Source organism: Liolophura sinensis, chromosome 1, assembly GCF_032854445.1.
Source record: "Liolophura sinensis isolate JHLJ2023 chromosome 1, CUHK_Ljap_v2, whole genome shotgun sequence".
Classification (NCBI taxonomy): Eukaryota; Metazoa; Mollusca; class Polyplacophora; order Chitonida; family Chitonidae; genus Liolophura; species Liolophura sinensis.
The window spans coordinates 69,924,224-70,068,402 of NC_088295.1; the positions used below are offsets into that span (position 1 = coordinate 69,924,224).

General features: G+C 37.6%; 7 protein-coding genes across 7 annotated transcripts in view; 3 read left to right on the forward strand and 4 right to left on the reverse strand.

Annotated features, from left to right (window-relative positions):
• LOC135463616 (regulatory factor X 4-like) overlaps window positions 1–4,286 on the forward strand; it is a 22,069-nt gene extending 17,783 nt beyond the window's left edge. The window contains exons 16-21 of the mRNA XM_064740957.1: window positions 810–919; window positions 1,122–1,278; window positions 1,999–2,161; window positions 2,301–2,409; window positions 3,147–3,256; window positions 3,983–4,286. Of these exons, the coding sequence (XP_064597027.1) occupies window positions 810–919; window positions 1,122–1,278; window positions 1,999–2,161; window positions 2,301–2,409; window positions 3,147–3,256; window positions 3,983–4,286 (953 nt within the window). The remainder of the gene's footprint in view (window positions 1–809; window positions 920–1,121; window positions 1,279–1,998; window positions 2,162–2,300; window positions 2,410–3,146; window positions 3,257–3,982) is intronic.
• Window positions 4,287–7,092: 2,806 nt separating this feature from the next.
• Window positions 7,093–12,713, reverse strand: LOC135482321 (c-Myc-binding protein-like). The gene is made up of 5 exons (XM_064762249.1): window positions 12,586–12,713; window positions 10,659–10,731; window positions 10,303–10,351; window positions 9,548–9,677; window positions 7,093–8,742 (listed from the first exon to the last, which is right to left on the reverse strand). The coding sequence occupies exons 1-5, from the start codon at window positions 12,598–12,600 to the stop codon at window positions 8,695–8,697; spliced, it is 315 nt and encodes a 104-aa protein (XP_064618319.1). The 5' UTR covers window positions 12,601–12,713; the 3' UTR covers window positions 7,093–8,694.
• Window positions 12,714–12,852: 139 nt separating this feature from the next.
• Window positions 12,853–61,851, forward strand: LOC135463626 (serine-protein kinase ATM-like). The gene is made up of 62 exons (XM_064740970.1): window positions 12,853–13,007; window positions 16,700–16,761; window positions 17,295–17,413; window positions 17,900–18,025; window positions 18,829–18,973; window positions 21,388–21,552; window positions 23,965–24,130; window positions 24,563–24,725; window positions 25,322–25,426; window positions 25,794–25,870; window positions 26,374–26,434; window positions 26,784–26,935; window positions 27,597–27,704; window positions 28,145–28,279; window positions 28,712–29,330; window positions 29,739–29,864; window positions 30,765–30,968; window positions 31,345–31,528; window positions 32,025–32,209; window positions 32,496–32,575; window positions 33,703–33,864; window positions 34,073–34,148; window positions 34,596–34,744; window positions 35,100–35,196; window positions 35,748–35,918; window positions 36,466–36,626; window positions 37,030–37,282; window positions 37,850–37,947; window positions 38,690–38,816; window positions 39,201–39,421; window positions 39,992–40,097; window positions 40,540–40,617; window positions 41,032–41,190; window positions 42,242–42,377; window positions 42,705–42,963; window positions 43,212–43,362; window positions 43,738–43,926; window positions 44,242–44,413; window positions 44,642–44,732; window positions 45,177–45,311; window positions 46,094–46,333; window positions 46,651–46,753; window positions 46,973–47,121; window positions 47,353–47,460; window positions 47,955–48,071; window positions 48,266–48,476; window positions 48,896–49,045; window positions 49,789–49,914; window positions 50,881–51,080; window positions 51,290–51,500; window positions 51,898–52,011; window positions 52,199–52,357; window positions 52,837–52,978; window positions 53,543–53,625; window positions 54,014–54,154; window positions 54,581–54,697; window positions 55,031–55,192; window positions 55,771–55,939; window positions 56,993–57,079; window positions 57,311–57,425; window positions 58,097–58,296; window positions 58,808–61,851. The coding sequence occupies exons 3-62, from the start codon at window positions 17,345–17,347 to the stop codon at window positions 58,990–58,992; spliced, it is 9,150 nt and encodes a 3,049-aa protein (XP_064597040.1). The 5' UTR covers window positions 12,853–13,007; window positions 16,700–16,761; window positions 17,295–17,344; the 3' UTR covers window positions 58,993–61,851.
• A 3,848-nt stretch (window positions 61,852–65,699) lies between these two features.
• Window positions 65,700–112,672, forward strand: LOC135482330 (anoctamin-4-like). The gene is given in 31 exon segments (XM_064762260.1): window positions 65,700–65,788; window positions 66,056–66,438; window positions 75,178–75,273; window positions 76,933–77,016; window positions 80,657–80,728; window positions 82,557–82,612; window positions 84,695–84,775; window positions 87,311–87,469; window positions 90,718–90,816; window positions 91,280–91,422; window positions 93,203–93,318; window positions 93,648–93,703; window positions 94,518–94,574; window positions 95,046–95,110; window positions 95,285–95,419; window positions 95,824–95,990; window positions 96,521–96,603; window positions 97,003–97,065; window positions 98,763–98,837; window positions 99,363–99,527; window positions 100,243–100,279; window positions 100,635–100,746; window positions 101,163–101,220; window positions 101,550–101,647; window positions 105,043–105,185; window positions 105,437–105,538; window positions 105,541–105,588; window positions 109,423–109,475; window positions 111,025–111,194; window positions 111,687–111,792; window positions 112,247–112,672. Coding segments are annotated over 30 exon segments (2,943 nt in total). The 5' UTR covers window positions 65,700–65,788; window positions 66,056–66,356; the 3' UTR covers window positions 112,409–112,672.
• A 258-nt stretch (window positions 112,673–112,930) lies between these two features.
• LOC135482331 (probable inactive peptidyl-prolyl cis-trans isomerase-like 6) lies at window positions 112,931–118,787 on the reverse strand. Its single transcript, XM_064762261.1, has 7 exons — window positions 118,603–118,787; window positions 116,714–116,998; window positions 116,293–116,355; window positions 115,610–115,760; window positions 114,771–114,827; window positions 114,056–114,191; window positions 112,931–113,770 (listed from the first exon to the last, which is right to left on the reverse strand). The coding sequence occupies exons 1-7, from the start codon at window positions 118,684–118,686 to the stop codon at window positions 113,653–113,655; spliced, it is 894 nt and encodes a 297-aa protein (XP_064618331.1). The 5' UTR covers window positions 118,687–118,787; the 3' UTR covers window positions 112,931–113,652.
• A 7,939-nt stretch (window positions 118,788–126,726) lies between these two features.
• Window positions 126,727–135,871, reverse strand: LOC135482332 (heat shock factor 2-binding protein-like). Its single transcript, XM_064762262.1, has 10 exons — window positions 135,743–135,871; window positions 134,671–134,760; window positions 133,319–133,484; window positions 132,749–132,882; window positions 131,982–132,131; window positions 131,301–131,433; window positions 130,362–130,485; window positions 128,353–128,456; window positions 127,616–127,716; window positions 126,727–127,313 (listed from the first exon to the last, which is right to left on the reverse strand). The coding sequence occupies exons 1-10, from the start codon at window positions 135,779–135,781 to the stop codon at window positions 127,206–127,208; spliced, it is 1,149 nt and encodes a 382-aa protein (XP_064618332.1). The 5' UTR covers window positions 135,782–135,871; the 3' UTR covers window positions 126,727–127,205.
• A 2,944-nt stretch (window positions 135,872–138,815) lies between these two features.
• Window positions 138,816–144,179, reverse strand: part of LOC135482342 (protein C-ets-1-like) — a 48,520-nt gene continuing 43,156 nt past the window's right edge. Inside the window, exons 6-10 of the mRNA XM_064762274.1 lie at window positions 143,892–143,987; window positions 143,382–143,444; window positions 142,829–143,035; window positions 142,226–142,483; window positions 138,816–141,424 (exon numbers count right to left, since the gene is read on the reverse strand). Of these exons, the coding sequence (XP_064618344.1) occupies window positions 141,081–141,424; window positions 142,226–142,483; window positions 142,829–143,035; window positions 143,382–143,444; window positions 143,892–143,987 (968 nt within the window). The 3' untranslated portion in view covers window positions 138,816–141,080. The remainder of the gene's footprint in view (window positions 141,425–142,225; window positions 142,484–142,828; window positions 143,036–143,381; window positions 143,445–143,891; window positions 143,988–144,179) is intronic.

Genomic DNA, 144,179 nt, shown 5'->3' on the forward strand with positions numbered 1-144,179 from the left:
TGCCTGAATTCACAGACATTCAAGATCTTTAGTTTTTATCGAAAGGCACAAACTAAACAGAATTATTAACAATCTTGATGTTGAAAACACCATTTTGTTCAAATAGAAGACAATAATCGTCAATACAGTTCATTATGTGGACCCGCTTTTAACCCTTCAGACGGGATATCATTAGAATGACAGGCCATACAGTTGAGGTCTCTTAAGAAGCAGTCCTTTGCACGTGTTCCGAGCCGTGATTGACAGGCCCCCGGTGGAGAAATCAAAGGGGGTCAGCGGGTATTAATCGCCATTATTCAAATTAAGAGAAACCACGCATGCTCTATGTTTGATCAATGACAAGGTTAAGGTGCACTGCAGAAGATTTCGCGGTCAACGAGGAATTGAATAAGGGCTCTGAACAACAAAGGGGCCCGGACATTGTCATATGCATGAGTGTGAAAGATGCCTTAATGAAAGATCCTCTCGTAAAGGAAAACAACTTGTCATTTGTTGGAAGCAAAATCGACAAGGACGCGTTTATCCGTTGCTTGATAACCTTGTGTATGGGGGTCTACATCTATAGGCTTTTATTTCATCCGTGTGCTAAATTTATCGGAATAGCCGCTCCTGTCTGGTTTATATTGTTCCAAATTTTGTTTGCAGGGTTGTGTTTATTTAGATGTACTGCACATGAATCGTGCATTGCTATCAATTGTATTAAGACTACATCAGTAAAAATGACATTTGGGTATCTTCATCACCTTATCGGTGATATTGAGACAGTCAGTGTTGACATCATTATTAATAACCTGACTGTATGTTATCAGGCTCATTTCACCTGCTTCACCTTATGTTTGATGAGTACGTCCTGTACCTGGTGGAAAATCTCCATAGTCAGGAGAGGACACGGGAGTACCTTGCCGTCATCAAAGGGGAGGAATGTCCAGGTAATGTATCCTCTTATACGCTGAATTGTCAGTAGAATACTTAACTACGTTCAGTTAACCATGTTAGCTATGCAGTGTTGATGCTTTGGTAGCCTTTTGCATGATGATGGCCTGGTGATTTGATTTATTTGATTTGGTTTGATTTAACCTTCCTATGCAGTTTCGCGTCATGTGATAACTTCACATTCGCGTGTTACAGACGCAAGTGACGAAGTCGTTCTGCCTAACCCCGTACTAAGCAAAGATTCCTTTGGAGTGAAGACGTCACTGAGCCTGGACACGGGCACGGACAGGGTGTGTATGGAGAGATCTACGGTGATCACCAATGGACGGGACCATCCTCTGTCAGGTGGGCTGTAGTGTTGTTGTTCATTAAATGTGCTGACAACACAGCATTTTGACCAGTTATGTCTGATAAATTGCATGTAACATGATTGCATTTTTTAAAGTTACTAAAGTCATATTGCTACTATTTAAGCATTTACATGAACAGTTGGAATAAACCACTAGCTGATTTTACCTGTTATGTGTGTGACTATTTTCTAACTTTCACACCGTCGTCGCTGCTCTGGTTTTACTGTCTGTGCTATAAGAATCCGAGTATAACTTTAAAGAAACGCTCAGTCCCAAGAGGTCGCATGTTTATGTGACTGGCTATTTTCACTAGTTGTCATGGCCCTGACGTTGGAAGGAAACTCGCAGACATAGCAAGAATCAGAGATTAAGATATTCTTGCCCTGCATGTCATCTGAAGCTATGGTGCATGAAGCGGTTCTCCACGAAACCCTTGAAGATTCACCACGTTCACCAGTATATCAGTACACTAGTATGGTACCGCATAAACTATGTGGGTACTGATTAAATTTATGTACCGAGAACATTCCTTGCGTGGTTTAGGCATTACTGAAAATATTTGTTATCATTGGCAAACTGGTGAAATTCAGAATCAAGAGAAACGCTGTTCGAGTGTTTCCGGTTAATCCTGTGTTATCAGAGAGATAAACGTATATGTTTTAGACCCTAACCGAGTCTCACAATGGAAAGCACTGATTGTTCTTCTGTTCCCCAGGTGCGAGTTTTGCCCCGATGTGCCCGACTCGGTTTGATGATGTTTACTCTAACAACAGTTCCCCCAAGTCATCTGTGTCCAGCTATTCTCCTGAGGCCACTCCTAATACGGACTTTGGTCAGCCTCCAGTGCTCAATGACCACAAGGCTGGACACGGGTCATGGTAAGTTTGAGATCTCTTGACCGACAACAATGCACAATGCTGCTGCTTTATTTGAAATATTGCTTGCAACAAGAGTATGTTATATATTTTTTTATCAGTATTAACAATATCAACAATATCAGTTATGTTGTCTTTGAAGCGAGCAGCGATTTGACAACTACGGATACTCTTATTTTGGCGGAGTCACTTCCGGACCACAGGACTGCCAGGCCGGCTATACATATGCATTTCCGATTAATACACCACAGGTAGGTCTATATAAGCAGATTTGTAAAATCATAGGATCGAGAGTAATTTGTTGAGGTGTATTCTTATATACATTTAATTACAAGATATGAAATAGCCACATTCTATTAGTAACATGGGTTTTAAGGTGACAAGTCGTTAAACTTCAGTCAAGATGACAACTGAATTCATATTCATATTCAATTTTTTTTTGAAGTTGGGGTTAATTTGATTGTTACTCACTAAAAGCATTCATGTACACATTAACTGCAAAAAATTCGCACAGGAACAGCATTGCGTACATTACAATATTTATATGCGTGCACTTTTAATTATTTATTTATTTATTTGATTGATGTTTTACTCCGTACTCAAGAATATTTCACTTATACGACTGCTGCCAGCATTATGGCGGGAGGAAACCGGGCAGAGCTCGGTGGAAAACCCACGACCATCCGCAGGTTGCTGACAGACCTTCCAACATACGGCCGGAGAGGAAGCCAGCATGAGCTGGACTTGAACTCACAGCGACCGCATTGGTGAGTTTCTTCTGGGTCATTACGCTGCGCTAGCGCGTTAACCATCTGAGCCGTACACTTTTAATGTATACCAAAGTGTATACCTGTGATGCATATCTAGTTTACATGGCGAGTTAAATAAACATGCAAAATGGTACACATTTGCTAGCTGTTTGCACATCATCTCTGTACAACCGTTTGTGTTAAGTTACCTAACTTATTTTATTATTCTGATCTAACAGTACAGTTCAGGCGGTAGCAGTGATGGGAGAACGACAGTATCCACGACCAGTGCTGAATGGGCCTCCGAAATCCCAAGGTACTGTTCATCAGCACAGACTGAGCAGTCCAGGTGAGGGTCATTTCTCTGTAGCTAGGAAGATTCAGAGGGGAAAAACATTGCTCTGTCTGCTAGACATTGTAGTCCTATCACTTTTAGAAAAGGAAATTTTTTAACAGACACCTGTTATCTCTGTTTAGTAAAACATATGAAGTATTTTTTTTTGTTTGTGTAAGTTCATCGAGTGATGGTTTCTCAAGATTTAAATCTTTGCATGATGGTTTCTCAAGATTTAAATCTTTGCATGCAGTACCCCATAACAACACGAATGGTAATGGAGATGTGTAGTTTAACTCCGAAAACCTAAGGGCAGTGCCCTCTCTTGGCTACCATTATACCTCTAATTCTTCTCATCCAAAATCCTACCCACGATTCTTCCTCACATTACTCCGTTTCTTGAGTCGATCAGTATTTTTAACTAACTCCTCTAAGCATAATGTATGACTATGTATTCGGTATTATAAGTTAACAGTCCAAGACAAAAAATAAAAGAGAAATGAAAATCGAGTACAGCCTTTGTGGCTTCATCATTTTATTTCCCAGATGCATCGTCCCAACTTCTCTTCACATTTCTTTCAATATTTTCCATGCTGTCCCTGTTCTTCGTGGCATTTATAGGCAGATGGTGGTCATATCTGAATTTTATTGGAGGTCCCTATTCTTCCACCACTATAGCTCTTGGTTGAAATAACTTCTGATAGTTCGTTTGACTAAGAATTTCGCCTTTGGTGATTACAGGTCAGAGATGGGCTCGACATCCTCGTGCTTGTCTCCCGGAAGTTCAGACTTCAACTACCCAGTCTACGACTATGGCTCTTACCCTGGACAGCATTATCCTTTACACACACAGAATGGACACGCGAGCGGTTACCAAGGTTTCGGCGGCCCAGTTGTGGACTGTCATCAGTTTGCCATCTCTCAGGATAACCAGAAAAGGAAACAGTCAGTGAGCGAAGCAGTCAGCTCAGCCACCGCTTCTTATAAAAGACATAAAACCAGTGATGACGTATTTGATTACATTCCATCAGTAACGTATACGTGAAGTGCTAAGACCGTGTTAGATATGAAGTCTGACCCTTACCTGAGTTCATGTGACGAGATGGTTCCAGGAGTGTTTCACTGACTAATTACCGCGGTCAGTCAAATTAGTACATTTGCCAATGTGAAAACCTCGTACAAGGGACACAAGGCAGATGACGCCACCTTGCCCAACAAGTGAGTTTTAAAGAAATGCCGTTCGGTGAAAGGATTTATCGTTATTCTGATGATCTGTAAAGAGTGTTCTACCTTGGTGTAAGATGACGCGGCTCTCTGACTGGTGTGAAAAAACATGATATATACGGTACAATGAAGCCTTGAATCATCCACGGTATCAACCTTGCATGGAAACGCCAATCCTGCAACTGCATGCAAGAATTCTGGTGCGTCGCATTTCGTTAGCATGTTTTCTTCGTGCATGGGTATACCTGTACAAACTCCACTACATACAATTCACAGAAGCAGGTATACGTATGTATTTCGTCACATTTAAATGCCAGAGACACGAGAAAACCTTATGGACACCCATGTTACAGGCTATGTGGTTGTCCATAACTAACCCTTCTGATGACCTTTGAGATAAAATCTTTCACACATCGCACCCATGCACAATTCGGTTTGAAGAGGGTTTTTGTGTCATCTGACGTATTGTTTGTTGTTTAATTATGCATATATGAACCTATACTTAATTATTTATCTCGTTTTATAAACTTTCATCGCTGAAGTGTATGCATATTCAGGCTGAGGGGTTGTACAGTCCATTAGCATTCACTGCAAATGCGTGTAGGCCTACATTGTCTTGAATGAACATGCGTATTTTTACTCTAAGCATATGAACCAAATATTTTGCAAATCCTCCTTCTGTCTTCCACAAGTTTAGATATTCACTGTGGCATTTTAACATGCTACTGCAGATGGTTTAAGTAGAAGATGTCTATATAGTGGTACTGCCATTGAAAGCTATCGCTAGAAAACACACCCTTCGGCTATATAACTTGAAAGATTTTATAGACATTACCAACTCATCAAAACTTCATATATTGGTGCGGTTTTAATTTGCTTTGAGTGTCATGGTTTATATGAATGAATTAAAGACGAGATTTTGAGCATCTCCACATGAAAACTTTTACTGTGACCAAATCAAAACCCTCTCGCCGGAATGCATTGAAAACTCACCAAAGTACCAATTTTTGCTCAGAACCTCATCTTCAAATTATTAAACGCTAAAATTGTTCTTTGGAGAGCGAATACTTGCGTTCCATAAAAGATGTTATATGTGGTCATTATAGAAGCAAAAGGTCCACCTGAAAATTGTCATTTTCTGAAAATTAACTACTCCTTTAAAAAGTTTCATGCATTGTATATTGAAATACATTTGCGTGAACAACCACAAGTGCATGCGTTGCCGAGCAATATGTTTTTGTTCTTCTTCTTTATATTCTTTGTTTGTTAAATAGTTATCTTCCTGTACATATAATTTATATAGGGGAACTGTCCCGCATTGGTCTCTGTGATAGACTTATTCCAGCATTGATTAAAATTCAGAAATGAAACATATATGCTGTATATATGATGATGTACATAGAAAGAGATGGACGTGCCGTCTTAGATCACCTTCTAGTTGGTTTGTGTGAACTGTATGAATAAAACGTTGATGGTCAATACAGTAGATTCCTCTCTTTTTAAAATATATTTAACTTCCACAATCTTTTAACTTAATACCGTACGTTAGATATGCAGTATTACCCTTAAATCTGTTATCTACGTAGCACGCATGCATTGTTATTTATATCGTTAAAAGAGCAGGTGATATTTATTTTATTTCTTTATTTTATTCGTGTTTTACGCTGTACTCAAGAATACTTCACTTATACGACGGCCATACGCATTATGATGGGAGGAAACTCACGAACATCCGCAGGTAGGACAATCCCACATACGGCAGGACAGGAAGGCAGCCTGAGCTGAGCGTGAACTCACGGGCAAAGCATTGGTGCGAGGCTCCCGGGTCATTGCGCCGCGTTGGCACCCTAGTCGCCTCTGCCAAGAGCAGGTGATAAGGACGGTTGTTAAAGGTACAGCCATTCAGAATTAAAGTAACCATATCATATAAGTCATATTTTATTTATTTATCTATTTGATCGGTGTTTAACACCGTACGCAAGAACATTTCACTGTTCTTCAGCTGAGAGCGTTATGCTTAGCTTGCGTTAGCTTGTAAGCTTAGGGTTTAAAACAGCGTTATGGTGGGAGGAAATCAGGGCAGCCCGAAGGAAGCCCACGACTGTTTGCAGTGTATAGTATCGGAGAGGAAACCAGAATGAGTTGGGTTTGAACTGTAGTCCTTACATGACCATGCAGTAAAAACATGCGTGGATATTTAATTCACTTCTTATTTATTTTTTTGTTTATACCCCATGTCGTACTTGTACGATAATCGCACACATAGGACAACGGTAGGGCAACAAAATATCGTAGGACAAATGTACGATAAAAAAAATGTCTTGGACTACACGCCGCATTGTGAAACTGGGCCCTGGCCTTTATGACCAGAGCATACGTCGCATCGATTTTTTTCGCCACCAGAGCTTATATTCTCATGTCACTTTAACTATTTGTGTATTCCTAAAATACAATGAACGTACAAAGGTCTCAATCAATGTACCCACAGGGAAATACATAGCCTACGAGACGTCATTTTGCATAACACTCTATATATATATGGCCAATACATGAAAAGCATATGTACTGTGTGGAATTTAAAAAATTGAATGGATTTTGTTCGTTGAACATTGCAAAACGATATTCTCTGATAAAGTTTTTATTGGTCATCTTTATGATGATTATATTAGTTGGGTAGTTACAATAATAGTTCGTGTCCTGCTTCCCAACATTATCGCCCACATAGGACAACGGTAGGGCAAGCCTTGAACCAAATCAAGTTCAGTAAAATAGGGTATTTTCCGTCTGAAATCTATTGGGGACATAAATCACGATGATCTCATCCTAGACAGATAAATAAATGTTTGGCAAAACGATGTTAACACTGATGTTAAACATATACCAGAGGAGAAAAGTTAACATAGATAGCAATGAAAGGCCTAAGAATGGAAAAATGACAATTGTGCCTGCCCAAATACATGTATGAGTATTATGGAGCTAATTTCAAAAAACTTCAGTATTTTCAGGCAAATACTTTTTCGGAATATAGTTGACTAGGTTAAAACGCACACCCGACGAGACATATACATGTGCCCTAATAGTTACAAGAATGCATAAATCAAGTTAAGCGAAAATGCGCTGAGATGTATCACAGGTTTTACTTTTCGGGTCGGCAAACGATCGTTCAACCTGATCATAAATATCGATGTTGCAATTTACACTTTCGCTTACCTTCAAACAAGCTCATTGTCCCGTGATAATCCAACAATATTGATGATGTGGTTATTTCCTGATCATATTCAATGCCGCAAAACTGCTCTATAGTATAATGTATGTTGACTTGCCGTATGCTTTACGAAATGCTATAGTTTCGAAGATCTAGGCTGACTTGCACAAGTGCTTAAATAAAAAATCATTATGAGTCACAGCGATATATCTCTGCCTACAAAACTTTGCATCACACATCACCAAACACCTTTGCTGCATCATAATAATATGCTCCTCAACGAAAAAAAATCCTGATTAATTCAGTGCTATTTTTTCTCTTAATCATTGCCCTTTTTTCGAAAAACAAACCAATAATGATCAGAACAACCAACAGTTAACAGAAGATTATCTTTATTGACTTCTGCATGGCATAGTTGAGTCACAAATGAAGATGAGGATTCTCAGCTTTATAGCAAGAGATGGTCCAGGAAGGCAGCCCATGCCTGTACTATCTTCACATAAACAATCTGCTCTCAGCATTAGCTCACCAGGTCCTGCAGAGCACACTGGATAGCAGGAAACCAGCAAAACCTCCAAAGTTCTTAACAAACATAAGTAAACATAACACTCGGCCACACTTGATCTCTATGTGCTTTGAATCAACTACTATGGATCATTTAAAAAAAAATGAAAGGTGACAGCATTTGTTGATCAACTTTTAACAAATCTGTTTCATGGACTGCATGGGTGCATGACTGCATCAGTGAAAGGTTTTATCACATTTATACAGTCCAGAAAATAGTCATTCTGTGTTAAATTACCATCAACTAATCAACAAAGAACATATACCCCATGTATACAGAAACTAACAAGAATCCTACACAATCTTGTACATGTACCAGTAACTGAAGATCACTTGTTGAACACACTTAAAAAAGACAAAATCTGTGTGTCCTTCTACCCGAATGAAACATAGTGAGTTGAGTCAAATGATAATAAACTAAAGCTCTTAAAATGAAATGTCTATATGAGAATTCCATGGATCAGTTTTCAGCCTGAGGTTCTTCTGCTTCGGGTTCAAACTGTGACAGCTACAAAGACAAAGAAGGTATACACAAGTAAGAAACCATACTATGCTTATGTATTTATTTATTTCACTGGTGTTGATCGTCATACTGAAACATTTTTTGCTTACATGAATGTGGTCAAGTTTATGAGTGGATGAAGCCAGGATGCCAGGAGTAAATCAATGTCATCAAGGTACCTGACAAACCAGGTTACTTAAAGCCGTTGCTGAACTATGCAGAGCCATGACAAAGGAGATAGCAAAACTGTCAAGAGTATAATACATCTACCGTCCTAATTTCTTTACCACTTCGGAAAATGATTAATTTCCCTACCTTGTCACATCAGATGTATTTTTAAATGTCCCATTTCGCCACAAAAATATATTAATGTCTTTTGTCATTATGTTACAATTTTTCTTTCAACAAAATTCAAAAATAGTTTCTATGTGAATTAATTACATCTAGTCATTTGTGACCATAGCTTGCATGTATGCAGTTATCCTGTTCCGATGACATTAACAATACAATCAAACAACAATATGACAAAGTGCAATACTAGAAGAAATCAAAATAATGAAAACATTATGTAAAAATATATATAATTTCAATTAATAAAAGTGTGAATAATCACATGGGACTTTCTTAAAGGCTCTTTCAATTTTACTATTATAATTCATGGAAGCATAGGGAATTCTACCTAAATTCTAAGTACATTTAAGTGAATATGTCACAACAGAAAACAGTAAAAAGCATTCACATTGCATGTAATATCCTAGTTGGTTATGTCAAAGGTAAATCAAAGACAAACCATAAAGCTTTAAGATTTTACCTTTGTTTTAAGTTCAGCATTTTCTTCATTAAGTTGCTCAACTTTCTGTCTGAGTTCTGTGACTTCTAGTTTCAAGGCTTCAACATCTGCAGTCTCTGGCCCACTGGCCCCTAGATGCTGCTTCAGAAAACTGATACAGTTAAGGCTCCATAGTGAGATGGCAATAGCTCAAAAATTATGATGTACTGGACTCAGAAACAGGGCCTCTTTCATCTGGCTGATTAAGAACCAACAGAGTTATCATATTACCAAACATTGGTTTCTAACAACTTTACAGGTGCACATTAGCTCTATGGTATGCTAAATTCAATTTATACATGTTCGTGTATTTCACTCATGAGCACAGTGCCTCCAATAAAAAAACAAAATTGGAAAATACATACAGATGGACATAATATGGGTCTTAACAGTATGTGGATGTTTGGAAGTTCTGTACAGCTACTTTTAAAAAAAGTTGAGAAAATTAAGAGTTCTATGAAGTATTAATTTTTAGTAAATTGTCTTGTAATTCAGTTATGAAAAAGCTCCAACAAATTTTATCTAACGAAAATAGCTCCTAGTGGCTGTGCAGATGAAAACCACAATCAAGGCAAATTCCTTTCATCTTCATCTCCCACATGCAGATTTTAAATAAAAGCTAATTTACTTTAGAAAGAATTTCTGCTGTATAACTATTCAATTATATATGCAAGAACTAAAATAGTAACTTTGATGTGCTGTTTATCTACAATACAGGTTGCACAGTCAAAGGATACTCTAAGGCATTGTTTGGCTTTTCAGGTTCTTCATACAAGCCCACCAAGACTGAAACAGATGAGAGCGAATGTTAAGAAACTGGAGTTATATGAGCTAGAGACTTCATTCAAGGATTTCACTTCTCAACAGTACAGTATAATAAAATTTGAAAAAGCAATAAATACATTGTTGCCTAGACTGTCATATCAATCTAAACAAGTAAAATAATAAACCAATTTGTAAAAAAAAATCAAATTCACCTACTCAACCATGTCTTATAATTTGACTTGTACAAAACTGAACAGAATTTAATGGTATGCGATGTACTGAAATTTTAGCTGTTCTTTGCCAACACATGTACAGAAGTTAAACTTACCTTTAGTTAAGGCATCCAAAACACCTGCCTTTTCCAGGTACTTTCTGAACTCCTCTCTCTTAGAATCTGCAGCCTGTAAAATGACAATTTTAAAATTTAACTAAGCACCAGATGTTATGTATCATGTACAAAGTTGTAAATTGTTTTATTTCCTTAAGGTTCTTCATGGTTACAAAAGTTCTAAAAAAAAACTGATTCCAAGTCTTCAAAATGGCCACTGTCTTCTGTTTGTTACGATGTAGGATACTGTGGTTATGATGGTTCCAGGGCCTTGCGGCTGCAAATAGTAGGAATATGTGGCCCAAGAACTCTAGACCACCAGACAGATGAAATCTTGAGTGGATCGATCAACGTAAAGGTGAATATCCATACATACATCCATGATAACCACTGTATGCAGCATTGTAACAGACAGCGGCCATTATGAAAACTTGGAATCAGCGGCCAGGTTGAGCTTGATGAAATATGAATGGATACTTGCATTTGGGATGACTGTCAGCTCAGGATTTTATCTAGAAACAACTGCTCCAACGGTTACTGAACTAACCACTGTTGCAAATGCTACCCGGTTCAAAGCTGGAAGTTAGTGCCCACACCGCTTAATCAAATTGCAATTTCTACAGCTGCACTCTGCATGAAGCTAAACACTGAGGAAGCCCGCCACTTAATGAAATACCTTCCACTCGCTCACCCGAACAGGTCACCCGAACAGGTCACGGGCCACCATGTTGCACCAACTGCAAAACCAACAGGGAATGCATCTTGAATTGTGATGATGACGACCTGGTGGCCGGTGACCTGTTCAGGTGAGCGAGTGGGAGGTATTTCGTTCCTAGTGAGGTACAGCAGCGATGTGGGGAATAAAGGCAGTTAGTCCCAGATTGATCTAACATTAGGCTAGGCCAAGGATGGCCCTAAACCAATGTCACAGCATGCTTAGGTTTGCAGACACTAGTATTCTTTTTCAATGATCTTTTTGTTGGTCAATTTTTCGTAAGCACAACATCCATCTGTTACTTCCTAGGCTGCAAGGGTCCGAGATTCCTCAAATCCAACGGCTGTACCGGCAACCTTGACACATTTGATAAGGACAGGTAACTGTATCAGGTTTTTAAATGGAGCATGCCTTGGCGTTGGTTTGGGGCCATCCATGACCAAACAAATTTGGCAACCTAACATTAGAGAAATCTCATACTAGGTGGCTGGCTTTCTCAGTGTTTCTGCTCCACACGGAGCATGGATGAAGTGGTGCCTGGCCTAAATTGAACTGTGCAGGGACAAACTTCCAGCTTTGAACCGGGCTGCATGGTGCGTACATTAGTTCAGTGACTGTTGGAGCAGTTGCAGCTGGATTTTATCTGTCAGGCTGTCTGGGACCTTAAAAATTGCAAAGCAGTAACTAGACAGGGCGGGGAGGTTAGTAATCGACTGCTTTCCAAAACTACGATGTTTCCTTTCGAAATGATTAGGACCTAGACATGACTATGCAAGCGCCAGTCCCATTATACAACAGCTTCCAGGGCTAATATGTGGCCAACCGTTATGTGATATGATCAGTTAATGACGTGAACATCTTTATCTCTCGCACATTTTAGGCTAGTGTTTACTGGTCACAGCATGTTTTACTCAGTCTGAATCCGATCACGAATTAACTGATATTCAATTTCACAAAATCTCCCAAATATCGCGAATCTAAGACTTATATTCTGTATTCATATGGGCTTCCACGAAAATTCGACGTAACTAAAAATAGAAGGCAATCAGAAAATATCTGGTGATACAATTTTTAAAAATCGAATCATCAGTCAAATACAACAACAACATATCTGAGCATGCACAAACATGTGGTTGTTACAAATGTCAAATTCTCCCTTTCGTTGAAAATTCTAAGATATTCATCCGACTCAAATTTTAACGAAATACTTACTCTGTATGAAGACATCTCTGTGTAGTTCCGAATTTATCGTGTAATCGTTCCTACCACCAAAGACGAATACTGACAAACGTCAACAAGTAGCCGTATTTATTCCGCCGGTGTTGTTCGTTGCTATATGCGCGGGGCAAGTGCGTGGAGAGTGTTGCTAGATATATATAGTCGATAAGGTGGGTTATTGTTTATCATCAAAAAATAAAATAAATACCAAAACCTATGTTCATGCAATGTACTGAACCACCTATAAGAAACTATAAATGACTTTTTTGTCTGTTTTATGGAACATAAAGCAAAACGATGTTTATTTTTCTTATGGATTGTTTACCTGCCTTTTCTCGCGGGAAAGACCATCATGGCTGACTGGAAACGAAAAGCGAAACTGTGAAGATAAAATTCCTTCTACTCCATGATAGCGTGTAAGATTTATTGTTACAAGCTGGATAAGCAAATTGTACTTTCTTATCAATGATTACAGAGCATACAACTTGTTACGCGTTCTTGCTGACAGTGGATATGTTTTCTTATAAGATTTTACGCACGTCTTGTACCACACGTCAAACTTGTGGTTTTAAAGCTATCCGGATGTGGCAGTTGTCAAAAAATGTGCACATCTGTATTTGACTATAGCTTTGTCCCTCTTTTATATAGCACTACAACCAACACATCAAAATAACCCCCAGAACACTAAGGGTATACTAAGCATATCAAGACTATACACTTAACATGCTAAATTTTGTAATTTCTAGTATGAAATTGCTTTAATGTTAATTTTTATTGTTAGTTTGGACAAAATTTTGTTCGGCCATTCTGTATGACGAATCGGAAGCTAGAGAACACATGATCACCTTCTTAACAAAAGAAAAAAACGGTTCTACCACCTTATTGCATACAAAAAAACCTTTAGGCCCCCTATTTAATCTCTGTCAGCAATCTTGTATTTGTTGGATTTATGTAACCGTTAGTTTTCAAGATAGTATAAGTATTTCTGCAGAGCATTTGTGATATTATTTTGTACAACTAGGCCTTACTGGTCGTTAGCAAAGTGCCAAAAAGTAACCTTTTTCCCAATGCTTTAACATTGGGCGGCCATTTTGTTTTAGACAGGAAAGGGCTGTCACATGACCTCCAACTTCCCACCCGTCTTACAGAATGGATGGCTCCAAACTAACATCAGAGTGTGCTCCTTTTAAAAACCTGATGCAGTGGCAGTGTGAGTGAGTGAGTGCTTGGGGTTTAACGTCGTACTTAACAATTTTTCAGCCATATGACGACGAAGGGATCCTTAGATGGCATGTAATGTGCTTCCTTGTTGCAGGATGGATTTCCACTGCTCTTTTATCTAGTGCTGCTTCCCTAAGATGCCTTACCGACAGCCTCAACACATTTGACAAGGGCAGGTAACCGTATCAGGTTTTTTAAATGGAATGTGCTCTGATGTCGATTTCGGGCCATTACTGACCAAACAAAATTTCGTCAAACCTAATCTCAGAGCAATCTCACTATCTTGTCAAACATTTAGTGGACAAGAACAAGAAGGACTGTATAAATTTTAACCTCAATGACACGAACTGTGACTCAAGACCAGCGTTGTACATCCCTCTAGGGCACCCTACCCACATTTTTGGAAATTTCTGGCAATAACAGTGTCAAATTGATCATCCAGAGATTTTTGTCGGTTATTTTTCTTTAGCTGTTAACTAGTATAAAGTATATTTTCAAAAAGCACAGGTGGGGTGCCCCACATTACCACATTAGGGTTGCTTTACATGTTAGGTAATACATGTATATGAGAAATACGAGAGAAATGTCGCTATCTTTGAACATAATTTAGATTAATCTTAACTATTGGTTGTTTTATTTACATGTATGCTGTATATTTCCAATGTTAAATAATGATAATATTAACCAAGATATGGTTGAAAACAAATTTGCAGAAATCTGACTTAATTAAGTTTACTTACTGTGACAGCTTTGGCACATAGCCCTTTGTCCGTCAATATCTATGTTGCATCTGTTACTCCTAGATTTTCTGCCTGTAAACTTGGAATTAGCCTGTTGTACGTCTTTATCATCAAAATAATGCATGGGTCAGCCTAGCCCTGGGTAACTATCACATCACTTTTTATATTTGTACTGGCGCTCGCATAGTCATGTCTGGTTCCCAGTCACCCCTGAAAGAAGCATCGGAAAATTTTGGAGAACGTACGATTCCAAACTTTCTTGGCATGTCCAGTTATTCCTTTAAAATGGTTTGGGTCCGAGACTGCCAGACAAATAAAACCTTGTAATACTGATCATTCTATAGGTAAGTACCCATCCATATTTGATCCAATTAAGATCAACCTGTCCCCTGATTTGAAATTCCCAAAATTGCCGTTGTCTTCTGTCTGTTATGATTCTGGATGCAGTGGTTATTATGGTTCCCAGTTTTCATGACTGCCCAGGAACCCAGATGGTGTATATGATAGGCGGCCATCTTTGTGAACTTCAAGCAAGCGGAGAAGTTGAACTCACTGAAATATGGATGGATATCGATAGCTCGGGATTTTTTCTCTCTGGTGGTCTCAAATCCTAAAGATTTTATTGGAGTAACTGAAGCTAGTAAAAGACTGTTTTCCAAAATTTTCTGACACTTCTTTGAGGGATGAATGGGACCCAGTCATGACTATGTAAGTGTGAGTACAAATATAAAAACAGCCTAGCAAAGAAATCGGCGTTGAACTTTTTATATTGGGTAAGATCTAGTTCATTGTTGAAAGGACATCTTTAGTAAAATTCCTGTATTGGAACAGAGCCTTCTGGCGAGAAGGTTGGCTGAACAGAAATAGGTGCCCAAACTTATGTATCATGGGCAAAAGGCAGGTGAATTATATTTGCTTATGACTTTGCAGTCTTCTGCACAATTTCATTTTTTGTCTCATTCCTTGCCATTTACGAGTGGTAATTCCGTGGTATCTTGCTTTCATGCCCTACTCATAACTGTCACGACAGCAACATTTTACAGCAAGTCAACTCACTGCCAAAGTGTCAATTTCTTCTCATTTTAAAAGCGTTTGGTGCTTCATACTTACATACATCACTTTAGAATAACCTGTTAAAACCAGATTTTGAGAAGATTAGGCTACACATAAGTGACCGTATCACAAAAACTTTTGCGTGAACATTTACCAATGCAAGCAGTCAAAAAGAGCACATTTCAGTTTGTGTTATGGTCACATGTGTAGCTGACCCCTCTGAAATTCATTCTTTATGCCCTGCTGTCTGTCATTCCGATCTTTATGCTGGCCCATAAAGCATTCAGTAAGGTAGCTTAAAGCTGTGAAAACCTTATGTTAGTGAGACATATCACTGATTATTTCGGGAGTCTGTGACTTCACACAGGTTTAGGCAAGATAAGGTGGGAGCTGTCCCAAACTAACTCAGCTTAAAGACATGATTTTACAGTAGCTCCTAATGGCGCTGTTGAACCAGCAGAGCCGGCTATGAAAGATGTAGGCCTATGTTTAGGCCTGGTTCTAGCAAATATTGTAAATCATGCCTTGTGTTGTCCAACCTGTGTGATGTAAAATAAATTTGTATGACTTCAGAACAAATAAAGATGCAAAAAAAAAAAAAAAGAGAGGTATAGTGAGTAGGTTAAACATTTGATTCATTGTTGTAATATCAATTATAATATCAATTATAAGCGGGGCCTCCGTGGCTCAGTCGGTTAAAGCGCTAGCGCAGCGTAATGACCCAGGAGTCTCTCACCAATGCGGTCGCTGTGAGCTCAAGTCCACCTCATGCTGGCGGCCGTACGTGAGAAGGTCTGTCAGCAACCTGCGGATGGTCGTGGGTTTCCCCCGGGCTCTGCCCGGTTTCCACCCACCATAATGCTGACCGCCGTCGTATAAGTGAAATATTCTTGAGTACGGCGTAAAACACCAATCAAAAAAAAAAAAAAAAAAAAAAAATCAATTATAAGCAAAATTCTGTGTGTTTTCCTCAGATTATTGAACCAAATGTTTCAGAACTAACTCCTGTTTAAATTTAACTTGTCAATAATTCAAACAAAATCTACCAATTTTTTTATGAATGTCGATTTCATTTTCTTTTTGCATTGTCTCAGGTGTGACAGCTGACAGAACAATTAAAGATGTATAATAACCTTCCTGGCTTGTTGATCATTTGGTGAGCACTGTAAGAGAGAAATGACACCATAAAATCAAACTTTCTTTTGGACGCTGTTCAAGATTGGATTTTATTTAGATAAAACACCAAAGCATGGCCATGATGGATACAGTAACCCACCATTTGACTGAATGAACAACACGCTGAATTTATGTCAGTTTAAAGTGTACTTCATTTTTAAGGGGAAAACAAAATACAGCTAAGTAGGAAGATGGAGACTCAGTATATAGATGTTAGAGAAATTGTTGGTACATGTAATGGTCTAGTTTTAGAATGGATATTTCAAGTTTGGAGTTGCTTTCGAGTTTACATGTACAAGTTTGTTTACTCCTACATTTAATTAGCCTACTGGTTTTAATTCTTTGGCAAGTGTTATAAGTGTTTACAAGTGTTCTTTAATTTATATTTGGATGAATATTTATGGATATTATTATATTTATAAAAAAACCTTTAACGGGGACAAGTTACTGGTTTGTTAGTATGTACATTACTGGTATTAAGCCTTTACCTCTCATCATTTCAATTCTTCACAGTATCAGAACATCAAAATGAGTTTCCCTTTCTGAAGGAGACAGCAATCAGCATGGATAGCTTATCTGACCTCATTCATTGCTGTAGAGCACTGGACACAGATAAAGTCACAGAAAGAAAGGTAAGTTTCATATCTGCTGAATAATATCTATGTATGACAATGTCATTTTACTTTATTTTGGTTTAGATTTATTTATTTATTTATTTGATTGGTGTTTTACGTTGTACTCAAGAATATTTCACTTATACAATGGCGGCATTATGGTGGAAGGAAATGTACTGCCGGAGAGGAAGCTGGACTTGAACTCACAGCGACCGCATTGGTGAGAGGCTCCTAATTTATTGCGCTGCAGTAGCACGCTAACCAACTGAGCCACGGAGGCCCCATTTTGGTTTAGAGGAAAGTATTTGAACGTATCACCTTACTTGAACACTATGCAGTTTTACGAACTTCTAAATTTAGGCCACCTACTGGTGTTTTCTGAATGTAGATCAGGAAATCATTTAAATGCAGTTCATTTTTTTTTTTGTTCGAATTTCACAATCAACACATTGAAGTACTTTTATGCTAAAAGATCAGTGTTAAATTGGTTTGTATCTCTTTCAGAAACAGACAGAGAAACTGAAGTTGCTTTTGGAGAAAAGTGTAGTACAGAAAGCCTTGGATGATAACACTGATGCTAAGCAGATCAGCAAAGAAAAGAGCCTGTTTGCCTGGGATAGTGTTTTCAAAGTATGCAAAACCTTTATAGGTTACCTGAGTATAACTCCAGGGATCTAATACTAAGTCCATCTGGCATCCATGTTACCTTTTGTAACAAGCAGTGCTGTGAATGGTGAGCGATGTGCTTTGATTGAAACTAACAGGCAGCGGAAAGTCACTGTGTTATCAGGCAATACTGGTGATACGGAAAGAGGCCAAACAGCTGATCGATGTAGCCTGACTTGTCGTTGTTTCGCCACTAATTTCTGTCAAGCCTATTTTGTCTCAGAATGACTGGCCCGCCCCACCCCCATAACCCTTAACACATCGATGTGCATAGAGTTATTTTTTGTGCTAGCACTTCTAAGTCTAGTGTGACATATTTATTCCATATAGCACATACCTCTCACTGCAGCCACATCCCATGTTATGTCTAACTCCTGTCAGTTTGAATAACTATGGTGGAATCTGATTAGACCATGAGTTATGCATATTTTAGAAGGAAAGTTCATGGCTTTGAAGAGTTTTACAGCGCGGTAAATCAAGGTAGGTGTTGTCGGACATTGCTAGCTTGACGATATGAATTTGATAGACACTAAATCCGCAACAGATTTGACTATCAACATTTTGCAGGTTTTGGAGATTTTATGTTAGCTGTGTATGTATATATGTGAGGATTGTAATTATTCATATTCACAGGAATCATTAAACCTAACTGGATTCTAGTTATGACAAGGGTGAGAAAGTAAGTCCTTACTTATCCAAGCTTACAAAAATGATCTAAAATCGCTCAGTCACAGATATTCTGGAATTTTGTTTGTTATGGTACACAGTTTGTGGTTGACTTGGTTCTGGTGGAGACAAATTGCCTGAGAAAAGCCAAGGAGAGCAATTCTCAAACAGCAATCAACAATCGTGAGAAAAAGAAGCAAGACATCAGTGGCCTGGTCAAATTTGTGGTGCGAGTGACTGACAAAAGTGAGTTCTGCTAGACCATTTTAAGTTACTAAAACCGGCAAAATCTTATCATAAAATTGCTTAGAGATAATGGATAATACATCAAACTGATAATTCAAAAATCAAAGTCGTGCAAATTGGATTTTGTTCAAAACCTTTAAAAATCTTCTGCAAAACGGCTGATGGGATTGATCTGAACTTTAAACTGTAGTTGCACTCGTACATTCAGGGTGTCCTTGAAAACTTTGTGCGTTAAAAATTATAGAAGCTGGCTATTGGGTGAACATGTCATGTGACCGAAAAGTTCGTTTTTTGCTAATAACTTCTACACTTTTACAGATAATGTCCTACAAATAGTCCTGTCAGATGCAGTTTTAGACGCTGAGTCCAGATATGCTAATTTTGGGAAACCGGAAGTGACGTCATCAAAACTGAAAATGTGAATATCTCCATAACCAGTGAAGCTGGAGTCTCAGTCTTAAGGCCTAACATCATCCCAAGGCATGAAGAGAAATTTGATATAACCAGAAGTGACGTCAGCTAACCGGAAGTAGTACATCCCAAAACGAAAATGACTATTTTTACAAGTTTCAAAATTGAAAAACGTCTGCGGCTAAATTAGCATGGCAGAAATGCGTGAAATTTAACTAGGTAGTAGGAGTAGGGACTGCCTTTTATACGAATAAAAGTGTAGGTGTCCCAGTTCACGTGACCCAGCTGCCATGTTGGGTTGCTACTAAAAGATTTGGGAAGCATTTTCTTCTGAACTTAACATCCGATTGACCTGACATTCTCTACATGGAACAACTGTTGCCTGTGAATTATTTTGACAGAGGCAGAATGCAATATGTCGGGGAAAAAACGGAAACGGAAGTGACGTCATCTCAAATCAAAAATTTTGAATTCGAGTCTTTTAATTATGCTACCTGACGTAATTTGACGTCATGATCACGAATCTGGTCTTATTTTATTCCAGTTGTGCATATTTTTGTCGCAAATTGCAATCAAAGTGCGAAAAGTTGCAATTTTCCCCCATTTCTGGAAGTCACTTGACACAAAACGGCTGGGTGCAAAGGGCTATATGTGGACTCTGTGTGTGCGGAAAATCTTTAAAATGGCTTATTAAATGTGGGAGTTGCAGTGTTTGAAAAATTGTTCAAAGGCTGATTTATGATATTTGGCACTCTGACGTCCCCATGTTATACAATGCATTATAAATGCGTTTATGACTAAGATGAGAGTAGAAATGTTCACAGCCAGCTACCCGACCTAGTTTGACGTCCTGATCACAAATCTCCTCTTATTTCTTTGCTACGATGCATATTATTTTCGCAGATTGCATTTTGCCCCATTTTTGCAAATGACATGACAGAAAACTGGTAAAGCTGTAAAGCTGACGATCTCCCAATGAATAGTGCTATACATGTTCTTTATGTGTGCTAAAAATCTTTGAGCTACCCCCAAAAATACAGCATCTACATGGAGGTCACAAAACGGTTATAGCTGTAAAGCTGATTATCACTGAGTGCAATGTGCTATATATGTGCCCTATGTGTTCTGAACATCGTTAACCCGTTTTGAAAAAGAGGGGACATTGGACGCCTTTAAATATTGTCCAAAGCTGGAAATACTCCGTTTGGCACGGTACATGACACAAATTGGTTATAGCTGTAAGGCTGAAAATGGCTGAGTGCAAAGGGCTATATGTGTACTGTATGTGTGCGGAAAATCGTCAAAGTGTCTTAATAAATGTGGAAGTTCCAAAGGCTGATTTACTATATTTGGCACTTTGACGTCCCCATGATATATAATGCATTTTAAATTCGTTTATGACCAGGATCTTTAGTTCTTTTCTTTAGTGTGACATGCTATCAAAGTGCGAAAAAGCGCAATTTACACCATGTTTCGGAAGTCTTGTGGCAGAAAACTGTTATAGCTGTAAAGCTGAATGTCACTGAGTGCAAAGTGCTATATATGTGCTCATTGTGTGCTGAACATCACTGAGCTGTGCTGAAAAAGCAGGGACATGCCCGCCTTCAAATATTGTCCAAAGCGTGATCATGGTCTTATTTTATTTTCCGGCAATGTGTATTTTTTTGAATTTAACAATAATGTAAGTATGCCACCCTGAGTAGTTCGGAGCTCTTGTGACACCGCTGATATCCTTGTACATTTTTCTGGTTTAATCATGGAGTATTATATGAATATACGTGTTCATAGTTTTTTGGTAGTCAAGAGTGGAATGCTTTTAAGAAACTGTCGCAATTCACCAGGTACTTGGCGAACTGTATACTTCTTGTTGTTTCTAGTGCACAAGGATCCACATCTATTGCATATGCGCCGATACATGCACATACCGGCCCTACTGGCTTTAACCCCGGCATCGCTGTCCCTGACAGCTATATTTATTTTTACATTTCTGGGTTATTTTTCAGGAGGTGAAAGGTTAAAATGTTTCAGTGTGATGAATCACATCATACAGGTGCTGAAAGACCCGTTCACATGTCAGGCCTATGGCGCAGACTACAGCAGTCTGCTCCTCAAGAATATACTGTGTGTGAGGAAATATTCCACAGAGCTGACCAGTAAAATGTGGCAGGGTAAGTGTGTATTCCGTGTATGTGTGTGAAAAAATATGCCACAGAGCTGACCAGTAAAATGTGGTAGGGTAAGTGTGTATTCCGTGTATGTGTGTGAGATGATGCCACAGAGCTGAGCAGTAAAATGTGGTAGGGTAAGTGTGTATTCCGTGTGTGTGTGTGAGACGATGCCACAGAGCTGACTAGTAAAATGTGGCAGGGTAAGTGTGTATTCCGTGTGTGTGTGTGAGACGATGCCACAGAGCTGACTAGTAAAATGTGGCAGGGTAAGTGTGTATTCCGTGTGTGTGTGTGAGACGATGCCACAGAGCTGACTAGTAAAATGTGGTAGGGTAAGTGTGTATTCCGTGTGTGTGTGTGAGACGATGCCACAGAGCTGACCAGTAAAATGTGGCAGGGTAAGTGTGTATTCCGTGTGTGTGTGTGTGAGACGATGCCACAGAGCTGACTAGTAAAATGTGGCAGGGTAAGTGTGTATTCCGTGTGTGTGTGTGAGACGATGCCACAGAGCTGACTAGTAAAATGTGGCAGGGTAAGTGTGTATTCCGTGTGTGTGTGTGAGACGATGCCACAGAGCTGACTAGTAAAATGTGGTAGGGTAAGTGTGTATTCCGTGTATGTGTGTGAGACGATGCCACAGAGCTGAGCAGTAAAATGTGGTAGGGTAAGTGTGTATTCCGTGTATGTGTGTGAGATGATGCCACAGAGCTGACTAGTAAAATGTGGCAGGGTAAGTGTGTATTCCGTGTATGTGTGTGAGACGATGCCACAGAGCTGACTAGTAAAATGTGGTAGGGTAAGTGTGTATTCCGTGTGTGTGTGTGGGACGATGCCACAGAGCTGACTAGTAAAATGTGGTAGGGTAAGTGTGTATTCCGTGTGTGTGTGTGAGACAATGCCACAGAGCTGAGCAGTAAAATGTGGCAGGGTAAGTGAGTATTCCGTGTATGTGTGTGAGACGATGCCACAGAGCTGAGCAGTAAAATGTGGTAGGGTCAGTGTGTATTCCGTGTATGTGTGTGAGATGATGCCACAGAGCTGACTTGTAAAATGTGGCAGGGTAAGTGTGTATTCCGTGTGTGTGTGTGAGATGATGCCACAGAGCTGACTAGTAAAATGTGGCAGGGTAAGTGTGTATTCCGTGTATGTGTGTGAGATGATGCCACAGAGCTGACTAGTAAAATGTGGCAGGGTAAGTGTGTATTCCGTGTATGTGTGTGAGATGATGCCACAGAGCTGACTAGTAAAATGTGGCAGGGTAAGTGTGTATTCCGTGTATGTGTGTGAGACGATGCCACAGAGCTGACCAGTAAAATGTGGTAGGGTAAGTGTGTACTCCGTGTATGTGTGTGAGACGATGCCACAGAGCTGAGCAGTAAAATGTGGCAGGGTAAGTGTGTATTCCGTGTGTGTGTGTGAGACGATGCCACAGAGCTGACTAGTAAAATGTGGTAGGGTAAGTGAGTATTCCGTGTATGTGTGTGAGACGATGCCACAGAGCTGAGCAGTAAAATGTGGCAGGGTAAGTGTGTATTCCGTGTATGTGTGTGAGGAAATCTGGTACAGAGCTGACCAGTAAAATTTGACAAGGTGAGTCTATTCAGATGTATGTGTGAGGAAGTGTGCAACACAGGGGACCAGTTGTGTGTGATAGGGTGAGTCTGTATTCAAGTTTGTGTGTGAGGAAGTGTGCAATACAGTGGACCAGTAGAGTGTGACAGGGTGAGTCTGTATTCAGATGTGTGTGTGGGGAAGTGTGCAATACAGTGGACCAGTAGAGTGTGACAAGGTGAGTCTGTATTCAGATGTGTGTGTGAGGAAAGTGCAACACAGTGGTCCAGTAGAGTGTGACTGGGTGAGTCTGTATTCAGATGTGTGTGTGAGGAAGTGTGCAACACAGTGGTCCAGTAGAGTGTGACAGGGTGAGTCTGTATTCAGATGTGTGTGTGAGGAAGTGTGCAACGCAGTGGTCCAGTAGAGTGTGACAGGGTTAGTCTGTATTCTGATGTGTGTGTGAGGAAGTGTGCAACACAGTGGTCCAGTAGAGTGTGACAGGGTGAGTCTGTATTCAGATGTGTGTGTGAGGAAGTGTGCAACACAGTGGTCCAGTAGAGTGTGACAGGGTGAGTCTGTATTCAGATGTGTGTGTGAGGAAGTGTGCAATACAGTGGACCAGTACAGTGTGACAAGGTGAGTCTGTATTCAGATGTGTGTGTGTGAGGAAGTGTGCAACACAGTGGTCCAGTAGAGTGTGACAGGGTGAGTCTGTATTCAGATGTGTGTGTGAGGAAGTGTGCAATACAGTGGACCAGTAGAGTGTGACAGGGTGAGTCTGTATTCAAGCGTGCATGAGGAAATGTGTTACAGAACATGGTCTGAATTCCGCTAATGACTGTTGGCTTTTATTTTCAGAGCTGATCTCTCTCTACCTTAAGCTGTATTGTGACCCACCTAATGGATTTAATCGTGTCATTTTGGCACAGTTAATCCATGCGCTTGTCATTGGGGCATCTCAACAACTGGACATGAGACCAAAGAAACTGTTCGCATTTTTCACTGAAGTATTTAAAAATATTAGGTGGGTAGTCATTACTGTTTGTGTTTTAGATTGAAGTTTTTGCTGTGTCTGACTTTCTCTCTTTTAATAAACATGGAAAATTTATTTGACTGATGCCTTGTGAATACAAACTCATTTGCCTGAAACTAGTAGGATTTTGTATATTAAATCATTTGGGTTATTAAGGTGTTATTAGGTGAATTAATGTGACTGTTGGTTATTATGATATTATTATGTCCCAAATATATGTAGAACAGTTATTATTCATCCACATTTGTTAACTAAGACATTTGCATGAGGAATCCTGGTGCAATAACACCAGAAAGTAAATCTTACGTGTAAATAAAAATGTCTGCCTTTGAGGTAGATATTAACAAAAGAAACTTGAAGTCTTAATTTAAAAATCTCCACTTTTACAACGTTTTTTTGTTTTGTTTTGTATATTTTGATTAGGCAGGAGAAGAGCACTGTTGTAATAGAGCACTTAGTGTTGGCTATGAATACAGTTGTCCGGTATTCCTCTACTAATGGCAGAAAGCAGGTGTGTCGCCTAGGGGAGGAAGTGTTTATCAACCTTCTTTTTCTGCTCACACACAGACCCACAGTCAGACTAAAGGTTCGTCTATGTCTCTCTTTGTATATGCCTATATTACAGATCATATCGCAGTACTATATGGCCTTGTCAGTCCACAAACTTTCTGGCGTTACTTTTCTAGAGTTATTAAATTTTTTGACTGTTTGCCTCTGCCAAGATAGCAGAAAACCAATTTGCAATCACTTAAAAATTCACAATTCAAGAGTTATGCCCCTTTTGGTATTTGAAGAACTGTTGCACTTAGAAGTTAGAGCTTGTTATTCAGTCTGCCATGATGAATGCATCTTTTGTAAGTACTGTTACAATGTGTAATCATCAGAAATGTGATTACATTGGGAAAACTGCACAGATATTTTATGAAGACCTATACCTTAATGCTTGTCTATAAATTATTTCAGACTTGTGATTCTTTAGTACATGCAATTGGGATGTTTGCCGTGTATATGTACATGTGCAGCGAGATGTGTGTTAAGCCCTAAACCAGATAAATTAGGGTTGCGCACAAGAATGTTTGGAATGTTCGTAAGAATACGCACAGCCTATTTGGCAGTGGTTTCTATGAAACGTAAACAGTGATTTATGGATTGACGCGATGGATTGATCTCATATATAAATAGGAATGTGCCCAGGAGTTTCTGCACCTGCAGCTGATGGCACACCACCCTCATGGGGCCCGCACGGAGGAAAGTGGGGCGTTCGCTCATGACTGGAAGCTTTGGGCGGTAAATGTGATGTAATGTCTTCTGAATAAACTATACTCAAAGATTAGCGACTATAATTACAGATGAAGTTTCAAAAGTTTGAAAGATCTTAAAGTTTCAAGTGAAGTTCTTTGCTTTAAAACTGGACAGTTACCTAGGGTTGGTCAAGTAGACCCAATGTTGTGATGTTATTTTAGGTCCTGTCACATGACAGTTTAGTCTAGTGGCCACTTTTGTATCATCTTAGTATTGTTCAGATGTGAGTTGGATGTAAATTGCAATTGTCCACATCAGAGTTATAAGAGGATGTTCACGAAAATTCTATTCTTTTATTAGAATTTGGAAGAGCCTGATGTAATTTTCACATTGTCCTGTGTTTTGACCTCAGAGTCACTTGAGGAAGCTGTATGATGCTGTGTACTCAGACCTGAGACAGGTGGGAGGTAGAAACAAGTTCTCTACTGGGTACGTATGTTGTTTTGAATGTTGAACACAGCATTTTCATATTACATGTATATATTTTTTAGAGAAGTTTATCAGACTGTTTCGCATTATGGTATGAATGACATAAGTGTGCAGATGTACATGAACTGTGTGTACTAATTTCTATTATTTAACATTTGATTAGGGATTTTGTTGATTAACTTGACTGTTTGTGGGGATTTTGTGATAGTGAGTGGTAGACGACTTACTTTCGAAAAACCCTTTCCTGCCACCGATACCCATGAAGCTGACTTCCATCATATGTTAAGAACACAAATAACTGAGTATGACGTTATGAAATATATAAATAAATATTAAATAATGTAATAATATTTTATCGACATGTGATTTTACTTTTAAAAAACAGTGAAGGAAAAAAAGTAATAAAATTGAATAACAGTGTTTATTAGTGATTAATCTGATGGTGCCTGCTTCAGATTTCGCTGTCTGTAGTATTAACTCTAGTGTACATTTACCTTCTTCAGTTTTAAGGAAGCTATCCTCAAACCTGCTTACTTGGAGTTGATAGCTGACCTATGTCACCAGGTGAGATTGATCAAATAACATTTTGCCTCATTGTGTTAGTAATTGTCTGAAAACTAACTAACATTCAGGAGAAGTGCGTTTGATTTTTGTTTTCTTATTGTTAAACTTTCTGTATTTTGTCTGTCACACTTAGGACAAATATCTAAAAATTGTAACCTCCTGGGACTACATGTGTAAACTGCACATTAAATTCAGGTTTGAAATTTTTTTTAAGTAAAATCGAGTCCTAATTTTTTTTCATTTGGACTCAGAAATGTGAACTTTTGATCCATTGTATATTCAAAATAATAATTGTGGTATTTTCTGTCTTGTATATTACTGTATATTAATGTCTATATGTATGGTTCAGTTGTTCACAGAGCAGCCTGGCTGTATTGAGGTGACACAGGTCAGCAGTTTGGATGGAGGACCAGGGGTTAAGAAGAGGAGACTGGAGTCTGGGTGGTCAGCACTGAGGGATGCTATATCCTCCACAGGGCGCACTATGCAGACAGTACCATGGTGGGTGATACCAAAGATATTTACTGTAGCATTAGGTGGTGGTAAACCTAACTGTAAACTGAGTTAAAGAAATTCTGTCCAATTAGCCTCACAGATTGTGTTGATTGTGGATATGATCTATGTCATAGAGAGTTATTGAAAACTTTGCATTGGTCAAAGTTCTTGAAAATACTTGAAGTTTGTTAATAATCTAAAAATAGTCTTAAATATTTTATTTTCCCTGGAAGTACTTGATTTTTCTATGTTGATTAACATTTTGCTTTATGTTTGAAATAGGTAGATAACAAATATACCTCAGTAATATCTATTAATCTCACATGAATTGTTGTAATTTAAGTGATTTGTCCCAGAAAGTAATGGCAAACACAGGATATTATTTCCTTGGTTGTTTTTTATTCTATACCTGGGCCCTGTTGACAAAGAGAATGTATCTTTCATCAGACTTAACTGTCATGACAACACATATTGTAGAGATATATTGCCTGGCCTGATATTAAGATAGAAAAAAACTACAGATAGTGTTATTTCAGCTCTCTAGATGTACCTCATAGCCAAAGATTTTTAAAGTTCTGTTACTAAAAATGACTTACATGTGAGTTGAGTTGTTTGTCAGCTCAACCCGTAAATTGTACAATGCCAAAGGGATGTTGGTTTTCATTAGGTTACAGTTACTGAGTCGTCTTCTGAGGAAACACCCTGAGAGTCTTCCCTGGGAGGAAGTGTCATCTCTGCTCCAGACCCTTATCCCTATACTCACTGAATGTAAACGGTATGTGAGGTACAAAGTAGATGTTATGACATACATGACATACATCATGTCTTATTGTGAACAAAAAGTGCTTGCTAAAAGCGTTTTCGGCATGTTGCCTAGTGCTCATGATAAAGTTTCAAAGAGAGAACAGAGACTTTTTATAAAAGTTAGCAACAGAATGAAAACCATCAAGCATAACTGTATTGAGTTCTTGACAGAAATCTGAGAACACAACCTTGTTAAATATCACATGTAACAATCAGTCTTGCAAGAGTTGTTATTGATATCTACATGTTTGTACATGTAGACCCTGATTGAAAAACTGACAGATAGTTTTGGTAACCATTTTCCTGGCCTGATATTAATACCCGTGTATTTTCCTTTCCCTAAATTAAAGCTGTTTAGCAGGTAGAATTAAATGTATTCTCTAGTTGTGGAAATGATATTTTGTTACACAGGAGTGAAGTAGTGAGCTACAGCTTGATGTCTGTGGAGGCATTAGTTCTGGCTGTGGGCGCCCGGGCTGACTGGGCACACTGCAGACAAGACTCTGACCTCACCCCCTGGCACAAGGTCTGGGCAGCAGTCCTTAGGTAGGTAGTCATCCAATACATGTGTCTACAGATATTTAGGTTAATTCATCAATGTTAATTTCGTCAAGAGTTCTCTCTGTCTGAAAAAGATTTCTCAATCTCATATGGGTAAAAAGTTGAGAATTCTTGGAGTTACGAATATTCATGAGGTTAGACCAGGATTTGTATTATTTTCAATTAGACTCAGTGAAGAGATCTGATGGAAATGACAGTTTTCTGAAGACATCATCATTAAAGGACAAATGAACATTATTGTTTTTATGTCTATGTTATTAACGAGAAACAAACATGTTTCATTAACAAAGCACCACACATGGAGTATTGAAAAGGTCAAAAAAAATAAATAGATAAAAGAAGAAAACTGATGCAAAGCAATGATTTCCTTGGAGAAGAGTACAACAGTAAAATATATTTTATCCATTTTCTTGACAGATTGATAAGTCTCCATCATTCAGCAAAGGAAAGCTTCTCAGTTATGTCTGCTCTTATACAAAATCAGCTGATAACACCAAAGAAGGACATGTGGAATTTATTTTTTTGTAACATTTGTACTCCGACTCAGGAAAGTTTGGAATTCTTAATGAACTATCTGAGTTCCCATGACCTTCCTGACAGTTACCAACCCTCTGTGCTGGGTATTACCCAACCTAATGACAATGGGGCCTTCGTCCTGAGAAAGCAGCTTTGTGATTGGCTCTTGGTCAGCCATTCAGATCTAAACGACCAATCAACCAGAGAATATATCGCTTCCAACCAGCGGCTAATTGCTGAGATTTTATCTGCATTGGTATTGAGAGATTGTCGCAAAGGATTTCAACAGAGTGTTAAAAAATTGAAGGGAAATTCTCATGCTACCTTTCGTGAAAATACGGAGCTGCAAGACCTTTATCTGGCATACACATTTAATGATAGGCCAGAGTTTGAACCAGCTTTTGGCACATCTGACTCCTCCTGTGGGCCGACTCTGGCCAGTATTGGTCAGCTGTATGAGTACATAGAGAAGCTGATCAAGTCAGATGTCCAATCTCTGGTGGAGATCACAGAGCATCCGGTAAGCTGACTCAAGTTTCCATGGTACATTTCATCTTTGTATTTGTAGCTAATTTTTTGTAACGTATATTTTTGATTTTACAATTAAAGTTTTAAGTCACGAGGAGCTGAAAAGAGAATTGAATGTTTAGACATTATGGTCTGAAATTTCAACAACATATTGTACATATTTAATAAGATTAATTAAACAGCTGTTGAAATGTTAACGGAAATTTTTTAGACTGTGATATGAAATTTCTGCAAATACTCAATAGATTTAATAGGATAAATTTTCGTTGGAAGGTGAATTAGTACATATTCCTTGAGCCCCCACCCACCAACTTTTCCCCAAAAATTGGTCTGGCATGCTCTAGAACATTGGTGTGATACAGTATGAAGTGATATTTATGTATTATGGTGCACTGAACAGATAATGACCCTGGAGTGGATGACCCGCAGGTGCACCATAGGACTGAAATTTGTACAGAGTCTTTTACAGCTGAAGGTGCTTACTGAGGAGAAAGTGTTACAAAACCCCATACTGGAAGCTGTCAAGGTATAGATTTCTGTGAACCTGAATACTGAGTTTAAATTACAATGTGGACAGAGTAGTTGAAAACATCTGTCGTGGAGGCTGTAAAAATATAGTTAGATTCAGATTTCTGTGAACCTGAATATTCATTTGAGTTTGAATTACAATGTGGAAAAGTGTGTACAAAGTGCTGTCGTGGAGGCTGTCAAGGTACAGATAAATTCAGATTTCTCAGAACCTCAATGTTGAGTTTGAATTACAGTGTGGAGTGAGCAGTTACACAGTACTATTGTGGAGGCTCTAAAGTTATAGCTATATTCAGATTTTTGTGAACCAAAATATTGAGTGTGAATTACAATGTGGACTAAGCAGTTACGAAATGCTGTCGTGGAGGCTGTAAAGTTATAGCTACTGTAGATTCAGATTTTTGTGAACCTTAATTTTTGAGTGTGAATTACAATGTGGACTTAACAGTTACAAAGTACTATTACAAAAGAGCTATATTTACATTTTTGGGCAGAATTTTTTCAGAATATTGAGTATGAATTACAATGTGGACTGAGCCTTTATGTAGTGCTGTTGTGGAGGCTCTCAGTGTACAGCTATATTCACATTTTTGGAACTGGAATATTGAGTGTGCATTATAATGTGGACTGAGCAGTTACAAAGTGCTGTCGTGGAGGCTAATGTATAGCTAGATTCAGATTTCTGGGAATGTGAATATTGACAGAGAGTTACCGTGGATTCTTGCTTTTAATGCTTTTAAAACTGAACATGCTCGAGACCTTATTTTGCATGATAAATGGGTGAAGTCATAAGTGAAATGTTTGGTGTTATGAGGTGGGCAGGAAACCTGTCAAGAAATTTCACTCCATTTTGCTGTGATTGAAATATGTCTTGTGTTTGTTTCATGTGTTGTTACAGGTGCTGTTGAAGAACCTGTCCTTACACTTGTCTGATGTGGTAAAGAAGAGTGGTATTGGTGCTGTGCACACTGTATTACAGGCCCTAGAAGAGATGGCTGGAGTTTGCACAGATGATCCCAGCCAAATTGAGGTCATGTCACAGCTCCTACACACTGTCACCCCAGCCAGGCTTATAGATACATTACTGGAGGAGGCCATGAAAGTATGATATTCAGTTGACAAACCATAGAACAATATTGGCCTGACCAGAATATGTTTTTACCACTCACAAATGTTATATTTGTCTCAGTACTTTTTTTTCATGAATTATATAAAACTTTCATGAACATGTTACGGGTTTTCCAGGTGTGAGGGTATATAGATTATGTTAGATATTAGGCATTGCATTGAAGAAGGCTCTATTTATCAGAATAATGGATATTTAAAATATGTGAAAGTCCCAAGTGCAAATTGTTCTTCTTGAGGTAGAGATCTATATTTAGAGTCTTACATGCATGCAGTGTTTACATGCATGTAACTTACATACATAATAATTTTTTGCAACTTATACTATTGCAGATATATGTGTTTGTTTCTAGTCATCATTGATAAGACAGCACACTGCCAGTAGACAGGATTCCTCTCGTAGCTCCACCAGTAGAATGGCTAGTGTTGTGTCGGATGACTTTGACCTGGGCTTTGACATATCTTCCACAAACACTGAAGAACTAGGCATGGACAGTTCTCCACCGGATCTAGAGGAGTCTGCTGATAAGTCTAAAGGTTTCATAAACTTCCATTCAGTTCATTGCAAATAGTTTTATAGACCATATTCAATATTCAGGGGAGAACACTGTGTTAAGGTACATGCATGCAATTTCTCTGTTAATAGGTGAAAATGGTTTTTAGGCTATATTGAACCTTGTTGCTCACACATAGATTAAAAGAATATTCTCCCCTGAATAGGTGAATAAATTCTATAAAATGCAACTAAAGTTTCATTATTTCAGGCCATCTCCATAGAGGATAATCATAGTGCTTCAGTGTGACATACATAAATGTTGAGCTTATTTTGAAAACTTGAAATTTTTATTTGTTTCTTTGATAAATTTCTTGTTGTTCACAGATGTTCTAGACATGTGCCTAATTTATATGTAAAATCAAAACTGATATAAAGAATAGTGATGATATCACAGAATAAAGATGAGATTAGGAAAGCATATCTCATCAGTCTGGAAGTTGTAATGGATTTTTATTGTATGTGTCTTTATTATGACAGTTTATTGTGCCAGTGTGGTGTCTGCGGATGCTCTCAGTGACCTCCAGCAGGCTCAAGTTCAGGTTATTCGAGTGTTGGTCAGGTGGTGCCATAGCAACCCCACCAGTTTTACTATCAGAGAAAAACTGGAAGACCTTCTTGATGACCCCAAGTTTGACCCAGCCAGAGCTGTTGACGTACATATTGTGAGTACTTATAACCATGTACAGATAACTGCATTCAGAATAAAAATGAGCATGTCTTATTGATAATTTTGTCATTTTATTATGAGAAATAACATGCAGGAAGATGTGGAATTAATATTTTGCAGTAAAGCCTGAAGATAATATTTTGCAGTAAAATCTGTAAATCAAAGGAATATTAGTTGGGTCCTGTATTTGCTTTTGATTAGTGACATATGTTCACTGTTAATGGTATGCTTAGTAATATCAGAGGTATGGTTTTGTGCAGTGGAATTGTTGTATTGTTTAGGTGAGGGAGATTGTCCGTGGGTACACGAGCCAGAATCAGCTGACGGGTGACAACTTACAGAAGATACTTGATGCTTTGAGGTAAGAGTTATAATTCCACGATAATTTCCAAACAGAAATCATGCTATTGCTAAAACATACATTACATATTTGCTGGTGAATAGACTTTGGTAGCACCCGGATTTGATATTTTCAGCTACTTGTCAAACTCTGGTACAAAGTCACCTGCCTGAACACAGAATTACCTGTCCCATTTGTAAGTAGTTCTGAAAATCACTGAAGTGAGTGGTACATGTAGCATGAAAATGCCTAATTATTTAAGAAACCTACATGCAAATTAATTTCAGTACTTGCATATATTGCTTTAATTACCATCATAATGCTTTAAGCTTCAGACTTCTCCTTTTATGTACTGATCTTCATTATTTTTCATGTGGCTTTATCTTAAGTCTTATTGTTTTTACGTAGTATTTATTCTCCGCTCAGTGGTGTTTGAGATAACTAGTGAAAAACTCCCACCTGATGGTTTGAAAACACAGAACTTTTGGGAGTAGTCACAAAGTCTAGTATTTGGAATAAGGTATAATAGATATAATATTATTAAAAAAACTGAATGAAGCATTAACAAACTAGCGTATTGAAACCTGTACTCAGACTTTCGTTCAAGGTTTGACTTCATTATATATTCCAGCAGCGTATTCCAGTGTATGTTATAACCTGTTCAAACTTACCATGTCATAGTTGGTGTTTCTTGTGTTTCAGACAAGTCGTAGTTGGTGTTTCTAGTGTTTCAGACAAGTTGTAGTTGGTGTTTCTTGTGTTTCAGACAAGTCGTAATTGGTGTTTCTTGTGTTTCAGACAAGTCGTAGTTGGTGTTTCTAGTGTTTCAGACAAGTTGTAGTTGGTGTTTCTTGTGTTTCAGGCAAGTTGTAGTTGGTGTTTCTTGTGTTTCAGACAAGTCGTAATTGGTGTTTCTTGTGTTTCAGACAAGTTGTTGTTGATGTTTCTTGAGCTTCAGACAAGTCGTAGTTGGTGTTTCTTGTGTTTCAGACAAGTTGTAGTTGGTGTTTATTGTGTTTCAGACAAGTCATAGTTGGTGTTCCTTGTGTTTCAGAAAAGTCGTTGTTGGTGTTTCTTGAGTTACAGTCAAGTCGTAGTTGGTGTTTCTTGTGTTTCAGACATTGTATCTGGTGTTTATTGTGTTTCAGACATATGGCTAAATGTCATCGGCATGACCAGGAGGTGTTTGTGGTTGTGTTAGACATGCTGTCAGTTCTCATACCTCCACTGTCACATGAGGACTGTGCACTAGATAAGGAGGTGAAGGCAGAGTGTGTCACCATCATCCTCAGGCTCATCTCAGCTTACTGGTGAGTCTGCAATGTTTTACTGATGCAGTGCTGGTATACTGTTTCAAAGCAAGGGGACAGTGACCATTTATCTTTTATTTCCAGTAAGATAAATGGGAAAATTCTCTGCAAGGCTTTTTGGTTTTTAAGGAATAATGATCCCTGTTTACAGTTCTATTGGTTCTGAGAGACAATTGAAAATTTTATTTTTTTATTTCTTACTGTTTAGGAAAATACAGGAAAGAGGAGATGCAATGCACAAAGTCAGACTTGCCCTTGCTAAATGTTTGCAAGCTTTTATTCAAGTAAGTCAGTAGATAATTTCAAACATGTGTTAATATGAAAAATATTTGGTGCTAGGCTTTGAATAATTTGATTAGACCTTCTGTGGGAATACAGAAGAGATGATTCTTGTTCATGTAGATATGGACTTTTAGGTATGTTGCATGCAGTGTTGCGGTATAGTAACTAATATTGTTTCAAGCATAGTTACTACACTGCTACCACTAATCTAAAAGCTTATGTCCATAAGAATCATGTTAAATGCTAAATGCTATTCAAAGATATATCTTCTGTGAGAATACAGTTGCATTTGTTTATTCGCCTGTTTACCTTGATTTTGTTATATATATATATATATATATTCTAACTCAAGGTATTCAAGGTCGTCAGAATACGTTCTGGAGTGAGATAAAACATTGTATAGTATTCATGTAATCTACACTCGTAATCAGTGACTGTTACATTGACAGAGTGGCCTGTGTGCCGAGTTCCCGGTGCTGTGTAACACGTCTGGGGGGTCAGGGGATGAGACAGAGATGCGTGTGTGGGAGGCTTTCCTCTTCCTTGTTAGTGACAACTCCCTACTGGTCAGGTGGTACACGGCCCAGGCTCTCACGTGGTGAGCTGCTCAGTTCTTGATGTCGTTTTGGAGCAAACCCTGGACATACTCCTATAAGTACTGTAGTAATTATTGTGAACTGAACTTGTGAATATTGTGATAGATTGGAAATTGACAGTAGAACTTTTTCATTAATTCACTGCACTGATTCCATTACTTGCGGTGGCAATGTGTCCCCTCCTACATTTGCCCTGTTAAGAAGTCACCATCATTACCCATTGTTTCCTGTCTTCCTCCATATACAGGTACATGTGTGTATATTTATCTCTCTGGCTTATAACTTATACAGTTATGTATATATATATATATATATATACAATATATGTAAGTGAAGTTGTGTCTTCCTTTTTTTCAGTCTTTTCAACCAGAGAAGTAAACAAGATGTTTTGCCAACTCCACACGATGTGTTTGCCAAAATGTATGAATTTGTCCAGGACACTTTATCACTAGAGGTAATCATGAAGTTGTCGGGTCCTTACGCTTTTGTGTGCTTAGGAATGATATACACACAGATGTGATCTGTATGCTTGACACCCTTCTGTGTACAGAACACATGTGCGTAATTGGTCGTGGCTGAGTGGTTAATTTGCTTTCCTTTCAGTCGCCAGGTATCTCAAGACATGGTTTCAAACTAAGTCTCAGCAGAGAATTTTCAAGATACCTCTGCTTTTGTTGTTTTCAAAGCCATGATGCCAGTATCCCAAAGCAGTCTTTGGTATACTGCAATGAAAAGTTCTGTTAAAAAGTTCTTAAATAACATCATTTTAGCTTGTCTAAATGTTGACTTGGAATACACCATTAAACTTAGTTAATACTCACATAGGGTCTTTACATTTCTTAAATAAAAAGTACACTCACTATAAATGGTGGTGGTTTGCAAATCTGTGTATCTAAAGCACCTCTATTAAAATGCTCCCAATGTTTGTTTGCTTTGGTAATTAAGTGCGTAGCTCTGTAAGATTAGTGATAGAAATTGACTGATTTACCATTTCTTTTGACCCAGAGTAAGTTGAACGTGGATGAGCAGGCAGATGAGGCTCTGAATCGTACCTCTAGCTTGCTGAAGGCGCTGGTCAATGTTGCCTGTTACAGTCCTGTGTGTGAGAAGAAAGCTGTCTTCACCTGTGTTCAGCTCATTAAAGAGAAGAACTTTAGTGTGGAACTAGTTAGAAAGGTAGGATTAACCAAGATTTAACCGAGACCATCTGACATATCAAGCTGTTTTATGGTAAAAATGTGCGATAAGGCTAATGTCACTCGATTCTTTGTTTCCTGTCTAAGTGTTTCAGAGAATTGGTGCCAGCAGCAGAGCAAATTTTTTTTTTTTCAGTATGATTATTTTATGATAATGTCATTTTTTGTGAGAATTTCTGTGACAAAAATGAAACATTGAGTTCTGTTGCAGGGCTGAGATTTTATATGGAGTGTGTATGGAAACAGTGCATCATATGTGATAGGCCTAAAGTAAATGTGTTCATACATATAAATGTATATACACTGAATATGCATACATGTATGTTGAAATGTTGGCCTGTTCCTTGGCATAATAACTCATTAACATTGATTCTTCTTTGTGACTGAATGCATGTATAATGTATCTAGGTAAATGTTACCTAGACTTAGTGAAAATGTGATGCATTGGAAGTCGTTTTGTGATAAACATCACAAACATCTGACTGTTGGAAGTGAGGTAGTACATCGATGTTAGGTGTGATTGACAGGGCATGGATCAGGCAGCAGGACAGCTGGGGTACAGAGATGTCAGAGCTTACCTCTCCACTCATCTGCAGTTCTTAGTGTGTCACTGGCTGGAGCTCAATTATGACATTCTGGAGCTCCCACATGAACTGATGAACTACACAACCAGAGCTGAACTCTTCCAGTAAGCTTGTTTTGCATTCTGATGTACATGTAAACTCACTCACTTTATTGATGGGGTTTACAGAGACATATAAAACTGCGTCATGAATGTGTAGACTCACACAAGTCTGACTGTATTAGTGGTCCACGCTATCCTAGTGGGACATCTCGTGAAATCGTTTGGATTATTGTTATTATTCTTAGTCAGCTCATAAAATTGCTATGTCTTGAAAGCTGGTAAAGGCAGTTTTAATAGAAAAGGTAGAAAAACGAAACTTTGCAGTTTTAATAGAAAACATATGAAGCAACTTTTGACGTTTTGTGGTGTTTGCATGGTCAGTCTCATGATTTAGCTGCCATTTAGAATTTTATCGATACTTGGCAACAACTCTTAGCCTTATTGTCATTTTCTTGTTCTAACCTAGGGAGCACTACCATGTAATCTTCCCATGTCTGTTCATGCAAAAGAAGTTTGGAAAAGTCAAGGAGATGTGTACTGAGCTGAATGCTGATTGGTTGAAGCTGGCAGAGGATTGTATACCTGACAGCCTGGTGTATGTTCTGCCAATGTTTGCCCTGTGTAGCAGTGGGGAGGTTGAAAAGGACGAGGCACTGAAGGTGCAATACAGTCAGGCCTCTGCCTGTTATGACCTCCTCCTGAGAGAGGTCACTGATCAGGTATGTCCCCATCCTGCATAGATTTCCTAATCAAAAAATTATGTTTTAACCAGCATGTATGTCTGTCTGTCTGTCAGCAAGTCATGAAAGGATTTTGGTGAATTTTTTTGTGCTCTCGTTTGCATTTTGGTGGTTGCCTAGATGTTGATCCAGGAATTTTTCAATCAGTACTTTATCATTGCTAGAGTGCCACTTGGTCTGTAGTTGGGCAATTTTGTACATTCAGTTGTGTGAGAGTTTAGCGGTCTCAGAGAGCCTTCTAGTTCATACATAAAATGATTGAGAAAAATGCAAAAGATCAACTCAAAATATTGATTAGAAAGTCATGTAATTTTGCTCAGTTATGGAGATCTTCTTTATTGCAAGTCTTGTATTTGGTCTATTTTGTTGACCTCTTTTATGCAGCAGAATTGCTCTCATAACTGCTTTAGCTTGCTCTATGTAAAGAATTCAACAAAATGAAGTAGGCAACTAAACAAACTGTATACTGATAATAAAAGTACATTACTTGTTTTGTAGATTTTTTGCACTGACTAAAAATCCTGTGTTGTGTATTCTAATTTCCAGGTGGTTGACAAGTGCATTGTCTCAAATCTGGACCAGATTGTGGTAAAGATCCTCATGACCTTGTATGACCCAGATGAATCCAACATGGACCCTCAAAGGTGGGAACTGGAGACTCTGTGACACCACTGTGGATACTGTAACAGCATGTTGTTGATGGAAGGGCAGTTACCAGCCCAGTGCTGTAGTGTGTTGTCCTGGTTGGCCATAAGCCCTTGACCAACATTATGAAGTCATTTGTTCAAATAGAGCCCTTCAAATTGTGCTGAATTCAGAAGGTATTTTAGGTAATGGTAGGTTGTGGATATTCCTCATGAATTGTGTCTTGTTTCTCCATCCTTGATAGTTACAGTAGTAAATGAACCATTCAAGGGTATGTTATCACTGCTCTGTGTGAACAGTACATGTCAGAAATAAATGTTATGTCTTTATGTTATGAAAGAAATTTTCCCAAGTGTATGATGTACATACATGTAGGTATAGCCAAGATAACAGGCAAAAGGTTGTATTGCCTTAATGACTTCTGTACCTTTTCATATGCAAATGGATTAGAACTGTCCATTTGCAAGCTAAACTGTAACTTTGCTTGCGTGTTCATATTGTATTGTGTTACAAGTTCAAGCAGGTTTGATCGGTGTCATTTCACTTCTCTTTTAACATGAAATTAAGTGGCTAAAGTGGCTTAATTTTCACGTTCATTACATAACATACAGCTGAAGGTGTGTAATTTGACATACATTTTAGTACAATGTACCTTCATCATAAAATAGATCGAAAGCCTTAAAATTCTGTCTGTATGCATGTGGTATAGAATCCGCTTCAGTGTAAGATTATGTGTTATAGTGAAGCAGACCCGAAACCAAACCCACCGTACTACAGCACTGCTGTCATCATATCCACCCTGGACTACCTAACTCAGAACTTCTCAGGCAGAAACAGGACTTTGGTCTCAGTCCTCTCAAAAATGCAGGTGAGACAGTATTCATTTGTGTTTTGAAAGTTAAGTGGTGAGAACAAGTACTAGTAGGATATTCCTGTAGTAGATGTAACGGAAAGTAAACATTTTATTTCTTGTATAAGTCATTAGTCAAACTCAGACTTGTTAATCATATCTTTTTAAACCCTGATATGAATATTGTTGAGTGTGACAATCAAATAAATCCTCAGATTCAATTTCTTCTCATGTGTCTTGATGTAAATATGATATGATAATCATCTGAGTTGCGCTTCAATAATTCTAATTTTTCTCCTTTAGTTAAATATACAGATAGGATAGATCACAGCAGGTATTATAATCAGATCATTGTTCAGCGTGTAAAATCAGTCCATCAGTTAACCCAGGATTTGTTAACAGGATGCCATTCAGAACATTCTACTGTGCTTGGCTGTCAATGTAGAAAAGGCCAGCAGGTGCTTTGAGAAGCGGCGTGTGTTGCTGATGTACAGGGTATTCATCAGACTGCTCATTAGAGAGTTCCACCAAAAGCTGGGAGGAAGCTGGGCCTTTGTACTGAGGGAGGTGATCTACAGAATGACCCAGATATTCACTAACACCAGCTTTAGACCCCCCAAATGGTATTCTCTTTCTTCGTCATGAATATTTTGTGACATATGTCCTTCAAGAAATGCTTTTGCTTTGGCAAATTCAGTATTTGGACTAAAATATATCAAACACATTTTGCTTTTCAATGTCACCAGCTGTATCTGGTCACTGTAGTATTGGGGGCCTCCGTGGCTCAGTTCGTTAGCGCGCTAGCACAGCGTAATGACCCAGGAGTCTCTCACCAATGCGGTCGATGTGAGTTCAAGTCCAGCTCATGCTGGCTTCCTCTCTGGCCGTATGTGGGAAGGTGTGAAGCAACCTGCGGATGGTCGTGGGTTTCCCCCAGGCTCTGCCTGGTTTCCACCCACCATAATGCTGGCCGCCGTTGTATAAGTGAAATATTCTTGAGTATGGCGTAAAACACCAATCAAAAAAAAAAAAAAAAATCACTGTAGTATTAATATTAAATGAACCTACCTTTAAACATTAGTTCTGTGTTAAAACAAATTTATGGATGGGATGAAAACAAAGGATGGGAATAAAGCACAGTGTATTATCCACATCTGTTCTATTATTATAATCAACTGTACTCACTGTTTCAGGTTACAAGCCTCAGCATGGGAGTCTCAGTACAAAGCCTCCATACAGAGCCTGTGCCTGGACATACTACAGACCATGTGCCAGTCAGCCATGGAGCACTGCCCTCAGGTCAGATGGCTGGTGTTAAACTCCTGCTTGAATGGTCACAGTGGTTCATGGGGTGCAAAATTTTGTCTCAACAATTGTAACAAATGAAGTCTGCATGTAATGTTTGCATAGACAGTGTGATAACAATTTAAATGGTAGGCTGCATTGTATCAAAGATTTTTAATAACAATCTTCTGTGCTCAGTATTGGGGGAAGTAAAGGAACTGTTTGGCTTGTAATCACTGACCAATAGTATGATGATGAACAGTGCTTCGGTGATCAACATTAACAACATGTGATTGCATTGGTAGCTGCTACAAGGACACCATAACCTTACATGATTGACATAAGATTTAATGTGAGTTGAAATCTACAGTAATTATTTTATTATCAAATCAGATCTTTACAAAATTATATATGTCATGTAAAATACCTGAAATGTTGATGTGATGACATTTGACAGGAGCTGGGCAAGTACCTGTCCTGGATTGTGAGTCATCTGGTGGGCCATGTCCATGATGCCTATAATGTAGGGACAAAGGTCAGGTTTGCTTCAACTTTATAAATGTGCCCTTCCTAATCCACTGTATTACAGACAGGCAGAATCCAGAATATCAACTGACTAGTCTGAGACAAAAGATTGGGAAAGTAACTCTCAGATTGATGCCTTGTTTTGGGAATTAGTATATCGATCTTAACCCAAAGTTAACTTATTCCCAAAGTCTTGAAGTTACTCCCCTACTCTTTCACAAACAGATAAATGTTTTTTTGCTTCATTCATTATTAATAAATTAATAACAATGTAGTATTGTATAAGTGAAATATTCTTCAGTACTGCGTAAAATACCAATCAAATAAATAAATTGTGTGTTGAGTGGGTTGTAACTACCATGTCTTGAACATGTGTTGCCATGGTAGTATAATCAGAAAGAATCGCTCTTTATTTTGTGGTTAGGTTGTGAAGATATTAGAGTACCTGTGTGTGGAGAATGCTGGCACCCTCACTGAGCAGATTGCTAGCCTGGATCAGTTCCCAGATGACCCTGCGGTAAAGAACCTGCAGAAAGTCCACAGGAAGCTCAAGTATGCCAAAGGTCCCTATACCCTAAAACAGGTGAATGGTGGTTGTGGTTCTACCAGTGCCCTAAAACAATCCATCCTCTTTCTGTTTACAAACAAACCCGATTGCTTCTTGCATTTAGTAATAAATAACAGACGCTACCTTCGGTTTCATTTTCCATGATGGATCATCACCCAGTCAAGGCCATCTTTTGTCATGCAGCCTGGGGCTGTGAACATGTGTCCTGGAGAGGGGAGCAGTTTTCCTGTGCTTATATACCACAAGCTAGAGGGAACTCCCCACTAGTCTCAGATAGTAGAGAGCAGGACTTTGACCGATACGATTTTAAGTCTCACTGAATGAAGCTGATAGCTTTTAAATGCAATCTGTTAGGACATGTACGTCACCTGAACACAAGGTACACTTCACCCATCACACCCATCACTGGAATACTCTTTTACACATCATTAGAACACCTGCGTTCATATAAATTATGCGGGGCAGACCAGTTGAAACATATGACATGACAATATGGCAGACAATGGAGCCATTGTGTAAGGTTAGGTACCTCTTAATGCTGTTGAATCAATAAATCATCATACAAGAAGATACAAGGTTCCTTCGTGAAACCTGTTCCCACTGGTTTCACTCTAGCTTTTACTCTGAAGGATTTCAGGAAAGGCAGTCATTTCCTTCAACCATGGCCAGGTATCCTCCACCCATAAACCTGACTACTGTAATTCTTCGGCCTTTTCGCATGTTTGCAAGTTCTGTATTCAAGCATATTCTGAAGGCATTATACTGAGTAGACTGATAAAACCACACTTTTTGTCAAGCCATTCCAATTGGCCATTCCAACCAATGTGGTTTTACCTTCAAATTAAAAATTTGCATAAATTTCACTGAAAGTTGCTTTTTCATGTGCGAAAAGACTGAGGAATTAGGGTATCATCGTATGAGAAATATTCTTCAGGATGGCATAAAACCACAAATATTAGAAAACTGAATAATCAGGAAATGGTATGTTAGTGCTGTAATTCTCTGGTAGCATGAACCCTGTTTATTATTGACATGGGTATAGTGATAATGGAAGTATTGTTTTCAGGAGATCACTCACTTCCTGAGTGCAGACATCCATCACAGAGGTGCAACAGAAAGTAGGCTGGGGGGCTTGGAGTTCTTGTATAACTTCCTGACAGCGCATGCCTCGGATCTCTCCCAAATGGTCTCACAGCCTGAAGGTTTGGTGCATAGTTTTACACAACTGGATGTATTGTAAGATAAATGTAATTAGTGGCTGTGGCTACATTGGTAGTTATGTTCATGTAAAACTGTGTGCTTTGTAAATCAGGTCCCAGGATAGCACACCTGAATATGTGCATGATCAAACTTTAATTTACCTGTATATAATATTGAGCATGTAAGGTGTCTCTAAAGGCAATGTCTTCATTCAAAAACTACAAAAAAAAAGGAAATGAGGTCCATATAAACTTCAGGCATATTTTTGTTGAAAAAATTTGTTAGAACATGATTAAATGCACACCTCTATTTTTTGTCATTCATTGCAGACAGTCCAGATAAGAGTCTGTTGAGTCGATTGATCTGGGAACTAGTCTACCTTTGTACCTCCCCAAACAAAAGAGTTCAGACTGCTGCCAGTCAGTGTCTTGGGGAGATTGGGCCTGTGAACCTGGGGTTGGTTTCGAAGCCGGTGTCCCCTAACAGTGCTGCCTTAGAGCAAGCTCTCCTGGAGTATGAACAGTCTCCAGATCTACAGAAATACTGTGTGGTGTTCCATCTTCTGAATGAGTGCCTGACTAATGTGAAGTAAGTTAGGTTTGTTGAGTAATGATTAGATGATAACTGAGAATCATCCATGAATTGGTAGCCTGAGAGGTACCGTGAAGAAATCTTCACAAATATTGTTTAACACCAACTTTTTCAGCTGTTGTATTGAATCATTTGTTGTAATGAAGAGAGGTATAACAAGGCACAGGTGTTTTTAATGGAAGGAAAACGTAGTTAAAGGTTCTGCTTCATTTGTTAGATTTATGTGTTACATTGTGTACTTGCAGTGTTGAGGTGGTGCAGTCAGCCTCGTGTGTGCTCAAATCTCTGCTGGCCACCACCACAGGCCAGAGGTTCTGTGCTGACTACAAAAATAAGCTCACTGACAAGGACTTCCTATTTCACTATCTCCATCCATTCCAAACCAGCAAGAAATCTGTATGTTAAATAATTTCTTTGATATCATTTTTTTTTTGCTAATTTTTCTGTACAAAAATTCACATACATAATTGCATAATTCACAAACCTAACACCAAACACTAAAAGTATAAATCAAGTCATTATTTCTTCCATGTATTCCAAAGTTTGTGATCTGAAATAAGATGTCGACCTTTGTCTGTAGACCTCTTATAAGGTTGACATGTTCTTACAGAAACATTCATGTTGTCTATGTACAAAGAACTTGTATGAATTCAATTTGGTATAGATTTTTTGGCTGGACCATATTGTTCCGAGACATATTAATGCCTATCTGAATGTTGTTTCTTAGTGTGTGGTAATGTTTTTATGATGATTTTTGGATCCATCCTTTAGATTTCTCGGGCCAAGCCCCCTGCCATCCCTCGGAGAACAACCCCATTGAGGTTAGACGATGAGACGCTGTGGTGCCCGAGTGACACTGATCACAAACAGTGGATTATAACTCTAGTTGTCTCCCTTCTTCACTCTAGAGAAGTTAAAGATGAACTTTTGTCTCTCCTTGAGCCAGTTTGTCAAGTAAAGGTACAGCATATTTATTTGTGATAATTAATCTAATCCACATATGTGGTGCCTTAATAGTTAAAATTGAGGGTCACAAAATTACATGGAATTCCTTTTTTTTTTCTTCTAAAAATTCCTGAAGCAGAAGAAGTAACATATATATAAATACTTGAAGATTAAGTTGAAGATTTCAATGCAAAAGAAGTTCACGAACAAAAAACGTATTTGACATGGCCAAATTGTTCGAGTTTTCATGACAAAAAAGATGGAAAGAAAAGTAATTTCCCTGCATACACGTAGCTAAAATATGAGATGTTTGTATTGTGATATTTCTAGGCCAAGTTTTGTGAAGCTGTGTTACCATACCTGATCCATGACATTCTGGTCAGAGGGTCAGAAGAAGAGAGTGCTAACCTATCCTCACAAATCAATAACTTCTTCTCTCTGCATTGTGAACACACATCAACGGAAAATAGCCAAACTTCATCAGCCTCTGCATCTCACAAAGGTAAGGGTTTCTCTGCATTTTTTATGAGGTGGATGATAATTTTAATGGCAAATGTTCTCAGGGTAGTTACTGTGAACTCTACCAGGGATCGCTTCGTGAAACTTGTTCATGGACTGTTTTTTTTCTCCAGTATATATATGTGTGCTCCCTAAATTAACCAAGAATTAACTACATTTCGTGTCATGTGTCAATATAGAGTATGGTAACAAACAACTGTTTTATGTTTAGATAAGAAGTTGATCTGTATGAACAAGGAGTCCGTGAAGGTGTTGTTGTCAGTGGTACAATATCTTCGTCATCAAGACCGAATTGTCAGCAGGTGAGGCCAGTTTATACGCAGTGATTGTCACTTTCTGGTAGTCTTCCTGTTTTGGAACATGACTTTAAATGTGCTGATTTTGTTCTAACCATGTGAACATATCTTTGTTACCAAAGAGTAAAGTAGAGTGTAATAGATTCGGTCAATAACTTGTGATACAGTTATTTGATTTAGTACATCTTTGCAAAAAGTAAGAGAATAAAATCCACTTTGTAAGATGCTTTTCCTTGTTTATATCAGTGACAGGTTGTTTGTGATGTTTAAGTCACCAGGGTTAATCTTTTCATGAACTTGAGATGAGAGATAGTGAGGATGTGACTAAATAAGGGTTGCAGCATAACTCAAACAAAACAGGCAACCATCAACTAAATTCATGTACATGTGACTGTGATGGTAATAATTCCTAAGAATTTATATGTGTATTTGTTTTCTAAAATGGAACAGCCACATAAAGCATACTCCATTTGCCAATAACATGTGGCTGGATGTTGACTATCTGAAAGTGGCTAAGGCAGCCCAAAACTGTTCAGCCTTCTTCACCACTATCCTGTACACAGAAATCTGGTGGGAAATCCAAAGGTGAGTAATCTTTTCCATCATGAAAGACTGTGGCAAGTGGATCTGGTATGGTGATGGAATTCTTTATATATAAGACTATTGTAGAAAACTCTGATTTGTTGCAGGAGGTGTGCTTTTGGAAAAGTGTCCTCAGCCAAGAACATAAACCTGCCTGTTACCTTTTTCTCATGACATACTGTAATACCTTAATTCCTCCACCTAGTCGCATATGAAAGAGCAACTTTCAGTGCAGTTTATGAATAATTTTAATTTGATTTTGGAACTACAATGGTTGGTTTGGCCAATTTCAGGGCTTCACTAAAAGTATAATTTTATCAGTCTACACAGAATAGTGTCTTCAAAATATGCTTGAATAAACACCTTGCAAACATGCAAAAAGGTTAAAAGAAAATAAGAGTAACAAATTTACCTTGGATTAGCCTCATATGCTTGGAACAATCCAAGGAAATCTTCAAATAATTAATGTATTTTCCTTGTGTTTTCTGAGCTGATCAAATGAATACAAATTTTTAATCATAGTCCATTTTCCTTTGTCTATTATAAAAGTTTTATGTCATTGCGCATCCCTTTTAACTTGAGAGCGTCTTTACCTTAGGTACTTGGTCAAATCCAGTACATGCAGTTTTTCCAGGAGGTTAGAGACAATTAACAGACTTTTGAATTTTGAATCCTTGAATACCAGTTTCCACTTATAATATGCTGGCTGCCATTGTGTGTTTGAGTGAAAAATTCTTGAAAGTAAATTTTTTAAAAAATTTTCATTTCTGCTTATTTTGTGACAGAGCTAAGACTAGCACAGCTGAAGGGAAGAAGCCTGGGAGGAAGGGCTCTGTGTCTGGTAGGAGTACCCCCAACTCTCAGTCTGGCTCCCAGGACTGGAGTCAGGAGAGCGGATCTCTGCTCACAGCATCTGGCTTAGGGCTCAGTCCTGCAGATATCTTACTCGAGACTTACCTGTCTGTAGGGGACCCAGATGGCCTGTATGGGTACGGGGAAGGCAGACGTGCTGACAACACCTGCAGGTACATGTGTAGAGGTTACCAAGATACATGGACTTGTGCAAAAGGATCTGTTAATGCAGATCGTGTATAGATGTAAATGTTTACCCGACTTTGGTTCTTTACAGACATATAATGTGACAGTATAATTTTCACAGAATCAACTCTCTGACAAGGTGAAAAAATATCATAAAAAAGGGCTTCCAGTTTTCTTAGATGTATGTGGACATCATTGAAGCACCCACAGGTAGATGCAGATAGTTTGTGCATGGGGCTGGGTGTTTCAGGTCATACAGTGTTAATTAGTCTTTTCCATTTTTTGTTGTTTCTTGTCTGGGAAGAATCAAGACATATGAGCATGAGAACCAGTGGGATAAAGCTGCTGTGGCGTATGCAGTGGGGATGAACCAACCAGGCAGTGGCACACAAACTGGCTTTTTGCAGGTAATAACAGTTAATTAATGTTGTTCAGCAGAGAAGATAGAATTTGTTTTGTAATCATGGCTACTACCCTTAAGTTTGCTTCATAAATTATTTGTGATTGGTGATGTACAGATTTCAGCAGCTACCTGATTATTAGTTACATTTTAAAGGCATTTACCAGATAAGCTGGTCTTCCAATTTCATATTGCCATTGCTTTGTATTGTGTGCCATTGGTGTAGTCCCTGAAGAACTGTGGCTCCTACAGTGTGGTAGAGCAATACCTTGGCTGGTTACCAGATGACAACATCGTCTGCAGCCCTCAGCTAGAGGATCTCCGCTATGAAGCAGCTTGGAGGCTAGGCACCTGGAATCTGGATACACCTAACAGGTTTGTGGATACTATTAAACTCTGTGTACACCGGTACCCTAATTCTCCTCAAAACAACAAACAAACAAAAACAAAAGAAAAATGAAATACTTGAACACATGTTACACATCAGTATTCTGATGATGTGGACAGTATTGTTTAAATGTAATTGTTTTGAAGCTCTTTTATTAGTGGTATTGGCCATTGTGTTTATACCAAAATCTAATGTCTTTGATTATGCCACCTTTTTAGTTTGGAAGAATGTCAGACAGGCTATAACAAGGCTCTGTATTGTGCTCTAAAAGCCTTCCAGGAGGGTCAGGCAGACAGTGTGATTGGAGGAGCATGTCAGGTGGCTAGGTAGGTCAACAATACAGCGCAGTGCATCCATATCTGCTGGGAAAAACAGCCATGAAACAATTCCATTGTCTTACATTCATAAAGTTTTTAAAGCTGCTTCACTATAGCCCAGTTGCCGGTGTCCATTAAGGTCACATTATTTTGACTTTTGCTGGATTTACCCTTGCGGGCTGAACCCTGTAATAGGGTGTTACAGAAGATATCTGATCCTTGACCTTGATCGCAGGTTTGAATGTTCTTCCTGCACACATTAACCTCAATGACGCCTTATAGGCCTACTTCTAAATGAAATATTCATGATTGTTCTGCCAAACACTTACCACATATACATCAGGTGTAATGGTAGAACATGTTGTACCATGTCTAACCTAAGATATTGAAAATTTGACCTCAGGAAACTTCCATGGTCCAGGAAAGGAAATCATTTACAAGACTGTCTTGAAATGTGTTTGTACAACTTAAAGATACCTGCATCTTTTAACTTGTTGTGCCAGATGTGTGTCATTAAAGAAGCTGAATGAAGCAAGTTGGGAGAGTAGCAGATCTGTGTATCCTGTCCTGGCTAACCTACGCAGCTTGAACCAGGTAGCTCACTTCCTTGATGCCAAGAGGTAAGCCCTTGTGTCAACAATCTGGATGTACAGAGCTCTGGAGTGTGTTAGTTGTTACACTAAATTTCAAACTCTTTGGCAGCAGTTTCCTTGTAAATGTTCATTAATGAAACAAAATGATGAGACATTGTTTATCAGTACACTGGCTCTTTACATGTATCCCTGTATTGTCAGTTCTGTGTTGCACATTTCAGAGAATCTGGTATAGAGCAGCTGATGGATAAATGGTCAGTGAGCAGTGGTGATATGAATGAGTTTGAGTTCTTGGAGCCATCCTTCTCTGTACAGAACTGTTTACTGAGGCTGTTGTTGGAGAGGTGTCCCAGAGAGGGGAAGCTGAAATCTGTATACATCAAACAACTGGAGCAGCTGGCATCCCGCACTCGAATGGCAGGCAGATATGAGGTGGGTTAGTCAGTTCCTGATACAGTCAGGCTGGTTGAAAAACACCTGAATAACTATGATATTCACTACACGATGGCTGGAGTTGCATCACATGTGCATGTAACAGTCTTTGAAATGGATACCACTGAGTTGGCATGATGCCTTCCAATACAACAGCGCAGGTTCAGAGCCAGCCAGGGACAGGGAATTGGAGATACCGCTGCTCTCACAGCCTGTCTGACCTTGCTGACAAGAAGTGATCACTGTTGCTAGTGGGACCAATTGCACATTCTCATTTCTTGAAGATCACTTGTCTTCTGCTGATATGGGGTGTACATTTGTATATTGCATGCAGGAAAATTTGTCAAGTAATGTTGAGAAAGAGGATAAAGTTTTATGTTGTGATTTCTGTGACAATGTCAAGTTTGTGGTTGTTGCAGCTGGCTGGTGACATACTGCGTCAAATCCAGGGGTTGCCTGGCAACGATAGTCTATCATGGCAGATAGAGGAGGCCAATCTGTATTGGGACAGGGGGGAGCAAACAACAGGCAAGCACCTGCTCAAATCATTCATAGACAAACTAACTAAGGTAAGTGTATGGAAAGATGACAACATGCAGCGTGAGGAAGGGGCTCTAAAGTATATTCATTTATTTGATTGGAGATTTATGCCAGAATCAAGGTCATTTCAGTTGTACGAAGGCGTCCAACATTATTGAGGGAAGGAACTAGGCAGAGCCCTTTATCATCCGGTTACTGGAAGACCTTCCCATGGACAACTGTAGAGAAAGCCAGCATGAGCTGAAGTAGATGTGTAGAAGTAGATTGAATTATTTCTGTGTTTTTTGTAGTGTGTAGATTTGTTTTGGTTGGTGTATAGGCACATATCCAATTCTGGTGTGTTCATAGTACTGCCTGACTGGAACATCATGATGAAAACACCAGGCTAGTCAGAGTATATTGATATTGTGCCCAAGGATGATTATTCATATCTCTCTCTTTACAAAAAGGCTGAGCGAGGTTCCAAAATTGTCATGTCTTCCTCTACTCAGCTTGGGTCGGTCCTGTCTCTTGATGGCAAGAAAAATGTTTCGAGCTCTTTGCCATTGCACAGTGACTATGTTTATTTATTTATTTGATTGGTGTTTTATGCCGTACTCAAGAATATTTCACTTATACGACGGCAACCAGCATTATGGTGAGAGAAAACCGGGCTAGCGCACTAACCAACTGAGCCACAGAGGCCCCCTGTGTTTAATTTGAAGCCCTATTTAAACATGTTCAATTGAGTACCAGTATGACCTGCAGCTTTATTTTGTTTGTTTCTTTTCAGCTAATCAGAAACAAGGACCCAGGGGCAAGTCGTCTGTACCCACATATGTTGATGATGTATGGGAACTGGCTGGCTGACACTCGATCTGACAGTCCAAACGTTATTATGGAGAAATACTTGGTCAAGGTAGCTAGTCTGTTTGTGTTTACAGCCATAATTTATTTATTTCATTGTTGCTTAAACCATACTCCATAGTTTTTCACTATACATTGATAGCCTCTAATAAACCCCTGACTTTTGGCAAGTTACTGACAAACTTTTCCAGGTGTGGCATGTCCCACATGAAAAACAGTGTTGATTGCTTCTTGTCAACAAGGCTCTGAGAACTGTGAAAGCAAAGGGAATCTTGAAAATGCCCAATCTGAGAATGGAACTGAACACACTTAGTTTAATCCTGCAGCCACAAAACCCTCTCCACTTCATGGTCTAACTTTGGACTGTCGAACTCGCCAGAGTAGTTTTTTTTATAAAAAATCATTCTTGAACCTGAGACGCTAGAGAACCTTTCCTAACTTCATGGAAGACTTAATTGTTCACAGTACTGACAAATGGAAATACATTTATTATTTATGTAATGGTGAAGTGTCATGATTTCCTTCTCTGATAAAAGTGATATTTCAGTCATTTACTTATCACTTCTGTTATTACATTTTGATATTTGACATCCAGTCAAAAAAAATTGTGTTTTATGATGTTCCAAGCTGTGTTCAACGGGATGATATCATAATACAAGTTTAGTCAACTTTAAGAATTCTAAGTCACCCATCAAGACACGACATCATGCAAGACAACATGTACGACATCACGCTATGTACATGTCTGTGATGGCCTGCAGCTAAAACATTCAATATAAAATGTTCAAATACACAAAATCATCATATTATTAAAATGTAAATGATAAATAGAATATTGCATAATTAAGAATGAATACTATAAATATTGCTTTATGTCTCATGGGTTATCATTTTTTCTTCTCACTCGAGCAATATTTATGGTATTCAACCCTCACTGTGCAATATCCTATGTATATTTACAGGACTTGTGATGTTCCTCATCTATCATGCTTCAGGAAGGTTTTGAATTTATTTCTAGGCTGTTGACTGGTTGGAATCTCATGGTGACGAAGCTGGATTTGCGCTGAACGCTTATCTGTCTGTAGCACGTTATGCTGACTCTCAGTATCAAAACATTGTCAACTATATGAAGTCCAGCACCTTTGAGGCTAAACAGAATCTCATGAAAGAAGCCAAACAGGAACTGGAAAAATATAGCAGTTTGGCTGACAAGAGAGAGTAGGTTATTCATCTTAATTTGTTAACATTAATACTAACATTTAATATTTTTAAATATTTTATGCAGTAACACACAGTAAGCTATCAACAATGAACAGAAATTAGAAGTGAACATGAATGATTACACATGAATGCATGCTTCCTGTAGCTGTCACCATCTGTAATAGTTGCAGACTAAAAATAAATATGTCAACATGATTTGTTTTCAGCCGTTACTTGAGGACTTTACAGAAGCAGAGTCAGATTGATGATACAGAGTTACTAGTCCTCGGGGAAGAGCGCAAGTCCTTCCTGCTCACAGCCCTCCAGAGTTACATCAAATGTCTCAAGAGCGGGGACAGCCACGACCTCCGTATCTTCAGAGTGATCTCGCTTTGGTTCGATAATGCAACAGTTCCAGAGGTCAATGAGTTAATAAGGGTGAGCTGTTGTGAATGTCATGCATATCCACATTTTTATTAATTTCATCTTTCAGAATTCTGTTCCACTTTACAGAGGAGAAAAAGGCAAATTCTTTGAAATAGAGGCCGTTGATGAGACTGTACGCAACTTGACACTCTTCATTAAAATGAGATGCCCTCGATAATGAAGTTGTGAGTTTAAATTTGACTCTCACTGGCTTGTCTGTGGCAGGTTTCTGAAGGGCTCTGCCCAATTTCCTCAAATCTAACCATTCCGTAAGGGCAGGTAGTATTGCAAGGGTTAACAGTATTTAGTTTTGTCTATATATATCATCAGCATATAATACCAATTCTGCTTCAGACTGTGTTGATGGAGGTGAATCGTACTGACTATTTCTTGTTGTGTTCATGTATAGGATGCAGTAGATGGTGTCAAGTCTCTGAAGTTCTTGCCCTTGATGTATCAGTTAGCAGCCAGGATGAGCACAACACCCTCACACCATCAGCTGTTCAAACCCACACTGGACAGGGTAGATATGGCTTCTCTCATCCATGAACACATTGCTATAAAGGGAAAGGTTGAATTGTGCTAAAATTTAAACTGGTACCAGTGCACTTCTACAGAAAAATGGATTTGATGTGGTGAAGGTTTAAATGTAAACTTGCCTGTTAATTTTTAGAGTACAAAAGTGTTGCGATGATTGTTTATTGTGACAGTTGATAGAGAGGACTGCCATTCACCACCCCTACCACACCCTTTTTATCATATTGGCCCTGGCCCACGCTAACAAGGACAGTGAGCTGCTGAACCAGGGCAAGGAGGGCAAGAGAGGCAGGCTTAAGAGATCTACATCTGAACTGGATACCCTTGATGAGGTGGGTGCGATATGGAGTCAGTATTCAGTGATTAGACCAAGTTTAAGGTAACATGGACAAAGTTACCAAAAATAATGCCACTGACAGTAAGGCTTGGAAAACATGTAGCTTTCCATAAAATTTATTGTTATTTTATATGCCTTTGTTTAGGATAAGTCCAAGGATTTGTTCAGTTTTTATGACAGTTTTAAATACATGTATGTGCGCCAAGTGTCCACCATGACATTGTAAGCACACTTTACCCAGACTGTGGATGTTTCCTGGCCTTGCACTGTTTTGTCATAATGTCTCCTTTTGTATTGAAGCTGTTAACAGTACCAATTACCCAGAACTGCTATACCCATCTTGGAATGAATCTTTTTTTGTTTTCTAGTTCTGGGTCAAGTGCATTGTTCATGTGCATATGATTTGTCATGCACTGAACAATCATCATCCAAAATCATTAATCTGTGGCATTGTGTATGTTACCTTATTTCCAGGACAGGGTGTTGGCAGCTAAGGCTATGGTGGAGAAACTGAAGTCTTCCCCTGTCCGTGAGATATTGACAGACATAGAGAAGCTGTGTGTGGCCTACATAGAGCTGGCTAACTGGAATGTGGAGAAGTACAAACGAGAGACAAGTGAGATTGTGTACATGTTATTGGTTCCCTGGTGGTGGGGGTGGGGGGTGGGGGGATTGGCGGTACTATGTGTTTGTTCCCCATCTGTTAGTCCTCACACTAGTTTTGGCACTTGAGTTACAGATCAATGTTGAGTTTAGGATCCTTTTGTCCAATTTGGACATGTATAACTCCCAGAATGCTTGGTAATTTACAAATGTGTTCAATGATAAATAAGTAGATTTTCAAATATACACTAAGGTTAAGCTAGTAAGCCTTTTGACACCTCTATACAATAACAAAGTATCAATCTCTTAAAGAATTTTATTTTTAGCACTGGTTGAAGTAAGCAATGACAAGAATTATGTGGAAAAGTTCAGTCTCTTTATGTATGTATGTTAATAGTAACAGTCTCCATGAATTTACATTCCTGTTTTATTTTGGTTCATAAGATACAGAGAAATAATGACAAAGCGTAATTATTTAGAACAAGTGAATTTATAATCACAATTCTTAACTTTACTGAACTGTTGTTAGTTGCAGGCTGATTGTACAGGTATGTGTTTATGCGTTTTTTTTTTGTAGAACCTATACAATTACCCCAGGCATTACAGATCACACAGCTGAAGCAGCTGACCCTAGGAATCAGCCCTACTGCCATGATACGTGTAAGTGACACACCCCACTTGTTGATAGGTACCCTATGTGGTTTGGGTGATGCCTGCGTTACATGTGCAAAAGTGAGATTGTTGTAACATGGATCCAGCTTGCACGGATTTTTATGCCTCAATGTTATTGGATTCATAATAATCATAATAATGAAATTAACCCACAATAATGAAGAAGCACAGAAACCTTGATAAAAATTACAATATGTCGATCAAAAGCTAGCATTTACATGTTCTTCATTATTATTATTATTGAACCCGCATATAACAATGTGTAGCTTATAACCGTATAACAGTGACCTTTGTTCTTCAGGTTTTGTTTGTGTTGTTGAGACTATGCATTCTAATTCTTGTAAGTTACATGTATATTTACATTTTCGTATTACAGGTGGATCCAGCTTGTGAATACAAGGACATCTCTCACATAATTGGCTTCCAACCCACCTTTAAGCTGGCAGGGGGAGTAAACTTACCAAAGATTATAACCTGTATATGTAGTGATGGAACTTGGAGCAAACAGTTGGTGAAGGTATGTGGCAGAATGGCACGAGCTCTGTGGTAGGCAGGCAGTATTGATTTGCTTTTGTGACATAAAGGTGTACTGGGGGTTATTACCTGTACTTGCTGTGGAGGATCAGATGTTCAGAACGTCTTCTGTACATGTGGTCACTGACAAGTCTCTTCTGTACATTTGTTCACTAACAAGTCTCTTCTGTTCCTGTGGTCACTAACAAGTCTCTTCTGTACATGTGGTCACTAACAAGTCTCTTCTGTACATGAGGTCACTAACAAATCTCTTCTGTATGGAAGAAAGTTTTTTTTTTCCCTGTCTGTGCTTGGTTAACTTACTAATCTCAATGGCATTTCTTGTTTGAATTTCCTGATTAATATTATCCAGTACTCTTTCTGAGTGTTCACGCAGCACTGATAACCCTTGCTACGAATTTGTTTGCAGGGTAAAGATGACTTGCGTCAGGATGCTGTCATGCAGCAGGTGTTTGAGATGGTCAACTCTCTCCTGCAGAAGGACACAGAAACCAGGCAGCGGAATCTCAAAATCAGGACATACAAGGTTCAGCATGATAATTCTAAGAATGATTTTTAGTACTTCTCACATTGTATTATATTTTATAGGCCTAAGTGTTTGTTGTTAACACTCCCATTTGTTAGGAATTTGAGGGCACATGAAAAAGTAGAGCAAAATTGATTCAATGTGTGGTATTCAGAGTTTGATTTGGAACATGAGTAATTGATCAACATGGTTTGCTGCTAATGTACATGTAGTGTTTTGCTAAATGCTCTGTATTTTCATTATATTTTAGTTTTGTTATCTGACTAGCTACGCACAGGTCCTTCATTTCCCCTGTATGTGCTGTTTGAGTTACCCTTCTGTTTGTCCACCCAGGTAGTGCCCTTGTCACAGAGGAGCGGCCTCCTAGAGTGGTGTGAGGGTACACAGCCACTAGGAGAGTATCTGATAGGTAACCAAGACTCCTCCGTCAAGGGGGCTCATGCTCGATACAGACCATATGACCTGGCCGCTATTGACTGTCGCAGAAAGATGGCTGTAAGTATATGTACATACGTATGATCTTTTCTATGAACAGATTTAAGTCTTTCTTTCAAATAACTTGGATACAGTATCCACTTTGTCTTAAGCATCTTAAGAACTCTGTAAAGTGTTGACAGATGAAGTCAAAAGGTAAAGAAATTTTGTGAAAATAGGCCCGGACTCTCCATGTAGGAGAAGTCTTGACCTCTGGTTAGCTGCTGCTGAGCAGGTCAGACTTTTGGCATCCTCTCTTTTTGCAGGGGCCACCTGTACTTTAAAATTGTCCATTCAGGTAACTAGGGAGCAAGTTGACATGAAACACTTTGTGGGTATGTTACAGCTATTGCAAATTTAAGTTTGTTATATTATTACACAAGTATTTTTGATGACCTAGGTTCTGTGTGTATGATGGTTTTTTCAACTAACACATGGGGCAAACACCTGACAGTCTATAGAGCTATGGCCAGGAAAGAACATCTAGATATACTATAACACTAGAAGTCAGGTAATCATGAGCTCCAGTCAGTTTGGAAATATGAATGTAGATAAAATCAGTTTGCCATGAGATTCTGATGATGTGTCTGGCATTTCAGGCTGTTCATGGAGACCCTAGTCTAGAGAAGAAGCACAAGGCCTACCTGGAAGTCTGTGCTCAATTCCAGCCTGTCTTCAGATTCTTTTTCCTGGAGAAGTACCTGGAACCTGCTCAGTGGTATGAGAGACGGCTGGCTTACACCAAGAGTGTGGCTACAAACTCCATAGGTGAAGCTCATCGTGGATCAGAGAACTTCTGAAAAAGTCGCAACAATACATACATGCAATGTGTCAGAATGTGTCCAAAAAGCGAACTGAGCATCAAAAATTTTGTTTGCTCTTTTTTTTGTACCCCCCACAATGAAGTTAGTCGGATCACACTGTCTGTCTGTCTGTCTCTCTGTCCTAAACTACCGCAGATTTTGATGAAACTTATCATACATCTTGAATATCATCTAGACTTGTGTATGCTTAAGTTTATTGACATTTGTGTAATGGTGCCTTTCCATGTATTCTGATTTTGCTCATACAACTCTAAGTACTGAATCAATTTCTTTGAAACTTAGCATACATCTTTCCTATGATGTAAACTTGTGCATGCGTAAGTTTATTTACAGTCAGGTGATAATTTTCATAATTACTCCTGTTCAGGTCCCTAGTGCCATGACAGATTTTCATATACCCTGTATTCTCTTCTGATTGCTACATTTCTCCATTCAAACTGAATGTATCAGTAGTGAAGTCAGTGCTCACTAAGAATAGCCCGTGAAACAGTCTATATGAAGTCAAACTAAGGAACATGTCATCCTGTCATATCTTTTAAGGTTTTCTTTGTTTTCTTTTATTTTTGGAAATGTTTGGGGATGAGAGGGGGGTATTTCTGACATCTGGATTATAGTTGAAATTTACATAGTATGTAATATACAGTGCATAAACCCTCCCTTTAGGTATAAATAAAATCACTAAAGTCACACCACACCACTCCGGCAATTTTTCCCGCCATATCGTGGCAACACTTAATGCTGACATGGAGTCTTATACATGCCTTGACAAAATGGAACAGATTTAGCAGAGGGGTTATGATGATATGTAACAATAACGTATAACTATGAGTGTGCCAAAGGGCATAATATCACATGAAACAAAATTTTGGTCGTAAAACGGTTCTTAAATATAGTATGGGTGTTTGCTGTGTGCGGAACAAAGTTAATTTTGTAAGTTGATGCTGAGCATCAAAACTTGATTAATTTATGTTTTGTTTTTGCATATTTTTGTTTACAGTGGGTTATATTCTTGGCCTGGGTGATCGCCATGTTCAGAACATCTTGGTGGACTGTAACAGTGCTGAGCTTATACACATTGACTTAGGTAAGAGGCTTTTGAAAAATCCGACCATTGTTTGACTCTGTAGCATTGCTTTGCTTATGATAACTTATGTTGACTCATAATTGAGCTGATCAATAGGCAGTCAAAATTATTAAAAGGTCTTTTTAATTCTGTGGCATAAATTTGACTATGGATTAGTGCATTTCATTAGGTTTGTTCACTGGCTTATAACTTATAGTCTTATGGACTTATAGTCTGTTTATCTGTTTCCAGGTGTAGCATTTGAACAAGGTCACATCTTGCCCACACCAGAGACGGTGCCATTTCGTCTGACACGTGACATAGTGGACGGTATGGGTAGTCCAGGGGTAGAGGGAGTCTTCAGAAGGTCAGTGAGCTGTTAATGCCATGTGTCATCAAATTTTCCCAGTTTGCAGTCCTTCAGCTGACCTTTCTTGATTGAGAAAACCTTTATAGTCAGTTGGCTTTGTACTCCATACATGTTAGTAGTTAATTGGCTTTCTACTTCACACATGTACATATACTGTCTAGTAAGATTTACATTAGTTTTTTGTTTGTCCCAAGTATCTGAATTACAACTACATGCACGTTTAGCCTGTTAAACATTTAGTATTAACACTCTTAATAAGGAAAGAAATTTATACATCTTCAAAATTACTGTACTTCACTTAAAGCTGGGTGTGTAAAAGTTCACCTTCAAAAGTACATAATGGCCTTAAAATCATACTTTTGATGCCAATACTTAAATTTTCTGAATTGAAATTAATCAGACGTCACAAAAAACCCTGTTAATTGTCCCTGTAATGTAGATGAACCAGTCCAAATCAGTCCAAAATATGAGTCACTTGAGGAATGCTAAAGTTAAGGTGAAATACAGTATGTAGTTGTTTGCTGAAATATAGCAAATATGTTGTAACAGTGTGAGCGTGGCTGATTGATTTGTGACCACTTTTTGCTGCTGCAGTTTGTGAGTAGAGTTAAGTGTGATTCAGGCTTTCATGGAGTTCAGTTCACAAGTACATTGGCATGTTGCTCTAGGTGTTGTGAAAAGACGATGGAAGTGATGCACCAGAACCAGGAGTCTTTGTTAACCATCCTACAAGTGTTACTATACGACCCGCTCTACACCTGGACAATGTCTCCCCTCAAGGCCTATAACCTACAGCAGGACCGCCAGCAGGCAGACACCTCTGATCTCAACGCAACAGGGGACCTCATTGATGATGATAACAACGATGGTAGGGTGTCAGTGGGGCTTCGTTTTGATTTTTTTGTTTTGATTTTTCAAGCTGACTTAAAACATGCGCTTATTGGAAATAACTGCACTCCATTTTATGCCAGTCAGACATAAAATAACCACCATGTTTCCTGTATCATTGGGGTCAATGCTGTAGTCCAAAATTTGAGAGATGGGCAGTAAAAGAACAATTTCTACATAGTTTTGTATTATTCAAAAAGCCTGCAGGAATGACTTTTAAAAGGTAATAACTTGCTACTTTTGCTTTTAGTACAGAAAATACACACGCAACAAAACTGATAATTTTGATCTGCAGGCCAGACATGTTATTAAAAGCACTAAGAGTACACAAGGAATGTATAGTAAAAGCCGTGCGGTGGGAGGGAATAAAATGATTGTATGTAAGAACGAGAAATGCATTCACAAAGGTGGGGCATAACAGGTGAAATATATAAAATTAACATAGGATGAAGGAAACAATGTATCATTTATATGTCTCTTCATATTTTCAGATGAGAGTGATGAAAAAGTCAACAAGCTAGCAGAGCGAACTCTTCTGCGGTTACAACAGAAACTTCAGGGCATTGAAGATGGAGTCCAGCTAAGTGTCCATGGACAAGTGAACCATCTGATACAGGAGGCCAGGGACACAACAAACTTGTGTAAGCTCTTCCCTGGATGGCAGCCATACATATGATAGAGGCCAGGTACATATGAACCATCTGATACAGGAGACCAGGGACACAACAAACCTGTGTAAGCTCTTCCCTGGATGGCAGCCATACATATGATAGAGGCCTGGTACATATGAACCATCTGATACAGGAGACCAGGGACACAACAAACCTGTGTAAGCTCTTCCCTGGATGGCAGCCATACATATGATAGAGGCCTGGTACATATGAACCATCTGATACAGGAGGCCAGGGACATGATACAGGGGACCAGGCACCTGTAATCCTTCTGATCCAGGAGACCAGGGACATACGTACCATATAATACAGGAGGCTAGGGACACAACAAACCTGTGTAAGCTCTTCCCTGGATGGCAGCCGTACATATGAACCATCTGATACAGGAGACCAGGGACACAACAAACCTGTGTAAGCTCTTCCCTGGATGGCAGCCATACGTATGATAGAGGCCAGTTACATATGAACCATCTGATACAGGAGACCAGCGACACAACAAACCTGTGAAAGCTCTTCCCTGGATGGCAGCCATACATATGATAGAGGCCAGGTACATATGAACCATCTGATACAGGAGACCAGGGACACAACAAACCTGTGTAAGCTCTTCCCTGGATGGCAGCCATACATATGATAGAGGCCAGGTACATATGAACCATCTGATACAAGAGACCATTGACATGATACAGGGGACCAGGGACCTGTAATCCTTGTGATCCAGAAGACCAGGGACATATGTACCATATGATACAGGAGGCTAGGGACATATGAACCATCTTACACAGGAGACTAGGGACATATGCACAATCTAATACAGGAGACCCTGGCCATATGAACCAGCTGATTCAGGAGATCAGGGACATATGAACCATATGCTACAGGATACCCTGGCCATATGAACCATCTGATTCAGGAGATCAGGGACATATGAACTATATGATACAGGATACCCTGGCCATATAAACCATCTGATACAGGAGACCCGGGCCATATGAACCATATGCTACAGGGGACCTGGGTCATATGAACCATGTTATTCAGGAGACCAGATACATATGAACCATATGATACAGGAGACCAGGTACATGTGAACCATATGATACAGGAGATCAGGTGTATATGAACTGTATGATACAGGAAACCAGGGACATACGACCCATCTGATAAAGGCACCCAAAAACAGCACAAATCTATGAAAGAAACTTCTTGGGATGGCAACCTGACATGTCAGAGGTGACTTTGGAGTAAAGATGGAGTACACCTGTGGTACAATTCAGTATCAGCAGCAGCATTTGTTCAGGATGGTGCTAACATATGTGTGTCTATTATTTTCAGTATTGGCTACAGAAGTCTCTCCGAATGAGAACAGTGAAGCACACTGAAGACAAAAGACTTTTTTACATACTTTTGGAATCACAAATTACCTTTACCAAATACAGAGCAACAGACTGGATGGTTTATCAATGCCCTTCAGTATACATGTAAAATTGAGCCTCAGACATTGTCTAATGAAAACTTCATATCATGCATTTTGATTCTTTTTCCACTCATGTATACACTGCTTCCATTATCAACCATTGTTATTTGTGGTTTCTGAAGGCAAGTCATATTTTGTTGGAATAAATTGTTACCAGAAGTTGGCGTATCAGTCATATATATTACGAGATTACTGGTAGACCTGTTTGAAGTGAACATAAGTCTGCCATTATATATATACTATATTTACACAGAGAAAATGGTATAGGACACAGTTATCACAGAAAAATACCTAAAAAATTGTATAAACGTTTGAAAGTCGAGAATATGAAGTTCAGCATTGAGGATATGGCACTGACGAACAATTCATTCCAAATAGCCATGTTGTAGAAGCCCTTACGAACTTGGCCAGTCACTAGTGCTGAAAGTGTCACATGATAATTGTCTGTCACGTCAAAACACCTATTAGCTCTCAACTGTCGGTGTAGTTTCTTATAGTGGATAGACAGATATCGGTGCAATAAATTGGATTTTGAGCTTATTTAAAGTGTTAAACAGATGCATTTTGAACCTCACATTTATGAGCAGGGATCTGAAAACGGCTGCCCGTGTCAGAATGCGTACATGTTGAGCAGGATACTGCAGTAACTTTTCAGGGTGAGCTGGCAACAAAACCGCCATGTGAGAGTCATTTTTTGTTTGGTAAATTCCATGAAGTTGGCACAACCATCTAGGCCAAATGCTAACACCCATGTACAAGAACCCTGTTTATTTTGTTGATAAACGTTTTAGAACATTTCTGGAATACTACTTTATTAATTAATTCAGCTGTAGTGGCTGACTATATGTTCACTTTAAATTAAGGTGGTTTATGGTATGTGTATTAATTACAGTACTTCATGTAGAAATATGAAATTTGAGCCAAAGATTACATGCCAACCTGCTAATAAATTGCAGTGGAGAAATATTGAGTTGTCATCTTGTCGTTTAATACTATATGTTTGTGATAAAGTATGTCCTTATTACTGCCAGCTCATGAAGACTACTTCCAAATGATGTTGCTACATTTTTGAATATCAGTGCTTTTTGTAGTTGTTTTGTTTGTGAGCTTTTGATTGTTAGTTTTTGTGCTTTGAAATGTTTTTTTATGATGTTGTCGTCTGAGCAGGTTGTTGCCCTCTTGTTAAATTCTATATGTTGTTCACATGCCAATATGTTTTCAATGTGTTGCTTTTCTGACATGAAATGTTCATTTGGCAATATCGTCAAAGTATTGTTACATTTGTTACAATGGTGATCTTTTCAAATTGACAGGAGTAAATGGTCTGCCAGCAACCTGTGGATGGCCATGAGGTTCCCCTGGCACTGCCTGGTTTCCACACACCATAATGCTGGCTGACGTATATTCTTGAGTACAGCGTACATAAGTTTAAACAGTTTACATAAGCCTATTTAGCATAGACTTATTGCAGCTCAACATTTTAATGATTGCATTATACTGTAGATGTACGTATATGCAAATTGTACATGTATGCATTTACTGTAAGCATCTGGAACCCTGACTGTGTTTCCATGCTATGCTGTGCCAGTTGTATAATAAACCTGATTTATTATAACTGCATGTATGTTTAATACATTAATTATTTTAGTTGATATTTGTTACTATATACCACTCCCACCCCACTCACAAAGAAAAAGAGGGATAGATTTTCATGCTATTAATTAAACAGCCCCCTAGATAGCTTTGTTCTATCCTTCTCGGCATAGCTTTGAGAAATACAAATCTGTACTATTACTCGTGTATTAACTAAGCTGAAACTTGGTCTTTTTGAGTGTGCTGTCAACATACAGAAACTGTATGGTACAAAAAATCCTACAGTAATTCTGTCATCATATCATCCAGTTGTTCCTGAATAATATAAACCATAAGGATTCCATTAACATGCTATGCTCTTTATTTTACGGGGGGTGGAATCGCCCTGTCTGTCTGCAGACATGATGTTGTCTAAGCTTCTCCAAAGAAACCACCATTTTCGATGAAGCCTACCATATATCTTGCCTATTATCTGAATTTGTGCATGCTGAATTATAATTACAATAGATCTGTCAGCAACCTGCGGATGGTCGTGGCTTGCCCCATGTTCTGCCAGGTTTCCTCCCACCGTAATGCTGACTGCCATCATATAAGTGAAATATTTGAATACGTTGTAAAACGCCAATCAAATAAATAAATAAATACATTCAAGTAATTATTTTCAAAATTACTGCTATTCAGGTACTTACTGCAATAATGGATTTTCATGTATGCTATTCTCTTCTGATTGCTACATTTGTCCATTCAAACTGGATAAACTAGTATGTATATATGTGCAGTTTGGATTTAACAATTACTTGAATTGTATTTACTGTACAGTCATGTGATGACAAAGAATCAATAGTTGTGTGTAGATACATGTACATGTATATTGTCTTCTTGTGGCTGCTGCCACTGAAGGATCATGCTGAAGACCCAAACATGACACACTACCAGGTAGATCTAAGATCTCTTTCATTCTTCCCAGCTTAGTTTTCAGAAATAGAGACCTGGACTCTTCCAGTCATTAATGTGGAAGCTGTAAACTGGGAACAGGGCCAACTGATCTGTATCTTTGCAGTAGTGTTTGTGAATTGAATGACTTTTGACCAAATTTGGGATGATCAGGTCTCCTGTAGAAGCTGAAACTTCTGAGAAAAATTGCTCTATTCAAAATATTCTGGCTGTTTTTCCCTCAGATTGTGTTTCGACGCCATACGACTGAAAAATTGTTAAGTGCGATGTTAAACCCCCAAGCACTCGATCTCAGATAGTGCATATGCATGCGTGGTAAATATCACGTGACAGAGATCTTGGAAATTTGTTTGGTGTACCAATATATGCCATATTGAGAGTGAAGGTCAAGGTCATTGAAAAGTTACTCATGTGCCATAAAACTTGTTATGAAGTTTCCAAGTAAACCGTTTTGTCTTGAAACATGGTATTATCAGTTCACTAAGATTGTGAACTGCATGACTTTTGCCATAGTCAAGGCCAAGCAAAAGTTGAAATGTCGTTTTTTGACATTCACAAACACAATTTCTAGTATTTTGAACATACTGACAGGTACGTTTAACAAAACCAACTGACACCTTGCTGACACACTTTAATATGCACTGATTCACTGCAATTGTGAGGCTCTTGACCAATGAGGTTGTATGTTTGAATCCATCTCTCACAGGTTTGGCTATGATCGTAAAGCCAGGGATATGTCAGGCACCTGGCATGTCTGGTGAAGGAGGGTGCTTGCTCCAGCCATTGACAGGCAAACCGGTCTCCTCCACACATAAACCTGACTGACATCATACAAGTAAAAGATTTTTAAGTTGGGTTACAGATACATACCTCTTAAACAAATAAAGAGAAGCACATGGTTTTCAGTTTACCGTAATATATGTGATTTTGGAGCGGTATACTTAAAAGTTTCCATATAACACTGTACAGTAAATAATGTCACCCTTAAAATAAACCTATATAAGTCTGAACATTTTGTGTTGTGGAGATTTTTGAAATGTGTGTGTTTCATTTCCCAGTTGTTACATGATTCCGAAACTTAAAGATCACCATGTAATCATATAGTCTTGCTCATTCCCAATACGTTTTGTACAATTTCCTGTACATACGGTAGATAGTGACGAACTGTAAACAAAAGAAGTACATGTATGAGCTTTCACAAACAGAATAAACAATAAATGACCGGATAGAGAAGCCCTGAGCTATTCCAGAGATAAGGGTTCCATGACAGTTGTTTCCCAGTGGTAACATTCTGTTGTGTTGCTGATAGCTGATATGAAATAACCCCACTCAACATAGATGAAGAGAAACCAAAACAAGTGAACTCTGTTGTGTTACTGATAGCTGATATCAAACAACCCAACTCAACGTAGATGAAGAGAAGCCAAAACAACTGAATTCTGTTGTGTTGCTGATAGCTGATATCAAACAACCCAACTCAACGTAGATGAAGAGAAACCCAAACAACTGAATTCTGTTGTGTTGCTGATAGCTGATATCAAATAACCCAACTCAACATGGATGAAGAGAAACCAAAACAATTAAATTCATAGACAAACTTAAGAGAAAGCTTTGCTAAAGTCAGGTAAATTGTAACACTTTATTGTCTACCATGTTTACTCTTGGAAGCTTTGATATTTATATGTTTATGTATGCTTAGGATTTTATGTCTTACTTAACGAGGGGGGGGGGCGGGCTCCATGGCTCAGTTGGTTAGTGTGCTAGCGGCAGCATAATGGCCCAGGATCCTCTCACCAATGTGGTTGCTGCATATGGTGTGAAACACCAATCAAATAAATAAATGTCTGACTGAACAATTTTTCTGTCATACGTCAACAAGGAGTCATTAGATGTTTGTAAATATACTGGTCCTTCTTGTAGCAGGAAGAGCCCATTTATTTGATTGGTGTTTTATGCTTTACCCAAGAAAATTTCACTTATACGACTGCGGCCAGCATTATGGTGAGAGGAAAACGAGCAGAGCCCGGGGGGAACCAACAACCATCCGCAGGTTGCTGGAAGACCTTCCCACTTACTGACATGGGCAAAGAAATTTGTGATACAAAATGACAGCTCGTGACATGATCTTTACTGTCAGTTCCACTACACAGTATTTTTCATAATTTTGACACTCAAGAATAAAACAATAAAATTGATTTCATGAGCTGTCAACAATATTAAATGTGCCATGCTATTATACTTGTAATTATACAATACAGGAAAGCTTATGTATTCTGTCCCTATATGTTGATATAATGCGTGACAGATGAGACTTGGATCTGAGTGGGAAATGATCTAAACTAGCCTCTCCCAACATTGCTGTGTGCTCTGGGACTGCTTGCAACCTACATGTTTGTGGGCTAGCCTACGAGGCATTGGTTACGTTTTGCACATTTGACATTTTATGACGATCCGCAATATACAAAGGGTCCTCTGTAGCGGCCTTTTTCCTTCTGCCCGATGACCGTGGAAATTATAAACAGAAATTATTAGCAGGAATCCTGACTGGCATGGGGTGCTACGTGAGATGCCTGCCAACAAGCGAGTCTGCATTTCCGCACCCCATCAGCTGTGCTCGTGACCCTCGCGAGCTTGCTTGGGAATCCCTTGGACTGACAGCGCCATCTCCCGGGCATTGCAGTCAGAAGCAGGCTTTCCTGAGAGCTGTTGCGTGTGGACTCATTCCTTGTGATTTCCCCAATGTTTACGTCCATTTGGCTCTCTGTCTTTATTTAAAGGTAAGGCCAGATTAACTTGACACAACTCCTTCAGTTGTATGACAAAAGAGGCTCAACATAACAAGCTAGGGTGTCTTCTTTTTATGGACCGATCCCGCTGATATGATCACGAACTTATGTTACCAGTCTATAAATAGACAGGCTTTGATTGTAGAAAATATCCTGGGCTTTTCGGTAGTTCCGCCTGTTGCATGAGTTATAGCAGTGCTGAAAACACTGGTCAAACTATTGAGGCATAAACTGCTCTGTTTCTCTGTGTTTATACAGTGTTTAACGGTGAGTTCACGAGGCGTATCGGTTCGTCGACGCGAGGCCGATCTCAGTGAGAGCCGATAAGCCCTGGACTGAATTGACGTGAAAAGATTTGTTAGAAATACTGGGCGTGGTGGAAAAACCACCAACCGCTGCTCATGGGAGGACTGGTCTGGGTGGTCAACTGAAACTGGTATAAACAGTCAGTGAACTGTTTTCTCCCCTACATGTTGGCACGCTAGGCCCGATGCGTGTGGATGTGACTTACATACACCATACACAGCTATAGTTGTGAGAAGGTCTCCCTGATTTAAGCATGGATCCCACATACTCACCTAAAGGCCCACCCCGGGGAATTGGCTTTGAGATGCACAATGTTCAGGCTGGATCACACCCTGGTATGTATCTAGCATGGTATCCAGCTTGGTATCACAGATAGTCCTATAGTTCATTTATCCACTTCTGGATACAATGTTAAACGTAGGCTGGAAATACTTTGTGTATGCCATTCTGCCAAATTATATATTATATAATATATCTTATATAAAAAATTGATTTTTCCATTGAAAAAGTGGAAAAAGATGACATTTGTATATATATATATAATCAGGCTTCTCAACTTTCTACATGTCATTATTCATATTATTCCTTGATAAGAACAAGACATTCGAAACTGCAGTCGGAAGACAAAGGTGTAGAAAGTTGAGAAGGCTCATTTGTTTTTTTATTCTATGTATTTATGTATAGTGAAAATGCAGAGTGTTTCTAGCCTTAAGTTAATGACTTTTCACATGTTGGCTGCTATTTGAAAGTTAAATCTTAAGTGAAAACTTGTTGTGGCTAAATATTAACTGATGTTTATAGACTGACTGATGTTCAAAATAAACTGAAAAGAAAAAAAAAAGCAAGCAGAATGTAAGAGAATTTGTGAATCATCAAGTCAGTTGATTAAATCTTGAAAATATATTGTATTTTACAAATTTATTCACATAAGTATAGTGAATTGACAATCCCATGGAGTGATATGGAATGTTTTTTAATGCCGATAAACAACATTCTTTCATATTGCAGCCAGAATGACTGCATAACCTGCTTGTGTTATGATTTGTTTTGTGTTATTACTTATTCAGGTCAGAGCTTATCTTGATGCATCTGATTAAAACAGTGATTACAAAGTTGTGAAAGATTATAAAAATTATGAAGGAGTACACTGTAAAGACAGACTATGAAAGAGTGCTTTGTTAAGGCACACTCAGACTGTGAATGATTACATTGCATAATGCATGCGTACTATAATTTCTGTTTTACTTCACTGTAAACTTCTAAAAGTTAAAATGATTTTTTCCAGTTTCCGCTGTTCATTTTTCAGTTGACGTGGTAAAACTATTTTCTTTATCTTGAATGTTAATATACACACTATGGTGTTAAAGGCTTTGTAATTACAAGGGTACTACTGCTGTACATCATCACCTTAAACTAAGTAAGTTGATACATGTACATATTTTCATTCATGTACATGTTCACAAGTTTATGTTCCACCCGAAGTGGTTTGCTCTGCTTAACAATATTAGTTGTTACTCTGTTGCAGGAGCAAGTGTTAGGGCTGATGCATAATATTGTCCATTGTTAACAATTAGACTCCAGCAATGACTGTTCTAATGTGTTAAACAGATTCTTGTCAGTTTGCTTATACAGTCCATATACATGTACTGTAGAGAAATTTAGTATGTGATAATGTTGAGGAGGCATGCCAATGCTGTTCCACATGCACTGAGGTATGCAAAGCTTGAGCAATATTAGAGGGACAGATTACAGATGTTGTATGTGTGATTTCTAGGTGGGGTTAGCCACTCAGGTGAATGTGACAGTCAATTGCGCAAGGCCCCCTACCCTGATTATAGACCTATACATGTTATGGTAGAGAGTAAGGCTAAGCTACTATATTATCAGTATCACATTACTTGTATATACCATGTGGAATGGCAGAAAATAATGGAGTACTTGTTCTGCTGGTGTGATTATGACTGCTAATAATGTATTATTTAGCAGATTTAAGTATTGGTTGAGGTATTTTCAAATGAATATTCACTCAGTTTAGAATACAGCCATACAGAGCATACTGCATAATTTTCAAGGATACATCTAGTTAAAAGTGTACGTGAAGTCTAAGTTTTCTACAAAAGTCTGCAATGTCAGCATCAAGCTCATGCTCATTTACATTTGGTGTGGGGGTAAATTTCATCCCTCTTAGTAGTAAATTCTTCTCGTCTTCAGAAAGTGGAAATTGTCCTGCTTTGTAGGTGCCGGTAATTTGATGGGTTAACCCCATGTGGGTTGTGTTTGTGTCTGTTTGGTTGGTTTATTCTGAGTGAGCTACTCAGTTGGTTCATCCTTTGAGGTGACAGGTTTGGCTGGTTAGTTGTTGGTTGGGGGTTGTTAAGGTGATGGTGTAGTGTTCGGAGATGGTGACGGACTTTTTCTTGTATTGTTTGCTGGACCACTGTAGATGACTGGCTCCACTGTCTTGTCTGTGGTAACAGGCTCGGCTGGTTGGTTGTTGGTTGGAGGTTGTTGTGTCTCCTTTGGCTCCCTGATGGTAATGGAGTAGTATTCAGAGATGTGTGGTGACAGACTTCTGGTTGTATTTCCGGAAGTATTGGCCTCTGTTGTTGAGAAGGAGGAGGTTTCTTCTTTCTGTGGCTTTGGATACAATGCAAAGGGATCACATACAAACTCAAGTTGTTGATTTAGCTTTGTTTGCTGCTGCAATAATTCAGTCTTGAGTGTATATGTATTTATGTATGTATGTATATATATATATATATATATATATATATATATATATATATATATATATATATATATCTATATCTGCAGCAGCAAACAAAGCTAAATCAACAACTTGAGTTTGTCATGTTTTTTTCTATAGTACATTTTGAAAAAATGCCCAATTTAAAATTTTGAAATATTTTTAAAACATTTCTGGAGTACTACTTTAATAATTAATTCAGCTTTAGTGGCTGGCTTGATGTTCACTTTATATATTTGTTATTAGCATTGCTTGTTACTGAAGGTACCATATCGAGCAGTGGCCAGATCATACATGTGGGGTTCAAAGATCAGTGTGGCTAGCCGCTAATGCCTGATTAGTTATTTCTAACAGTAATGAAAGTTAGATCTGAATTTTTTTTTTTTTCCAGTTGGCGCCAAAACATTTCCTGTTCTTTTTTATTTCATTTTATGGTTTCTTGCTTTATTTTGGCTTGGCTATATAAGGAGTCCTCTGAGCTCCCTTTTCCAGGACTACTACTTTGTCAGCTGGGAAATCGGCTGTAAGAGGGAAATTAACTCATCTCCCCTGCCTTGGAGGAATTAATGTTTCCCTAAGGATGTTTTCTTTGTGTAATAGGAAGCAAACAATCAAATGTCAAGTGTTTTGTCTGTGGACTGGATAACAAGACAATTGGATGTTTTGCTGAAGTAAAGAAGAACCAAACATCCAACTTGGTTTAATCCAAGGTTTAATCAATACTTGTCTAAATACATGTATTGGCAAAGTTCTTACACTCATATGTATGCAACATCATCCATAGCATCCTCTAACTCAGAGTCGATTTCAGGTCTTCAAGATTGCTTCAATCATGTTAGAGCAATTCTGTTACTGTCATTACACTTGTTTTATTGCTTCTGTAGGCCATTACTGATTTCCATAGTGTCAAAAGGCTTTAGCTTAACAGAGTATATTCTCCACAGAATATGATTTTCAAGTGTAGTATAGTTTCAAACAGAAAACAAAAACATTTAACATTTATGAATTCAGCAGGCGTTTATGGAGAACTATTATGGACAGAAGGCTATGATGTAGTAACAGTAAATCCTGTAATTGTCATAATTTGTAGCAGCGATTATGCTGTCAACATGCTTATCGCAGCTGAGTAGAGCTGACATAGTAGCTTACAGATCATGTGACCGTATACATGATTATAGCGGAGACTTGTGGAATGTGGACTATTGATTGTGATCCGAATCTCCCCTGGGAGAGTTCCCTGCTACAACCCGTTTGACATGGACAAATAAGCCCTATTTACAAACAGTACTGCTTTTCTGGAACAGCTTCCTTACATGCATACATGAATATCATATATGCTGGGATTTCTGTAGTCATTCTTGTTACCTACCAAGACACCAAATTTGCAGATCATATATGTACATACATAATTTTCTCTAACTAGTAACATACTGATTCTTCCAAGACTCACTGTCTGGTATATGCATACGTTTTCTCTGTCGAATAATAAAATACGTAATTGCTTTGTAATCAATGCTGAACTGCAATACGTAACCCACTGTCCTTTCCCCCCCAATGTTGGAAGTTGTTCTGCTGCTCTTTAAATAGCTATATTCAAGTTCTACAATGGCAAGAAGGTTGTTACAAGGCAAATTTCTGAGTAAGTAAAGATCATTTGGAATGATAACATATTTGTCGAAATATAGATATTTGGCCAAAAAATCCGTATTTGATAGTCAAATCAAGGTTTCTGTTTTTACTGAAAATAGTTGAAATTGTTGCCTTTCAGGAATTATTTGACTTGTACCTTTATTAATAGTGTTTAAATGAATAAAGTTTGAAAACGTTATAATGCAACCCACTTTATAAATTTTAGGACCTTAAGTACTGATTTAAACAGTAACACAACGCAAAGATAAGGCTTGTAAAATGTAATTATTTGTGCTATTCTAAAATAGTAGCAAAAATTTGATTGGATGTAATTTGGTTGATTTATTTCCCAGAAATCTACAGTATATCATCTTCAAATTACTGAAGATTCTAATGATATATGTATGTATCAGTATGTCTGACTTCTTTGGTTTTAGGCCAAAGAAACTTGATTGTTCATCAGAAGTTTCCAAGAGAGTGTCGGTTTTCATTATAAAGCAGTGTTATACATTTTTTATTCTGATAATAGAATCACAGGTAGAAGTGCCTCCTTTACATGTTTAATGACAGTGTTCATGTTACCTGTCCTTAAATATGCCTCACTCTCTTCGACATCAACTAAACACCCACCCACCTACCTGTGGTATTCTAGTTGTACTGAATGAGCTCAAGCCAAGAAAAACACAGTAAAACCTTGTTTGTGTGAATGAAGGAAGCAATGAACTATGCAAAAACCAGTCAGTTAAAAAAAAAGAAGAATGGATGTGATGGAAAAATGATATTAGTGGGAATGAAGGAATGATGCAGGTGGTAACATTGCATTTGGGTGCATGGTAGCGCATGACAAGTAATTGGTGTGACCACCCTTGCATGTGGGTTATGAATAAACTTTCAAACATGACTAAATGAATCATTTTTCTTGATTCTCAGAATTTTAACGGTCTTAGAAAGCTGTTATAAGGTTTAATTTGTTTGGAAGGTAGAATGATGTCCAACTGGAAAATGTGAGTTTCAGCAACAAAAGTAATGTTTTGAATATATGATTATCTCCATGTAGCCTTTAGTCATGAAGATAAACATTAATATTAAACTGCTCAATATGGAAAGATGTTGTTCAGGCTAAATCTGTCTGGCAAGTGGTGCGTGTATATGTACCAGGCAAGCTCATCAAGTACATTACATATACTTAGACAGGCTGATAACAGATAAATGGCTCCACAATCAATTTCATTTGATTTTGAGTTGACATTGTGTTTGTTGACTGGCAACTGGCACACTGTTTAACGGTTACTAGGAGTTGTGGCTACAGTAGGATGATTGATCCATTCAGGAGAAAGGAAACGTATTAATTTAGAATCAGTGTGACTTACTTTTATCTGTTTTGGATAGCGCACCTAACAGCATGGATGGAATGTATATATACATGTAGACGATGTGATATGCCCATCATCGTGTACAGCGTTGTAACCTCTGTGTTGAAGACATTTAATGATGTGGATTATACGATTGCCTCTTGGGGACTGGTCTGAGATATGAACGGACTTTACTTGTACCTGATGACAGTGTTATGATGCGTGAGTCGGCAGGATTTGTTCTTATCTATAGGGCGCATGTACATGTATGGCACGACATATAGGACAGCGTATTCTACAAGTAGCCGTTATTCAGTTCTGTATTCAGTAGCCGTTATGGTACAACTGTGGAAGTATCTTGATTGTGAATGCCATTAAATCCTCTGTAGGTTAATGTAGTCTTGTCATGAGTGTTTCGTATATTGGTAAGAAATCATTCAAATTGTAACACATGTGTGTGATGCTTCAAGATGATGAAGCCATTTTGGATTGATATGGTAGCTTGGTTTTAGGAAATTGTTTTGCCAATTGGTCAACTCTTTCCAGATAGAGTTGGTTGTCTTTCAATTGATTACCAGAGAACACAAGGTGTTTGTTCAGTCACTACCATGGACAGGATGTTTCAAAGATTCCTTAAAGTCTTCATTTAATGGGGAGGCAGCATATTTTTTACAATGTATCAGTTTTTGTTGTAATGTCATACTGTCTTTAATGTGACTTCATCGTAATGAGCTGGAGAAGGAACATTTGACGTCAATAAAATGAGGCCAAGGTCCAGCCGCCGGGCATTTGATAGGTCCCCATTGGTCTTGAGACCTTAGTGGCAATAAGCTATCAACAGTGCATAAGCAACTGTTTTGGTGGTCTTACATGAAGTTTGCCTTCCACCATGTAGGAAAGTTCAAAGGTTACAAACACATGCATACATGTATTTATACTGCATCAGACAAAATACTACAGTTTTCATTGGACAACAATGGTCACCTGGGGTACAGATATATTCTTGAATCCTGCAGACGACATCAAATGTGTCTGCTGAGTAGGTTATCTCCTTTTATTGGGATCTGAGGATGATCACATCGTTGAAGTGATTCACCTATACATCGGTATTCTGCCCAGAATTGATGGGTCTTTGCAGGATAAATTCGTTACATGGTGACTCAGTGATAGGATACGCAAATATATATGGTGTTAATAATCCTCATATATTTGTATATCCTGAGTGACTGAGTGACCATGCAACTAATAGTGTTTGTCAAAGGCCAGTGGTTTGCTGCCAGGCACTGAAGTTTCCTCCACCCTGTTGACTGCTGTAGTACAGGTCTTGAGTTAGAAAAATAAAAATAATGGCGATTTGAACAACCAATTTATGGCCTAGGGTGAAGAGCCTGTCAAAGCTGGGAATGCCCCAGGACTGTTGACCTGCATTCTCATTAGTACGTATTACCATTCATCAGAGTACATAAGAGTATGTCCTAAGACCACTTGTACCTGAATGGTTTCTCACCCACAGATGATTGCAATCTTGAGACAAACCTACTTTAATTTCAGGGGTTTTAATTTAGTGCATCACAGAATGGCGTACAGATGATTATTTAGGAGGAAGTGTTAAGTGCACTTGATTACGGCCTGTAGAAAGCATGCTCTACTTTACTTCCTGAAGTTGCCTTATTTGCTATGTGCCGTCAATATGCGTGTAACCTTTAGGAACATTCATTACCCAGGGGAAATAATATTGAAGTGAACATACATGTACATGTAGCTTATGGATTGCGTAACTGAATTGCCACATAAGTATTAAAACTGTTAAAGGATTGCTGTTATAAACAGCAGCTGAAACGTTTTACCTGCTCTTGCAGTGTTCCCCAGGTGCTGTGAGGAAGTGAATATAACATTTAATATCAAGCACACTGTGTATAGCCAACCAGTGTGTATTTGCTTGTGGAAAATTCATGACATTTACTCCTGTGATGCATGTATTGTAGGCTACATTCTTGATTGTGGATATTCTCCTGCTGACCTGTGGAAGTCAATTAGTACTGTGTTCATATGTACATTAATTCTGATATCAGATGGCTATGAATATATGAAAAAGCTGTATTTATTTGCCATTCCGGATCCATGTAGATCTACCTGGTATGCACATTGACGAGAATCTAGGATAGTGTCTAAATACCTGCTAGCATCAGTCTCTCAGTGTTCATGTTACTGCATGTTCAGTCACGGGTCAGTTGGGACTAATACAGCTTTTTTTTTGGTTAACAGCCAACTCAGTAGCAAATTTAGTGTTTCCTTTATCTGTGGGTCTAGTGTTTTCACTCCCTGGGCCCTCCAAAACGTGACGTGAATGAAACAAAAAAAAAGTGATGAAACATTTCAGCTTTTTGTTACAGGCACCATTTGTGGGAATAAGTGAAATACCTGTACATTTACATGTATGTTACAATGTTTGGTGTGATATTACACCAACTAGAGTATATAAATGTATGTTACAACGTTTGATGTGAAACTACACCCACCAGAGTATATACATGTACATGTATGTTACAATATTTGACGTGATATTACACCCACATGTACGTGCATATGTACATGTATATTGGGAAAATATTTTATCGTTCACATTTTCATTATGAATTCCTCCCTCATACCCTACATTTACTAAGTTGTAAACCATTCTTTTTCAAGTTGTTGTGCATAAAGATACGTGTAAATTAAATCTGTTAAATCTTTAGATGAAACAGCATAAACAGAGATAAGTATGAAAATTTAGAATTATTGCAACAAATTTGTTTAATGTTGTACTTAACAATTTTCATTCATATGAAGAAGAAGGAGTCCTTAGAGTGCATGTAAGTGTAATGTTCCTCCTTCTTGCAGGACATATTTCCACGGCTCTTTTATGTAATGCTGCTTCACTGAGACGACTTAGTGCAGGCAAGTAAGCCGTCCGCCCGGGCCATTTTACAGATACAGTTCATTGAACTATCCGGTTAATGTTGAATGCCAAGTGAGGAAGTTACAACTTCCTCTTTTAAGGTCTTAGCTGTGACCAGACCCAGGATTGACCCTGGATCTACCACCTCCGAAATGGATGCTCTACCAATTGAGACATTCGAACAAGTATCAAACTGATGACAAATGTGGCTCAAGCGTTTTGAGTGGTAAAACATTTGTTGGTACCATTCTGCTTGTGATCATTGACAGTGACACATTTATATTATTTTGCACGCAAACCAAAGGGAGTAAAGCATGAGATATATAGTCTTTGATCGTCTTCTTTATATGTAATATGAAAACAGTTGAGGGTTATAGAATTTAAAATACATGTATATTTCTTCTTTCAGGTGTAGCCCCACATCCCACGAGCGAGGCCCTTTACCCACCTGTACCACCCACTTCACGCAATGAGACAGCTGTAACTATTGGATTTGAGGGACACGGTAAGACATGTCCTCTGTCCAGGATGATCTGGCTATTCTTTGTGTTCCTTATTAGTAGCTCCCACATTTAGAGCATAATACATAAAGATGACCTCAAGCTGTGGTGGATCTCCAAGAAATAGATGAAAGTAATGGTACATCTAAGATTTTATGTTGTAAATATTTTTTGAAGTAGTATTTGCATAGTGTGTAGTTGTTTTCTTAATATTGAGTGTTTTGTTTCCACTAATATTATTTCCACTAATTGAATGCATAAATGTGTAAATATCAAATTGAAATTTTTCTGTCATATTTTATCTTAATAACGATATGTGCAACACCTAATTCTTGTTCTATGCCTTGAAGACATACACATGTAAGTGCATGCACTTGCAGTAGTATGTTTTTACATGGATGATCATTTTATAGAAGTTTCACCGACAAAACACGTCACATAAATATTGTCATATGAAGAAATATTTGTTGTCTAAATTAATTATCATTCTAATGAATTCACTGTTAATCTTAATTATCTTTCTATCTTAATTATCATTCTAATAAGTTCACTGTTAATCTTAATGTTTCCTTTAATAACCTTTGTATTGTAATATATGAAATGTACTGACACATTGCATAACAACTCTCTTCCATGTTTCCTTCAGTTTTGCATTATCATTTGAGGAATAAGCTTGAGTACTAATGCGCAGTACCCTTACATTTGTATACTTGGTGCTCTGTACATCCCCACATGGCTATCGTGGATATCATGGCTCATGCAGTTGAAAATATAGACCCTGTAAACATCATAGAATTGATAAGGATGATGTACTTGTGTTTTTGAAAATTGTAGGATTAAACACCTCAACATCAAATGCCAAAGTAATTTTAGTCCATGGTAGGTGAGCCTAATTTGGTGTTGTGGCATGCCTTTGTCAAAAGTTTCAGAATTGCAGAAATCATTTGAAGCTGTTTTAGTTTTCTCTGTGCTACTATGATAGTAATTATAAGTTGGGTACACATATTTCTCTCTTTTTAGCTATTACAACACCATTATTGATAATTTGGTAATCTTTTTTTTATATAGAGGCTGTTTAAGTTGATGTCAAATGTGTGCATGTGAACTGCTTACATCTTTCTCATGAGAAATCAACGTAGTTACTTTACATAAATGAGGGAGAAAAGTAATTAATAGCTTCTGAGCAGATGTATTTGCATGCACATGTATGTGATATTCATATACATGTGCTTTATGCTCTAACAACACACAGTTGTTGCAGACTTTTAGAACACATTTGTGAAAGAATAAGACGATAATGGTGAATGCATGCTTAGTCCGTACATGTATTACAGTATACGCTACTGAGAGCTATAGCTTTCAAGCTGACAGATGACATAATAATGCCTGCTGTTTCATTTCATTTACACACATGGCCTCTGGTACAGGTGACCTAAACCACGTTTATGCCGTACATTTGCATGAGTTTGTACACAGTTGATCAGATAACTGTCTGGTATTTTCTGCCTCACACACGTACACACAGACCCCCTTTGCCAATAGTAAGCTGTTTGTTTTCAGTATTGTGGGTAATCTTCGCCTCTGCAGGGTACATAAGTATATGACCTTTGAAGTACTGCCTGTATATTAGAGCTGTTGTGCATGTGCCTGTTTTATTGTGTCAGGAGAGCCTGACAGTGTTCCGCGTGGCATTGACAACGCTGGTTATGTTGATGACGGACCTGCCAGAAAGGGCAGGCTTGATACAGGTAACACCTTGGTTTCTATGGTAACCAGCATGAAAACTAAACCACGCAGTACTGCTAACACAGATCTGGTATATGGTGACATGTACATGTTTAGAACAAAGCTATGAGCACACCCCCCAGCAGTACTAGGTGCTGCCCACATGTACTTTCAGCCTCAGCAACACTACTGTTCCTCACTCCCCAGTTTAGATAGCTGCTTCAGTGTTAGAACATGCTTCATGTTTTGTGCATTACAAACATCAGATGTAGAATGTGCTGCTTTCTGTTTATGGTACAGATGTATACATGTCTGTATGGTATCATGTTGATGCTATTGGCCTAGCGAGCCAAATTATTAAACTGGCTTACTAATGGAGACACTTCTTCCTTCACGCTTTGTCTGCTTAGCAAATTAAACTGTGATTGTTTGTAAAATGCTTATCATCATGTGAAATAGATTTCTATCCAGTCTTTCCTTAATTAGATTAAAACTTTTAACCTTATCTTGTATGTGTATAGATTTTGATAAACACAATCTACAGGTCTGAAGGAAATCACATTGTAGCAAGTAGCACCAGGCTAGAACAATTATTTTGACTGAGAACAAAAATGATTCATCTTCATGCACATGTATGTACAGTCTCTGTGCATGTATGGGTGTCAACAACCTAGAATCATGTACTGCTCCTAAGTAAACAAGTGTAATGTGACAGTAGGCATTTATCTCTGATCCTTTATTTCATTTTGTAAAAAGTTATAACATATAGACGTCAAGATGTACTATTTTTAAAATATGCTGGTTTTCAAGTTTTAACTGTTTTGTTTTTTTCTTATCTTATTTTAAACATTTTTGTTTCGTTTTCACCACCATATTGAAAACCTCAAACGCCTCATGTTTTCACCTTGTTCTCGCCACGATATGGCTGAAATATTGCCGATGTGGCATTAAGCCATAATCATTCATTCATTTTTATTTCATTTTTAGTCTATCGTGACATGTGCATGCTCTTCAGAAACTTCAAAAGCCATTAAATATATGTAGTTGTGGTTAAATATTTAGTCACACAAAGAGAAGTGTATGTAGATCCAAGTTATTTGTTTGACACATGCACTTGTAATTGTGTCTTTTTTGGACACTGTGAACTGTTTGCATATGTTCAGTTTCTTGTGAAAGAGGAATCCAACATTGTGCTATCCATGCAGACATGTTTTTGTGGCCTGTACATATCTGATACAGTCAGACTGTAACTGTATACAGCTACTGGAGCTGTGTTAGACAGTTGTGTAACTGGTGTTGGAATGTTTTCAAAGTCTTTGCATAAACCTTAGTTGAGTCAGTTGAATGGAATCAATGGGAGGGATACTAACTTGGTGGTGTACATGTAGCTTACCTTGAGCCATTGTGTAAAATGGTTTTGTATATGAACAGCTTGGTTAGCCATGTGTTACATGTGGCTTAAATGTCAAACTAATATTTTATTTTTGGAAAATAATTCTGTTAAGCTGTGATAAACACACACATACACAACCTAAATATTGTCTGCCCATATATTTAACAAGTGTTGATGTTAAAAAAATCCTGTATTTCAATCATGTAGAGTAGACTGATCTCACTATCCAGAAATAATATAAGGCTACCAGGAACAGTATTTGAATATTAATGTCTGTTTAGCAATATGCAAATGAATCAATCAGATTAGCATGATAAGTTTTCCTTTAGGCTGTTCATGACAGGCCATACTTATTACAACCTACTGTTTGTTTACTCTCTTGCTCTCTTATGTAAATATGGTGAAACCTTGCTACTCAGTTTGCTCACCTACACGTATGTGGACTTAACAGTTTTCACATATACCAGTATACATAACCATAAGACTTTGTATGTAGGTCAAACCTGAATATAAAGAGATAGTAAATGTTCAGGCTGTAGGAAACTCACTCAGGCTAAAGTTAAGGAAGCTAAAGAAAGGATTTTTTTTTTTTTTTTTTTAGAAAATCTATCATTAATTGACCCAGTACTGATCAGTGTTAAATGCCTGATGTGATATTTGTAATTGGTTGTCAAGTAATGAGCAGACCATATCAAACATTACATGGTAAACAGCTAGTACAAGCTACGATGTAATATCCACTGCATGTATATATTCATTTTCTTAAAAACGTGTGCAAGTGTGCAGAAGAAAGATGGAATATACATGTTTATTGTTTTCATTTGTGACCGGTAAATTATCCACAATACTATTCTTAATTTTGCCATTTTTTGTTTCCTTTACACAGTAAAAGTATAGAAGTTGTATAGTAAAATGTGAAAGTACCAGTCACGTCTACCTAAGTATCGCTTTAGGACCTCTATTGTAGAATAGTGTGATCTGGCTCATGCACATCTTTCAACAAATACAGTTATCTGTTGGTCACCCTCTTCAGATTACCTCAGAGCCCTGAGCTAACACTGGCCTCACAACTTACCAATCGCTGACTCATAGTACATTCAAGGCAGATAGCTTGGGCGTAACAATAAATAATGAGTTGTTTATCACCTCTTGAAGGGAGACTTTGATATGATAATGAAATCAGATAAGTAAACGGAAGTGTTGCCTGTAAAACAAGTCAAATAGTTGTTGTTGAAAAGCCTTTAGCACATTCATCCATCTATATTTTAATTCAACTGCGTTAGTCTGTTCACAATGGCAGATGTTGTGTTCCATAGTATAAAGCTTGACCACATGCAGCTGAAGCAATAAATCATTAGCTATGTACATGGGTATTCTGTACTCATTTGAGGTACTCTACATGTAGGTTAACACCAAGTATTTGTGTGCAGTGGCCTGTGGCACTGGATAAGTACTTGTACTGTCAGGCTATGTGAACAGTGGACTTGCACTTGTACATGCTCCATATTGTGGCCCAAATTCTATTATTTAAGTGTTTTGTTTACATTCCTGATCAACCTGTATATTTAATGCTAGAAATAAATGTTGAAGTTGCTGACGTTTTTCGCAGTGTAGATGTTTTGCATGCAATATACATATATTCCATATGCGTCTGTCAAACACGTTTGTATTCACTTTTTGCACTTACCGTCAATACATACGTAGCCTAAATGTTACTTTACTGGAGTAGCTAGTAGTTGTTAGTTTATTTTGTATATGCATATAAGTGCTGGGCATTTAATAACTAACAGATTTGTCATAATCTTGTCCCAACACTTACATGTTAGTTACACTGTATCTGTATCTAACTAACCTAAGTTTTCATTTACATGTTCACTGCATGTGCAGTTTACTAATATTTATCATAAGGCAACTGTTATGACTCAAAGTACTAAAGTTGTCATTCTGATTCTTTTTAATTGCATTAAGTGCATATACATGTAGCAATGGTTTCATTGGAGATACATGTACATATAAAATATTCAATAGGTAGAAGTCATTAGGAAAATTCATTTTATATGCATGTATTGGGTTGCATATTTCTTATAGGTTCATATTGGTTTAGATTTCATGAAATGTTTTTTTTAAATTTCATGAAAATTATTTCATACTCATAGAGGCTCCTTTATTTAGAAGCATGCCGTTGTATTCAATACAATGGATCTGGCATGAGTATAGCATCGTGTAGTCATGCCCCTAGCTGCTTTTATCCCTCGGAGCTTGTTTTACAGATGGCACAGACACTGGAAGACATGGAGACCCGGACACTGGCATCTCACTACTCGGCTACAAATCTGTCACAGGTGTCTGTCTGTTCACTTGTGTGTTCGTCTATTCAGTTGCTTGAGACTGCTCACATTTCATTAGTATATGCCTATAATTTACAGACTAACAAGAATACAGTCAGAAAGTAAACTTGGTCACCATTCTCCCTAGTTGAATGTACATGTAGATGCCTGTTCCAAGTGTAACCTTTGTATACATATCTATGGTTCCTTGTGCTCAAATCCTATCTTGTGATACATATACAAGGCACCTGTGCAGTAGCATCAGGTCCTTTTTTTATGTTTTGCACTTGGTAGATGCGACTAACTTTTATACCTTTTCTCTGTAGATGTTTGTATCATAAGTAATGTACATGTATACTGAACCTGTTTTTCACATATTTGTGGCTTCCAAATACTCATGGCAAGCACATCTAATGAATGATTGAGTGGTAGTGTCTCAATTGACAGGGTACAATAATGTCATGATTGCATGAAAGCAGGTCTGTCGCCGCACTTGCTAATAACATGGAGTAAAATTGCATATGAAGAATTACTGTTTGCAGGCATGTGTTATTTTGAAAATATGTTATCTGCAAGAGATGGCATTGGACACATCTGAAGGGCTGTGTTTTACTGGAAGTGGTTTAAAGTAATGGAAGCATTGACATGATGATGATAGAGTGTTGCTAACTATGTTTTTGTAAAAATCAAAATGAAGTATGTCACAGTTTAATTGGGTTTTAAGGCTGTTATTTTCTTTTGTGTATAAAGGGTGGCACTTGTTTGGAAAGTACACATTCTCCACCAAATCTGGCTTTAAGGATTTTTGAAATAGGAAACCATGTTTATGTGCATGTATGTTAAATATTTCATGTAACTGCAGCATTGCATAGATGGTTAGGGGACTGATATCAGAAGTCACTTAGCAAAATTGACAGACCTGGCAATCAGTGTCATCTGTTTTATCATGTGTTGTACTTAATTCTGCTTAATAAACTTCAGACTTTGAGTCTCAAAGCCAACTGTATCATCAGAAGTGAAATTGACTTGTGCAGCTTCTTAAAGGTTTTTGCATCAAAAGCGTAGAAGAACTGGAGCAGATGCTGAAAAAAAAAATCAAATATTGAGGTGGAAATCAATCATTTGGAATTAACCAAATGTATTTAAACATGTACATGTAGATGCATTAATACATTTAACCATGGCTGGTTTATTGATATTTTAACACAACTATACCTGACTAATGATTAATAAAAGGCATTTTAGTGATAATATATAGCTGTGTGTACCTATATATATATATATATATGCGAAACACCCTGGAGGAAAAAATAATTATAGATGTGATAAACTACGTGAGCACATTTATGCGTGAAATGTTGTGTGTACTGTTAGTTATACAGCTGGAATCCCTTGTGTTATTTGCATGGTCTACTATAATATATGTGTTATCTCAAAGATATCCCAATAAGTGTCTACCAGCATTTGTGTTATAGCTGTATTACAAACATGTGCATGTACTGGTAATTAAAACAGAATTAAAATGTATATACTTTACATATCAGGAGGAAAAGTCAGTTATTGCATGTTTAGTAATCTTAATTGACTGCATTAATTTAATTTATGTTTCATCATTTGGTCATGGTAATCATACCTTTAATAATGTTGGCTTTCCAAAAATATTACTCATTCACGATGAACATTTTAGCTATTTCATATCAACCCATTAAATATCGTAGGTACTAGATATATGTCATGATCTAGATGTTTTATTACAGAGGCCTTTTATACTTTTTAGTGCATATCATGTAGTAGTATTTTTGTTGCACATGTGTGTTAACTGTTTGCACTTGTCTGTTGTCAGAGCGCGGGAATGGTCAGAGTTCAGGTCCACCCACTGGCAACACTAGGACATCGGAGGTAAGACCTGTACATCTGTTCGGATAGCTTGTATGATCACGTCAGTATGTACATCCACATCTAGCTACCCTGTTTCTTCAACCTTTTCATACTTGTTTTGAGTATATTTTGATGACATTTCTCTTTCTAGACTGGGAAATTATATTTTCTATGAAACCTCTGACGTTAGTAAAACCACATGTGACAAATTATTCCCATAATCAAAAGATGAATGTGAATAAAGTGCCTTCAAAATTGCTGGTAAACATGTGAAAAGGTTGAAGATATAGAGTATACACATTTGTATAACCAGTGTAAGATTGCTGGGAGTACTTGCACCCTTATTTTTGTGAATGCCACTCATGCCAACTGTTTTGTGGGCTCTATGTCCTTACATAGACTGATGGACTTGTATGTAGTGTTGAAATGGTGTACACTGACAGTGTAAGATGTAGGAACTAGGGATAACATTGGACTTTGAGTGCTAAAAGTATAATTTTAAAACTGGCATCCAAATACAGGACCTACATTCACTTTGTTTGATCACAGAATTTCTTAATCAACAATTTTGTTGAAAATAAATAGATGTCATGGGGATGACGGTTACGTGGCAACAATGACAAATTATTCACTGCATAGATGTACCATTGGTGTAATACTCCTCTGAGCAAATGTTTTGGATTTTTTTTTAGCAAGTTTTCCTTGTCATTACATTTGTATTACTTTGAGACAAATTAATTGTGTGTGTGTCAATTGCATTTGCATAAATGCATTTCATTTGAGTTGCAAGTGGCTTGTGAATGTACGTCTGCATGTTACGGGTGTTACGTTCTACTTTTGTTCATACATGTACATGTATGCATGAATGCTTTCTGAAAAATGTTAATCAGATGAATTCTTCGTGTACAATACATGTAGCTTCCAAATCTGTCTAAAGTGGCATTGATGGCTGTACTAGTTGTGTGACTGTGCATGGTTATTTAATTGGATGGATGGATGTAAAATGAAATATACCAGCACATACATGTACATGGTAGTAAACACAGTTATTGTTCTCAGGATAAAGCTGGCTTGTTGGCAGATGAAGAGAATTTATCCAACCTTTTAGATGTTTGTGTAGATAAACTACATGTAAGTTGAGCTGTTCTTTTGGTATGGAGTACTGTACGTGGTTAACTGTTAGGACATTGTTATAATACCTTCACAGGTTAGAGTCAACACCTGTTAATACATCTGTGTCATTTACCTAACTCACATGTACTTGTGCGTGACATCTTGATATTGTGCTCACTTTCCACTTTATAACATTTAAAATGTAAGAAAGCTCCAATGTACCATGCTGTTATAATGTTGTGTAAGTTGTAGTCATTGGCCAATATAACCAGAAAAGCAGCTTTTGATCATTTAATACGAGAGCAGGGATATTTTCTGTCTCCCCTCAATTCACCTGGGATACCCCTTCTTACATGTATCACAAAGGTGCAATAGATAGCTGGAAAAGTTGGACCACACATGTACAAGTAATAATTTATAGTGCTTATTATTCTTTTCCTACTATTAGGCATACATATGTGTTAAGTTGTCTGTTCTGATTCCAGGAATACATCAATTACATGTAATAATTAATGGTGCAATTGTTTCGAGCCATAATGAGTTTTATTCACTGTTCGGCTGCAGATGAATGTGGATAAAATGTTTGTGTGTGTATGTGTGCGTATGTGTACAACACCTTTCCTGTTGTGTATACGATCAAGTATATGTACTTGTGTATGTTATGTTTGTAAAAGTATAAAATTACACTCTATTAACACTTTATCATAATGATGATGCACTTTGTCTTGTGTAAGTGTATTTCTTTGATAACATGCGTGTAGTGTTACTACACATTTGTATTAACTGCACTCTTTATAATGTGTGTTTTCATATACTTTAACAACTCTCCTATCCGTATTTGCCCAGTTACTTATTTGACCTTTGACCTATGTCTTGCTTACAATATTATATATGTAGTTGTAACTGTTGTGTGGTGTTACAACCTTTTTGCTTTTCTCTGTAATGGCTTTGTAAAGTTCTCTGACCTTGTGCTTGTACTGACATCAACAGGGCCTCGAGGACACATCCGAGGAACAACGACTCGTGGACAGTATCACCAACAAAACTGTTCACAATAGCTCAGACAGCAAGGTGATTTCTCCCGGAGACAGCCTTAAAGCTGCCAGACCACCGAGTAACTTGTGCAGCTGTCTCGGTCATTCTGCATGTGTTTATGTGATACAGCTTAACACTCCCCTCACTATGGTCCTGCACTCTACCATTGCTGATTTCCTGCTGTTTTTCATCTTTTAAATCATACATTCTTGTGCTCATTGATGTAATAGGGCTTGTATCTGTTACTAATACGAATATACATGTAGGAATATAAATTTATTTATTTATTTATTTATTTGACTGGTGTTTTACACCATACTCAAGAGTATTTCACTTACATGATGTCGGCCAGCATTACGGTGGGAGTAAGCCGGTCAGAGCACGAGAGAAACCCATGACCATCCACAGGTTGCTGACAGAACTTCAGGAATATGAAGTAAACAAGCTGTAAAGCAACACAACCAATTAGGAAACAGATGGCTTATGTTTTAAATCACGCTCCAAGTTTACATTAGAATCCTATTTTTGTATTTCTTTGTGTATTTTTATTGTATCTTGTTTATTAAATTAGATATCAGCAGGATTAAAACGGTTCAAAATACATTTTGGATGAAATTCTTGTGACCTTATGGAACCATTGTAATGTCTATTTGTGTATACAAAAAGAGTGCTATTCCAACATTAATTATGGTAACCTGTGATAAGAAAATCATTTTTGATGTTATTGGTCCAAACTGGCCAAAACTTGAATTCAAACAATTACATATGGTCCAACAAAAAGTTACAGGTGAGCTGCAAAGGCTTTTGTCCTGAAACACATGGTGATGGTTTTTTTACATTTTCGGATTATGTATGCAATTTGTAGCTTATTTCTGGCCAGAAATGAACCATGTAAATCTGGACTGTCTGATTTGTTCAGAAGGCCATGACTTGTTCCCCATGGATTTTGGAAGGTCATTTCAAAGTGGCCCTGATTCAGTCATCTTGCTGTCATTGACATCACAAAAACTGTTATATTTTTGTAAACATCGTCACTGATGTTGCAGCATTGTAAAAACAAAGAGATATAAACAATAGATAGTAAATATTTAAATGAAAAATACTTAATGAATTCTTTTCGCCAAAAGAAAAAAAAAAACATCCACAATTCTATGCAATAACAGTAGAAGACTGTTAATAACAGTTTTGGTTTTAAAATTAAGAGCATAACAGTTCATCTTTGAGGTAGATTAAGACATACATATGTAGTTTCCGGTGGCCTCTCTTTTAATTTCTTATCCGCCTATACACTTGCACCTCTAGCCATGTTAATATCCAAACCAGTATGCTCTACGATAATGTCCTAGCGTACATGATACTAACATTAACATTAACGTTCATTAACGAATCTTTCCATTAATATCCTATGCATGAGTCTTTGCATTATTATCCTATGCATGAGTTTCTGTGTGAACATCCTAGCATGCAATGATTTCCTACATGTACATGTAGCATGAATGAGTCTCTACATTAATGGCCTACATGTAGCATGAATTAGTTTCTACATTAACGGCCTACATGTAGCATGAATGACTACATTAATGGCCAACATGTAGCACGAATGAGTCTCTACATTAATGGCCTACATGTAGCATGAATGTATCTCAACGTTGGTGTTCTTCATGTAGCTGGTATGAGTCTCTGTATGAACATCCTGGCATTCATCAGTCTCTAGGTTAGCACCTGGCATGCACAAGTCCTCATGTGCTGTACCTCCACCTGTGTAACCCTATTAGTGTTGTAACCCTATATTAAAGTGTGGTCTTGCTACAGGCTTTGTCAGCTAATGAGATATGAGGGAATTTTCAAAAATGCATTGATGGTACACCAATCAGATTTACCTCATTTTCTCACTTGATCAAATTTAAACTTGGAACCTATTTTGACTGTGTTGATTGAGTTGTATGACGACAGCTCTAAGTTTGAGAGCTGAGCAAATCCTTTGTGATGTAAACTAGAACAAAGATAGTGTGACCTCAGCTTTAGTGTTATGCCTGAGACTTCTCATTTTGTGTATGTAAATATAATAACCGCTTTGATGTGCATGCTGAGTGTTTGTGTAATATTGCATGTGTATATTTGGGAATTGTCTTACGTACCCCAACAAGGTGTGTGTGTTGTTTGTTACTATTAATGGTACTTGCTGTGTTTTGGTGTCTGTCCATGTGTATGGTTGTATGATGTGTAGGAAACATGCTTATAGGAGCACTACAAATTTGCCAATATAAGTTATTGTAAATGACTCCGTAGCCACATTGTGTAGAGAATCATTGTCTTATTCTTATATCACTTGGTGTGTACAGTTGTCATAACATTTACATATACCATTGTTTTTGTTAGACATGTACTTCATAATCTTGAATTTTTTTCTTTGGTTAAATGTACTTCTTTTACATGTGCATTCCTGCTAAATTTAAACAAAAAGAAAAACAAGAGAACATTTTGGGGATCTGTGTGTTTCGTTTATTCTTTTGCTCATTCATGTTGTGTAACTTGCTCTACAGAAAAGTGAAATGTTTGCTTTTTCTGCAGGATTCCAAGAAGACTTTGTATTTCAATGATGGTAAAAGGCGTATTGATTACGTGCTGGCCTATGTCTCCGATGGCAACGCAGATAAGGCCAGAAAACGTGACTTTTTCCAAGAAAACCTCAAGAGCCAAGGCCTGGAGTTGGAAACAGCAGACAGATCGGTGAGATCCTACAACCTTTTGTGACTTTATTTAAATGTGTTGTGAAGTTTGCTTCGAGTGGCGACATGTATGAAAAGTCTAAATTCTTGTCCAGTACAGATTATGTGAATTTAGCTTAATATTTCAGCATGGGAAGTGTTCACACTTGTTGTTCATCAGGTCTAGGATTGCTTGAACTGTATTATTATTCATATTTTTTCTACATTTCATATGACAATGTGTCTTGAAAATCTGAAGTTATAGTATAGACCTTTATTCAAGTATTTGCAAGTATAGTCAGTTTTTCTGTTCAGATGCTAGTGGTCAGGTTACCGTCTTCTGGATTGTATGATGTTGTGGTTATGACATTATGATTATTTATTATGAAGAGGTTGTACAGATTGTAATGACTAGCTGTAAAAGATGGCAGAACATCTGCTTGTACATGTATCTCTATACCTGTCTGCATGCAAATGTTACCAACAAATTTCATGTTGATTGAATCACTTCCTTTGGAATGTTATTTGTCTAGAGTGTATGTCTAAATTTTTAAATATAAAACTTCCAAGAGAATTTTTTTTATCATTACTTGATGAAGAATCCACACCTGGGGGTACAGTGATGCTTGCACGATTTTTATCTGTCCTTAATATTGTGTTGAATCCAAATCTCATTGCATCTCCTTACATTTTCTTTTCTTGGATTGTTTTGGGTGGTGAGTATACAGAAGGTACAGGTGCCTTGCATGTTCTGTGGTTACAAAAATGTTTACTTCCATACTGAATTAGCTTACATGTAATAGCTGTAATCCTTGTGACGTATGACGTTGTTCCTACATTTATGCCTGACCTTTTTTGCATGTACTACATGCAATTCAGTCATGCACATTTATGCCTGACCTTTTTCACATGTAATACATGCACCTCAGCCAGGCACATTATGTATCTCTTCTGTTCAGAGTAAGGCTCGTGTTCTTGATTTCCTTTTTTTGGGTGTCAGGCATTGATGAACTCTTTTACCTTTTTCTAGTCTGTGATCGTGTTTGTGGGAATAAGGGTTTCAATTGATGAAATAATAGGAAAGATGCTTTCCTTTCCAAGGTTGTGGGTTAATTAAGAATGATTTTACATGTGCAGCTGAACATGTATGTGTCATTGGCAAATTAACGCTGCACCATGTGTGTGCAGGTGGCAAATGCATGTATTGAATTTATTATTTGTGGATTTTATTTAAGTATCTAATTTGCTAGTGGTCCATCATGGCTTAATACTTGTTGACTCATTCAAATTATTTTTACTAAGAGCAAAGATATATTCAGCTGTAATCATTGCACCATCAGAAGTCTGATGGGCCATTTTCTTCCTCTGCAAATTGAGTGCAACTGTACTTTATTCCAAGCTGGGCTTTTTTTGGCACAGTTGTGTGGCATGGGCCTTGTTTTCATCACAATAATCATATCGTGTTTGAAAACTATTACCATTTTATATTGTTTGTTATTGATGTGATAACATTATCGCAGTTTAGTCAAAAGTTTGTCGCTGTCTTCCACCCATTGTTATGTAGAAAATGTGAATATCGAATAATTCAACAAGTGATGGTGTAATCTGGTGGTGAGACAGGGAACTAATTGTACTTCTGAACAGCCCTCATACAAATTCACTGAACTGTAGGACCTTATTCCATGGCTATTAGTCTGCCTGTAAAGGCTGAGCCCTGGTGGCATGGTAACGGTAATTACAAGGGAGAAATGTTTGACTACTAACATTATGACATGGGCCTTTGGGAGTGTATAACAGACATATGTAAGCTGTACAAGTGGACAGATTCCACTCACTGCTGCATCATCTCAATAGATAGTCTATATGCACAAAGATCCCCTGGGAGGCCGGCATAGTAGCTCACTCACTCATCAAAGTGCTGTGTAAATAGTCCTTTATAATTAAAGCCTAGCAGATGCGACGATTTGAAATTGGATTGTTTCCATGTACATGTAGTTTGTCATGAAAGCTGGAAATTTAGACACCCCCTCCCCCTCCAGCCACAGATGAGTTTCACATATATGTAATAATAATATCTTCATTTATCAAAGGTAACTCAGTTAATTTGTACAAAACTGCTCTCCCCCGAACAAAACAATACATGGAAACATTTATGCAGTGACTAGGGACAAATCTGACTGTATGATATTCATGTAATTAAGACATAAATTGTCTGTGTTTCAAGAAACACTTTGCTTTTGAACATGATGCCTGTACTACCACATGTATACTTTATACAACATGTACAATGCCTCATGTACATGTACAAACATATATGCAACAATATAGGAATCTACATATATGCAAGCAACATGTGCAGAATGGATTTTGTTTTGGGCTTCGGTTTGTAAACTAATTTAAACATAATAAAATTTGGGCAAGTAAGACACTGGACTATTAATATTTCAGGATGTGTCATATCTGCCAGTGTTGCCACATGTTCCAGCCTTACCTTTTTATTCAAATAAAGAATTGTTCTCCTACCTTTTTGAATAATCAAATGTATACATTGTTCTGAATGTGTTAATGTTCTGGTTATAGGAGTTATAGAATCCTCTCAACCTAATTTACTTCTTTTTCCAGTGTTATCCATAACTTTGTTTTAATGAGGAAATGTTTTTCTTGGGGTGGTGGATTTTGGTTGTGAGAACCTAATTGCGGCCACGTATCAACCTTACAATACCCCTAATACAACTGTTACATGTATAAGTGTGGGTGTGGATAAACATGGCAATTTGATTAATTTACATATGCAGTACTTTCTCTGAACTTCTTTTGTATTGCTGACATATTTTGATCTCTTAATAGCTCCTGTCTAATAAGTAATACATGTGTAATATTTCTCTGTATTCTCCTTTCCTCACCTATGTTATGATTTTGTATACAGTACTGTATCAGGAGAACCTATAAATGTTATGAGCTTGATTATTTCTGTAAAATTTAAATAATTGTTTGATTGAAGCTGAACGGTAATGAACTTCCTGTACTCTTTAAGTTTGTCTTTGGGTTTCTTGTCCCCACACTTACGGGTAAATGTACCAGTGTTTGGGGATTTCCATTATTTCTAGGTTGGAAACATGCAAATATGTGAGGCTTTTTTTCTGAATTGTTTGGAAATGTTTGGTGTATATGTACGTGTCAGTAATATTAAGACACTTTAAGCAGTTTCATAGGTCTGCTAATCACACATTGCTACACATTTTGACTGTTTTTATCGGTATTATTTTGCAGCAATGTAAAGATGGCAAAACTACATTTGTCAAAATTCATGCTCCATGGGAGGTGTTGGTGAAGTATGCTGAACTATTGCATATGAAGATGCCCCTTGCTGTAAGTATCAAGTGCACAGTCAGCAGTTTACATGACTCTGGGCTGTAGCTTTAGCATATCTTATCAGCTGGTTGCATGTCTTATTTATTTGGTTGATGTTTAATGCCATATTCAAGAATAATTCACGTAATGGCAATGGAGGGCCAGTTTTAAAGGTGGAGGTAATCAGAGTGTCCATCTTAAACTGCCTGCCTTTGGCAGATTACTGGAGAATTTTTTTTGTTGGCTGAACTGAACTTAACCAGATTGAAATATATTTTATTGGCCTACCATTTAGCATATCCAGAGAAGTATAGAAGGCCTATTAAAATGCAGTTGTTTGAGGTTGTGGGTTGTGGTGATTCAAAGGGGAGATAACTACTGTAGTGTTCAAAAGTTCAAATTTCCACATTCACAAGTAAGCTCAAAATAAAACCAGTGTGTATATAGTACATTTGAATGTTTTTTCTTGTTCTTCTAACAGGAGAATGACATGGAGGAGAACATCAGGTCCCTATGGGACATTTGCTGTTCACAGATGCCTAACCCATTTGAGTTAGATGAGACGGTGATCAAGCCTGAGCCATCTTACTTCACAGCTGTCTTTGACAGAAACAGGATAGACCAGTGAGTTTAACTTGACATACTTACATGTACCCTGTAGATTTTATCCAGATCATTTCATATGGATGTATGCATTGTAAACTTTTTGCTTTCAGTACTTCTTTCCTTAATGAGTAGGTAAATGATACATGTAGCGTGTACAAGCACTTCTCGCCTAGCTATACTTTTTCTCTTTCCATTTTCTGTACACAGAACTGTACACAAGGAATTTAATTTATTGCTGAGAGAGTGAGGTTATATTTAGGTGGTAATGTTCCTGCTATGAGTGTCTAGTGCCAGTTAAGGCCAAAATTAAAATACATGTATTATATGTTTGATGTCTCTCTCAGAAAGCGAGATATTATGGAATTACCACTTCTATATGCCACAGAATGAGATAAAAATTGTCCAGAAGACCACAAAGCCGTCAACCTACCCTCTTTTGTTTTAAAAGTTGTGTAACACCAAACAAACAGTACATTAATTTTGGCCTAATACGGTGGACAATGGTATTTTTTTAGGTCGAAGACTTAGCTGATACTATGACTTACAAGACTAGAGTTTTTCACGTGTAATTATAATACCAGAATGACTGAGGGTTATAGAATTAAGATTTTCATTGTCATTAAACTGAATTTTTGCTCTGTATTTTAGGACAAACTTTAATATATTCTTAAAGGAACAAGACATACAAGTATGGTTGTTCAGAGCTGACTATGAAATATTTCCTTTCGGATAATTAATCCACAACTTAAATTGAGCAGAATTTTATTACATATTAAGCGCTATTCTGATGTGTGGTTGCATTTTATGAAGTCCGTTGTATTGCTTATGCTGGAGTCTGTGAGAAATCTGTGTGATAGTCATGATACAGTCTTCCTGGTCAGTGATGCTTACAATATTATCACTTCTGTGGCTATTTGTTTTTTCTCTCTCTACCCGTCTCCCTCATGTGCTGATCTCATTTCACCCTGGGTGCCAGGATGAAGTAAGCTGCTTGAGTTTGGGTTGGAAACAGTGTTATTTTGTGTTCTTTTGTTTGTTAATCATGTGTGCAGATTGTTCCGTCAGTGTTTCCGATAATCCCCATATTCAGACATAGCTGTAAACCGGCATATATGTCCAGTTGTGAAATTTATTGCATGCATGCAATGTTATTGATCAAATTTTTTTTTTTTTTTAATTTCCAGTAGAAGTTGCTGTTTGCCTCTTTAAAACAATTTGAGTGTGCAGAAACTTGTCTGATTGACACGTCATACTGATATATGTATGATTGGCATAGTTGTGTTGTAATACAGAGTAAAATTAAAATCTGCCTACCCTCCCTTTTTTACATACAGCTGTGCATGCTTCCTATAGAAATCTGCAGTGCTACTGACAGAAGATTATGGAAGTTTTTAGATAAACTTTGAATTTCTAACTGATATAACTGAATTATTTTGTTGACCTTGAATACAATGTAAGTTGACAAAAACACTTATTTTGATACAAGAGCAAACTATATGCATGACACAGTTTATCATTAAGAAATAAGTAATACAGTATATCTATTTACTAAGAGTATGTAATTATAGTATACATGTTATACAAGTGTGAGCAGAACATCTATGTATTATAATCTATGTATTATAATGCTCAATTACAGAAAAAGATAAAAAAAAGTTGGCTACAATCTCTGAAAGAGGCAGAACAAACACTTCATGTAAGAAAGTTACAAATTGTGTTTTAACTCTGTAAGCTCTTAAATGTAAGTGAAGTTACATGACCATGACCATGCAGGAACTTAGAAGTAAGTTTGTTTCAGATTTATTGTGGAAAATGAGGATACATTCTTCCCGAATGCCCAGAGAAGTCGTATTGTCCACTGGATATTGTGCAGAACCAATTATGAAGATGAAGCACCAGGAAAATGCAAATTTGGTATGTCACTATCAGAAGGTTTAAGGTAGATTCAAACGGTTTTAAACTTTTATCAGTTCATAATTCATATTATTTGATGCTGTGTGATTTTGATTGCAAAGGAATAAGTCATTCAGAGAGAGCCAGTTGTCTGGAAAAGTATTAATCCAGTTACTACCTGTTGATTTTTGCGTGGGAAATGTTATTCTGTAACACAACACATTCTCGAAATAAAAACCACTTTCACAAGTAAATGAATAGGTGTATTTGAAAGAATTATCTATGATTTTACTGGTACATGCTTGAAAAAAAATGTCATCATACTTACATACGATCTCCCAATATTCCAGGTATCAACAGACTGATTAGTAGTAAGGCATACATGGATGCCTTTCCACTGCATGAGGTATGATACACATTAAATCTGTATATCTGTAATCACGAAATGTTAGCCATTTCGGGCCTATCCCCTTTTTATTAGCTTTGTTGTTGTGCCTGGAGACAGCATGTGATCAAACTGTTAGACTGGTACCAGTACGTGAAATGGATGTCTTCTTGAGTACATTGCAAAATCACTTCAAGGATTACAGAGTAAACCTGTGTGCTGTGATTCCCTCTGAACAGTTTACCCTACATGTAGTAGAATAAAGTCACAGCTCTAAGAAACCTCAAGCAAAGCATGTTTGTTTGCATTGTTTGCTTTGTTGAACCATCATCAGGAATGTCTACTACCCGGGTATGTTTTATGACCACATATTTACAACAGTCTTTTATACTCATAGTAACTTGTGGATGGTCCTGGGTTTCCCCCGGGCTCTGCCCGGTTTCCTTCTACCATAATGCTGGCTGCCTTCGCATAAGTGAAATATTATTTTGAGTACAGCGTAAACCATCAATCAAATAAATAAATAAATATACTCATAGTATTGTAAGTGTATGCTAGACTCTTGGCCCCAGGGCTACAAAGCAGCCTTAGACTTAAGACAAACTCAGTCTTGTGGTATAATTTCTAAGTTTATTCTACTGAGCACTAATTTGTCATGAAAGTCAAGTACAGCTCTGAGTATTAAAATAAACATTCCTAAGATAAATAACTATTTTAGAGCAGTAAACTGTTTTGAAGTTAAAACTAAGTCTGACTTATGTCTAAGACAGATTTGTGATCCTGGGGTAAGAGGTTGTTCTTGAACTGGCTTTATCACTGAGCGTTTACTTTGCAGGGTGATTTTTCAAGTGACCATTCTGTGTATGCACAAGGACCAGACAATGAGAGACATGTAAGTATCCTAAAAGCTGATTTTGCACATACTGATTTGTCACAAAATAAAGAGCTCTTTCTCATATCCAGCCACAGACTCATACAGTGAACATTTTCTGAGTTTCTGCATTTACATGACCATTTTAACAATGTAAAGGGCATTAGTTTGAGATATAAAGCTGTGAAGGACGACTTAAAAGTGTTTCACCATACATTGAAGGTGTTGAAAATATTAAACTTTGATTGCAGTAAATGACTTAAACTTACACCAAAAAAGTACTTTAAACATAAATTTTTCCAGTAGGATATATCAATCTACCTTCCAAGCAAACTGCAAATGTGGATGAAATTTTCAAGAGAAAAGGGTACCATTTAAATTGCTATTTGTGGACAGGCAAGGAGAACTCTGAAATTGTAATGTTGTCATTACAGTCACATACATGTATACTTAATTGTCTACTTACATGCATTGATGTGTTTTTTCACACAGCTTCTGTATGAGGTCTGGGCTCGCCCGAAGAACTTCTACAAATACCAACCACTGGATTTGATCAGGTCAGTGCTTTGCATAAGAAAATATTTACGTTTAATTTAGAGTATATTAAATCTTTGTTACTTTGCTTTATTGTTGTTACTGTGTTCTGGCTTGAAACAATGGTATCTGTATATAGCCTGATGTAAATTGAAGGCTCGTATCAGTTGTAAATTTATGAAATGTTGTTGTTGTAGGAAGTACTTTGGAGAAAAGATTGGCATCTATTTTTGCTGGCTTGGATATTATACAACAATGCTGATTCCTGCTGCTTTGGTTGGTCTGATTGTCTTCATCTATGGTGTAGCCACTGTCTGGAGTGATCCCACAAGGTACTGCATAATAATGGGTCATCACGATTGGATTGTATCATTCATGACATTAAACAAATTTAATACCAAATAAATGAATAAATTAATTGTATCAATTAACTTTAAACCTATTGTCTATTGTTAAGTAGACTATCAACATTAGCCATGGTCTTGTACAGATTAACAATGTTTCATATCCCAGCAGGCTTTATTCCAAGTATCTTTCATTAAAGGGCATATGAATAGGGTATCACAGAATTTTAAGGGTTGTTGCTGTTAAATGTTTGTGATTATGACACAAACTCTGACCATGTAGTATAAATTGTTTGTCGAGGTTTCCTTGAGGCTGTTTACATTTTAGGAAGTGCATGTTACACAGGAAATATTTGTAGATATTACAAATAGTTGTGTTTTTATGTTGACAGTAATGAGATCTGTGACGAGAATGTAGGCGGTAACATCACAATGTGCCCCAGCTGTGATCAGCGCTGCACTTACTGGAAGTTAAGCATCTCCTGTAACTACTCCAGGGCCTCCTATCTGTTTGACAACGAGGCCACTGTGGCCTTCGCTTTCTTCATGGCACTCTGGGGTGAGTGGCTATCATGGTGCTATTAACATGTACACAGTGCTGTTCACTCTCTACTTATGACATTATTCATCTCATAGAAGTAATAATTTTCTCCGTAATAACATGTGAAAGAACTTGGAGTTTTTGTTTTCAGAGTAATCAATTTAACAACATGATTTAATAAGTTGACTTGTTTGTACCTCATCTGAATAAAATGGTGCTTGACTTGGTGTAACAGATTTTGGCAAGGCTTAATTTTTGGGTCCTTTATAGACACATGTGGAATTAAGACAGGTGGTTTGTCTTCAGATATAAGTTCATGACCCAGGTAAAGTGATATATTATCCCTACTCACTAGTAGTGAGATTTCAGCGGAAGCTGAATACAGCACAGCTTATACAATATATTAAAGATGCATTTGTAAGAACAATGGCACAAGCTGAAGCATTTCAGAGGAAATTGATGACAGTGCAGGGTACAAACGAGTTGCAATAGACCTGTGTCTGGTAGTCCTGGGTGATAAAGCTGTGGTATATGGCTGATGTTTTCAGCTGTGGTGTTCCTAGAGTTCTGGAAAAGGAAGCAGGCAGAAATAGGATATGACTGGGATGTGAATGATTACGAGGAGGAAGAGGTAGGTCACCCCCTACAATACTACACTGTACTCTGCATTCTCTGTGTGATGTGGCCACACATGTCCAACTGGATGCTCTATATACTGTGATATATTTTGGATATAAAAGTGCAATCATTATTGTTGGAAACTTCCCAAACACCTTACAAATATTTAAGCTTTCTGTAAACAATGGAAGTAATGAGCGTGACATTGTTCTGCAAGGTTGAAAAATGGTGATGGGATTGAGGTATAGGTACCGTGCAGTACTGCGTACAGTACTATAATATGTGAACAAAGTCTCCTGAATACCAAATTTTTTTCAGCTAATGAAAGTCTGTCTTATAAATATGTTTCCTACAGGAATTTCCTCAGTATGTTGTTCAGTGTGTGACTGATAGAGATGTTTTTTTACCTCAGGAAACTGTCCGGCCAGAGTTTGAAAGCTCAGTGGTACGGAAAAGAACCAACCCAATAAACAAGGTAAAACTTTCTTCTTCTGAACAATGTTTTACATGTCATTATGCAGTTTGCTAGTTGTAGAATCATTCTTCATTGCTTTCTTTTGAAATCTGTAACCGGAAAACCAAAATTGTCTACAAACAAGCCAATACTTCGCAATCCAGACTGCGTGCTATTACACTCACCACAATAGAACAGCTGTTGTCAAACTAGCACCATGCCGTGGATAGTGGCCTTGAAGTTTTAGGCTGCAGATGCTTCCTACGGCCAATAAAATGACACTTCAAAGTAATGACACTTTCTACTAGACGTTTTCAGTTTCTGCATTATTTTTTACTACAAGTTACTGCAACTGGGGATATGATTTCTAATGTAAAATTTCACTATGATACTGTATATAATGTAGTATGCACACCGCTGATAGGTGAGAGCATATTTGAGTGAAAATTAGCACCCAGCTCCCAGTGTACTGCTTGATCTCACAATATTTTGACTAAGAAAATGGCAGCTGTCTGAAATGCGAATTTGGCTTATTCGGATCATTTTATCTCTTACTTGGCACGTGAATTTTTGTGTAATTTATTACCACTAACAATAAAATACTTGATCAGTCTGATATGGCAACAATGCTGTATCTGCATTTTATTTTTACCTTACTCCTTCTGCACAATTAACGGAAGAGTGCCTAATTAAAAATACTGTCACACTTTCAGTCTGTAAGCTTGTGGTGGGCTCAAGATCAAGCTAGTGTATGTACTAACTACTACCAGTACTCCATGGACCTTGGTGAATCCCCTTTAACTATCTTGCCACAGCTCTATCCCATTGGTGTAGCTTCTAGTTTTTTCACATTATATAAATTATAATGTTATAATTATTATTATATAATTGGTATTATGGCTGTGGCGTATAAAGAAGAAAATCAACTCATGACACGCTGAGGCAGAAAACACCAAGCACTGTTAACAGCTTTGATATAACACAAATTGTTGTCTGCTTTACCTACCCAACCAGCCAGCTATGCTTTGTCATATTTGTCAGTCATATTTCCATTGTTATGGTTTACTCATGCATGTACATCATAAGTCATTGGCCACTGCTCAGCCTCCTCAATTTGTGGGTTAGGTGTGAGCTGGTGAAATGTTCAGAGATCATCTGCAAGTGATCATGTGAAAAGTGTTTTCATCACAAGACAGATAAACTAAATCGCAGATTGGATTGGAAACCGTTTTGTGCAACCTAATGACATGAAAAATAAGTTACTGGGGCCATAACGACATCTAGAGATCTTTCATTGGTGTACAAGTATTTTTCATTTATCTGGTTCTGATGATAAATATACAATTTCCTTGGAGAAGAGAATTGGATTTGTATTTCAGAGGCAATTTACCTGCATCTCATCTTTCATCTCATTTCAATCTCTGCAATGTGTCAACAGTATCTAATAGTATAGAAGATCTTCATTCATAATCTGTGTACATGTAGACCAAGTAATGGACAAAATGATTTTGAGCAACCGGAAGACATTCCAGCCTGCATGTATTGACAATTGTGTGTCTGATTGTAACATCTATACATTACCCTTAAAGATGCAATGATATATCCCTGTCACATACATAAAAGAAATATTGCTATCCTGGAAACAAGGTGATATACAGGAATTAAGAAATTTCAGTGAGAAATGACATTCAGGATGACCTTTTTGACCTCTGTTTCAGGCAGAGGAACCTTATGTGCCAATCTGGAGCAAACTTTTGCGATATATCACAGCAATGTTTGTGGTAGTTTTCATGGTAAGTCTAGCAATGATTATTAAAAATGTTCTGTTATTTGGAGAAAAAACAAAGTATGTTTTTCTCGAAAAACTCATGCTTATTTGTGTGATGTGATGTCAGTCCAAGATGTTGCATGTACACGTACTGTAAACCAAAATTGGTCCAATAAATAGTTAACCCAAGGTGAAAGCTGAAGTCATATCTCCAGTCAATATGGTTCAGTTGTTTACACCCAATACAGACATGTACATGTTTAATTTATGAAATTAATGAAATTAATTAAACAGTGCATACATTTGTTTTTTTTCTGTGTCGTTAATACATTTACCTGTGTTAAATCATGCCAAAGGCATTTCAGAGTGATGGGTACACGCTGTCACTAGTTAGTCAACAGTGCCATTTCACTTTTCAAGTTTCATGTACAAGCACATTTTCATTTCCAGATATTAGATGATATGAATGTCCTGTATAAGAAGTATAATGTAGTTCATGTGTCTGACCGTGTTGAAGACAATGATGATGTGATGGTATGGTGTGTTGCAGCTTGCTATAGTGATTGCAGCCCTGTTTGCAGTGATTATCTACCGTATCATCATTGTGGCTGTTCTCTACAGTTTGAGCGACAACTTGATTCAGGGTCGAGAGCCACTCATCACCACGGCAACTGCTGCTATCATCTCACTTGTCCTCATCATCATCCTTGGATTTGTGAGTACTGAGTGTTGTCAGTGAGATCATATATACAATTACATTCATAACAGTCAAAGATAAGATGTAAGAAATGCTCTTGCGTGTAGTTTAACATGGAGACCACTTGCTATCAACCAGTATGAATTTTATTTACTTATTTTTTTAGCATTTTATGCCATACTCAAATATATTACTTGATGATGACGATGACCAGCATTGTGGTGGGAGGAAAGCTGGCAGAGTTGGGGGGACTATGACGATTTGCAGGTTACTGGTGCACCTTTCCAAACACCAATATGAAATACACCGCACGTGGAAAAGTTTGCCAATATATGTATAACATTTGACACCCATAATATACTGGTCCCCATCATGTGTGAAAAATAGTCAAAGGAAATCTCCATCTAGAAAACTTAATATATTCTGAATATTTTCAAGTGATTAATACGTTTCTGAAGTGATTTTAAACTGGACTCCACAAGCTGCTACTATGAACTTAGGTGTAGCAACTTTGACAACAAGACCAGAATGTTAACAGGTGTGTCTTATTCACTGGCATATGAACCTGACTGACCCTTTTGAGCTTGGAAGGTATTGATTAACATAAATGGACAGGAAATGTGGCAAAACACATATGAACGTTGTATTTCAGTGGCTCTAGAAGTAGGTATTCTTTTTTTGATGTTTCAGGTATATTTGTTTATTTAACATGATATAAACTTTTGTGTTTCAGGTGTACCAGTTCGTTGCCACCTGGTTGACAAATATAGGTAAGCTCAATCTGTTGATATTTTCACACTTCTCAGAAGAGATTTGTCATCAATCTGATACAATGAACAGACTTTCCTCTTTGGTCCATAAGTATTGCTATTATAAAATTGGTCAGATTTTACTTCAAGATTTATGGGCTGTCTCAGCCTTCTGTTCAGAAGTTCATCTTCAGGACACTTGTGTTAGTAAGATATTTGAAAAGCCCTTTCTGTGGTAGACTTACAAATTCATTTGTTGGAGATAACTGTACAGCATAACTGTACTTGAATAGGCTTCGCTAATATCAGTCAAATCACTGGTCTTACAGAAATGACAACTTTAAATCTGGTCATATCTGTCTGTGTATTTTTCCAGAACAACCGAGGACTGATACAGAGTGGGAAGACAGCTTCACACTGAAAATGTTCCTCTTCCAGTTTGTCAATTACTATGGAACTATCTTCTACATTGCTTTCTTCAAGGGGAGGTAAGTATGCTATGTGTTACAGGAGAAGACTTTTGTTAGTGTTGTCAACTGATCTCTGATGTTAAAAGCTAAAAGCTGCTTCTTAATTCTAATGTCTTCCAGGTTGGAGAATGTGTAGAATGTGCAAAGCTGAGAAGTTCCACATGTATTTATCTGGTGAAAACTTAATACGAGGCACAGTATATGCATGTACCAATATGAACGATTCATTTAAGTACCTTTGGATGTTGTAAATCGGTGATGTCAGCTGATAAAGGGAAGAAACTCTGCAGTTTATTACGTTGCAAGTCAGAATTGCAAATAACTTTGATACCTTTATTTTTCAATAATGGGTAACCTGGTTATGGAATTAAGTGTCAGAATATAAAAGAAGTAATAAATGTCCCCAACAACTGCCCTGACTTCTTCTTGTACAGGTTTATGGGACGTCCTGGAGACTATGACTACACACTGACAGAATATCGTCAAGAGGAGGTAACTGCATGAGACATTCATAATGCATTGCAGTATGTTCTTTGTAGTGGCAAGTCATTCTCTGCATTACTGCACATTCTCTTATGTGTATAATACATGTATATGACAATGCCCTTGTTTTCAAGAAATCTGGGGAACAGACATACATGTACACTCTTTATGAGCATTTGCGTGTATTCCTGTATTGTTTGCCTGTATTGTTTTTATTGCAAAATGTGTGATTTACTGGAGCAGTATGTGAATAATACTTGCTTATACTTTGAATGTAAAGCTCTATTTCGAATTCTACTCTTCACACTGCAAATCTTGCACGTTTTGTCTCGTTTCAGTGTGACCCAGCAGGCTGCCTGATTGAGCTGTGTATTCAGCTGGCCATTGTCATGGTTGGAAAACAAAGTTTTAACAACTTCAAGGAAATTGTTCTCCCGTAAGTAGCCCACAAGAGGATATGTAGTGATAGTGGTCTACTTGGAGAACACTTTAGACAGTTGTCTTGGTTTCTGTCGAGGTTAACCAGGTTTTTATTTAACTGGGGCTGTTTCTATTAACTTTCTGGTTTCTACGACAATGAAGGGCTATATAACCAGTTTCGGTGCCGTGAGATTTGAAGGTTTCACGCCGAGATTTCCAATAGGGGAGTTCAAACTCTCTTGTCATTGAAGGTAAAAACAGCCCTTCGATATCATGTGACATGTGAAAAATGTTAGGAAACCTTTGTTGACATCAATTTACTGACCTTTTGTCTCATCATGTTCCAGATGCACAAACCTGCCTTTAAGTTCACAAATACACAGCTCCACAATTTCTCAGTCGTTTGTATACTCTGAATAACTTTTTGGCAAAACTTTTCTGTGTTAAGGGTTTTGAAGTCTTGTAATTCCAATGACCTGTAGATAGAAAACTATGAGAGCTAAAAATTCGTAATGTGCTCCAAATTGTAGCCCAGGGTATGCATTTTCTGTGGGTTCATGGAACCTATTTGAGCTACAACTAAAAGTTTTCTTTTGCTACATGTAGAAGTGTTTAAATGACATCACTCAGGTTGCCTCCATCACCAGGCGATTAGCATGCTACTAGCGCATCCAGGAGCCGCCCACATGTGTGATTGCTGTGTTAAGAATATACTGGCTTTCTCTCTGTCATACTTTGAAGGTTTTTCAGCAACCTGTGGATGGTCATAAATTACTGAGCCTGGTTTCTCCCCCCATCATAATGCCTGCCTCCATTGTATCAGTAAAATATTCTTGAATATGGCATAAAAAACGTCCAGTGAATAAAATGAATAAGTGACATCACCATATTTCAGAAATAGAAACATTAATTTAATCTGTAATTTAACTGTAATTCGTTGACCTTTTCGACCAGCAGGCATCAAGCCACAGCTATGTGCCAGGCTGTGAAATTTGCCACTTTTACTTCAAATGATCGAAACTTAAAACGATGTCGCATTGGTGGGGTGGGTGATTGTTTTCTCGTCTTGACTGATGGCTAGACAAACATCGCCACGGGAATGCGGTGCATATGCTTGGCGCAGATGAAAGTCATCCAGTGGATACAGGCTTGAAGAATTCCAGACAACACCTTTATTTTTACCATGAATTAAAATGATGAAAGTATCAAGCCAAAGCTGTTTACAAACCTGTAAATTCTGAAACTGTCTCAAAGCTTTTTCTTGTCAAAGTGGCAAGCTCACGACTGCTTCTCCAGCTGTCAGCTACACTGCAGAAGTGAATGCATTATACAGGGAACAGTGTTGTCTGTTCACAGTCCCAAAGATAAATGTAACAAATCAGCGTGCAATTGTATTTCAGCAACCTGACAAACAAGTATCTGCCATTAAGCTCCTGTAACATACAGAGGGAAGTTTTTCAAGCCTCAGGCACATGATGGTTTGTCATCCTATTTTAGAAATGTTCGATGTGCCTGCCATTTCATTTCGGAAACCGTCAATTACACACATAAACATACTTGGGACAAGGTTTCCTAAACATACATGTTTAAACCTCGTTCTCGCATGATTGTGACAGTCGATTGCCATGTCTGTACATCAGTAAATTTACACTGAACCCCATATAGGTAGATGGAACAATCTCCAGACATTCCTGATTGCTTAAAATGGGGATCATAAACTCAACATACACAGATTGAATATTGTGTTTGCATGTGTGGAAATGGATGCCCATTTCCAGCTTCATATTGCAACAATTGTAAACATTGTGTTAATGCAATGCTAAATCTATTCCTACTGACTTTTTCTGGGATCTCAGTCGCGTGTGTGCAAGTCTTAGGCCTACAGGTAACTGACAGCTTATAGAATGAAACACTGACCAATTAGATGAACTGATTTTATTGACCCACCCCTTGGGGGAAAGAAAGTCAACATGATTTTGAAAGCTCCTGCCAAATCTAGACTAGCAGACGGAGGCTTAAAATTTTATATACCGTCACGTGCCTAGTGGAGAGCGATTGCATTTTAATTTGGACTTTTAGGTTTGATTTTGTTACTAAACCATTTCAGTACAACTATTATAAAGTCATATGCCGGTATAGGTGTATAACAGAGATATTCACAAAACTTACATGTAATCTTTTTACCACGTGTATAATTCGAAACAATTACCAAACCAACAGGTGGTCGGATTGGGTCTCTGCTGTGATTGACAGGTGGTGCAAACAACTTCAAAGGCTGTACCCAGAGCTGGGCGAAGTTGCGATTTGCATATCAATACAACTCGGCTGTTTATATTTGAATATATAAATTTATATTAAATATGTATATTTGTCCATTTTAGATTGACCAAAATTTCCACACAAAGAATGGTATTAGTAGATCATGAAAACCTCCATTGGTAAGGTGTGAAGACGTACATGTATGTATGTTTTGATGCCAAAAAAGTGGATGAAAGATAGATTTTCTTACGAGAAGAAGCATGTAATGCAGAGTCTAAATTCAGCGTTTAAAGGTGGAGCAGCATAGTTGCTCGTTTTTAACAACATTGTGTTCAACCTAATGAAAAAAAAACAATTACGATTATGGCAGGTCGATCGGATAACGCGAACTTAATAAATTAAGTTGTGTAATAGGCTGTTAACCAGTTTGGCATCTGTCAGTGCCCATGGTGAACAAATGACAGGAAACAAAAGACAGTGTGGCTCGGGAAATCACCTTAACGATGGGACCTATTTTTTTGCCTTGTGTACTGACCAATCAAAGCCTCCATGCAGATCGCTGGTCAGGTGACGTGCCGACTTTGTCTATAGTCATATGGGCGAGAACAATCAACTATCCACGGTGCGCTATTCAGCTTATTTGATGAGATTCCCCTACAGTCCCTGACCTTGTTTTGTCAACTTTCCCTCGAGCATTCTGACCATGAGTGCTGCTCAGCTGGTCAAAATGTAACGAATTACAATAGATTTAGAGGGTAACTGGACAGTTACATGCTCTTGAACTGCCTTGATAATTGTCCATGATTTCCTACAATGGACTGTGTATCTTAACATATTTATTAACATCGCTTTATATGTGTTACAAATATTGTCATGTCACAATCTTCTCTGTCCTGAAACAGAAAACCATTTGTTCCAAACTACTTGGAGGCCGTGAAACTGCAGGCAAAGTTTTTAATTGTCATATAAAGTCATGCAATATGCTGCAGCCTTTGTGTTACAGATTACAAGTGTTGTCTTTGCGAGAAATAATGCAGAGTTGGGGAAATTAAAAGGTGTTTTTGAGACATCTGGTGCATAAAAGGCTATTTTCCAAATGGTATACTATGCATGTCTGGGAAGTTAACTTGTCCCTCTTTGGTTATGTTTTAGGAAAGTCATGGTGTGGTTTAAGTCACGCAAAATCATTGACAAAAACAAAGATATGGAGGAGTCTGATGCAACCAGGTGGGAGAGGGATTACTGTCTGGCTAACATGCCCAAATATGGGCTGTTTGACGAGTACCTTGAGATGGGTGAGTCACATTTTTACACAGAAAGTGCACTGTGATATTCAGCATGGTATAAGCAGTTTTGGCATTACTTCAGCCTGATGATGAAGTCAATTTTCAGGGGATTTTTTTGTGTTGCAGTAAATTTCAGGCTTTTTGACATATTGTTTTTTTTTTTTAATATTTCTTTTTTGTTTTTGTTTTTGGCAAACTCCACTTACTGTTTTAACCATATATTTGACCGTGTTAGGACAAATGTATCTCTTTCTCTGCAGTGATCCAATTTGGATTTGTGACAATCTTTGTGGCTGCCTTCCCTCTTGCCCCTTTCTTTGCCTTGCTCAACAACATTATTGAGATCCGCCTTGATGCCTACAAATCTGCACCCAGTGGAAACGACCATTTGCACAACGGGCAGAAGATATTGGTAAGCATTGTACTGAATTTTATGTCACTTCCCATTGCAGCTTAGTAAAGGAACATGTGATGTCTCAGTAGTTGTCTTTCTTAGTTGGAAAATTCAGACTACTAACTTTTCCAATAAGCTTTTGAAAACTTACTCAAATTGGATGGTAATACATGTACTTTATAAAAGGTGTACAAACCAAACCCCAACCCCTACCCCCCAAGGTCGGTATGTATCCCTCTCACAGTACCGTAATGACCTGAAATATTCCACCGAAATGTCAGCCGCTGTGGCCAACAAAGAACTTGTTACCAGTGCACCACAGAAGCCTGCGACATGACTGATTTACCAGGAGCTTCACAGCTGACAGTGAAACCAAGTCTATTTGAGCTGTGACAAAGGTGGAGTATTAATTTGTGAAAGTGACATGGATGCTTGAAGATTTCCCGACAAGTCACACCTGTATTTTTATCCATGAATCAAAAGGAAGAAAGTATCAAGCCCACAGTTGTTACAAACCTGTAAATTCCAAAGCTGTCTCAAAACATGATCCCTTTGGACAGGCTACTCTCTCACACCAGACTGTCCTAACCTACTGACGGTTGTATGCTCTGTCGAAATACCTGTCATATTCTGATACAAGTAGACAGTGATGTAGTCAGTGTTAGCCAATGAATGCTCTGAATGAGAAAAAAGCCTTCGCACTACAAATTTTCATTGGTTGAAGTGAACGTGTGTCTTTATTAATATTCATCATCAATCCAGAAATGGCAGAAGTAAGATGTCATATAAAGAAAACGAATTTGAGGAAATTATTAGGGAAGCTGAGGTCATTGTTTGTCACTAATTCAGAATAAAAGAGCTGTTCACATGTCAGTGACAATGTCTACAAGCCATTCTACAGGGAAAAGATGCTTTTGTGGGCCGAAAGACTGTAGCAGGGATATCATGCTGTTAACGGTATCCTTAGAACAACGACGTCAAAAAAACTTGATGCCCCTATTGTTATCATTATGTCACCACTGGTGAACCTTGATTACAAAGTCTCAGGTGAAAGCCTTAAACAAGAGAGGCATACCCGGTGTCTTAGGGATGACTACGAATTCCAGGATATTGTGGATGTTAAATTCAATTATGGGAATACAAGTTTGCATCTGTGGAGAGGCAAGATGGAGAAAACTTTTGACTTAACCCATCTAACAAACATTCACTTGCATCATCTCATCAGAAAGATTTTGAAAGTCTTCAAGAAATGAATTACAACATTGGTTCATAAGATTTTGGGTCGCCAGACCAAGAGGTCACTTTGACATTGATGAATTATGTGACTAAATCTTGCTCCTTGTTCTCAAGTAGTTATTTTATTATCAGCTCACTGAAGTGAAATCCGTTTCATTTGTGATGTTTTTTAAATAAAACTCTGGATCTGACATCTTGATATAAATGGGTTTAAAAGCTTATTACATGTACACTAGAAGAAAATTAACAGTGTTGTGATGGTGACAAGGCCTTTTTTCGGATAGAGTAACTCTCCAGATACAGTATGTTCATTTACATGTATGTGAATTTGTTATTATTAAAATAGGGCAAGGATATATGGTAGTTCAAACTAGTTTGTAAGCTACACAAATATTTAGTGACCTTATGAACTGATCCATGGGTATTAAATTCTTTTCTTAATTGATTTTTTAACACGATACTCAGAAATTTTCACTTGTACAATGGTTGGGGGTCAGTTTTATTATTGGAGAAAACCAGAGATAAACCATTGTCCTTGGGCAAGTTGCTAGCTTACTTTCACACTAGCATTCCAAATTGGTTGAAGAGAGGTGGTCCTCCTTAGATTCGAAGCAGATGAATAACCCTTGGAGTACCACTTACTGTCACAGTGAGAGCTCTGGAATCTGTAATCCCTACAGTCTGAACTGACTCCGCATATCATGTGCCAGCGTTAGGAGTTAGGAGATCCATGTCCTGTACAGTGCTATTTAAAATAAGATACATGTAGAAGGTAATAGTGTGGGGTAAGGCTGTGTGTGTCTTTCCTCTCTGGAAAAATGTTTACTGCAGAGAGGATTTCACTCATCTTCTGTTTCCCATCATAATTGTACTGGTTACTGTTTAAAGTGTTCTACCTGAAAACTGTTGCTGAAATAACTTGTACTCCATGAAAACGTGACAGAGAAATGGCGTGGCCAAGCAGTATTTTATACCTGTGTGCAGTTTACACTGAGTGTACCAGGTTTATTTGTTTATTTGATGGTTGTTGAACACTACACTCCAGAATTTTCTAATGGGTGGAGGAAGCCGCAGTGGCTGATGTAACCCATTGACCTTTGGCAAGTTTCTGATGAACTGTCCCATATTTTACACACCGACATCCACACTGTATAGATTATGTATTAAGACAGAGTGGTCTTTCATGGACTGTGCAACCCGTCATATGAGCACTGTTGACCCCTAGAAACTGTCACCAAGGCCCCACATATGGTGAGAGAAGGGAAATGTACACAATGTTCTATGTGCACCCATATGTGCAGGGAACAAGGGCTCTAATGAAAGATGCAGACAAGACATCTCTGTATGACGACAGTGCTGCAGATGATTTTTGTCAGAGGGAGTAGAGTACTCTCGACTTTGAAAGAGAGGGAGCACGTTACTCACAACTTTCAAGTATGCGTTAACGCAGAACACATTTTTTCAAATACTATCACTACACTTTCACCAGTAATTTTCCTGGAAAGTGTTAAGTTGATCGAGTTAAAGGGGGTGAAAATGTACATCATAAACAATATTAGCATGTTTGAAAATTGATGCCTTTTATCAGCTTTACATTGCAACAATTTTTAAACGTATTAGTGCTAGGCTATACACACCCCTTGGAATAATCAGTCATCAAGATTGTGAGGTTCATAATTTCACACTGTCAAGTGTGAAAACAAGTGTCTCGCACTCCTTGTTTTTTTTTTAATTAAATGTGGTGGGACAATACTTTGCAAGATACAATCATTTCAGCAGTATCTTGACATAAATTTAAAGTGACCATATTTTCCCAAATGAAACTTGAATGTTTTTGTACTTCAAAATTTAAGTCGTAAATGTCACAAGACATGTACCTCCAGATTACTTTTTGGGGAAAATGCTAGGTCTGGAAAGTGACGGAAAGAACAGCGAATCCTGCAGATAATGACTGCAACTGAAAGAACCTATCATACATAACGCGGAAGTTAGGATAGCAAGTTTGCAACAACACTACCACCAAGGACAGTAGAAAATAGCTTAACCCAAAAAGTTTTCCTGATATAATTTTCCATTTAAGGCGGCTTCTCTGTGTACTGTTGACATCAACTATATACAGTTTTGTTCCAAGACCAAATACAGCTTTTTAATAAGGGTACCCTGTTAGTAGGCTAATTTGGGCTGAAATGTCTTCAGATATTATAAAACGTCAACTTAATATTTTTTACTTAAATTATATTGTCAATATTTTTATTCATTTTGTTTATAGAAATAAAAGCAATTTTAGCATTTACGTTAAAGTTATCATGCCCAATTCCCCATAATTTAAGATTTTCAGTGGTTTACTGTAATTTGGGCACTCCTAAAGGGCACTCCTAAGGGGCACCAAAATGTACATTTATTTCACCCTGTGTTCATTCCTATGTTCCTTAAGCACAAATCCAGGTTCACAGGTAAATATACAATTTCCAAATTTCTTATTGGTGGGAAACTATATTAAGATGAGCATAGAATAACATATAACAGTAAATTCCTTAGAAATTGTTTTACTTGTTTTCTTGTATTTTTTTTTTTTTTTGCCATGATAATCCTGTTTTTCTGTCTGTTACGCTACAGGGATTTGGTTTGGCATTCTGCGAGGAGTGGCAGCTGTAGCAGTCATATCAAATGTAAGTTGCTTTTAGTCTGGATTGTTAAGTGTTATGTATTCTGGTTTTGTCAGGCAATTTCAAACTTACACAGTTACAGGAGGTAATGACATGCTCTAGGTTGAAAGACTAAAGACAATTATTTCTTATCCCATGGAGGTCCTTTGATAAAAAGTGTATACAATTCACAGGCACTCTGGGTTAATTTACATCCAAATGACATGCCTACATATAGGCCTACATGTGACGGGATGTGAAACCAGCCGTTTGCAATCCACATTCCATCCTGTACTTAATAGCCAGACAGACAATAATAATAGAAAGACGTAACTTGACTAAAAGTAGAATATCACACGTGCTGTTTTTGTTTGTGATCTTACATTGGTCATCATGATGTCTTTATAAAGCACCAAAAAATCAGTATGAGCTGTGGTAAGGTCTCTGAGGAAAATCTACAATGATTCTTTACCATGCGAAATGTGTTTCATGATCATTAAAGCATGTCTTACTTATGGTTACCGCTAAGGATAACATCAACAAATGTACATTACTAATCAGGTTTTTAGTCACAAGATGTGAATTTGCAATGCTCAAAAGATGTAAATGGGTAGTGCAAGGACAAGACATACATGTGAAACTGAAGACAGTACATTGGACAGTTTGTGTGTTTGTTTTTAAATATTATGATTTTCACTGATGCTGAGGATTGCAAATGGCGGGTTTGGTACTGTGTCAATATGTGAATATACCTATAGCTAGCACACAAGTCACATGAGTTGTCTTTGCTATATATTACTCTCCTCATGCAGAGGCCTGATTGTCTACTAACCTCTGCTGAAACATCCTGCATTTCCTTGTATGGGGATCTACACACTGCTAATCCAGACTGACCAATGCAAACGTACCTACTCGCCCTAAGCTGAAAAAATTTGTTGTTGTTGTTGTTTCGCATCATTGGCAGAAATCAGTTTGAACCACTGGATTATGTTAGAAGAGGGTTTGTCAGTGCTGGTTTGGTATAATTGTTTTAACTTGAGCTGCAGATTTAGTGTGTACCACCAAGTAGAGATTGGACGCTGTGCAGAGGTCTGATGAGACAGCTAGATTAACACTACAACGCACCTTGTAGACTTGGTCTCCAATGTATACATAGAGCTGTTTTGACCCTAAATTTTCTCATTAATAATAACGTCAGCTTCTGTACAAATTTTTTTAATTTCGTGTTCAGTCGGGTGGTCAACGTCTTACTTCAGGATTAATCATGAATATTAATGAAAACACACTTCCACCTCAACCAATGAAAATTTGATGTCGATTTTGGAAGTCTTTCAGCTTGCACAGAGTGTTCATTTGCTAACAATGATTGTGCCAATGACCACTTGTACCAGAAAACAGGGTGTCTTTCGACAAAGCCTAAAGCCATTAGGCTACAGCGTGGGTCATTTTAGAGAGTAATGGTACATGTAACATTTTCCCACACCCTGCAGACATTATTCAGGTGTTATTCCATTACATTGTACCTACACTACAGAGCTGAGATAACCATCTGCTGGGTTTGATTCATCCTCAGGCCTTCATCATTGCCATCACCTCAGACTTCATCCCTAAGTTGGTGTACAAGTATGAGGTCAGTCCTAATGGCACCCTCCATGGTTACATTAACAACAGCCTGTCCTACTTCAACACCTCCGATTTCCAGACACAGAGTATTCCAGATATAGGCAATGAGGCAGTCTGCAGGTATGTAGATGAGGGCAAGACTCTGTGATCATGGACATTCATCGCCAGGATACATAAAGAGCTACACAAATGTGTCTTTAAAGCTGGGTTACTATGATGAGGATCAAAATAGTCTGAATTCCTTACCTAAAATTGTTAAAAATTTGCATTATATTAAAATTGATAGGCAATTTTTAAAAATTGCAAGTTTTAAAAGATGGCATGTAAAAAAGTTTTCTGTCATTTTTGCTTTTTACTGCTGTGAAGTTAAGTAGTTTTGAAGGTTAATTTTAAAGGGTGCCTTTTGCAAAGAACAACAGAAATACAGTTGATGAAACAAAGTATGTGCTGTATTGTACATACATCAGATTTGGGAATGAAACCAAAGTTGCTTGGATGTCACATTGTTGAAATGTCCTGTTAGTAAGTTTACAAAAGCCATAAGCATTATTCTGTTGAGGAGGAGGGGTAGAGGTATATGTATTTAAATGCCCAATACTGTTTGTTCCTCAGGTACCGTGCCTACCGCGAAAATCCATTTGAGATTGCAGGCTACAACTACACACGTCTGTACTGGCATATCATTGCAGCTAGATTCGCTTTTGTCATTGTCTTTGAGGTAAGTGAAGTGTGTTCTGCATCAGAGCTGGTTTCACACAGTAAGTCAGATAAGTGTCCTGCAATATTATTTTTGGTGCTGAAACCTGCATGTTTCCAGTAGAATATCTTCTTACATTCCATACAAAACACCTTTTTAAAAATCTAATAGAATTCAAAGAATTTGGCAAAATGTGTAGGTCAGGAGCAAAATTTTAGGTTATTTGTCTATCAACATGTAATAGTTGACGTGGTGAGCACTAAATAAGCAGTTTGAAGGATATTTTGGTAATTTAACTATCAGCACATGATTGTTGAATTGGTGAGCACTTTATAGTGAGATTGAAAGAATTTTAGGTAGTTTACCTATCAACAAGTGAATTATTTGATGTGGTGGGTATTTTATAGTCTGTTTGAAGGATATTACCTATAATTCTAAATTTACCATGTTTTCTTATTCCTACAAATTGTTTCAGAATCTTGTGGTGATTTTGACCTGGTTGATATCCTACCTTATCCCTGATGTGCCCTACGCTGTGAAGATTCAAATGTTGAGAGAACAGCACTTAGCAGGACAAGCTGTTTTGGAGGCTTCACGCTTGGAGGATGAGAAACGCCGTGTTCGCAAACTTGATTAATGTCATTTCAGACGCAATTGAAGGACAAATGAAGTGAAACTAACTAAACTGAATTATGGGAGATCTGGTTTCCCCAGTCATCTTATAATGAATTTTACATTACCATTTTTTTTTTCTAAATATACATGTATCTTATGTATATGGTTTTATGCGGATTCTAATGAATGTTTTGTCTTTTACAATCATATGCTGTATCAAAGAGCGTTTGTTTTTTTTTTATGAGTAATGGGTACAAAGTTAGTATGCCTTTGTTATATTTTTTTTTTACACTATCAAAGAAACTGGTAAGTGCATCTTATTCAAACCCCTATTCCTTTTAAATACATGTACATGTATTATGTTAAATGACAAAGAAAAGATTTCATGACTACCTCTACCCTTAGCTTTATAAGAAACCGTTCACCTGTTTGACCTTTTAAAGGGGTTTTGAAACATGACAGTACATATAGTATCTTTACACTCTAAAGCTACACTAGAGTGTTTATACATGTGTATATAAAATATATGTTGTAGGACCCTGCTGATTTTATAATCAACTGATGCAATCTAAGAATATGCAGGTGTAACACCAACTTGCAAAATAACCAGAATATTGTATTATTAAGAGGAAATGCTCATTTCTGCTGTTGATTTACCCATAATATCTCCTTTTGTGGTAATATTTGAGTCTGTCAGACAGTAAAATTTAATATATTTGAAGCATTGTAGTTGATTCGAGGACTTATTGGCAGCTTAAATAACTTTGCAAAAATGACTTCTGCTCAGATTGTGTGGGTTTGCGGCAATCATATGTGATAAAATAGCCAGATTATGAAAACTATGTCCAATAATTTTGGATTCTGTAAACAATACAAACTGCCCATGTTTATCTTCTATCAAAAATTTTATTCCAGTTCAGTAACAAAGTTCATTGAATGAACTTTAATATATTTTAGTAACATATTACAGATGAATTGTTGTTTTAACAAATTAATGTACATATTATAACAGTAGTTGAATAGTATATTGTGTACATACATTTGTTTGCAATCAAATAAAGCACTGTTTTCTCAATGCTGACCTTGTTTTAAAATACAGTATATATATTAAAATCCTGGTAAAGCCCTTGTGCGTACTAACACTTGGCATTATGTTTGTTCAGGACTTAACAGGAACAGATACATATAGGAATTGGCTTCCTCAGTGAAAATAAGGCGAATGTCCACAAGCACCTTGCTACCAATCAATATATATTTCTTATAAAATTAAAAGTTGTATTTAATTTGTCCGCAGTTAACAATTTTCACTTCCTTCACTGGTCTTTCGATTAAGGTTTCCTGTTCCTCTATTTTCTTCAATGTTTCTGCACCCTCAACAATTTGCCTGCAAGGAGATAAACAGCAACTCACTAAATTATTATTCTACAGAGTGAACAGGGTATTGCAAGTCTTCAGTAGGATACATATACAAGGGAGAGGGAGATCAGACAACAGCAATGTTTCACATGAAATTTTATCTGATTTAACAGTTAATAACTTCTAATGATTTCTCACAATCAAATCACCCTTCCCTACTACAGATGGTGGAAATTACAGGTGATTTTGTCTTGCGAACAAAAATTTTTCCGAGGTGAGTTGCGTTAAGGTTACACAGATTCTACGAACTTACCCAAAAGCGACAAAGCGAGTGTCCATCCATTTTGCAGGTTGTAATGTAATGTAGAACTGTGAGCCATTGGTATGTCTGCCTTTGTTACACATGCCTACTATCCCCCTCTTTGTGTGCTTCACACAGTAGTTCTCATCTGTAAACAAAAACAGGGTGGAAAGGGTTTGATCAGGTGGACATTTAATGAGCTTATATTTTCTGTACCGGTACAAAGTATATATATAAGCTTTATTTCAAAAGTGAAATCGCCTAGAAAATCACAAAACAATGTCAAGCTTAGTAGAAAACTCAAATTAAACCCTTCACAATGTATGAAATTGATAACATTTTGACTGTTCTGTATTGCAACAGAACAAACTGAGTTTGAGCATCCAGCTGCAAATGTTTTGTCCTGTAAAGGTTAATTTTTGGACTAGTACAAATGGCTATTTGAACTCCCTGCTAAGATAAACAACAGGGGCCAGATTCACACAGCCATCTTATGGTTGCAAGCATGTAACTGCCGTGGTAACATGTCTACAGTGCTATTGCCATTATAATTATGTGCACTCAACATTAGGTGCTTCATGTCTAAAATGCCTAAATAAGTCTAAATTTCTTCTAGACACTGCAATGAGAGGCACACTGTCACACAGGCAAAGTGTCATTTACACCACTGCAAAATTTACACATTCTGTCCTCTTTTTCTCAGTGGACATTAGTTTTGGTCTCTTACCTTCAAACACAAGTCCATAAATAGACTCTCCACCATTGCCTCTCCCATAATAGATATCTGAAAATGTAGATACATGGTGGTATTTCAAAGAGCAGTGGAAGAGTCCCTGTGAACTGGTTTTGGGTTAAAGTTAAAATATTGTGATTATGTAGGATAAGATCGGATTTTGATTCTGAAAAATGTTACAAGCATGTGCTTTTACAAGTGCTAAACTGTGGCTCACACTGATTGCAGTGTGACTAGTCAGGATATGGTCAGCAGTTGAAGTGGACTCGCTATTTACACGTGTGACAGAATACATATTTGTCTAAAATTACTGTCCCAAACAAAATAAAGCTGCAATCACTCAAACCAAACACTATATTGCCAGAAATTAGGCACCAATTTAAAAAAATAAAGTATTATAGGTTTGCCTAATTTCTGAAAGTTTGTAATGGCATAAATTTTGTTCTTTCAGCTGAAAAAAAGTTCAGCCACTGCAACCAACTCAGTTGACCAGATTAGCTCCTCTTTGACAACAGAATGAAATGAATCTCAATTTACTGTACTCAGAATTTTAGAACTGCATGACACATGGAGGAAAAACATTTGTCCTGTGAAAATGTGTGTTCCTTCCAGGCCATTTCATAAGTTACTCCGTGAAACTCTGTAAATGAGTTTATGCAAGTCCTAAAGAAATTACACTTAATACATTTAGAGCAATAAAACTACATATACACCCATTCTTGTCTTAGTCTCTGAGGTGTCAAGAACTTAATACATTTGTGATATCCCTTCCTATCGTTATGTCACACTCAGTACTTGTGGCCACGGGTATAGGGAATTGTAGGAAGACTTACCTCCCCCTTGGATCCAGCCATTTGGCACTATGCGATGAATTACAGAGTCCTTGTAGTGAAGATTATGCGCTTGATCTTGGGTTAACCCTCGTCGTCCCGTGCATAATTCCAGAAAGTTCTTACAGGTTTTCGGAACTAGATCAGAAAACAGCTGCAACACATTGAACGAAAGACAAACGTACTGAACATCCAACAAAACTACATATGTACATACAGGTACTGCATTCCATTCTGATTTGCTCTTTGACATTGAGGTACCTTTTGCCATTCAAGAACCACTCTTGTGCAATCCTATTTCATCAGATTACAGCTGCACTTCTTACCTCAGTACATGTATTTCTTCACAGTGGGAAAGCACCATATTTTTGTTACTCCTGTGAGGTGGCACTGATGTGAAGCAGGGCCTAGAGCCATTGCTATGTTAAAAAAAATTGATCCACAATGCTGCACAGTATTATGATGAACTGGGAAAAAGAACATTTGGCATTTGTCGATGTCTTGCTGACAAGAGTTTTTTGGCAGGTCCCTGTTTCTATGCTCTGATATACCATGCAGAATCATGCAACTTTGAACCTGGATCATCACATCACGTATCGTGCACATATTAGATATGAAAAGATTTCTCTAAGATGATTTAGGTAAAATGTCAAAGTCATGGGACAGTGCACAAACAATCCACTCACCTCAATCACCAGCCTGCCAGAAGGTTCATCTCCAATTGTAAAATCCATAAACACAAAATCATGCTGAAAACAAGAACTAAAGAATGAAAACATTCTACACATGGCATGACATATTATCAAACATTCAGCCACAATTTTAAGCAAATATACGTGTTTGGTTTATCTGGCGAAGGGCAATTTTCTCCACCCTTCATTTATAATTGAAATGCAAATTTATCATTACATGTATGCAAGTCATCACTGAGGCATAAAGCCCAAATTAAATTTAACGAAACAAAATGTATATACTGTTAATGAAGGATCGATTCTTAAGTGCTAATAACTTAACCAGAAGAAGATCTGATAGCTGGATAAAATGATAATGTGCTGAACACAAGTTTATCAATATCTTGATCAATGTAAAACTGTTAGGAAGATACACCTTTGTGTTGTTCATGTGTTCTGCATAGGTCTCCTCTGTCAGAGCTAAAAAGAGAGATTCAGGTCTGAACTCCTCATGACCATGGTTGTGTTCTGCCCATGAAATGAACACTTCAGGACCACCAATCATCTGTCCATTCACAAACACAAACGCCTTATCCTCAAACTCCCATGTTTCCCCTCGAAGTTCCTTGATTTTTTCTTCTTTGTAAGTATTCCATTCCACGTCCAATAAACCAGTGACTTTAGCATCTACAAACACTTTTGGGCTGTTCTTCTGGAGATCCTGCAAGAGAAGATAATTATCCTATGCAGTTTACCATAAATTATATACATTAGCCTTACAGAAGACACTTTTTCAAGATTTCTCTGCAATAGCGGACCCCCAACAAAATAAAAAAATAAGTTTTTCAGTTATGATGCTAAGTAGTACTGAATTTAGACTTTTTACTTGAAGCAAAAGTGTCACATTTCAGGTCAGTGTATCAGACTTCTTTCTGTTTTTTTTTTTTGTTGTTTTTTTTTTTTTAGAGAGGGGGAGGGGGGTGCTCATTGCTAAAATAAAAAAAAATTGTCATAAAAGACAAGGATTGGTGTAGCTAAAAAGTTTTATCCATCACACATTAGAACGAATAGCCTACTTGATTACAGTAATGATCCAATATTAAAACTTTTCAATACTGGTATCAAATAAATCAAATGCACAAATATTGTGCATATTTTATCATTAACCTTATACAATTACTTATCTGACTGGTGTTTTACACATAACTCAACAATATTTCACTTATGCGAACATGACCAGCATTATGGTGGAAGGAAACTGGGCTGGGCCACAACCATCCGTAGGTTGCTGGCATTAACCTAATACAGATAAAAATCATCTGATATACACAGGTAATGATACTAGTCCTGCATGGGTCTATTAAGCTCTGCTGACAAACATTCATTTATCTGATGAAGTTGAGAGACCTGGGATTAAACTTGGGTGGGGTCATACCAAAGACTTTAATAATGTGACTTGTTGCTGCCTCGCTTGGCACTCAGCACTGAGAAGTTAGAGCAAGGAAACAAGACTAGTTGGCTCGGTCGCAGTATATTCTGACTGGGTTGGGTGTCATGTCTGGTGTCTTCGACATGATAGTTAAGTGGCAGCATCTACTCGCCCTGCCACAATAAGACATAGTAAGCTATATGTATACACACACCTAATGATTCTTCCTCGCCATATGACTGAAACATTGAATTTGTTAAGCACAACGCAAAATCTTAAGCATACAAGCTAGGTGCACAATTGGCTTTTTACACATTAGCATGCAAGATCTGTAAGGCTGGAGCTTTGACGGTAACCGAGAATTTGCGAGTAATGTGATCTGTCTGGACAAGAAAAGCCAACAGTGAACCTTGATGAAGCACACATACAAATATTTGATTTTGATGTTTAGCTAATGACGGTAGGCCTAGTACCATATAGTAATACATGGGACGAATATAACAAACAGTGATACACTGTTATTTAGTGTCACCGTAACAGTATTGCAGGGTATTCGTCACAGGTAGTGCAGCTTCGCTAGGTATATTTCGAGTGTGGTATTTGGATGTTTAGGGTGAAACATTTGAAATCAGCTCACATGGCCTTAGAACCATTTGAAAACTTATAAGACCGATTTCAGAACAGTAAGTCCATAAGGGCTAATCCTAGTCAGCTGAGCACACTTTTTACCTTGACACGTCCACGTTCCACTCGTCCCGTCGTTGCTACCTCGTTATGAGTAGGCCTTAAATGCGATCGTCCAAGTAAACCCTTTGTAAACCAGAGTTTAAATTCTTATATGGTTCCACACTATATGAACCATAAGTAAAAGGGAATATTTAAAACAAAAATCTTACCTCCAAACAATATCGGGCCATGGTAAACGACACATCATTAAGTAAACCCACAATCTCTACACGGTAAGTCGTCTCGTCCGCCATGATTGTTAGCCATGGATACAACGGTGTAAACAAAATGTGCACTGTACGTGTTTTCCGAGAGCAGAATGTAAAATGTGGATAACTGGTAGAAGTGCAAGGAAGTTGTTTTACACGATCTGTACATGCCCTGTGTGTGAATATTTCGGGTCTTTAGGCCGTTATCGTCTCTGGCAACACCGTCGCTGTGAGTTCGAATCTCATTGCTGACAAACGCACGCTATCACTCTTTTTTTTTTTGTTTTTTTAATACCCTTACATGACGGAAATGACAACAGCAAGCAATGCCACTGAAGTAATGACCAGTCCTTATCATTGTAAAATATATGTTATTTATCCTATATTTTCGTCCTATAATTAACCCATTGTCGGCCTACATGAACTCATTTAGATCTACCTGTATTTATTATTTTAGGTGTTCATTTTTTTCTGTTTGATGGGTTTTTTACCATGGTATAAGGCCTATTAGATTTTCAACAACTTTCTTCAAATGTTGAATTTTTAACCATGACTAACTGCTTGATGACGGTCAAGTCATACGTACACAACTGTACCCAACCATACTTAAGATAAATCTTTTATGTGGATAATATGCACGTGTATATGCACGGTATTCGGCCAAGGTATTTCAAAACAATATAAAAATATACAAATAATAAAATACAAACAATAAAACATAAAGAAATGAAAATTCACAAAAATATTAAAAAAGATATATATGTAAATAAAAAAAAAACGTTTCTATATATGTACATTTAGCTATGTATATATTTACATAAATTTATATGTATATACATAAGGTACCATACAGGTACAAATTCAGTGAGTCATGCATGAAAATCAATATAATCTGAAAGACGTCGGCCGTCATCCGCGTATGTTATCATGGGAATAATCCGCCAGTTTATACGTGGACGTATACGATGTAGGTATATGTAAATCGAGTACAAGCCAGATATCAAGAAGAAAGCGTGTAGGCCTAAAAACTCGATACCCCCATCACTGTGATGTGACAAATGAAGATGAGCATGTATATAGGCTATATAGGTGTACCAGTCATGTGATACACGACCAAAGGCCTAACACATTAAAGCCCGGAGGTAGGACGAAGAACGACAGTTAAGGCAGAGCATAACTTACATGTAGGCCTACAGTTATAACTTAAGCAGAGTGGAACTGTTACATATCACAGAGCATTATATACGTATATTCGAAGACACGCCGGTCGTGCTGTGAAACTATGGCCCACAACCAGCTTCACTTGGCGATGGGATGTTTGTCTGTGCTGGTGATAATATGCTGGACGACTGGGGGAGTGGCACAGAGAAGTTCTTCAGGTAAAGGCACAACAGTTATATGATGGGCCGCTCAATATGTGCAGCTACAGTGGGACTGGGCACAAAAATAGGATGAATAGCCCTGTCATGCATGTAGACCTATATATCGCCTGACTGAACACTGCGCCAATCTATGTAAAGCCATTCATACCCGTGCATATTCTGTAGCTGTGATTATTTATACATTGTATTCTGACTTCATATTTTCGAACGTTATGAAAGGCATCTTTCGATGCCATGTACATATTTTAAGGACACTTTCCCGGACATATAAAGTACGCTATAATATATTTATTTATTTGATTGGTGTTTTGCGCCGTGCTCAAGAATATTTCACTTATACGACGGCAGCCGGCATATGGTGGGAGGAAACCGGGCAGACCCGGTGGGAAACCCACGACCATCCGCAGGTTGCTGGGAGACCTTCCCACGTACGGCCGGAGAGGGATAAAGCATGAGCTGGACTTGAACTCACAGCGACCGCATTGGTGAGAGAGTCCTGGGTCATTACGCTGCGCTAGCTATATTCAGTATATTATATAGGACTATATAACATATGTACGATATATAGGTCCTGTTATACTATATTCACTACATAAAAACCAAAAAGAAAAAAAAAATGGAGTTTGAGAAATTCTGTGGCGGCTAAGAGTATCAGCTGCGTAGAATATAGAGTCCTACTCCGAAGATATATTGGCCACATTAATGTGCGTACACTATAAACTTGGGTCATAATCGTTTTTGCACGATTATAATCCCATCGACAAAATATCACGTGTCTGTAATACATATAAGCACACAATACAGCCGGTGTGTAGGCTTTTAAAAAATTGTAACAAATTTTATATAGGACCCATGTATCAAGGCCTACAAAATAGTCTCGCTCTCTCGCGACTATATAGGCCTACACTATTAAAACTTGATCCATTGTCTTCATAAATTCCACCTTCCAATTATGATTTTTTTTCCCCTGCTATCTTGAAAATCTTGTAATTTCATATAATGTGCCTTTATTGGGGTTTAATATAGAAGCCGGATGAGGGCATTTCGACCCGTCCTTTTGCCTTGGCATCGCGCATCGCGACCCAGGACAGAGCAAGTGGCGTAGCGCCTCGCTGGATCGATCCATGAATCGCGGAGTGCTATTCGATTTGCACCATCCTCGTTTCGCCCTTTCGAGGCGCGAGTTCAAAACACGAGCACGACACCCTTCGCGTGCGAACGGTTGACCATTCTCTTCTCGCCTGGTGCTTGGAGTAGCGACATTCACAGTAGGCTAATATTTGCGAGATATACCTTCATCCGGCCTCAATGGTGTAACACTCAAACTGTCCTGATGCGAGGATTTAAAAAAACTTCGGGTATGCATGCATCCTACATAAATAATGTTAATAGTGCATCAGCCTACATACATATTTTATCGTTTGGTTCAGTATACGGTGCCATTTACAGTTGTATAGTTATGTGCATGACTTATACATGTCAGGTCCTAACATGCATAAGCTATATCTTGAGTCTGGTCTGTGACATGCGGACTGGATAACTTCCGATTCGCTTCGATTCCGTTGCCTGTTAGTTTAGATCTCTTGTTTTACGTCTATTACCAAACATGTTCGTCTTATGATCATCATTTGAATTTCATCAAGAACGAAATGTCATGGCTCGAGTATTGATAGCCTTATACATGTATTTCCTTTCATATGCATTATATGACCCGTTGTATGGACTAAGCCAAAACACAGCTCATGTAAATTTATCTGATACACATGCAGTATATACAACTTCATGGGTCAACAGTTGAGTGAGAGACTTTGCTTTATATATATATATATATATATATATATATATATATATATATATATATATATATATATATATATATATATATATATCCGATAACAATTTATAATCTTTAGCACACTGAAGTTCCTGTGTTAAACAGTCCTGTATAGCTTGATTTACCTGTTGTACAGCAGATCATATATAGGTTTAACGTAGTCCATTCCCTTCACTATGCATGGGGGCGTATACATTAGCTTACAACTTTGTAGGCCCTACAGGCCTATATATATTTATAATTTATGTACTTCATAAAAACATGCGTATATGACTTTTACCACAGGTTCAGGCCTCTCTGGCTGTTCCATTGCGATTGTTTATGCGGGATGCTTCATGAGATAATGCAAAGCTCGGGAAGAAGGCTTTTTCTTTTTAGGAATAATTAAAGAAAACACCAGTATACAGGAGAATGAATCTAGCCAACATATTCCTAGAATGCAAAATTTTGAGTGACATTATATATAAAAGACAATGATTTCCTCCCTTTAACATTTGTACATGGCCTATATATTCACACGTTATATATTCTCTGACCTGTTTCGATATAAATGAATATAACTCTGTAGTTTGAATTTCCATCTATTCTGAGTATTTATCCATTACACTCAAAAACACTATAGGCCTGTCCTGATCGAACCGGTATGTCCTAAGAAATTTGAGTTCACGTCCGTATTCTACAGCATGTTCTGTCACCGGTGATACAACCTACGATGGTGTTCTAAACAAGTGTGTACATCAACAAGATCAAATAACTTTAGATTTTGTGTGTTAACAATCATATTTTTACTGTATAACACTTAAGATTGAAAAACTCCTGGTTTCTATACGAATCTTGTTTTATATCAAAGCCGTTTGTTGTCAGATATGGCACCACTAACACTCTTTAACCAAAGTATAAGAAACCTTGTGTTCCACTGATTAGCTTAACGTAATACACGAGTAGTGCAATTCCGAAAAACGAGAGACTCATTTTGACTCCATATTTCGGCACTTTATTTTGCCATCATCAGGAGAACCTAGTGCCGAAATAGTGAGTCAAAGTATAAGGCATGTCCAGTGTCTAAATTGGTCCCGATCTAATATTTAGTGAAGCTGAAACAATGAGCATGACACCATGCAGCAGAATCTGATTTCTCACGCTAGTTGCATTTCTATTTCATCATATTAAAATTTATTAACCCCGATACACGAGTGACCCAATGCGGCACCAGTGTCACTGCATGGAGAGAATTTAATGCATCATTCTTTGTAAAACAATTCAATCCGAATACATTTGTGTGGAAACAAACAATGCCAAAACTTAGATACTTGGCAAACATAGGTAAATATCGACATGAAAGAGAAAAACAAAACAGGCTCAAGACAAATATCTACCTTTGGCCAGAAATGCCTGTATATTACCAAATGTCGACCATGATCTCTTGTTGATCATGGCATACAGCCTATGGTCTTGACTTCATCATAACTAGAAATAAAAAACAGACTAGCGTATATATGTTGCAATATAGGAAAGATGTGTTCATTTATTTTCTTTATTTTTTAGTTGCTGTTGAGAATAGAACATATCTCTTGCAGCACATTCGCTCAGGAAAGTTTCCCTGCCGCCAGGCGAACGTGTTCAAGTTAGATATAATACATGTGCTTTCTTTTTAACTAGGTTGAAAAACATGCGCTCTTTACATACATGTAGACCTAGACATTGAATTTTCTAGCGAATGCTATCTTGCATATAGCCCAACAAGACCTTTAGTTAGAAGTTACAAGTTAATTTGTAACTTCTAACATGTAACTTCAAACTGCATTTAGTTTACCTATTCTATAGTTAAAAGTTGTAACTGCCAACTAAAGTCTCTAATGTGTCAATATACAATCTTATGCTATAAATACCATTCTACTGATGTGATTTCAGTTCAAGAGAAAATCGTCAGATGAAATTCATAATGCAGATGAATGATAATGATGCCATTTTAAGCATGTACCAGCAGGCCTATTTCCCATTTCTGATTCAGATCCGATCTCCGCTGCAGTTTGTTCACTTCTTATGGTTGAGGAATGTTCTGTTACTTAATTCAACACCGCCATTTGCAGATTTCATGCAAACTTTTGTTGACATCTGAAACCTTTTCGTTCCCACGAAAACAACACATATTTATAAACCAGAAGCCTGAGAAAAAACAAATAGGCCCTACATGCATGGTAAATGGCCAAATATTTCGCTCCCACAAAGTACATTTTTGGAGGCAAATATACGAGTCACAAAATCTTAATTTTGGAGTTGAAACCTATATTATTCCAGTACAAAATTATTCTACCTTCCAAACGAACCTCAGAACAGCTTTCTAATATCAAAAGAATATTAAAAATCAGACAAAATGTGTAAATTAGTGAGTATGTAGGCCTATAAATACTGACAGAAAGATACACGTAAATGCTTGAGGCAGTTAATGGTTATGTAGGCACAGGAAGGTAAACAAAGGCAAATGTTTTGATATTTTGGTCATTATAGTCTATATATATATAGAAATTCAGTCAAACACCTATACAAATATCTGAGTTTCCTGCCTAGGTAGGATACACTTCTAAATCATTGCCCAGTAAAATTAATAACGTATCACTGACTACTACTTTATGCCTATTAAATCTCCCAATAAATTTACGATTGTGAATATTATAGATGAGGGTATATTTTTTCCACACAATATTGCCTTTTACTCGTCGGAAAGCCTCATTTTTTATCTCTTTTTGTTTTTTTCCCCCCACAGATATTCAAGATTTTCAAGCGGGAGATGTAACAACTCCCAGTTCTAATCAGACAACACCGGCAAATGTCACCACGTCCAGCACTAATCAGACAACTCCAGCGAACGTTACGACACCGAGTACCACTCAGACAACGCCGGCAAACGTTACAACACCGAGCACTAATCAGACGACGCCGGCAAACGTTACAACACCGAGCACAAATCAGACGACGCCGGCAAACGTTACAACACCGAGCACTACTAATCAGACGACGCCGGCAAACGTTACAACCCCAAGTACTAACTTAACTACGGTGGCAAACATTACTACCCCGAGCACAAACTTGACCACGGCACATTCTAATGTTACAACAGCCTCATCAACTCCCATGACTACCTTGGCACCTTCCGATTCGCCACCATCAGCCTTCAGCGTTGGATCTTTCTTCGGTGGAATCTTCCTGGGTGTTTTGGTGACAGTTGGAAGTTTTCTCCTACTTAGATGGTATATCAACAGGCGGAAAAACGTTCCCTACAGAACAGTGTAGTTGGTTATGTGAGCAAAGCTGTAATCATATACCATTACTGTGTATGTTGTATGTTGTAGGTAGGACGACAGCTCAAACATTTTGTTTTATATCTATGCATTTTAATATGGGCCATAGGTTGGGAAAAATTGATTCTGCAAAAATATATCATATGTGCATATTAACTGTTTAATATCATGAAAGAGAAAATAAAATAAAGAAACTTCACTCTGGTATATAATTAACAATTCATTCTTAAAATACTAATTTCTAATCATTCCTCTCTGTTCAGAAGAATTTGGCTCTTTTGTTGTTTGATCAAAGAGACAGTTTATACTATTATATCCATTAGTTCATCAAGGTTTACTTGTTATTTATAAGCATGAAAAGTGACCTAATAATTAGGCAGCTAAGTTACAGCTACAAGAATAATATGGCATCCGTTGGCCTGTAGTCCAAAAATATAACACTGCTGCTGAAATACTTAATCAAACTTAAATTGCATCTTGCAAGTCACCATAAAAGGCAAAGGCCTTGCAATGAAAATCTATTATGTTGGTTCAAAGTGTAAATATCCTATTAACCATTTGCGTATGTACAATTTATAGTACTGTTCTGTTTTGTCAAACCAATGTAACTTTTAAATCCTCAACTCTGAATAATGTGTAAACAGGTGCAACTATACATTTATGCTTCATGTGTTGTATAGTTTTGCTGGGTGCAATTTAATGATATATATTTTTGTGCAGCAAGTCAAAGAGCTTTCTCTCAGAGTGATGTTGATATAATGTACATGTTAAAGCTATTTGAGTGTATGAGTGTACATGCTCAGTGTGGAGAAATTTCAAGCAAAGAAATTTTTAAAAGCATATTTCAAGTGTTAAGTACACATTCTCAGACATCCGGAATGGTGGGTAACTGTGATAATTGAACAGGTTATAGAAATAAACTGTAAATACTGAAAACTGTGAATGCATATTCCAATGAATGATCATTCCACAATGATTTATGTAAATAAAGATATATGAAAAATATGAAATACATTTTATTGTGCGTAATCTACATGCACCACCAGAGACAACTCTACAATTTGTCCTCTTTTTTTTCTTTGAGTAGCAGTTTTCCCTCCACAACGAAATGCCCATTATTGTCATTCCTTATGATCTCAAATACTCTGAGTGTAAAGTCATAATACTCAATATTCAATGTTCACTATAGGCCCACGTGTATGCTCTTTCTGACAGAAAAACTGTCACGCAGTAGTTTTAATATTTTTACAAAGGTGTGTTTTCATGAATGAGAGAAACAGCTCTGACACTATTGTAATTAAGCCAAACCATAACAGAACAAGTACACAGGTCATGTGTATAAGAGTTGGTTGACTGGCTAGTGCTGGCCAGATGTCTGTGTCTGCATGTGTACAACTCAGTTAACTCTGGTCACCTTCTGTATGCACAATTATTTTTCTTGACATTGTAAGCATCGAAACCTATTAGTTTCTGTTCATATCAAACCCAAAATATGTGTATGTTGAATTGCACCACATAACAGCCATACATGATCATACTGAAGTGACTTGATAAGATACCTGGCAAAAAAAACATCAACTCATCGAAATTAAATATACTATACTTACTAAAGACTTATATTGACCCTCAACTAGAGCGTCTCTATTTTCCTGCATGCAACATGGCTGAAATCACATTGAAACCATTATTTTCCAAAAATGTTCATACTTTGTGGCCCCATATAAAGTTCTTTTTTCATTATGAGAACTATTTTTAACTGAAAACAACATACAGTGTACATGAAGTTCCTTTTTTTGGTCTGTGCTTTCAAAGAGTACAGTGAGCATGGCAGTCGTTCATACAAAGTGTCTGGCATACATGTGCATGCAGGTTTCCCTTGAAATACATCTGAGCCGGGTGTGCATGTGCTTCTTTTATCTCAACAGTACAATACCTGTTGCACAGTCTATTGTGATGGACAATGAAACAAACAGAGCATGTTCCCACATGACTCTCATGCTGATGTACACATTTAATGACAGTCCCATGGTTTCCAGTAACAAGCCAGAATTATGGCTCACTACAAAAGTATTCCAAGTCTGTGAGGAGCTCCATGGCTGCCTGGCTTACAGATTTGTCTCTGTCATCTGTGAGTTTCTGTAACAAGCCTGCAGGTTGCTGGAAGTATAACAGAAAACAAATAATGTATTCATCAGAGATTGGCTAATTTGCATTTAGGTATGTAGTGTTATTCACCAACATATAGCACTAAGACCATAATATTAATAATTAACAAAATGATCAAAATGTCATACATGTATTGACAGGATTAAAAGATGTTTGAGAAGCAGCCAGGAACTTGTGTACCATACTGAGACAAACGCATAACATTTATGGCCTTTACTTATTGCAGCTTGTATTTAAGCTTTGTACATTACAGCTCTGTGAAAACCTAAAATGAAAACATGACTTGAGCTTACCATTTCTATGAATTCATTCAGAGGCTTCGTGTTTTTCTCGTCACAAATGAGTGACTGGATAAGATGCAAAGAGTGCAGTCTGATCTCTCCATTCTGCTCATCTGCATAAAACAAAGCTATACCATTTTGTAATGTGTAGAAACACAAGGAAAGTGCTAACGTTCAAGATTATACCTGTGATTAATATAACAGAGGTTGTACTTAGCTTTAGTTTTTGCAAGTACATGGTTCACCACACACACTCCACACAGACATAAACACTGAAGAAATGATTGTCACATAACATACACATACATATTTTGTTCTTGAATCACATTAACAATCACTGAATAAAAGAAGGCATGCTTCATAGGTGTGTAGTTCATGGACATTAGGTGCATGAGAGATCAAAAGTTATTTTCACCCTCAAGGTGCTTATGTATTTATTTATTTGTTTATTTGATAAATAGCTTTACAGGTGGTCAGCTTTATAGATGGAGGAAACTGGAGTTCCTATAGTAGAATACCAAATTCTGGCAAGTTTCTGTCAAACTGAAGTTCTCCACCAGCAACATACAGATATGCACACCATAATGGTGGCAAGTTGTCTAGACTCAACATTTAATTGCACACACAGCCACATGTTTAAAGCATTGTCAACCACTTACTTCACCACGGGCCCACAAACAAGGCCAGATTAGAGCCTGTATCTGAGATGATCCACATATTTGTACAGTTATACGAGATACAAGTATTACCTTTCAACAACCATGTGAACAGCTGCACCATGCCAGGCTTGGAGGACAAATGTTCTAAACCTTTCTGATTTATTGTCAGGTTATACAAGGCCATTATCAGCAAACTGCAACAGATAACTCAGATAATTATTGTTATTCGTGTCCTCGATGTTAGAGGAAGACATTCTATACACATCAATGTGTCTGCTGAAAACAGTTTTTGGGTCTGGAGATTTAAGAAAAATGTTTTTTCAGTGGTGCAATCAACGTAAAATGGAAACAAAAGCTAAGTCCCTCATTTCAGTCAGGAGGAATGGGTTGTGTAAATAGGCCCAGAATAGGTCTAGTTGCAACTCTGTACATGCACATGTGCATTTCATCTTAGTGAGACAGACAAACATCCTTGATGCAACACACAAACACACCACACGTGGCCAAATGACCAATTAAATAACAGAAGTATGAAATTAGCAAGCCAAAATGTTACTTTCTATTTCTGGCTGGGCTTTTAGGCTTAAGAATATTTCACTTCTTATTTCTAAAGATGGTAGTCAGGTTTTCTGGGTGGACTAGACCTGGCAATCCTCCTCATTGGTGAAAGATGAGAGTGACCCTTTGGTCAATTAACTGATCCGGCAAGGACCTTCCCAAATTAAAGTTACCTATCAAAACCTAATTCTACAACGTTAAATGTACTGCCTCCATAATTTACATTTCTGACATTCATTTGGTTAAAGGAGAAGAGAACATAAAAATGATGCCAAAATCAGATGAAAAAGCATCAAAACTTATTTCAAATATGATCTTTAATATTTTGGGGGATTTTTTTTCAAGAGAAAAGGGTATTTGAAAATACTTTTGTATGGTGGTTATTTGGGACCAACTTTTGGTATTTATCGCTGTTGTATAAGAATGTTCTAAATAAGGATGTGATGCTTTTCTAATAAATTTATTTGAATGTAAAGTTGTTTATATTAAAACAGATGCATTTAACCTAAATTATGATATTTATGAACATATTAAAAATATAAATATGATCCAAATTGAGGTTTATTACATTTGTTAGCTGAAAAGAACAAATTCTAGTGCAAAAATATTTACTAAACCTGTGTTACATCCTCATTTATGACAAAAGACTAACAAAGACTATAAATATCAAAAGGTGGTCCCCAAATACCAACCATAAAAAATTATTTTCACGCGTCTTTTTCTCTGTAAGGAAAAATTGGAAAAAATATTGAAGACCACATTTAGGAATAACTTTTCGCACTCTTTCATCTGAACTTTATGCCATTTTCATGTTTTCTACACCTTTAATGGACAAGGTAAATGTCAGAATGTTAAATAAGAAGGGAGATCATTTAGATTGCTGAATCAATCAAGATGAGCAGTCATGTTTTCAGCTCAATTTAGTTGACAGTTTAATAAATTATGTGTAATGGGATACAAGTAAACATAGTAAAGTTAATTATGGCTCACAGCTTTTACCATGATTTATCTGGACCAGAGCTTGATACCCTTAACCATGATTAATTTGTTGTTAATAACACTAACTGTGTTTGATGGCAGCGATCAGTCTCAACAAAATATTATGAAATAACAACAAGTGAGTACATGTGATTGATTTGAGCTCACTGATATGATAAGATGACTACACCCAAACCACACCGAATTTATATATTTATTTATTTATTTGATTGGTGTTTAATGTCCTACTCAAGAATATTTCACTTATAGGGCAGCCACATTATGGTTAGAGGAAACCAGGCAGAGCCCTGGGGAACCTCACTACCATACACAGGTTGCTAGCAGACATTCCATTATTGTTATAACATCAATGATATGAAGGGAACATTTATCATATGAATTTCACATCTATTTCACAATCATCAATACAAAATAAAACAGTGAAGATGACGTGCGGTATCATGTCCAAGTCCTCAGCAGATGGGGATGGTATTGCACCTGTGTATTGTCACTGATGTCCTGTCATCCTGGGGTTAACACAAGAGACAAGGAGTTGGACCCACCATTTCAGTTTCTCAGCCTTCACCCTTGGTGCCTCAGCCACTGTCTTCAGACAAGTTTCCACTAGTTGTACCCCTCTAGGGCTGTTCATTAGAAACTCACGCCCAAATGCAGATGCTGCTATGTCTGACATAGACATAAAAAAAGTTCCATGCTTCAATAAAAACATGTCTCCATATTCCTGTAAGGTTTACATAACAATAAACCTTAGGACGCAGAATGCAACAATTCACACAAATACATTGTATGTCTGCTAGTCACGTCTCTGACTTTATAAACTAAAGGTTAATAAACATGTCACTGGCTTCTTTGAAAAGTACAAAGATACAAAGATTTCTACAAATCAAAGTACCTGGAGCTGCTTCATAAAGCCCATTACATGCCTGTAAATTCCATGGTGATCAGTACTGTAGATACTGCGATGACACAGTAGTTACATGAATGTAATGCTACATGCACTTTGTGAACGAACCCCTGAACCGCAATATCTCTACCTTCTTTAACAAGAATGCAACTTTAGGTCAAATGTATGTACATAATAATTCTATTTTGAACCAAAATTTGCATTTTCTGGATTTATGGAGTAATATCACTAACGTACAGAGACAGAAAATACATATGTGACATTTTCATTGCAATGAATCTTTCACCTAAAGAAATGCACGTATAGCAATTCTCACCCAGGACATAGACACCTATAACAAGTCTCACTCAGGATATGTACATCTATAACAAGCCCCTTGTGACAAAAACAAGTCTGACAATACATATATTCTGTCTAAAGTCCCACCATGATTTGTACAACTCAACCAAATATTACATACGACATATACTTTTAAGATAGGAATTAATAAGTTTAATTCACAATGTATTGCCACATAATAGCTAAAATATTGCTGATCTAATCTATCGCAAATCATCATAATCTATAGTATGCTTACTGGTAACAGTTCCACACAAAGCCATCACAAACTTTGACTCTGGGCTGTCTTCTTTTGGCCAGTCATTTTTATACGCTGACAAATAACTCTCCAGGGTACTCGGCACAAGGGACAGAAATGCTTCAATAGTGCCCTGAATGATACAAAGAAATCCTCTCACACACACACACACACATTCAGAAATTGTCTGTGATTAAAACATTGCAAATCATCTTGAAAAGAGTCATTTTATCTGAAATTCTGAAACTTCTTTGAAGGTGAAATGCACAGGATATTCTTATTAATATAAATTACTGTAAGTGTGTAATTTTGTCACACCCTTACGTTTTCACTGACTGATTGGTGTTTAATGCCGTGCTCAAGATTTTTTGACATATATTGAAGAGCTCAGGTTAATGGGTGCAGGAAATTGAAGTGGCTGGAGTGAACCAATGACTTTCACCAAGTATCTGACAAACCTCTAGTCTTACATTTTGAAGAAAACCTTCACCCACACATACATACTTTGTCAGTCGTTTACATTTTGAAGAAAAGTATAATGATGTCAGATAGATAAATGTCATATAACTGTACAGGGCTTTTTAATACACAGTATAAGTTCATTTTCAGTTTTTATTTTGGATTGAAGAGCTCTAGGGTGTTTTTTTTTTCAGGGTTTAAACATGAGTGGCTTGAAGTTACCCCTGTGAGCATGGTCTGTACGCACTGCTCATTTCTGGAGACCCTCCACAGCAGTGTGCAGCAAGCCGTGCCCAGGCCTGTGCAATACTCAGACTGCTGAGATAGCTGTTCACACAAGAGGCTGACCTCCTGACGTAGACTTCTGTTCTCCTGAGGATAACAAGTCATCAACATGTTACTATCTGTCACTCAAGGATTGGCAGTGATTGCCTTCACATTGCGAAATACTGATAAACACTTGATATTTAACATTGGCCTACATGTAAGTAACATATGAAAGATTTAAGAATTTCTTGTAATGAGATTTTCTCACCATTTCTTACCTTAAAAGAACACCATTTTGTTATCATACAAGCATTTTAAATACATAGGCCTACTAATGATTTATTTCATACATGGAGCAGACATAAATTGTCACAGGCTTTTTTACACAACCCATAACCTAAATTCCTTGAAAATTGAAAAATGTCAATACACATTTCGAACAAACAGGTTATCAAAACACTTTTTTGAAATAAGACATACTGTCAAATTAATCATTCATTTTCATAAATTTTCAAGACAAATAAAGAATAAAAAGAAGACAGAATTTCCCATTTCATAAAACATAATTTTCAGGAGGACAGAGAATCAAATGTGCTTCATCCAATCACTCAAGTTACTATATTATCACTTGACACATCCAAATGTTTTATTTTTTGTTAATGTGTCTTTTATTAAGGTGAAGGTGAATGACTTCATGATGTGCATTTGACAATCACTTGTACCTGTTTCTCTGCCTGGTTCTGTTGAACAGAAGTTTCAAATCTCATTTTCAACTCTTCATTTTCAGCTTTTAAAGATAATATACCACAGTCTAACTTCTCCACCTCTGCCTGAAGTTTGTGTAAGCTCTGAAGTTCTGCATGAGAAAACACGGTAGAGCAATATAAATACATTCATATACGACGGAGTAATGGAAATGCATGTACAAGGAAGTGGCATGTTTACTTCATAGCTGTGCATTAAGATGCATCTTAATGGAAACAGGACATATTTTACCCTGCAATAAAAGACTTACAAAAGTGGAAAAAGTATGTGTTAATAAGCTTAGTGCTGCTTGTACCATCTAGTACACATGATGGTATGACACAACAGAGTACAGCCTGACACTTTCATGCTATTTACAAAGTGGGATTGGCTCACTTGACCTCCAGTACCTGTTGAAATTAAGCTTAATTAGGAGTATTTCTGTCTTGTTTCCATGATCTACTGATAAACTTGACAAAATGTGTTAGAGCGTGTACAATATCCAACTTGTGTAATGCACTAACCATGCTTACTGTATATCCACTTACTTTCCTCAAGCTCTACAACTCTACCCTGTGCAGACAGATAATTTCTATCCACAACTTTTGGAAGGATTTGTTTCAGCTGAATAATTTCAGAGCAGAGTCTCTGTAAATCTGTCCTTTTCACCAGAATGTAGCCTTCATTTCTCCTTCTGCTTTCAGTCGCTTTCACCTGGAATGAAAATAATACTTACAACATTAACTTTTGATACAATGGCTTAAGCCTTCAGTATTTATACTGCAATTTCTACGACATTCAACTTTTGCTAAAATACTTATCACACACTGTAGGCCAATGCCATTTATTGCTGCTTTACAACATGCTTAAGAATATTTCACTGACACCACAGCAGCCAACATTATGCTGGGAGGAATCTGGGCAGAGGTAGAGGGGGACCCACAACCATCTGCAGATTGCATGCGGACCTTTCCACGTACACCCCAACACCATTAAGCCTTAGTCAACTTTCTGTCTAACTGTTGATAATGCATGAAAATGACATTTTGTATGTGTGTCAAAACTTCCTTCTGTGAATTACCACAAAAGCTCTATCTCCACATTCTTTGCTCTGCTTATCTTCAGACCTGTTTGTAACCTGTGGGTCAGATTTTATTGTAATTCAACCAAATCAAAATTTACAAACATCTCTTCTGGTCCAAACTATACATATCCCTTATCTGATTTATATATATGGAGCAATACAGAAGTTCATAGAAGCCCATGCCATTCTCTTGCTGAAACGATGTAGAAATTTGAGAAGGTTTCCTTTTTTTTCCCTCACAGCAATATATATACAGAAGCTCCCTCAAAACAATGATTCTATGACATTCAGCTGACAGGGTGAACAATCAAGACCTCAAAATAGAGTATCTATGATATTATGGCAGACATTCATCACTTCAAAATAGTGTTTCTCTGATACATAGACAGACAAGGCAGACAGGCAGACCTGGCCTCAAAATAGTGTTTCTATGATAATATATATACAGGTATTCATCACCTCACAAGACTATTTCTGTGATATTCAGCTGGCAGACAACACAGACATTCATCACCTCACAACAGTATTTCTGTGATATTCAGCTGATAGACAGGATGAACAATTATTACCCCCAAAAGTGCTATTATTTATTTTGATCCATTTGGATCGTTGTTTTATGCCGTACTCAAGTATATTGTACTTATATGACAACTGCCTGCATTATGGTGGGAGGAAACCAGACAGAGCCCGGAGGAAACCCACAACCATTCGCCAATTTGCGGGCAGATCTTCCCACATACTGCTGGAGAGGAAGCCGGCATAAAAGTGTTATTATGATATTCATCTGACAGACAAGACAGACATTCATCACCCTACCCTTATGTCAGCATCCAAACATCTCTTCAGCTCATGCCATTCTCTGACAAGATTATCATGATTGCTGGATACTTCATTCACAAGTTTTACCTGAATAAAAAAATAAGAACATGATAATTGATATAACCAGTGTTTTAAGTTACATACCATGAAAATGTCCAATAATTTACACTCAGATTTGCTAAAGATTCAAGATCATACATACTATCTCTACTATCTATCAAAAAACATGAACAGCAACCATTATTTCCGAAAAAAAATTCAGTAACCGCTCTGTACAAGTTTGTAGGCTACTGCACGTGCTATCTGGAAATAAAATTATCATTTGAAGGATTGAATCGTATCATTCCGTTACCTTTACCATTAACATCTATATTTACCACGTGCAATGCAACATGTACATGTAGTTGTGGACTGGGTTAACAAAGACAGAAGTTGTGAAATTTTGATTCACAGAGTAAACCCTGATGAAGAGGACAGAATCACAACGTAGAATAGGCCAACCACCAAAACATACGTTGCATTCCATGTGACTACTTCTGGATTAGACACATTCATGTTGTTTTTCTTTAAAAACTCTTGTAATTTCATTGCTGAAATTTACCCAAGCCCACAAATTTCATAGTTTGACAGTTACTAAATATAAGAAGACAGTAGACTAAAAAAGGACAAGAAAAAAAAAAAAGAAAGTTAAGGAAACTCATTCAGTAAATTCAAACGCCTTTCTTGCTTTTATTTTTGGAATTTACCATTTATCAGTTTTGGATGATTCTCCCGAGACTACATGTATCTCGTACAAAAAAATAAAACATCAATTTTACTATTCACATAACATGTTATATTTACTTCGTGTTTTAATAAAATTATTTTACTCTCTTCTTTTCATGCATTATTAATTTAATTGGTCCTTTCAGTAGCGTTATTTTGGGCACTTTTTTAGCAGCAGCTCTGGATCTAAGACCAATATTGATTAATGAATATACAGAGACTCCATTGAACGATTAGATGACGTCAGTCAGGAAGTTATTTCTTAGTTATTATTTCTTGATCAGTGATAACATCAAAACCTTACCAATACTTTTTCATTTTCTGCTATTGTCGCTGACAGCATAATTCCACAATTCAGTCTGCAGAATTACTTCTTCTATTCACCGATAAATATGCAAGGAAATATCAGCACCGCGCCAGCAGACGACGGATTACTACGGGGTTTGCCTGAAATAAGGGAAACAACTCCAGCATTCGTAAATCAAACGGTGACTCTTGGAAAAGTTGCCTCCCTTTGTTCGCCTGAAAATGTCAAATCTGAAAGTTAATTAAACTTTTGTTTAGACAGAATGAGTGATTTATTATGGCTTAACATCATCTCGTATTTTCAGTCATGATGTGGAGAGAATTAGCCACGAGTACATATCCAGTTTCCAAAGCTCAAAAAAAAAAAAAAAGGCGACAGACATGTTTACTTAAACATTTGACAAATAGCATAAGTTAGTCTAAAAAGGATTTAATTAACAATATTTATTATCAATATGTAATTCATTTATATTTATTATATGTATTTCACCTGAAGCTGAACATCTTTCAAGAGATACTTTTTCAATTTATGCACCTATTAGGGTCACTTACAGAGACAAATAAATATACAAATGCCCTATCCAAGGAAGGGGTTTGAACCCATAAATCATGTGTCATGGTGATTAAAAAGCAAGCATCACAACCACCGCTGCTATTTACACTTACATGATGGGGAACAAGTTTATGGGTGGGCAAAACTGGGCACTGGAGAATACCATTGCCCTTCATCCAGTGCCTGGCAAGCTTTACAGCTGAATTACAGCTAGTGGAACATTTTTCAAAGTAGCTGTGACAATTGATAAAACTACTGGTACCTGGGAAAACAGATAAACTGTAAAGGTCCCCCCCCCCACCCCCCCCCCCCCAACCAAAAAAATACACTAAAACAGAAATTTTTGATGCTAATTCTTGGTTCTGTTAATTAGGTCCAGGTTGGTTCTGTAACCCATCTATCAATCAGGATAGGATATAAAGGCCCCCTGTTCTTGCTGCAGCCAATCAGCATTTCACCAACTATGTTACAGGCTTGAATCCAGTTCTTATCAGTTCAGCAATAGTCTTAGTCAAGAGGTTTATAACATACATAGAGAAGGGCAGCGGTATTACCAAACACTTCAGTTTTCTCAACCCAGATACCTGATTCAGTCATATAATGAATAAATTCTTAATATACATTTAAGAGCTTATAAAGTTAAAGTTGTTAGCCAATAGCATTGCCAGGGTCCATGTTACTAGTGATTTACCACTTCTGGTAGCCTGATGCCTGTAAAGTTCATGACAATGGGGAAGAAAGCAAAAAATGATTAACAGGAATTAACTGGATTTGATCCACTGGCAGCTAGATACAATGTTCATTGGGGCTTGTGTGAAGACCACTGAAAGGACAACAAACATTGCTCTCAATATTTATTTATTTGATTGGTGTTTTACGCCGTACTCAAGACAATTTCACTTATACGACGGCGGCCAGCATTATGGTGGGAGGAAACCAGGCAGAGCCCGGGGGAACCGTTGCTGACAGACCTTCCCACTTACGGTTGGAGAGGAAGCCAGCATGAGCTGGGCTTGAACTCACAGCGACTGCATTGGTGTTGCTCTCAATAGCAGTGCTGGGCTACACGTATAGCTATCAAGGACAGCAATGAGGAGGATTGGCTTTGTACACTCTGCTTAAATTGTAGGCTGAATAGTAGAAATAAGAACAAATAAACAAGAAAAAAATGGAAAGGAATATAGTACATTTGAACCCCAGACTGCCAGGCATCATTTACAATAGGCCTAGTACAGAAGATATTAGGTGACTGATAGACCAGAACAAAAGACAGAAACAATACATTGTTGCACAGTTAGTGCCAAGAACAAAAGACAGGAAGAATACATTGTTGCAAAGTTGATACCCATTCCCACAGTAAACTGCACTGACAAGTTTCATGCAGTCTTGTTTAAACCTTGCAGGTTAAATTCTGGGTGAAAATTTTACAATTTCTGAAAATTTTCTTGGCAATTATGTAAACACCACAACTCAAATGGCCAAAATTGTTTGAAATTCATAATCCTGAGGTCATGATTATTGTCAGAAATGTTTTTGTTTGATACCATTGTGCAGTTTTTAGAGTTGACCTTCTTTTGAGCCAATTTCATAGGGCAGTTACAGACTAATTTGCTTATCAAACTCAACAAATCTTGGAAAACTTCAGGCAGACAGCTTCAGGCGTTCTGGAGAAGACTTTTTAAGCTTATGAAAAAAAAATCAAAATGTCTGCTAAATCATGTCTGGCCAAACGGCACAAAACGTCACAAGTTGCTTCCTATGTTTCTTATTAAAACTTCAAAGTTTGGTTTTTCTACCCTCACCATTTTCGGGATACAGCAATTTTACGAGGTAATAAGAATAAAAATAATAATCCAGACGATTTCAAGGTGTGTCAGAAGGATAACCTGGACCACTAATAAGTGCAAAAAGCCTTCCTGACATCACACACAATGCCTGACCCTATTACAGAACACTGACACACAGCCAACTAGTTTCTGGCCTATCCCTATATGCCCAGTGCCAATTAAGTCAGGAAATACTAGTGGCAAAACTGCCACGGTCTCATGATTACCCAGCCCAAAATTGTGTTAGACCTCCTGCTGAAGTAGCTGTGGTTTTAACCACTTAATCACCATGCTGCGGTTAACATTTGGTCACATCACTGAGATCGCTTCATCAGTTATAAGCAATGACTGATTTACTTATTTATTTATATATTTGATGGTTCTTTAATACTGAAACATTTTTCATCATGGGAGAGCCCGGGGGAAAACCCACAACCATCCTCAGGTTGTTGGCAGACCTTCCCAGGTACGGCCGGAGAGGAAAAAAGCAAGAGCTGGACTTGAACTCACAATGACTACATTGCCGGGATTAAAACACCAATCACAGAAATTAATAAATAACTGCAAATGACAGTAAAGAGGTTCACCAATAAAAGGCAATGAATTTAAGTCTCTTATAATTGTCTAGACTGCTTGGAAATAGTGGTACAGAGATCCACATACCCACAAAAACAGAACCCATCAGTGTCATTTTGTGAAGTTTTATGTACGAAAGTATCTGTGACAATAAGTACAAACATGGTTACAACTTGTTGATAGGGACTCAAAAAGGTTTCTCTCCAAATTTCTGTTTAAAATTGAATACAAAGATAATTTTGTTAGACATTCATCTTTTATGTACGGTATTTATTTACAAAGAAGCATTGTCAACTAACAATGCAAATACAATAGGTTTGATCATGTGATCTCCATTTGATCATGCAATAACCTCTGACTGATAAAAATTTGTATAAATAGCAAAGAATACTAACCAGGACAAAATAGGATTTTCTTTGAAACAAGTATAAAAGAATTAACAGGTTTGTCAAATCCAATATTTAAGAAATATTAAGCAGCTAAGTTCTGAGAGTAAAGAAGAAAAGGATAGTACAGTCAAACCTGAAGAAGTAGAAGTGTAGAGTGCTGTTCTACGTGGAAGACATAAGAAAAATGAATTAGAAAAATGATATTGAGAAATGAAGTATTTGACAAAAGGCACCTTATTTGTTAGTTCTTTTCTCTTAACAAATGATAATCAAGTCCTATTTAAGGTTTGGATTACGTCATTATGTAGATGTCCTTAACATAAACTTTCAACCACAAGCAGCTTTTAAAGCCAATTTTGAACATGTGACATTGAATCAACAGCAAAATAATAACCATCTCTTTTAACATGTAGCTATATTTAAATTTGTTATGTCCGTATATACATTATAACACCATACAAAACATTATATAAAGTATACAGTATATCTAGCTATAAAACGTCACACAGAATTGTATATAAAAATAACAGGCTCTGGTCAGACCAATCAAACAGCCAGACACAAGAAGGCCACAGCCGTAAAGCTGCATCAAGGCTTCTTAAACCACAGAAGGGAGTCCCTGTAATGTAAATTCTGAATGGCTACATCTGAGGGGTTGGGCGGAGGAGATTCATTTTCCATTGAGAACACAAAATGAAGAATCTTTTATGAGGACCATAAAATGGCCTTGCTACCATTACAATTTTGTTGGTAAGAGGCACTGCATTAAATGGTGCACATTACATTTAGTTTTGAAACCGTCTTAGTTTGGCCAATTTTAGCAGTTCACAACCACCAGTCATCTGGTTTAAAAATTCAGACACTTTGCAATGGAGGCATAAAATTTCTAAGATGTGACAATTATATAAAAATGTGGCTGATGTTAAAGAAAATTCCATTGAGATGTACAAGAGATTTAACAAAGGTCAGAAAATATATAAACTTCAATTACTGATAAAGACACCAAATGGAAAAAACTTATTTCAATTAGCACTTAAAAATGAAGGGAATATTCAAACATGAATTCTTTAGATAAAATATGATAATGTGTGAAATTCTTATGCTGTGTTAAGACCAATACAAAATCCAGCTATGTTAATTTGTGCAAACACGGATCACAGGCAGCTAGCTAAGGGTGTCTAATTGATGCGTATTCTGATGATGGTGATCGATCATGCAAAACAAGCGCACAGCTTCTAAACGTCATCAAGCACTTGCAAAAAAATGTGCGCAGTAGTAAAACAATAATACAAAGTGGCCTTAATCATTGTTCAATACTATAAGCTAAGAAAAAAAAAATGGTAAGAAATGAAAATTGATTGTATTTGTGGTGTGGTGACCTGAAAAATTAAGCACCGGAAAATTGGCATAAACCAAGAAGAAAAAAAGTGTGACAATGATTCAAAAAACCTATGAGGCAACAAAACTTCATCCAATGACATTGATAAAATTCAGAAGGCCCATACATGAAGTTGCAAAAAGTAATCTCCCTTTATCTAGGGCAGCACCACTCAAGTACATCAATTACGAGCAAATCAAACAGTCGCAAAGAACAAACACAATGGAAATGATTTAACAGTATTCTTAACAACTAAAATCAACTAACAACTGATGAAGAAATAGACTTCTTATGCAGAGAGTAACTGAGTACATGAACTTGTTAAGCCAGAGCGCTAGCTCTTGATACCACTACGAATGGGTTGTATGGCAACTAGTAACGTCAAACATTGCGCTGTGCACTTTTCTGGGCTGTAAACAGCCCGCTGATGCATCTATGCCCTTGGCTGACATTTGATAGTCCCTTTTTGCATTTTAAGGCCATTTGGTGCAAAGTTAAGAGAAGTTTATGAGCAAGGGACATGACAATACTCGATGGGTTTAGAGTCCTAAATGCATAGATGGCCAGTAATATGCGTGTCAGAGCACAACCAATCCACCCTTGTTTTCAAGGCTTTACTCGTCATCCTTATCCTTCTGCGGCTTGATGTCACACGCCTCAAACAGCTCCTCAGGGGTGTATCCCAGCAGGCTTTGCAAGTCGCAAACAAATCGGTACACGTAGCGCTTGCCAGCGGTCTTGTGAATGATATTTTTGTCGTAGTAATAGCGGAGTCCTCGGCTGAGCTTTTCATAGTTCATCTTGGGTTTATTTTTGCGAATGCCCCAGCGCCTGGCCACCTCATCAGGGTCAGAGAGCTTGAACTCCCAACCATCACCGGTCCAGCTGATGAAATGCTGGCAGGTCTTGTCCGTGAGGAGTTCCAGCAGAAACTGCCACAGCTGGATTGGACCACTTCCTGTCAACAAGACAGCACCATTGTAACTACATGGTTCAATTTTCTCAATAAGACATCATTGTAACAACACAGATTAATAATAGTGTCAGCAAGAAAACAGCATAGTAACTACGCAGTTCAAATGCACATGCGAAATACATCCTTGCTGGAGAAGCCAGACACTGGATACCACCAAAGTGGACCGCGCAAATTCTGTACAGAACTACATCCAGTATACTAAACCAGACAGAAATCAATGTTTTTGTGTTTTATCTTTCTAATCTTATATTTATCTATTTATTTTTTTATTCATTTTGTAAGGATGTCCTGTTCACTTGGGAAGCACCTCAGCTATCATCAGCTAAAGGAACACTAAGGCCCAATACAGTCTTTGCTCATACTGTAGCAATTAAAACATATTCCTCTCAGATTATTATTACATGTTAGTGAAAAGGACTCTGCGACCTACATGAAGAGCTTACAGTGGGTTGCACTCAGTGACCTGGAACTGCACCAAATCAACACCCACCCGCACACATGGCATCTTTACAGCCCCCGCCAAAAAAAAAAAAAAAAAAAAAAACCCAAAACTCTGCACCGTACTTAAGACTTATTAATTGCCAAGCTTTCCACAGGAGTACAAAAGTTACAAATTCTATTTCATGACACTTGGGTTTGCCAGGGATATGAAGGGTTAAGTACAGTTTGGAATTCAGCCTAATAATTTAATTGCCTAGCAAAGAAAAAAAAATTATAAAAAAATAAAACAAGATTAAAAATAGAATTTTTTTTGGGACAAAACTAAGGAAGCTATGCACTTACCAGAATAGCCGGCCAGTGCTGCGGCCTGGATGACAGGTTTGCCATCCGGTCCAGCAACAGCGTCCAGACAACCTGGCTGGAGACCTCTGAACCCACCATGACCCAGGCTGGCACGGAGGTCATTGCCATGCCAAGCGTCACCAAGTTCCTGACCACCGTATTCCTGGGCAGACCATGGACACTCTGTCTTGATGTTCGGAACGGTGTGATAAGTCTGCTCATAGTAGTCCCCTGCAGGTGACTCTGGCATGTACTGACCTATAACAGGAAAAGTTCTTGCATTTACAAATACATAATAAACACAAAAACCAAATGAAAGAATGTGGCTTTACATCATAAAAAACAATAATTCAACCAAATTGTTATACACAAAAGCTTGAAAGAAAAAGGAAAATAAGTCAGAAATTAGACAGCCTTTTTCCATTCAGCAAGTGAAATTATTTTCAAATCACAAACATATTTAATGTGAAACCTGTAAGTAACTTGTGTTAAAACCTTTACACAATAAAATTTCAACAAACATCACACTCACTGATATGGTCAAATGCAAAATATTTAATTGTTGAACATGTGAATTACAGTGGTAAAGACCTAATCTCTCACCTCGACAAATGGCTTTCCCTGGAATGTGTGGTCGGTACTTGTGTTCGGCGACAAGAGGGTAGAACTCATGGTTGTACTCATGGTAACCATTGGGCTGGCCACCCTCCAAACTCTGGTAGTCAGATGTGTCATCGTAACCGTTTGTAATCAGGTTCTCGCCGTTCATTTCGTTTAAGGTCTGGAGAGACTCTGAAATCTGGTATGAACCTTCAACATAAAAAACGAAAATGTATAAATGTATCACAACCCTTTAATGACAACATTAACATAAACAAAATGAAAAAATCTGCAATTTACAAATCGCCACTACAAAATGGCCAAATAAGAATTTATGATGCATTTAGTTTACTGGGTATGTAACAATTTCCACAAATAAGAAGGATTCACAACTCTTACACAAATAGTGTACCTGTGAAAAATGAAACTTTCATCTGCTTTACACTACTTGTGTATTATGTGAAACTTATCCTGGAACTACTGGATTTCACAACTCTCAGTTCACGGACTTGTGGGTTTTGTAGAACTGGGATTAAGATAAACATTGAGAACTGACCTTCCATGAAGTGGGGGTTGTTCTGTAGAGGAGCCACAGTCTGCTCATGCCCTGGGCCATAACCTACAGGTGAGACAATGGCATTCAGGTGAGACAATAGCATTAAAATGAGACAATAGCAATAAGGTGAGACAACAGTTTGGAGCTTTATGTCGTACTGAAGACTATTTCACTTGTACGCCTGCAGCAGGCATTATGGTGTGAGGAAACCAATCAGAGCCTGGGGGAAACCCAAAACCATCTGCAGGGTGCTGGCAGATTGACAACGGCATTCAGGTAAGACAGTGGATTTCAGCTAAGTCAATAGCATTCCGGGTGAGTTCTACACACAACGGCATTTTCTTATATCACAAAAATTTCACACAAGCAAGAATTAAAATGGTAGTCTCTGCTTCTTTAAGATGGAAAAAGTGCTTCACAGAAGACAAGGTTCAGGGGTTCATTTTCTGTTTTCTTAAAGGTGAAGAACCGAGGTCTTAATTTAATACTGCTCGCAACAATGATACTAACCTTGAGACAGTAGCCCATCGTTGAACTCTGGCATACACACTGGCTCGCTGTAGTTTGGTGGAGCATTACACAGGGATGCCCGCTCCTGCACTGCATCTGATGGGAAGAAGATGGCAAACAGTTTTATCTTCTCGTTCACAGGTAGGTATGTGTGTATGCTGGGGTTTAACATCTTACTTAACTATTTTTCAGCCATATGATGACGAGGGGTCATTAGGTGTGTGGACAAAACTGTGTCTTCTTATGGCAGACGCCAGACATGACACCCCATCCAGTCACATTATACTG

Bases quoted from the DNA above. Each gene is read 5' to 3' on its own strand.
- LOC135463626 (XM_064740970.1), top strand. From the start codon at position 17,345: ATGGATAGCTTATCTGACCTCATTCATTGCTGTAGAGCACTGGACACA. The intron at 32,210-32,495 runs GTGAGTACTTAT...TGTATTGTTTAG, and splicing joins GAGCTGTTGACGTACATATT to GTGAGGGAGATTGTCCGTGG. The intron at 33,865-34,072 runs GTGAGTCTGCAA...CTTACTGTTTAG, and splicing joins AGGCTCATCTCAGCTTACTG to GAAAATACAGGAAAGAGGAG.
- LOC135482331 (XM_064762261.1), bottom strand. From the start codon at position 118,686: ATGGCGGACGAGACGACTTACCGTGTAGAGATTGTGGGTTTACTTAAT. The intron at 115,761-116,292 runs GTGAGTGGATTG...AATGTGTTGCAG, and splicing joins CTGGCAGGCTGGTGATTGAG to CTGTTTTCTGATCTAGTTCC. The intron at 114,828-115,609 runs GTAAGTCTTCCT...CTACATTTTCAG, and splicing joins TGGCTGGATCCAAGGGGGAG to ATATCTATTATGGGAGAGGC.
- LOC135482332 (XM_064762262.1), bottom strand. From the start codon at position 135,781: ATGCTGTCAGCGACAATAGCAGAAAATGAAAAAGTATTG. The intron at 134,761-135,742 runs GTAAGGTTTTGA...TTTTTTATTCAG, and splicing joins CAGAAAATGAAAAAGTATTG to GTAAAACTTGTGAATGAAGT. The intron at 130,486-131,300 runs GTAAGCATACTA...TGTCTATGTCAG, and splicing joins TTTGTGTGGAACTGTTACCA to ACATAGCAGCATCTGCATTT.
- LOC135482321 (XM_064762249.1), bottom strand. The intron at 10,352-10,658 runs GTAAGTTTAACT...CATCTGTTTCAG, and splicing joins TTTGGATGCCTTAACTAAAG to TCTTGGTGGGCTTGTATGAA. The intron at 8,743-9,547 runs GTAAAATCTTAA...TTGTCTTTGTAG, and splicing joins ATGCTGAACTTAAAACAAAG to CTGTCACAGTTTGAACCCGA.